The sequence below is a fragment of the Leptinotarsa decemlineata genome, unplaced genomic scaffold (genome assembly GCF_025532065.1).
Source record: "Leptinotarsa decemlineata unplaced genomic scaffold, Ldec_3_MD MMD2_tig00000133_RagTag_RagTag, whole genome shotgun sequence".
Lineage (NCBI taxonomy): Eukaryota > Metazoa > Arthropoda > Insecta > Coleoptera > Chrysomelidae > Leptinotarsa > Leptinotarsa decemlineata.
Genome location: NW_027412542.1, coordinates 1,753,190 through 1,897,368, shown reverse-complemented (window position 1 = coordinate 1,897,368; position 144,179 = coordinate 1,753,190). Strand labels below are relative to the sequence as shown.

The following is a 144,179-nucleotide window of genomic DNA, read 5'->3' as shown; positions in this document are numbered from 1 at the left end:
TAAGTGATATATAATTGAAATTATTTGTTTAATTTTCTATGTTTGGATATTTATATGCCTATTTATATTTTAAACTAACTTTGGGGAGCCTTTTTTAATATTTTCATTACTATATAATCATACTTTTTGTGGATATTCTTGATACAGGAAAAAATACATTTTCGAAAGCTTGAATAACAGAGCCATCATCTGGCTCTACTCAAACTGCAGTTTGAGTAGAGCCAGATGATGACAGTACGACCAGCTGTTGAAAGCGCTCGCAGATAATTAAATAGAAGTTATAAAGCTTCAAATTATTTTTGTGACTTACAATTAATATTAAAATACTGAAAATAAAGGAAAATTAGTTGCATCATTCAAAAAAAAAAAATTGAAAATAAGTTGAAACTCTTAGTTATTGGAAAATCTAAAAACCCTAGGCCATTCAAGAACATAAATCTCCCGGTTGTTTATTTGAGTCAAAATAAAGCCTGGGTAACCAAAGATTTGTTTTACGACTGGTTTCATCATGTTTTCGTGCCTGAGGTGAAAACATTTTTAAAGTCCCTAAATCTACCACAGAAAGTTCTTCTTGTGCTTGATAATGTTCCTGGACACGACCCAAATGACGAATTATCATCTAGTGACGGCTGTTTAAAAACACTTTTCCTTCCTGCTAATTGTACGCCTCTGCTCCAACCAATGGATCAAAATGTGATACAAATGATGAAAAACAATTACAAAAAGAAGATTTTACTTAACGCTATAAGTCGAGAGGCAAACATTTCTGAAACTCTGAAAATGTTGAATATCAAAGATGCAGTTTTTACAGTTTCTGATGCCTGGGACGAAGTTGGAGAAAAAGCAATCAAATCATCATGGAAAAAATTGTGGCCTAGAATTTGTGAAGATGATGACACTTGGGAAGAAGAGGATCTAATTCCATTACAGGAATTGATACAGTTTGCAACTAATCCTAATGCAGGTTTAACACGTGAAGATGTTGAAAATTGGTTTGAAGAAAACCCAGAAATATATGAGACACATTCAACCGAAGATGAGCTTGTAAATGAATCATTTGACTCATCCTTTGATAGCTCATCAGACGAAATGTCGGTACATGTAGATTGCACTGTCAAATCAGAGGACGCTTTGGAAAGTGTTGACACTTGCATTAAATGGGCTCAGGAAAATGGAATGACATACGATATGGTTAGAAATTTACGTAAAATGCGTGATCAAGTAATTACGAAGATTTATTATGGCAAAAAACAGGCCAAAATAGACCAGTATTTTTCAAAACCTGAGTAATCAGTTACGTGTCAGTTTATTTTCTAATTTCAATTCATTTTTGTAAACCTACATACTAATACAAAATATATCTGCATATGAGTAAATATCTACATATGTTTTTTATTTTTTTGTTCCTAGACACTATAATTCGCCGTTTCCAGTAATCCGGCGATGGTCCGGATTTTATGGTGGCGGATTAGCGAGAGAGTCCTATATATATATATATATATATATATATATATATATATATATATATATATATATATATATATATATATATTAGAAAGGTTAATGTTGTCAAGCTGCTGGAAAATAATTCCATGGCTGTTTCAGCCTATTGGGCATCGTCAGTATCGGACAGGCGGTCCTCGATTGAAGACAAAATCTGAATAACCAAGAAAAGTACTCGATAAAAATAACTGCGTAAACGCAAGCGTAATATAAGTGGAACTACCTATTGATATGACACCCAAGTCAACTTACCAAGTTTTTTTGTCAGTGTTGGTGGTTTAACCAGTCAACCAACAACTGCGGTAGCAGAAATTTGGGAAGCTTCCATGAAATGCCACCGGAAAACGAATCCACATGTTTCTAGAAATGATATGAAATCGAGAAAGGGTAATGCAGTCAAGCTGCTGGAAAATAATTCCATGAAAATCAAAAAATAAATAGATCATTTCCACATTGATTTCAACTTAAGACCCATCGGTAGACAGCTGTCTCAGCCTAATGGGCATCGTCAGTACCAGGCAGGCAATCCTCGATTGAAGATAAAATGCCGATTCTCAGCTCGCACAAGTTTCGACTTCTGAGGGTTGTCAGTCGTAGGGATGCGACAGCTGGTAAAACACTTTTTTAACATGGACGGCAATTTGAATATTTAACGAAACGTAGATGGTTAGGAGTATTTTGCCATTTTGTTTTTACTGTTTATTACTTGGTAAAATACATGTTTTTTTAATTGCGACATTTATGTATTGCATTGGTTCCTAGACCCAAAAATAATTGGACTCGCTTTTATTTTAGATATTTCAAAGACAAACACTGATATTCTCGATCTGAAAAGAGATTATTCTAGTTTCCCAAAATGGGAAACTAATGACCAATGCATCCAACCTTGTAGATCTTACCGTTTCCAAGATAGCGATAGTGGGATCAGCGATGTATGAGATATTGCCAAGTTCGGGTGAAAATACCAACCACTCGCCTTTCATGTGAGGCCTACGAACATACGGAAGATACCTAAAGGGCAAAACTACAAGTCACCCAGTGAAACCATGTGAATGAAATTTCTCGAAATTCTAAATCCATGTCCAATTATTCTTTGAAGTTTTGTTTAGATTTCCAATCTTCACACCGAATAGTAACTTTTAGGAGATTCTCTGTTGATCTATATCATATCAAATACCATTGACTCCCCTACAAAAAATATCTTTTGAAGGATACGTTCTTCATTTCTTCTAGAAGTATTAACATTTTCTAAATTAGTTCACAAACTCATGTTTTTCTTATTAGTTATTCTTCTCCATCAGGATAATGATTATAATATCCAGACCACTCTTTTAAGATGGTTGTTCTGATTATTGGAGTCTTTCACTGTTCCAAAGCAGTAAAGAAAGGTCGGAATGACAAACGTATTCGCAGCACCAACTTTCCTCGATGGTTCTGATGACCATATATCTGTCGAAGTTTGTGCTGATACTAGCCGTAGATAGAATCATTCGCTGAGGTTACCCCTTGTGAGTGGCATTTTTCCACCCCGAAGTAAGTAAACGTATCTTCGACATACTGTATCGAGTTTTGCATTACACATCTATCTTTACATCCAGCGACTCCTCTATTCAACCCTCTCTGCTTATATATCCATTCAAACGGCCCGCCTCTCGACAAACCAATTCGGAATCGGCTGCTCTGCGTCCCGCCATGAGTTGAAAACTCTTTGGCAGATGGTGGTGGGTTCTTGTTAGTTTGACTCACCAATAAGTATTCAGCCCTTCTGGGCCTTGAGCAGTAAAATTCTTGGAAACTACAAGGGCTCTGCGAATGTCATCTGGGGTTATCGTATTATACAGCTTATTGAGCTCAGGCTGTCAAAACTCTCTGCGGAAAACTGCGAAATGCGCTAGGGTTGAAGTATCTAAGTTGAGTGGCTGCGGATGGTCGAAGATGTCCTTCCAGAAGGATTCCATCTGATCAGCGGTCGGCGCACTATCCTCATTACGCGGAGGCTCTGATTAAGCGAGAAGCTCGGAGAACTAGAAGTTTTCCGCGACATTTACCCCTTGCCTCAATAGTGACTTTTTTGCAGTCACTAGCATTCGTATCATACCAAGGCAGTTTTTTTGGTGATCAGCAGCGCGCCTTTACTCAATGTGTGATGGATACGTCGTAGTTTGGCAGTTATTCGTTGATCGCCGTGTAATGCATCACACATTGGATACGAGACGTGTGTCATTTCGCCCACGTGATCTCAGCCTCGTTCTTGTGTACCCGCCGTTCAACCATCTGAACCATAAGGCCGGCGCTGTACATGGTGGTATTGATTTGCCAGATGTCAGCCTCTTTTGTCAGAACCACCGCATCCAAACAAGCCAGTATTATTACGATTAGGTCAGGTTAGATTAGGTCTGAAGTGAGTGGGTCTATTCGACCCTCCACCGCAACTCGCAAGGGTATATTGTGGCTCACACCTATTCACACTTGTCCAAATAAACCCAGCTTCTTAACGAAGCCGATTAGTTTGTATGGTGAGTGGTCTTTCAGATCAGATGGTAAGAGTACGGATCTGCCAAACTCTAAGAACCTGATTCGGTCCCCAGCGGGGCAGGCACAGAGTATATGCTCTGCTGTTTCATCATTTTCCAAACAGAGATGACACACACTGCCTTCCGACAGTCCGCAAGTCTCTGCATATGAAGGCATGTTAGACATCGTTGTTCATCCCTACTGTGGTCCAACAACTGTTTGGTATCAAGATTCGAAGGGTGGATAAACGCTTTGGAGTGAGACAATCCTGGAAGATTCTGCCAGAAGTCTATAAATCTTCTTGCCATCCAGGTGTTCAATATTTGTTTGGCAAGGCCCAAAGCGATGCCAATGACAGGTTCTGGTCCGATGAAGCCGCTTACAGCACCCTCTTTTGTAAGAGCTTCATTACCTTCCAGGCCAGTATGGCTAGGTATCCAGACCAGATACAATCTGTTAAGTCTTCCTATCGAGGAGCCACGTTTTTGGCAACGCCAACGCTTCCAACGCCGCTTGACTATCCGAGAATATTTTTATTGGCTTGTGTGTGAGGTTGGATTTATCCAATCTCTCCGCACTCAATTCAATAGCGTAAATTTCCGCTTGAATTACAATCACATAAGTTCCTAGGAAGGTAGATATCTCTGTCCTGGGTCTGCGACTAAAAACACCTGCACCAGAACTGGAAGGTGTTTTTTGAGCCATCTGTGAACCAACAACTATCTGCTCTCAATATTTCCTCCTCCCGGAGGATCCAGTCCTCTCTACTCGGGAGTAGTACTTTATAAGGCAGTTCGTAGTTGACAGTTGGAGGCATGAAGTCAGAGGTCATTTTCAGAATGCTGTGACTTCCAGTGTTAACCAACAGTCTGCATTTAATTGATTTGTGCAATTGGCAATGTGCACAAGTCTCTATGAAGTCCATCTAGCCTCTCTCTCCAGAAAAATGTGGAGAGGAGGTAGATCTAGAAGGATCTCCATGGCCGCTGACGGTGTGGTACTGATGGCACCAGTAATTGCCAGACAAACCTGTCTCTGTAAGCCAGATAGCTTCGCTCTCATTATTATTATTACTAGGGCTCAAGCCAAATTTTGGTTCCATATATCTGGCTTCAGTTACTCCTCATCGAAGAAAGCCACCTCCATTTTTTAATTAAAATTATTTTGAACTTTTGGTGTATGTCAACAAACAGTACCTATAACTACAAACCATGTTTCATATTGAAAATCTAGCTTCTCCAATTAGTGGCTTGTGAATAACAAATGTGTTCAAATATTAAAAAATGGGCTATGTAAACTCATTCACCCGTGAACGCCGGATGAAATATTTCATTCAAATATTTTGGAAATACTTAGAATCCTAAATATAGACCAACCCTATATACAAAGTTATTACATACAGCCTGTATAACAATAACCATTGGATTGCATTGTTACTAATAATGGCCTATTGAAGAACTCTTCTTTGAGATTACTTTCATTTCAGTCTTTGAAAACTAGATGGCGAAAGCTATACGATGGCGAAAGCTAAAGTGAAACGAACAAATCAATAACTGACAATTGCGTCCCGACGTGACGTGACGTATGTCGGAATGCTACAGTTGATAAAACTGTTATCAACATAAATTTGTCGGTTATTTATGTACCTATATGGTTGTTTTCAGCCTGCAAAAACGTTAAATACTTCTTAAATTTACAATAGGATACAATAGTTTTGGAAAATGTTGGATCTAGAATATGACTATTTTCTGGAAGAAGATAAAATGTGAGTACCTTAATTATAAAACTAAAATAAAGTAGAATTATAATTGGAAACACATAATAGAATTTCATTGATCATTGGCAATTTCATATTCTCAAGAGCTCAGGTAGAATTTATTGTAACATCGGTTGTACCTACCACATATCCATTATGTGGGATCAAATCAACTTTCATATTTTTCTCCAGTAATTGAGAAAAATATGTAATGTTTAATTTCAGCAAAAAGTAAATTTTTTCCAAAGGAAAGAAGAAAATCGATCTCTGTCAAAATCTGTTTTTTCCGTTTTAACCACTTGAACATTCACGTTAAACAATATTAACTTCCCCTCGGGAAAATGTAGATGAACATTCAATGATTTGTTAGATGAATTTAAAAAAATAACGACCAAAACGAAGGACCAAAGAAATCTTCCTCTTGAAGATAATCACTTGGTGATCGAAACACGTGTCGAGGTTTGGTGTTGGGATAATATTCCAGTAATATTCAACATGTTTGTCATCACCTCAACTGCCCGTGAACGAGGTAACCAACCGCATATCCAAATTTGCCCAACTTCTCGAATAAGGGAGAAAACTTCAATCAAAGTAGAAAATGTTGTTACCATTCCTTTCAATAGCTTTAATTGTATATTTGTTCGTACATCGCTATTGAACTTTTTTGTTTGATCTCTTTTCAAAATTCAAAATTCCTGGCTTCAGTAAAGTCTTTCAAAGTCCCGTGTCAAAGTCGCAGTCCCGTGTACCATGTTACGTAGCAGATCCAACCCAACGTCAAATAATAATTCCATCTAGAAAAAATATCTGGTCAAAGTTGGGTTAGAACCCATGATTTTTCCATCGTAACCCCGGAATGCTACCTTTCCTGATAATACTACCAAGTTTCTGGTAGATCTATTAACTTGTTATACGATTCCTCAATAAAACAATAAACTCCGTCGTATTCAAAGCACACTTCACCGTAAGATTTTCACTTAACAACCAGAACTCATAAACTCTGGAATAGTTGTGCTCTTGTGGTTTACGTTGAGATCCCTCTATAATCAATAATCACACATAGTAACAGAGATGATTTCGTGTGCGACGATTATAATTTGTAATGCCTCCATTTGAGAAACTATACCCTGCTTTGAGAAGTGTCAATATTTTGAAACTCATTTCTAGGGTTTCGTTAGATCTTTGTTAATATTTACTGTTTCTGTCAGTATTTATACTATGGAAGTGACTCCTGTTCTGATTCATGACTATGGCCGTTGAGTAACTTGTCTATTTAAGAGCATGAAGATTTTCTTGAAGTGTATTCTATATTCGGACGGTAGCCGGTCGGTTCAACGTTGGTGCTTTGTTTACTCACTCAAATCGACCGCTGTGTTGGTCACTGGTTTAAGCCCCAGACTGAACGATCGATTTTCACTTGCTATCGTCCAACCCGTGTAGAAATCTTTACTTTAAAAGGTAAGACCTCATATTTTAAACAGAAACAGATATGAGTCAGAGTCAGAAATGCTTTATTGTCATAAAAGTTTAGGTTTTGTTGACAAAGCAGGCTTAAGAACTGAAACAATCTGAAACATTAACATACAGGTCAAGAATTTAAAACAAGATATTAATATGGCTCAAGCACACTTCAAAAAGTCTATGGTAAAAGTCTGTGATAAAAAATTTTATAAGTTGCAATTATAAGCTGCGAAGTCATCCGAAAGAAATTCCTCAATGCTATAATAAGCTTTATCTAGCAGAAGTTTTTTTACTCTTTTTCGAAACTGTTTGTAGCATGTTAACTTTCTGATTGAAAGGGGGAAATGATTGAAATATTTTTTGCTATTATGAAGAATCGAATTTATAATTTGTGCTGTTGACAGGATAAAAAGAGCAATATTGAATGTGAGACGAGTGACATATCTTTTAATTGAGTTCAAGATGTTATCTTTGAGCTTTTCGTGCAAGTTATGTATATAAAACCCTCCTTTATGCTTATTCATCAAATGCTGACTAAGTTATAATAAACTTATAAAAGCTAGCCATCTTGAAAGAAGAGTCAGTTCTGTTAGTACGATTGTCAGAGTAACTTCTGTGCAATAAAGTCTGTAAATCTAAATAAAGTCTTTTTAAAAAGTGGTTCCCGTGGCCCGAAACTATAATTGGCGCAGTCGATTGTAGGATAGTGGAAGAAAATCGATCCTGAATTTTCTTCAGTACCAACTGTTTGTCCACTACAAAAAAAACCAGCTTCGTCCACCAACCACCCACAAAAAGGACCGGATCGTCAGACTCAGCTACTACAGTCCTCCAGGAAAGAATACTGACACACCATCGAGGTAAGTCGAGTTTTCCTACCTGATTCCAAAATTTCCTTAAATCTTTATCGTAAATATTTGTGGAAGTTTCGGAAAAGTGATTATTATAATCAAAAAACGAAAACAGACATCATTTTCTCTTATAGCAATTGAAATTGGTGACAGGACTATAGAAGTCACGTAGATTAAGAAAGACAATTTAAATCCTGATTTAAATTGAAGCAATTAAGTGAAAAACGCCGAATCAAAAATTTCATACATTCAAATCATTTTTCTCTTTCCTCACTCATAGCAAACAATAAATGCATAGTGTTCACTAAATAGTAAAACAAAGAAGCTAAAGAATAACTTGCTGCTACTTATATCATATGCTTAATAGACAGAAAATAATCTATTTATATCATACGCTGATATAAAGAGAGTATTAATTTCACACACACACAACGACGCTTCAGAAATATTCTTGTGATAAACTTCGCAATATTATTTACCGTGATTCTTTTCTGAATAAATGAAGAAAGCAAACTCTTATCTTGAATAGATTCGCTGAGTAATCTTTTCCGATAAGATCGCGACAATAATACATGACCGAACCTGAAATTGAAGATTTAGTACAGTCGCTTGTCTCTCTATCCGTTTCAAATATGTCCACCGAAATTAATTATACTTTATTTAAAATTTATTCTGACACCATACCTTTGTATGATGGATCTCCAGACACCCTCGAAATTTTTATAAATGCAATTGACAAATTTCATAATAAATATTATAGCGCTGACGATACACTAAATCAGTGTATCTTGAGTATTATTATTGGTAAACTCAGAGATAGAGCACAATTATTGATTGGTGCAAGAACGGAATTAAACACATGGATTTTAATAAGAAATGAATTAAGAAATACATTTGGTGATAGACAAAATTTAGATAACCTTGAACAACAACTTTTTACACTTGTCCCTAATAGAAACGAACACCCCCTCGATTTTGCGAAAAGAATACAAGTACTGAGAAGTAAATTAATCTTTAAAATTAACTCTATTGCCGCTGTAGACCCACAGACTAAAGCGATATATATTCGTCAATATCAATCACAGTCTTTGAAAGTATTTATGAGAAATTTAACTATTAGATTACAAGATAAAGTAATTGTTCAAAAACCAGATAGCCTTGAAGAAGCAATGAATTTAGTTTTGGAAGATGAAAATTTTAGACAAACACAAAATATGGTTTTTCAGAACCGCTCAAGCACTAACGTTCAAAAACAACACCCACCAAAACAAATAAAACCAAATTATAGTAATTTCCCTGTACAAAATTATTCACACTTACAAAATTTTCAACAAACTAACTTTAGAAATCCTACACCTTCTACTAGTCAAATGCCAAATAGACCTTTTAATAATTATCAACAATTTAACCAAAAACCACAATTTCCAAGCCAACCCATAAAAATCCAACCTAAACAAGTTCAACATAAATTTTTAACGAATAAACAAGTGTTTGGACCACCCCAAAATGTGTTTAAACCAACAAATAAACCTGATACTAGAATCATTCAACCAATGTCGACTACTTCTAGAAATCCTACGGTTAGTAGATCAAATATGCCTTACCACCCAGCAAATAACCGATCTTTTAGGCAACCCCCAAGACAAACCTTTATAAGTGAAGAACTTTACAACCATAATGATGACAATGAATACGACATGACACTAGGTTACCCCATTAACCAATACCCTGTCGAAGACCAATACCCAATTGAAGACCAACACCCTCCAGATCAATATCAATTAACTGATGAATTAAATGAATATTACTTTACTCCCCAAGAAACGACTGAATTAACTGACTCAAACACTGAATACGAAGACGAAAATTTTTACAAACCGCCTCCGATAAACAAGACGGTATAATAGAACTTTATTCAGGCTCTATAAATGGATTACCTTATATACAAATCCAAAATCCCCCTATCAAACTACTAATTGATACCGGATGTCATACTTCCATGTTAAGACCATCTATTGTAGAAAAATATTATCCAGACAGAATATTCAGAGAACCCTCTCAGTTAAAACTTCATTAGGTGAAAAAGAAATTCAATATAAAGCTATTATCCCAGCTTTTGAAGAATTTCAAAGCAACTATGAAACGGAATATATTTTATTCCAATTTCATGAATTTTTTGATGGAATTTTAGGTTTAAAAGAACTTAAAAATCTTGACTTAAATAACGATTTTAGCAATCAAATCTTAAGAAATGAAATTGTACAAATCCCTTTCTACTATAGACAGCCTCACGAAACTTCTTTTACTATCGAAATACCACCATATGAAACTTTAATAAAGAAATACCCTGTCGATATCAGTGAAGGAGAAATAATAATTCCAGAGGGATTTATTGATAAACTATACGTACCTGAAACAATAACTTATGCCAAAAATTATCGCGCAACTTTCGAAATTTTTAATAAAACTAATAAAACTATCTCTATAACAATGAATGAACCGTTCCCATCCAACCAAATAAATAAAGAACAATTTGAATTTTATAATATTGAACAAGCCTTACCTGAAAATTATAATAATAATTCCATAACTGATATAACAAGTAAAATTAGGACCGACCATATGAACACGGAAGAAAAAAACGCAATTTTAACAGTTTGCAAAGAATTTTTAGACATATTTCATGATGAGAATACTAAACTTTCTTTCACAAACAAAATAAAACATGAAATTAAAACGACAGACGAAATACCAGTACACACTAAATCCTATCGGTTTCCTCATTGCCATAAAGAAGAAGTAAATAAACAAATAGAAAAAATGTTGAATGACGGAATAATACGACCATCATCATCATCTTGGAGTAGCCCTATTTGGATTGTACCGAAGAAAGCGGACGCCTCAGGAAAGAAAAAATGGAGAATTGTCGTTGATTATAGGAAGTTGAACGAAAAAAACGATTGATGACCGATACCCCATTCCTAATATCGAGGACATACTGGATAAACTAGGGAAATGTAACTACTTCACTACCCTAGATTTAACTTCAGGATTTCACCAAATAGAGATGGAAGAAAATTCTATTGACAAAACAGCCTTCAACGTAGAACACGGCCATTACGAATATGTCAGAATGCCGTTTGGATTAAAGAACGCTCCAGCGACGTTTCAACGAGTTATGGATTACGTTTTGAAAGACCTAAGAAACAAAATATGTCTCGTCTATATGGACGATATAATAATTTTTTCGACCTCCCTTCAGGAACACATCTCTAATCTAAAGCAAGTCTTTAAAGTATTAAGAGAAGCTAAATTGAAAGTACAATTGGACAAATCGGAATTCTTAAAACAAAATGTAGAATTTTTAGGACATATTGTAACACCTCACGGTATAAAACCCAATCCGAATAAAATAAAAGCAATCCAAAATTTTCCCATACCAACTACTGCTAGAGATATTAAATCATTCCTCGGTTTGCTAGGATATTATAGAAAATTTATTAAAGATTTCGCGCAATTAACAAAACCGCTAACTCAATGTCTAAAAAAAGGAGAGAAAATCCTTCATTCTGCCGAATTCCTAGAAACCTTCGAAAAATGTAAACAAGTTTTAACTAATGAACCTCTTCTTCAACATCCCGATTTTAGTAAACCTTTTATCTTGACAACCGATGCTTCTAACGTAGCAATTGGAGCTGTGTTATCACAAGGCCCTCTAGGTAAAGATAAACCCATCGCGTATGCCTCAAGAACTTTAAATCCCGCAGAACAAAATTATTCAACTATAGAAAAGGAATTATTGGCAATTGTCAATTTTACCAAATACTTTAGACCTTACCTTTTTGGTAGAAAATTTACGATTGTTACCGATCATAAACCACTCCAATGGTTATTCAATTTAAAAGACCCCTCTTCAAAATTAGTAAGATGGCGCCTAAGATTAGAAGAGTATGAATATAACATCATACATAGAAAAGGAAAAAAGAATTCTGTTGCTGATGCCCTATCCAGAATTGAACTACATCCATTAGAAAATTATTCTTTACTAGGAAATTTCGATACGGAAGAAGATCGTTTAGAAGATTTCGCAGAATATTGCGTAGATGAAAACGATAACCCTGAGATTGATGAAATTGCCAAAATAGTGCAAGAAATAGATGAACTCGCCAATGAAGAAGTCGAAAAACATCAATCAAGAGAAGAACCCCAACCCGAAAATTACCACACAGGACATTTTCAACCAGCTAAAGAAAAACAAAAACTCCCAGAGGAAAAGAAGATTGAAATACTTTCAGACATAATAGTCGTACCAGCCCAACAAGAAGAACCGAAAATAAAACACTCAAATGAAACACAACATTCTTCGCAAGAAGACCCAATTTTAGAAATCCCAATATCAGAGCAACCATTAAATAAATTTAAAAATCAAATATTCTTAGTTCAAAGTAACGACATAATTTCACCAAAAGTAAGTATAACTAAACCCTTTGATAAGACACGTTTAAAAATCGTAATATCTACTAGAAACATTGAAAACGATATAGTAAAAATCTTTTTAGAATATTTGAAACCTAATACTGTTTATGGTATAATATTTCAAGAGGAATTAAAGAATGTAATAATTCCGATAATCCAAAAACATTTTAGAAACTCAGCCTTTAAACTTGTTCAAAGTAATATACTATTGAAAGACATTTTGAAGAAAAATGAACAACAAGAAAAAATTAAATACCATCATGAAACAAAAACTACACATAGAGGCATAAATGAAACAAAACTGTCTCTATCAAAAGTATACTATTGGCCTAATATGATTCAAGATATAACAAACTACGTAAATACATGCGTAACATGTCAAAAATCAAAATACGAAAGGCACCCTAATGTCATAAAATTTAACCCAACACCAATTGGAGAATACCCGTTTGAACATATTTATGTTGATGTTCTATCACTTGATAGACTAAAATTCCTAACAATTATTGACAGCTTTTCGCGCTTTGCACAAGCATACCCCATACAACTAAATGCGACAGACATCTTAGATGGTTTATTAAAATTCATATCTCATTACGGTATTCCAAATAAAATAACCTGCGATTCTGGCACAGAATTTAAAAATAACTTGATTGAAGATTTTTGCAAACTTCATAAAATTATGTTGCATTACATTACCCCAAAAAACCCGAACAGTAATAGTCCGGTAGAACGTTTTCATTCTACTCTAATTGAAGAAATACGAACTTTAAAATTAGAATTTCCTAATCGACCAATAACAAAACAAATGTTGTATGCGATTCTAGGATATAATAATACTGTCCATTCCGCAACTAAATTCACACCCTTCCAAATTATTAAAGGTAATGTAGAACACCAGAGCCCTTATGATGTAACGTTAGAAAAGATAACCTCAAACTATATAGAAAAACATTCAAGAAATATGAAAATATTAAAAGAAATAGTAGAACAAAACAATGAAAAAGCCAAGAACCTATCTAAAGTAAATTCCAACAGAAATGATCCCCCAGAAATTGAAATTGATAAAAATACTTTTCTTAAAGAAACTCCTCGAAATAAATTATCGCCCTTATATAAGGAAATTCAACCAAAAAAAGATAGTAACTTCAAAATTGAAACTTCTAAATCAAAATACCATAAAAGTAAGTTAAAGCCACAAAGAAAAATCATTAAGAAACAAATTGTTTCAGATGACAACGTTATACCTTCTACTTCTCGGAATCCTTGCGACGACAGGACAAGACATAATAATGACGAGGATAAATAACCCTATCCTTCCCTTTTCCCTTGGAAAAGCAAGATCCACTACACAAAAACATACGTTTATAAAATACATTGACTTAAAACAATTTGATTCTCCCCTAAACATCTTAAATAATAATACAAAAACAATCGCAGAATTTATCTTGATCAAAGACCCTTTATACCCACAACTACACCACATGTATAATCATCTGAATTATTTGCTAGACACAATCAAAGTGAAATTAATCAATATTAAACCTCAAGAAAATAATCGATCGAAAAGGGCACTTATTAATATAGTAGGCAGAACAAGTAAATGGCTCTTTGGTACTTTAGATGATGAAGATGCAGAAAAATATAATAAAGCAATTTTCACTTTGGAAAAGAATCAGAACATGCTTCACCATGATTTAGAAAATTACCTAACTATCACAAGAAAATTTATGAATGAAACTACGAATAGCTTACAGCAGATTGTTAAAAACCAACAATTAATTGACGAACAAATAAAAAGTATTGTCTTAAATCTGAATAAGTTCACGCTATTCTTAAGACTTCAAAATTCTCTTGATACAATGATAATAGATTGTCAAATTATATTATCAATACTTAATAACATTGAAGATTCAATTTTATTTGCAGAATTAAACATTATTCATAGCACGATATTACCATTATCTGATATCGAAGAATTATTAAAAATAATGTCAAACCTTTACAAAGGCAGTTTACCAAACTTTAAAAACATTCAGTCGTATAATAAATTACTAAAAATTGAAATTAATTATAAAAATGGAATTATTATATTTGCAATTCATTTTCCGATACTTCTTGAAAATGTTTATGATTACTTCCATTTGTTCCCAATTCCAATACTCAACCAAGCTATCGTTCCTTTAAAACCCTATATAATTCTTAACTCGACTTACCATCATTATGAAGATGAACCCTGTACGAGAATTGAAAATACCTGCATATACCATGTTGACAACCAAATTTCAAAAGAAGATTGTTTACCGAAATTACTAATTGGTAAAACCGATCATCAATGCCAGACGATTCAAATTCAATTAGACCAGGACATAATAGAACCTGTCAACGATGCCTACATGATTATTATCCCCATTGATAAGATCATGATTGAGAAAAATTGTAAGGAGCATGGATACGAAAATATCAGACAACCACAGTTGATCCATATCCCACATAAATGTAACCTCACTGTTAGAGGCGAAGTTTATTCCAACGACGCCACTTCCGTTCAAGGAAACCCTCTACAGTTACCCGAAATAGATACTATCCAGCTACATCCTGAGAATAACCCTATGAAAGTTCCTGAAAGAGTAAACCTCGACGAACTAACCCGACTTCAGGACCTTGCTGAAAAAACCCAATTACATCGACTAGAAGCCTTAGAAGAAGACAGCACTTCTTATACTTTAATGTATATTTGTATATTCATATTTATAATACTTCTTACATATTTTATTTTATATTCCAAATATAAGAACAAATTTAAATGTTTTAAAAGGAAAAATAAACAAGAAAATATTCATTTAGAAAATGTTGATGAAAATAATGTTAATGTATTATTTTCATCTTAGGGATGGAGGAGTTATGTATATAAAACCCTCCTTTATGCTTATTCATCAAATGCTGACTAAGTTATAATAAACTTATAAAAGCTAGCCATCTTGAAAGAAGAGTCAGTTCTGTTAGTACGATTGTCAGAGTAACTTCTGTGCAATAAAGTCTGTAAATCTAAATAAAGTCTTTTTAAAAAGTGGTTCCCGTGGCCCGAAACTATAATTTGCATTAGGCAGACTGTTTCTAAAATAAAGAGGCAGTAGACTGTTAAGATGTGATGAGTTAAAAAAATGGGATTACAGGAATCTTGGACTCTAGCTCTGATAATGAATCTCACTGCTCTTTTTTGTATTGTGAAAATTTGACTTATTAAGTTTTGACAGCTGCTCCCCCAGAAACAAACTCCGTACCGCAAATGGGATTCGAAAAGTGCAAAGTATGCTTTTCTAGCAGAGTGATAGTCCAATGAGTTAGAGATAGACCTTATCGTATAACAACTTGAGGATAATTTTTCGCATAGTATACTAATATGCGTTCCAAATTTCAATTCGTTGTCTGTGTTGAAGCCTAAAAATTTGTTCTCTAGTTTATGATCAGTTATGTGTTCTTCAAGAATTATATGGACCAGGTTACATTTAAAGGACAATATATTAGTCTTTGATATATTGAGAGAGTATGAATTAGCATCACATCATTGTTTAACTTTGCCTATATCATGTTCTACCCTAATTTTTAGTGCATTACTGCTTCTTCCATGCCAAAGTATAGACGTGTCGTCAGCAAAACTTGTGAATTTGCCTTCAATAATCGATATATATGCCAGATCATTTATATTTAATAAAAACAGCAAAGAGCCGAGATCTTCAAAAAAGAGTTATGGTAACTAGGTTCGATTCCAATTATAAATTCGGTGTTCGATTTAAGTTTATAATTTCTCGGAGAAATATACCTGAAAAATTCACTTGTAGTCTCTACTTCAGTTTCTATTTCTTCCTCGGATCTACTTTTCGAATCATTTATTGAGACCTGAGGTTTTTTCGGAAGTATTTTTTAGAGTCTAGCACGTACTTGCCTTCTCCACGAGTCCGTCATAAAGTTTATCAAGGCAGGCGACACATCTCTAAAACAAGAAGTAATTATTGTGAATAGTTGTCAGCATGACACCTCAAGCTAAATCAGCAGAACATAATATCAGGATATCAATGTAACTAGAACTCATGAACTCTGGAATAGTTGTCTTCTTTTGATTTACCTCGAGATTACTCTGTAATTACACATAGTAACATAAATGATCTCAGAGGATAGATCAGATTCTAGCAAACTCTTATGAAAAAAGACGAAAGATTCCCAATTAGGGAGGTGTTTCGTTCTCAAACGTGTTTCTACCCTGTTTTTAATTGATGCCAGACCTCTGAGGGTAAACTATAGTAGCGGTGTTACATCCACCACAATCATTAATAGCATTTTCAAAATGTCAGACCCCAGTTTTTTCTCAACACCAAATTCCAGATTCACAGATACGTCCTAACCAAAAGTTTTATAGATGCTACAATATAATCCAAAAAAATATTCTTCACCAAATGAATAGTGGTATTTGAATTCAATGACCTTGACCCCTAATCAAAGATGAGAGACATACAACTAACTAACAAGTAATTGAAGAAAATGTGAGTAGGTTGACGACCGATGTTTGCAATTTGAATTTTAAATTTGTCCTTATCAACATTTACAGGTATTGACGAGTATATGAACACTTGCAATGTGCATGGCTCAGTATTTTCTTTTTAGTGCATGAATTCGGCTGTGCTTTTAAATGTTCCACCAAGGCTATCAATACACCAGGATGTTACCAATACAGATGTATTCCAGTAGATTTCTTGGAGATATTTATTTATACGAGGATAAAATGTAAATGTATATTCATTCAGTTTTACTTTTGCTTAAAAATCATGTTGATCAGCTTTTGCTAGGGGCTTTAAAGAGTTGACTTGGAATGTTTTTCATCAAAAACTTAGTGTTATCAAAAGTTCTACAAATTGCACTTCTGAAGAATTCTTCAATATGGTGCTAATTATTTGTTAAATCATTCATAACACGAAAAATATTTATGGAGCATACGATTGATGAGTTTCTCCATTCATACAAATAGATGTCCATGCTTACGAACAATTTTTTTCAGCAATAATATCTTTGAAACTTCAAATTCTCCTTCATCTACGGATCATCCTTACGATAATATAAATTTTTGTTATAAACCATAGTGGACAGTCTGTATTTTATCTATATCATGACTAATATGTTTTGTTACGTTTTGCATGAACAAGTTAGCATTATCAGGATCAGGAGATACTGAATAAAAGCAATTCGTATCAATCCAGACGGACTTTCATTCCCAGAATGAATTCTAAGTACTCATTAAAATGTGAATTGTTTTTCATAACACGATTCTTTTTGATGATATTACTGACAACTTGTTAATGTACATTAGTTGCTAGCAGCAATTATAATGTAAAAAAGTAAACAAAATGCTGTTTGAAATCGGACCTTCATTCCTGTCCGTAAATCTCTTTCCACATCTTTCCCAAAAAAAGGCTGGTGGCGTCAAAAATTCAGTTGTTGTGTACCTATCAAAACACCTTCAAGTATTTTTTATTTGTCCTATGAACGTTTTCCACATTGAGGGACATCGTACTCCTCTGTTCTTCATAACAAATTATGTCATTTTTGAAGCTGGATATTACAGTCCGCTCTGTTTGACCAACGTATATCAGTCAAACTTATTTGTGTTCATTATCTTGTATTTTCGATTACCCATGATCCTTGTTGGGGTGTACGAGCAGTTTTGAAAGCAATTTTTTTGTTTACTGTTTCAAAAATTTTAACCAACATTGTTCACAAGGAAGGACCACAAATTCAGATACAGTAATTTCAACATTGATGTTAGTAATAATCGAATAACTTTTGAATTATTATTATTTTTGATTTAAACTAACTTCAGTAGATTTGGATTTCAATGTCAAATATTAGAAGTGGAAAGATTATGTTGGATATGCTCAGGTAGATTAATTCAAATGAATATTGAAGACATCCAGTGGCGGAGATTTTTAATACAATGATTTTTTTAAACATTCAAGTCTGCCCCCTTTGGGGTAATTCCGCTGAAAAGTTGCAAAAATAGCTACAGCTGTAGGCTACAAGAGTGTAATGACAATAAGCCCTATGTTTCCTTATCTACAAAGCCCATGTAGTCTCAATAACAGGTTCAAGCAGGTCTACAAATCTAGCACAGTAAATCTCCCGATCCTGTTAAGTATTTACTGAAGGTACTTTTGAATAGTTTAGTATCTTCAGATGAACAACTCATAATCTGATACAAAAAAGACTACCAATACATTTTCCAAGGCTAATGTAAACAACACAAAACTCAATCATGTAATCATATGGCATTAGAATGTATCTAATGCATAAATATTTATAAACATACATATGAAGGTTCGTTTACAACAATCCGTGAACACCTACAAAGGTGTATCTGAATAGCTATCAAACTTGGAAATGTCAATTTCTGAATTTCGCTATTTCATTATTGACTTTTCAAGACTGTTTGGTCCATTTTACACTAGCTCAAGAAGAGTCGTATATTGTCTGTGCCATTCGTCCATGGACTTCAAAACATAATAATAATAATGATAATACTCGTCTTCGTTCATTACAAAATAATATATGATATCTCATTTGTATTCACATTGATTTAAAAAAACCCCATGACAAAACGGCGAAGTATCAGCTGAAACTATTTTTCAACTCAACCCTGCACCAAGGAACTTGTCTTGTGAGGTCTCTAATTTGTTATTGAAAAGGATTTTTTTCTCCCCTTTAAAACCTTCTTAGAACCTTCACTGCCAAAGGTGGTATTATAAATCTATGACAGAAAATCTAGCAGGTCACATTTTAGTAAAAATCGGAAACCAAGTCGTATGTTTTCTGTAAGAAAACATGATGAGACATGTCAGGGCACATGTCAATAAGAATTCCAGGACACATAGATTCGCAGGCTGCTATGATTGATTTATCAATGTCAAACTACACATCAATATGTCTTCACACAATCACATGGCTAGCTGATATAGAATAAACTTTCTCAGGAACTCGATAGACTATTTGAAATCAAACAGTTATACATACCTCTGGAACTTCTGATTCAAGCTCCAATAGATTTCGTTTTGGAATAATGCATACAGGGAAGCTGCTAATTCCATCAAAAATGGAGCCTGATTGAAGCAGGCCAAATATCACAATTGCTTGTTCAGAACAACTAGGGAGTTGGATTACTTCTATGGCCTGAAGATACAGGGAAGTGTTTAACTGACTTGATTACATACAGTGTTTTACTGTATGTAAGAACTACGCTGGAAACTACAGTTTCCGAGAGCTTCTAGGTCCCTCCAGTCTACCTTGAAGTACACTTTTCAAAAACTCTATAAGAGTGAAAAAAAGAAAGTGTTCACGGGGAATACATTTTCCGAAACGGTTTTTTCTGAATGAATGAATCAACATTATTGCTACCCTCCGAACGTCTCAAGTATTTTCTTGCTCGTATATCCCCAAAACAAATATTAAAAAATGTAACGTTCTCCAATGATTTTAGGTAAGTGAAATACACTTATTCAAATAACCTTCATTTTGTGTTTATAGTCTGATATTGCAGGAAAGGCTTGGCTGATAATCTAGATTTCCGAATTTCCATATCCTATTTTGGAAGATTTGAAATCCCGAAGTTAATCAATTTCAATTGATGTGGATAAAAATGGATTCAATCTCAGTGAAAGAGTCACTCATAGAGTTGTAAGTAAGATAGGAAAATAGTAATATAATAATTATAATTGAGGAATGAAATAATGGATAATAATTATTTATAACAGTAATCAATATTGTGACATCTGAGGAACGCATATACCGTAGATATTTATAGATACAGATATCCTAATTTAACTAATCCTTTCTTCTCTAAATCTCATTTCTGGATGGACAAAATTTTTCGGAAAAATCAGAAGCAATACACCAAATTTCATTGATTGTATATCGCTATGAAACTTTTTCATCTGTTCTTCTTTTCAGGAGAACAGACAGGAGAAAATCACAATTTTTGTGATTATTGTGAAATGCAATGAAAATTCTCATTTTGTCAACAAATATTTGTAATAATAATAACAATATCGTTTATTATGCATAAAATTACATTTATACATAAAAGGAAAAGGGTTAGCCAAAGGCTATCTTCCACCCTTCCCAAAAATTATACAGTAAGTATAAGAAAATAATTATAAACATACTTATTTAGCATCATAACAATAATAGAGAAGAGAAAAAATATGACATCATCTTGTTGATAATAACTCTTAATTTTCGTAACATTATTTTAGTCAATTTAACAGTTTCATTGTACTACCGTACATTGAATTTTAAATCTTTTAAATTAGCACTGAGCAGTGAGCATCTGTGATTTTATTTTTCCTGAATTGATGAATATTATGATTTAAAAAGGGTAAAATTTCATTCAGATAGGAAGGGGCTATACAGGGCTTTTCATGATGAGCGTTAATTAGCCGTTTCTCACAAACTATTTAACGGATCAACCTGAAAATTTCACAGTATGCATAAATCAATATGACCTACACGCCTGAAATATTTCAGACGAAGCAGCGTTGTCGCTTCTACTATAAAGTAGCCGCTTCTTTGATTTTTCGAATGGAACACCCCGTATATAATATCATATTATGATTCATTATCACTTTGTCAATAAATTCATATACTATTTCCCTATACCTATCTGTTACCGCTTAGAAGATATAAATTAATTTTGATATTTTTTTTACCAAACATGAACTTTCATAAATGCTGATAATCTTAAACTCTCTTGCACTGAAACGATCAAATTTGAAATGGAGTGGAGTGATACTATGAAGATCTTCACTCCGAGTCATATTTTCATTTGCCTTATACAGGGTCTTCAAAAAATGCAGATACTTCGATCTCATGAAAAAATGAGTGGAACTCAATTTTTTCAAATGGAACACCCTGTATATTTCAACATTTTTGAGCTCTACATCCAATTTTAGATTAACTTTGTTCTGATAATACTATTTCAATTTTGAACCGTTTTCAAGATAAACTGTTTCAAACGGAAACCGACGTGGTTTTTTGAATTCATCACTTATTTGGATATTCAACTTTTTTTTATACTTAGTAATATTTCTTTTTGATCCAGTTTTTTAACTGTCTCAGATCAGTCAATTCGAAATTGGTATGTACCTACCTTGGAAAAAGTTACAATTTGTATACATTGAGGTATTAGTCTCTAACGTACAACAGTACATATTAATATTTTTTAATAGTGTGCTTTGGAAAAATAAATAAACCAATTATTTAACTTCAGACTTTCGTTGGTGGTTTTGACTGATTGTAATAGCTACCAATTATGATAGAATAATATCAAGATTCGGTTACAGTAATGAAGATTTCTTGAATTTATTGAAAATTTATGGTGAGTGCAATATAATTATTGCAAATAGAACATGCCGAGTATTTCATGAAAGATATCCACAACTTCCGAAGCCGAATAATAATGTCATAAATCGACTACTAAAAAATTGTAGGTTGAATGGAACCTTCCGTACAAAAATCATTCGTAAGAAGACTAAAGTGGATGATGATGACAATGGCATAACAGTTTTGGGATACTTTCATGCATTTCCAAATGCTTCTCTGCACGAGGCTGAAAGAGAGATAGGTATACCCTACGTGACAATTTGTCGAATTCTTAATAAGCATAAATGGCATCCCTATAAGTTCTACTGTGTCCAACATTTGAAAGAGACTGATTTACCTCGTAGAATGGAATTGTTTGAATGGTTACTTGTCAAGACTCAAGAGGATGAACATTTCCTTGACAATATCATATGGACAGATGAGGCCAAGTTCACAAAAAATGTAGTTTTCAAAAGACACAACAGTCATTATTGGGCGCCAGAAAATCCCCATGTTGTCCACCAAAGGGGTTTTCAAGAAAGATGGCAATTCAATGTATTTTTTGCCATAAAGAATGAGTCAATTTTTTATATCGAGTTTTATGATGATAATTTGAATGCATCAAAATATGAAGACTTACTGAGGAATGGAATTCAAATGATTTTAAATAATAGACCAGGAAGAGAACGTGTATGGTACCAAATGGATGGTGCTCCACCCCATAATTCTCATTCAGTCAGCGTAGCTTTAACCGAAAACTTCGAAGACAGATGGATTAATAATAATGGACCTTTTCGTTGGCCTCCTAGAACACCAGATGGCAATCCATTAGATTATTTCGTGTGGGGTTTCATTGAAAATATGGATTACTCTACTCCGATAACAACAATGGAAGATATGAAATCGAGAGTTACAACTGCTTTCAATAGTTTGACTCCAGACTTGATCAGAAGCGCTACACATGACAGTCTTTTGAAGAGATTACATGTTTGTTTAAGTAGAGGTGGAGATGTGTTTGAACATATTCTGAAATACACTGACGATTAAATTAACTCATTAATTTATGGGTTTATTATTTTCAGTTCGTGTTTCAGCGTTAATAAAACTATTGTTTGAAGAGAAGTTTCATTCGATGGTTAAGGAGTATTTTAATAATTATCTTTTCATTGTATTATCTGTGACTAATTGAGAAACATCAAACGAAATCTGTTTTACAAAAATGAGTGATGAACAAGGAAACCATGTCAATTTCCGTTTGAAACAGTTTATTTCGAAAACGGTTCAAAATAGAAATAGTATCTGAACAAAGTAAAATTGGATGTTGAGCTCAAAAATGTTGAAATATACAGGGTGTTCCATTTGAAAAAATTGAGTTCAACTCATTTATTCATGAGATCAAAGTATCTGCATTTTTTGAAGACCCTGTATGAGGCAAATGAAAATATGACTCGGAGTGAAGATCCTCATAGTATCACTCCACTCCATTTCAAATTTGATCGCTTTAGTGCAAGAGAGTTCAAGATTATCAGCATTTATAAAAGTTCATGTTTGGTAAAAAAAATATCGAAATTAATTTATATCTTCTAAACGGTAATAGATAGGTATAGGGAAATAGTATATGAATTTGTTGACAAAGTGATAATGAATCATAATATGATATTATATACGGGGTGTTCCATTTGAAAAATCAAAGAAGCCGCTGCTTTATAGTAGAAGCGACAACGCCGCTTCGTCTAAAATATTTTAGGCGTGTAGGTATTGACTTATGCATAATGTGGAATTTTTAGGTTGATCCGTAGAATAGTTTGCCAGAAACGGCTAATTAACGCTCATCATGAAAAGCCCTGTATAAGAAAATCATCCTTGAAATTTGGAAGTACGGTGTCTAGGTATGTTGAATCTAAGAATATATTCATCTTCAACCAGAGGGTTCCCTAACCTTTTGAATAAATTGTTGTGGGTTAGGCCAAAGGTTGACAGATATATAAAAATAAAATTCAAGAATACTGTAAGTAGGTTATGACTTGGGGAAAACTGATTTGAAATGGTTGTTGAATGGGTTTTTCACCAGTTTTATTTGTAACTAATGTTACTGCAGTTTCGTCCTATAGGGACATTTTCAAACTTATACAATAAACTAAGAATGATTCATTACATTCGCCATAATATACCATCTCTGTAGGTACTAATAGAAGTAGAGCATTCTCACTGACTTTGTCTGCTAACAATCTAGCTAGGGAAATTGATATATTTACACAAATAGGTCATAATTGTGTCAACGCAGATACTATCCAGAAGTTAGTCAGGAAACAAAACCGGAAATTCACTTACAGATTAATATACCAGGTGAAACAACCAGAAATCAAGAAATGGGTAACGCTAACATATTTTGGAAAAAAACAGAGATAATTGCGGGTTTCTGCAAAAAAACAATGTGGAAGTGGCATTCAGACCACATGCCAGGTTATCTCATTTCCTTTTCAATACCAAAGATAAGGTCGACAAGTTGGAAAAATCTGGAGTTTAGAAGCTTGAGTGTCCGGAGGGTAATAGTGTTTATGTGGCCGAAATTTCCAAAAACGGTATGCTGAACATGAAAGGTCCTTCAGACTAGGAGAGAAAGATTCGACTTTTTCAAACCATTCCTTGGCATGCAACCACAAGTTTCCGAATCTAAACGATACGGAAATTCTGCACTATGCAAGGAAGGGTTGCAAACTGAAAAATTTAAAATCCTTGGAAATTCACAAGCATAAACATTGCGGGTGCAACCTGTTGAATGATCAAATCGATTTAGTTTACTCGCCGGTTTTTAAATTGGCACATCCACATTGTGAACTGTAAATTTATGTACTCAATCAAGTTAAGTACCTCCATTTCTATTAGTACCTACAGGGGTGGTATATAATGGCGAATGTAATGAATAATTGTTAGTTTATTGTATAAGTTTGAAAATGTCCGTATAGGATGAAACTGCAGTAACGTTAGTTATAAATAAAAGTTTTGAAAACATAGAAAGTTTCATTTTTCTCTTCTTCATTAGAATTGCATTGAATTGGAAGGATTTTTGGCTTTCTACATCTCCAACTTTATATGAAATAAATGCGGGAATCTTCTGAAGGAAACAAGAAAGGAATCAATTTTAAAATCGTACTTAAAGAGTGCGCAAATAAAGTCTCACCAGAATTTTGCAGACTTTTTAACCTGTCTTACAAGGAAGGGGTTTCTCCTTCTTATTGGAAGATTGTTCGCGTCCAACTTATTAATAAAAAGACGAGAAAAATCTTCCAAAAAAAACTATAGACCAATCGCTTTGCTATTAGTGATATCAAACATTATTGAGAAAGCAGTTAACCACCCTATCCTCAAATAATTGGAAGGCCGGTGTTCCTCATGGATCCATATTGTCTCCAACCCATTTTTTATTGTATATCAACGACATATTGGAAAAAACGAAGAATCCAATATATTGCAATAGGAAGTTGCACATCTTAACGAGGATCTAGAAGTGATTTCGAATTGGGGTGAAACTTACCAAATACAATTTATTGCCATAAAAACCAAGGCATCGGTTTTTTCCAAAAAGATGAATGTTTCCGAACTGGATACAATAAAGCCAAAACAATCAATTACGTTTTCTGCTTCGATAAGGTTGTTGGAGGGTAAAATTGATACCAATATGTCTTGGCATAATCATGTCGCTGGATCTGCAAAGGCTACTTTTAGAAAGCTTGAAATAATGTTCCAAACCAGAAAATTGTACACATCTTCTCCACAACTTTTGATGCTTTATAACGCTCAAAACAGACCTTCTTTGGAGTATTATTCTTATACAGGGTGTTCCTTAAACACATGCTAATATTTAAGGAGGTAATTCTTAGACCCATTTTAAGAAAAAACTTCCTATGGACGTATGTCCTAAACGCCTTAACTTTTGAGATACACGGTGGCAAAGTTTTCAAAAATAATCAGTTTTTTAATAATAACTGAGATAATTTTGTAGACATCTTTGGTATATTTGGTACATATGTTCCATGCCTCAAGGCGCATTTTCTGATGTACACAAATTTGTATTTTTTCAAACAGTGGCATCCCTACGGGATTCGCATTGAATATTTTTGGGAAAAAAGTACTACGCCAATGCTTTCTTTTCAAAATAAAATAATTTTAAAAATCCTCATTTATTTTTGAGAAAATTTGATTTCCCGATATTTCTTTGTCCGACGCATGATTTTCACTCAAAAAAATAAAAATCGACAGAAAGCAAATTAAGAAATTAGATCAATTCTAAAATGAATGTGAATCTGAAAATTGCTTCATAATGCATTACCAATTTCCAAATAATATTTGAAAATATAATCTGCAAAAAAATAAATTTTTCACAAAAACGAGTTTTATTTTATTTTGTGACAGTTGGAAGTGACCACCTGCACTTAGTATGCATGCTTCCGCCCTTCTACGCATGGAATTACGCACCCGTCCAAATATTCCCGGCGTATTTCGTATAGATTCACACGGGGCAACTATTCGCTCTCTTAAATCTTCTAAAGTATTAACGGGAGTTTTATACACAAGAGTTTCAAGGTGACCCCATAAAAAAATCTAAACTGTTGAGATCGGGGGATCTTGCTGGCCATTGCTGAGGTCCTCCGCGACCTATCCAACGATTAGGATAAACTGTATTTAAATGGTTTCGGACAATTACACTGAAATGAGCAGGGGCGCCATCGTGCATGTACCATATTCGATTCCTTAACGCAAGTGGCACATCTTCCAATAACCCAGGTAAGTCTTCTTCGAGAAAGTGTAAATAAGAACGATCATCAAGGCGTCCTGGTAGAAAAAATGGGCCTATTAGATGATCACCTATAATTCCTGCCCATACATTAACCGAAAATTGGTGTTGGAAATGGGTTTCGGTTATTGCATGGGGATTTTCTTCAGCCCACACATGATTGTTATGGAAATTTTGAATGGCATTCCGAGAAAAATTTGCTTCGTCTGTGAACAAAATTTGTATCTCAAACTGCGGATTTAGTGCAATACTTTGTAGATACCACTAACTGAAGTTCACACGCTGTGGAAAATCTCTGGGGAGTAATGCCCTGCACTCTTGAAATATGGTATGGGTATAACAAAAAATCGACCAAAATACGCCAAACAATTCGATGACAAATATCCAGAGTTCTAGCGATCTTCCTCGTACTCATCTCAGGATGTTCCTCAATTTCTTGCCCCACCGCTTCCTCAATCTCAGGAGTTCTTACTACACGAGGTCTACCTTCCAGAGTCCCTTTCTTGAAACTACCAGTTTCCCCAAGTCGACGATGAATATTTGAAAAGGTTCGGCTATCTGGTAAGGCACGATTAGGATATCTTTCCTGATAAATGCGCCTGGCTTCTGTTGCATTACCATCGGCAAGGCCATATACGTAATGCATTTGCGCCATTTCCGCATTCGTATAATTTACCATATTTACTGATATTCAGAAAAACAGCGGACTACCAAAATAACTTCAATAACACTTCAAAATCAATCAAAAGGCGCTGTGACAGTTTTTAACACCAACACCTTACTTTAAACCAACATCAATATTAGCTACTGACGTTTGTACATACAGAGAATTCGTTTTTTATTGCTATGGTGGGTACGCTGTTTTTTCTGCTTTTAATCTTTGAAAGAAATCACATATCGACAAACTCCATATTTCAAGAGGTGCAGTAAATAAATTCTGCTACACGTCATTTATTCCAGGATAACTAAATTTATGTTTTCAAAAATTATTAAGCGGTGCTGCGTTATGACGTAATTTTAATTGAGAACAGTGCATCTGACAACAAACAAATACCTTCTAGATCCTCAATTATTTTACAACCAATCTGATCTCTTAGTTTGCTTTCAGTCGATGCACGATACCGCATCAGATTTTTAAGGAATTTATCCTTAAGTAAAGCGACTTTTAATTTTTTGAGCGAAAACCATGCGTCGGACAAAGAAAACCTAGCAAATCAAATGTGTTCAAAAATGTATGGAGATTTTAAAAATAATTTTTAATTCAAGATAAAGCAGTGGCGTAGTATTTTTTTCGTCAAAAATATACATTTCAAAACTCGTACGTACGCCACTGGCACAGAAAATCAAGAAAATTGTACATCAGAGAATGCGCCTTGAGGCATGGAACATATGTACCAAATATGCCAAAGATGTCTACAAAATTATCTCAGTTATTATTAAAAAACTGATTATTTTTGAAAACTTTGCCACCCTGTATCTCAAAAGTTAAGGCGTTTAGGACATATGTCCATAGGACGTTTTTTCCTTAAAATGGGTCTAAGAATTACCCCCTTGAATATTAGCATGTGTTTAAGGAACACCCTGTATATAGAGCACCACCCCTAAGCATACCCTGAAGCTGCTGAATTTCATCCAGAAAAGAGCCATCTGCCTGATTGGAGACGAGAACATGGCTTGTAACCTTGACAGTCTGGAACACCGAAGAGAGGTTTGGGATTTATCTATCTTCCATAGATAGTTCCACGGAAAGTGTTTAAGTGATTTTGCACATTTGATTCCACCAAGAGCGGTACATATCAGAAATACGAGACACACTGTGGCTGCTCATCGTTTTGAGGTTCAACTCAGTCCACCTCGAACTTCACTGTTTCAGAACTGTTTCTTTTGGAGAACTGCATTTATATGGAATCAATTTCCTGAGAACGTTTTTCCGAATGGATTTAATCTCCGGCGATACAGTGTGAATCGCTACTTTCGCACAGGCACCGCTCTTGTAGAAAAAGCCCTCTCGAAACAACTACTTTCAATATTAATGAAATGTTTCGATGTTTATATGAAGTAGTTGTTCATGTCTGAAAGGTACTTCTTTGCATGATCTACACATCGCCGTGGAGATTTTATTTTGAATTGCTTTAGAAGATTCCCACATTTTTTTATGAAGATGGCGAAATAGAAAGCCAAAATCTTCATCTTCTAATTACTTTGAAACAAAAATATGTTGAGTATTGATTTACGTTAATAAAATGTGCAATAGAACTTTCTCTGTATAAGAGTCATTGAGATGCAAAAGTACATTTGATAAATTAAAACATATTTTCCATCAGATACCTACTCATTTTAATCATTTTAGTAAAGAACATGCATTAAACAAACTAAATGTTTGTATGAGTACTATAGGTTCAGTCTCTTAGTATTATATTCAATTGAATTTCTTTTTTAAGTCCATTTATTCATTGTCATATCAACCTCGAGGGTTATTAGCGATATTGAATGTTGCATAAGGAGTAAAACTATTACATTTTTTACAGTGAATCAAGCTGTCAATCGGTTTCGATCCCAGAAGAGAAATCCTTTGGGAACAGTCTCAAAACTTCCACCCCTGAATTGGAAGTTATTCAGTTCGATTTGTGCCCAACGGAAAGATATTTGAAGGAAAACTCAATGTAAGTTTATGACTTTCTGATTCGCTTAGATTCGCTAGAAATGTGGAAAATCAATAGCTTTTAGCACCAAGCACTACGTTCTATGAGTAGGATTAGATCAGTTAGATCTAGATGCTAGAGCATCGTGACTTGAACGAACCAAATGAAGAAGGACTCGAAGTTTTACGGGACGAAGATATGGCGATATGGAACATTTCTATATATGGAGACTAGGACCTGGCTGAGAGGAATGTTGCGAATCCGGAGCTGCTAAGTTGCACCGTTTCTCACAATAACACCTTAGTTGTAGTTGCATAATTTGTAGTACGTAGTGACTAGTGATGAAAGAGTTTTTTATTTAACTTCTAAAGATTAATAATTATTATATATTCATGAGGTAAATGAACACGGTTTCTCATGAATGATATTCCAAAAATATTCCCAACTCCAAAAAAATTGGAAAATATTATTGAATCAATGCATTCGAGTACATAGGATATAGATTCCTTCAATATTCCACATCAGAAAAAAACCATACCCGGATTCAGCTCTAATGATATGCCAAAAGTTTTGTGTGGAACTACGGGAATACAAAGGAGCGTTATGAAAATGTTTTTCTATTTTTGGGTTATTACAAAGAGTATATTTGTAAAAAAAAACATGTTTGTTCAGTTCAACAAAAACAGATGATACTGATACATTAAATGAAATAAGTTTCATGAAGATGACGTATTTCTCTGGTGATGGCGACTCTCGTCACAAAGACGAAAACAGCACAAATTTATATTGAATCATTTCCGGAAAGACAACAGCCGGATAGAACATTATTCGGTATTTTGGACAAACACTCGGCTGAATACGATGCGTTTCAAAAACCACGAATGAAGTATGGAAGCAGAACGGAACAAAATACTAGAAATAACTTATTGACCGAGGTAAAATGATTGTAGTTTCCATATTCGGAGAAGTATAATTATTTTTGTTACTATTTTTAGATGAATGCAAATACTTCCAAATCAACGCATTTCATTATTATTATTATTATTATTATTATTGCTGGCACGCCCTCCCGAATGTATCGGGGCTTCGGGGGATAGGGCCTGACCAGCGCATACTACGGTGAAAAAAAATAATAATAATAATAATAATAAACATATACGACACCGGTGTTGCCCTAAGCTCCGGGGGATATTGAATCCGTTGTGGGGAGAAGTGCCGAATTTATTGGAGCTATTCGTTCCCAACCCTCGGGCTCATACAAGCTAATAAGCCTGATGTAGTCCTTCTCGACCACCAGAGCAAAACGATATTTGTCGTGGAGTTTTCAGCTCCTGGCGAGACGAATATCGTCAGAAAAGAGGAGGAAAAACGGATAAAATTTCGAGATTTTCTCTTTGAACTTCGCAGACTCTATCCAGATCACTCTGTCAAGATGGTTGTTCTAATTATTGGAGTCCTTGGTGAAATGATGCCCTCTCTACTGTCGAATCTTAAAATCATACCGGCTTGCCGCACTAAGACAGCAATCTTAGCCGCACAGATGCAGAAGGCTGTCATTCTTGGCTCACTGCGATTGCTCAGGGCACATGATCTCGGACCCAACGATCACTTACCCCACGGTGTGAGGAGTGGTCATTGGTTGATAATGATAGCGCACCCTCCGGGGGATAGGGCCTGACCAGCGCACACTACGGTGAAAAAAAATTAAATAAACGTCTTTATTACTACAACCACCCAAAAAAAATAACAATATGAAGTTCTAACTACATATATATAAAGTTACAGTAGAAGGCGGAAGTTCCATTTCGCAGCTGTGCAAATAACTGCGATTGTTCTTCCACTTAACCTAAAAAAGTCTTTGCATTGGTATTGAAGTAGCATATCATTAACATAAGTATATTAATACATGAATAAAGATCAGTGACTGGCGATGATACAAAACTAGGCAAACTATTATTGGTCAGGAATCGCTCAAAGAGGAAAAAAATTAAAGAAGATAGAAAAGCGGAATGGTGAAACATTCATCATGTTATTGATTTTGAAAAATATATAATTTCAATTTGATTTTAAACTGAGAGGGTGGCAATTTTTTAAGTTCAGGAATAGCAATGAATACTTCAGCTATCTGGTAACTAAAGGAATGTTTGAATAACTGGGTTTTGAAAATGGGAGGTGTTAAAGAGCCTTTGAACCTGATGTTAATATTATGAACATCGGTTCGAAACGTCAATTCCCTATGCAAGTAAGAAGATATTTTATATAAGAGAATCTTGTGATAGAGGCAAGCAGCATGTAGTTTTCTCCTCTTCTCCATATTTAGCCATCCTACTTCCTTGAGCTTGTGAGATATTCTGTTTCTTCTTCTTATTCCATATATAAGTCTCAAACAAAAATTCTGGACTTTCTGAATTTTTTGTTTATAGTAACTTGTCAGGTTCGGCCCAAAAAGAGTATCTGCAAAATTCAATTGTGCTAGTACTAAGCTCTCACACAACATTTTTTTCAATTCATAGATAGGCAGTGCCTATTACCATATAATAGTTTGAGGGAGGCATAGGTTCGTTGAATGAGTTTGTTTATGTGTTTTTCAAACCTCATATGAGAATCAAATAAAACGCCAAGGTTTCTGGCTTCATCAAGAACATGAAGTGTTTCTGCGTTTATGTGAATTTCAACTGAATTGATGATTTTACTCCTATTGATTTCTGACCCGAAAATGATAATTCTAGAATTTTCTGTGTTTATGATTAGCGAGTGTGAATCTGCTAGTTCAATAAAGTGTCTAATGTCAGAGTCTATGATTCCGCAGGCTTCTTTGACATCTCCTGGATAAAAACTGTGATAAAATTGAGTGTATATTACAGGTTTCAAGTTTCCTTAGAAAGGTTGATGAATAAAAAGCAATGGACCCGAAACTGATCTTTGTGGTACTCCTGACTTCAGTTCCAGATCATTCGACACTTAAGAATCCAACCAAACGTGCTATTTTCTACCTTCCAGATAATTGACCATAAGTTTCACAGCGTTATCAGATAACCCATAAAATAGAAGATATTCAGTAAGAGTTTATGATTCAAGGTAGGCTCTGCTGAAAACGAGGAGAACCAATATCGTGTACTTACCCTAATCCGTTGCTCTCATTATGTCATCACTAATATGTAGGAGTGCAGTTGTACAACTGTGACCTTTCCTGAATCCAGACTGTAAATTTGGCATCGATAAGTTCCTCTCAAGATATTTTCTCAACTATAATTCCATTGCCTTTTCTGAAACTTTTGATAATGTTAGCAAAATACTGATTCCATGTAAGTGTAAACTCAGTAATATTACTTTTTTTCGGCAAAACCTTAACCACTGCACTCTTCCACACAGAGAGATAAACGTTTTCAGAAAGACATATTTATTATATGGGTTATATAAGTGATTATATGGGGGTTGTACCTGTTATTCGAAAGGGGTTGATGATAGGGGTGACCTTTTTGCGTTGAAGAATGTCAAATTATAATTTTCATTTGACTTGTTTCGGGATTTTTTCATTATTATATACAGTGACCCAAATAATGAATTTATTCCATTTGGCTTTTGCACACTGTATATGTTTAACAGAATTATTCATTTATCTAAATAAGTTCTGCAGAATTGTTTGATGTACCAGTCCAACTGAATAAGTTACCGTGTAGTGGAATGCGTTTTGAATAAAATTTATAGTAGGAAAATTGTATGAATATTATCATGGATCATGGATAGAATTATTATTTCAATTATGCCACTTCGTATCTCCCAAAACCATGTTAATTAACAAACTTCAGGAAGTTCTCTAAAACATGAAAAGGAGTTCTGGAATTAGTTGAGCTAATTTGAATTTCCAATGAAACACTAAGGAGTCGTTTGCTTCATCAATAACATCAAAAGTTTCATATTTTCATTAGTGCTCTCTCAAAGTTTGGATATTTGAAAACGAATTCGCTTACAAATACTAAAAGAAATTTTTGGAAAATTGGTACTGTGAGTTCAAGTGAATATTTTCGCAATGATTTTTCTGATCCAACGATTATCTAGTTCATTGACATAAAATATTTATTAAATCATGGCAGTCATATTCAAAAATTTTCATTCTCAGTATCTTCAGCATAATTTTTCTAGTATATAAATAGTGAATAGGGATTTTTGGATATATAGGACAATGAATATTACTGAATATTACCGGAAAAAATTCCAGTAATATTCATTACTACACCAAAGGTTTCAAACAGTGCATCACAAACATCCGAAAATATTTGCTGCATCTGGGCAAACTTGCCATTTCATTTCTTATCGTTAATTATATTTATATTATGAGTCTTTCGTTCACCCAAAAAATGGATTCGATTATATAACAAACAGCACATTTCCAAGTGTACGTATGAAAGAATGGAAAACAAATTTCGTGAATTCAGGGATGTCATAAACGTTCCTGAATCTAGAAATAAACGTATATTATTCAAAGAGGATCTTGTTATTCGAAGCAGGTTAAAGAGGGTGGTTTACAATTTAATTTGAAAAATGTCTATTAGGATTCGAAAAAAATTATTGTTATTCAGAATTCCACTTGATAATTGAGAATGATTGTTCCAAGTGAGTGAAATTTTACCTCTACCATATACTATATTGTGCAGCAATCCTGTGAATGATAACTGCTTCAATTTCATAACAAAAATTTGGATTGTTGGAGTACAAACTGAATAGGAGAAAGTGTTTTACGAATAATTCAATGTTCAAATAAAAGTATTTTTCAGTCGAGTAATTCAAGGTTTATATGAAAGTAGTTGTTTTCACTTTGTGTCTAAAATTTACATCTTTGCATGAACTACACATCTTTGTTTAGAGTTCATTTCGAAATTAATTGCTTTCTTTCTTTCTTTGGAAGATTCCCACAATTTTTGTATCGGAATGACGATGTAGAAAGCCACAACCTTTTTTTTTCATCAATTGAATTTATATGTTATTCATAGAGAACATGCTTTGGAGAAACAACATGAACTGTTAAACTCTGTTCAAATTTGTTTTCCCGGTAACCAGCTGTCGTTTTCCTACCTACGACACGGGTTGGACGATAGTCCGGCCTTGCGGTTCGAACCACCGGTTCGCACAGCGTTGATTGAATGAGTAGTAGTCCAGTCATTATAGTAAGTTCACCTCGGAATTCGAGATACCCAGCTGTAAGTCTGTAAATACTTGTATATTGACACCCTAAAAGTTGTCTCAAAACCTACACATGGTAGGGTGTAAGCAACTATTAAATTTCAAGGTCAAAGGTTACAAAAATCGGTTTTTTGTGCTTTTTTTTGGAAATATCTCATTTCCTATTTATTATCAATATTGTAGAATACAAAATTCTATACGAATTTTGTTTAGAAAATTTTTTTATACGGTGAACCGTTTTCGAGATAGAGGGCGGAGAGCACGCGGTCACAGCATCACTTCAGGTCAACCGGTGCCTCCGGTCGAAAACGCGCCATATATAGTTGATGAACTATCGATAAATCAATGATTATAAATATTTGTCAATTTTTATTAACTATTATATTATATTTTATCATTTTTTTCCTAACTTATCCACTTTTTATTCAGTATTAATTTATTTAACAACACTTACCTGCCCATGTAATTGCAGAATTGTTAATGAAAATATAGGAATTATATTTGAATTTTAACCTAATTAATATTTATAACTTCTTAAATGATGAAAAAAAAAACAAATAAATTATGAATTAATCTTTTTATTAAAAAATATCATTGAATACATTTATTTTTATTGAAAGTGAAGAAATTGAATAAAGGGTACAAAAACTACAATTTATAATTTTAATCATCTTCTTCCTCTTCATCGTCGTCTTCTGGCTGCTGGTAAATTTCAAACTGGTCTTCATTATCGTCTTCAAGGACATTTGTCTCAAGTTCTTCCATGATTTCGGGGTCAAAGGTTCCATCTTCGTTAATGTCGCTCTGATATGGTAGAGCATTGAGACAAGCTTGCCCATTACATTGGCCACAAGGTAAAGAGCATTGCAAGCCCGCTTTCCTGCATCCGCATCGCGAACCACAACCACTCTTGCAGTTGCAGAAAATTGTATTTAGCAAATCTTCTGGAGCAGGTGGTAAAATTGTCATGATATGCTCCAGAAAATCGTTTCGCATTGCCCAACCCCATACCTGGGGTTCCATATCATGTCCTAACCAAGTTTGAACTTGATAATATACACGGTTGAAATGTTGATGAGCAGCTGCACTTGTTGGTGGAATATTTGAAAGCTGCACAGGTTTATTAAGTTTTGTAGACTTGACGTAATGCATATAACGAAGATGATCGAGAATAAGGTTTGAGTTCCACTCTCTAATAATCTCTGGGCCGAACAATTTTCTTCCTCAAATGCTGCAGCTAGTTCATCCAAATTTGTCAGTTTCTCAAAAACTTTTAAAAATGATTTTTTTCCCTTTTTAAAAAGCGCAGAAGTTGTGTCACAGCCACTTAATGCGTGCAGAAATAAAATATGTTCTTTAGAATGAGGATAATTATCAAAACTTTTAGTCGAGTATATCTCCGTTTTTACATTACCTTTCCCAACTTTTTTAAAGAAAATTTCTTGTTCGTAAGACAGTGTACGCCCAATTAAAATGACAAGTAAATCAATATCTTGTCTTATTATAACTGCAGTTTTTTTAGACTTTGATTCTTCAATTGCAGTTTCAACAATAAGAACATCCGCATCATCTCTGGCTTGTTTAGTAGTAATATTTGCAGCTTGTAATTTTTCAATTAACATATTAATGAACTTATCTTTGTTATTTCGATTTGATAAGAATTTTTCTTGAGTAACTGGTACAACCATTGTTTCATCGAAACAAACTTCATACGTTTTTGAAAGTGCAGCAGGTCTTCTCTGCTGCTCCATAGCTTTTACGTTCTTACTGTAGTCTGAATATCAGTCAAATACAACTAATATTATGGAACTGTAATGCCTTTGTAAATAATTCATGTATTTATTAAAAATAATAGAAAAAGTATCTTCTCTGCTCCATACAATATGAATAGATATAGATTTAATGCATGAAGAAAATGATAAAATATAATATAATAGTTAATAAAAATTGACAAATATTTATAATCATTGATTTATCGATAGTTCATCAACTATATATGGCGCGTTTTCGACCGGAGGCACCGGTTGACCTGAAGTGATGCTGTGACCGCGCGCTCTCCGCCCTCTATTTCGAAAACAGTTCACCGTATAAAAAATTTTTTTAAACAAAATTTGTAGAGTATTTTGTATTCTACAATATTGATAATAAATACAAATAGCAAAAAACCCATAGGAAATGAGATATTTCCAAAAAAAGCGCAAAAAACCGATTTTTGTGACCTTTGACCTTGAAATTTAATAGTTGCTTACACCCTACCATATGTAGGTTTTGAGACAACTTTTAGGATGTCAATATACAAGTATTTACAGACTTACAGCTTAGTATCTCGAATTCCGAGATTCTTACCTAATTTAAGCTTAAATGACTGGATTATAGAGCAAACCACTCCCGTCACACCACCAGACTATCGTCCCAGATGACATCACCATTTCAACAGCATTTGTTCGTGATTCTAAATATACAGAATCTTTTAGGGATTTTAGACTTTTATCTCGTTTTCCTTCCTTGACCCTCAGTCGAAGGTTTATACATTCCTCCTATAAACAGATATAATTAAAATTTGATAAAAGTGTGGCATTTGAATCATATTTCATGTGGCAAGTTAGTCACTTTCCTGAAGCATGTGTTAGTATATTTATAATAGTATTCTACGATTTGGTAATGCAATTTTTTTTCATTCATCAACTCTTCAAACCAGATTCGTTTTTGAAGGAATGCACATTCAACAAAATCATTTTCTCCATAAACAATATGAGGAATCACTTTTATTCATCGTGGCGAAATGCTTTGGCTTTGGCAATATTGCACATATGCAGTACGGACGTAAAAATTCCCCCCTCCCAACTTTTCAATAAAAAAACGAAAGTGTGGCGTCTCTCGTTATCGACAGGCCGCTATCAACTTTTTTGTTGGAGGGGGGTCTTGTGACCCCCCTCTAACATTGATAGGTAGGTCCTTTGATTCTCTATCCAACATCTCTTAGTTTTGGAAATTGGGACCAGCCGATTTTAACTAATCAGCAATTCAACATTCATTTGAAAAATCTGAAAACTAACAATATTTGAAATCCGTTTGTTTCGATATATTTCAATAAATTTCCGAAATGTTCATTATGCACTTTCTGGCAATAATAAAATTTATGATATATGATGGAATTGGCCGATATGACGATAATACCGCATAATCATTTTTCTCATCAGAAAGTACTGAAAATGATGCTTTTCGCATCTGATCTTATTTTATTCCATTTGGAAGTTATTGGGAAAGGGACTTTTTACGTTTGCATTGTCTACGCTTATATCAGAGGTCTGTTCTGGATTGTACTATTTAGGATCGTTCAAAATGAATAAATCTGTCGTGTAATAAATGTATTCAATGTGATCATATTTCGTATGCAATTAGGTGACTCTGTAAGATACAGTCTGAACGTCAAACCAGAACAGACACTAAACTAAACTTTTTTTTTATGAAAAGCTTTGCTGGGCCTAACCATTCAGTTTTTTACCGCTATGAATGCCTCTCTTCCAATTCATTCGAAAAAGTATGTCGAAATTCTGCACAATGATTGAACACAAAGCAACAAATGAATATAGTTATGAAGCCAATATTTGTATGCAGATATTTATAACGAAGTAATATAAGTAATGTAAGTTCGATTTTTTTTTCAAAAGTTCCATTTCCTTTGAATTATCAAGTTCATATAAGGATAATTTTTTTCTTGGTGACAGCCGCACGTATTACTATCGTATTAGATTCGTTATGGATTGGTTATGGTATTATCTACCTAGCCATCTAGCAGTAGATACACTTTCAAGCCGATTCCTTTTTGACGAGAACCGAGAGCAATGTCAATTCATTACTACTCATATCATTAAAAAAAAGAACTGCTCCCTCACCCGGAGGACTGAATTTGTCTTTCAATCAGTACCATCAACTCATATAGAACAATTAGAAAAACAAATAAAACGAACAAAAAACTCATGGCGTTAACTACTGAATCATCGGCAATATTTAGTCAGAAGATGAAAATATTCTTACACCTCAACTGTGCACTTATACATGAAGGCACCAAAACCTTTTCAGTGTTGGAGTTATGGAATAACATCTTGATCGATCATCAATATGGCTTTCGGAAACAAAGATCAACAGGCGACCTTCTATCGTATGTCACCCATATTTGGAATAACGCAATCGAGAAACATGAAGAGCCAAAACCTGTTGCGCTTGATATATCCAAGGTCTTTAACCGTGTGAGGCTTGAGGGTTTGCTGGCCATACTTCGATGCTATGTCTTGTCGGATCATTTTTGTGTCTGACTCTCCAGCTTTCTGAAAGAACGTTTCCTGCAAGTGGCCGTCCATGGATATCTTTCGAAAATTTCAACCATCAACGCTGGTGTTCCCCAGGGATCCATATTGTCTTCAACCCTCTTTTTATTGTATATCAACAACTTAGTGGAAAAAACGAAGAATCCAATATATTGCTTTGCTGATGACAGCACACTTTTCTCGTCATTCCATTTGGATTCCAGGACATCGGCTGCGGATGCACATCTTCACCGGTAGCAGGAGATTGCATATCTTAATGAGGATCTAGAAGTGTTTTCGAATTGGTTTGAAATTAACCAGGTTCAAAATTGGGTTCAAAAACCCAGGCATCGATTAATGTTTCCGAACCAGATAAAATAATGTCAAGACAGTCAATTCCGCTTTCTGCTTCGATAAGTTTGTTGAGGGTTAAAATGGACACCAATACGTCTTGGCACAATCATGTCGCTGGAATTGCAAAGGCTGGAAACACTGTTCCGAACCAGAAAACTATACACACCTCAGCAACTTTTGATGCTTTATAAAGCTCAGATCAGACCTTCTTTGGAGTATTATTCTAATGTATGAAGCTCGGCCCTTGAGCATAACTTGAAGCTGCTGGATTCTATCTAGAAAAGAGCAATTTGCCTCATTGGAAACACGAACATCGCTTGCGATCTTGATACTCTGTAAGATCGAAGAAAGGTTGGGGTTTTGTCTATCTTCTATAGATAATTTCACGGGAAGTGTTCAAGTGACTTGGCACATTTGATTCCACTCTATCAGAAATACAGTACGTGTCAGAAATACTCTACGGACTATGGCTGCTCATTGTTTTGAGCTTCAACTCAGTACACCTCGAACTTTACTGTTGAAACTCTTTCATTTAGACAACAGCGTTTATGTGGAATGAACTTCTTGAGAACGTTTTTCCAAATGAATTTAATCTCCAGCGATTCAAATCCAATGTGAATCGCTACTCTCGCACAGGCACCGCTCTTAGAGCGCCCCAAGGATATTTCTGTAGTGCTTACATTTTGTCTTAAAAAATCGAGATGTAAAAAATGCATACTCATCTGCGTGAATTATATACTTCACTGAATTATGGTAGCTGCTCAAACTGTTCCAAAAGTAACATTTTTTCATGTTGTTGTTGATGAAAACTTCTTCAGAAGTGCTCTTGAAATATTTGTTTGAGATATGGAAAAGACGTTTGCACCAAATTAATCGTATCATTCCAAATTGACGACCTAGTTATCACAGTTCTGGACAAATATGATAGAGTCATTCTAAAACTCACCAAATTGGCCTCAAAACTCATCAATTAGAGAAAAACCTTGATGTCAGTCGTAGCTAAAATGTAGTAGATTTGTAATTTCCAAAGGACTTAAAAAACCATCGTGACAATGAACCAAACACAGGTTAAACAATAATATTTTCTCCAAATCAACAATGACTCATGTATATGCTTCATAATATACAGAAAAAAATGTAGAGTTTGAAATGAAAAGCACTTAGCCCACATTTCATATGAACGAAGGTAAAAATAGAACAGTCATCTGCTGAAGTCAAATGAAACAAGACCAGTGACATACCAAAAAGACGAGAACAAATTCTGTTCGCCTTATTAGTGTTATAAAGGCTAGGTATTACTTCAAAGTTCATTCTCAAGTTATTATAAATTACCGGCAAATAACGTGTCACACCTGAATAGAAACTCATCTTTATGGTATACTGATAAATGAAATAGTTAAAATGGAGAATAAAAAAGTATCCATAAAGAAAACTTTTGATAAAAAATTAAAAATATTTTCAAGAATTTCGACATATGTATCTCCAAAAACTATTGAATAATGCTTGTTTCTGCTCAAAATATTGAGTTGTTTTCCTTTCAAGGGGAATGACAGTGACCTCTGGGAGCGTCACCATTAAAAAGGACTCCAACAATCTAATCGGCATTAGCATCGGGGGTGGATCTCCTCTATGTCCGTGCCTGTACATTGTTCAGATATTCGATAATACCGCGGCCTGCCGAGATGGGACACTCCAATCTGGCGATGAATTGGTTTCCGTCAACGGTCAATCTGTCAAAGGAAAAACTAAAGTAGAGGTGGCCAAGATGATTCAAGCAGCTAAGGTAAGAATAACAAAGATACAAGACATTTCTTCAGTTTTTTTATTTTTCAACATAGTCTCCTTTTAACTCTACACACTTATCCCAGCGATGTTCCCAACTCTATATAACCCGTCCAAACAGTACTCAGCGTTTTTCTCAGCAAAATAATTGTTTACTTCATTCGCCGAAAATCTTTGTCTTCCGAACGCAATTTTTAGATGAGGGAACAAAAAGAAGTCGCTTGGGACTAGATCTGGTGAGTAAGGCGGATGGTCAAGCAGTTCAAACCGTAATTCGTGGATTTTCGTCATGGCAATCGCTGAGGTGTGGGACGTTACGTTGTCTTGGTGAAACTGGATTTAATTCTTATAAAAATGTGGCCGTTTCTCCTCAATTTCTGCTTTAAGCTTGTCTAGTGATGATGCGTAGTATGCTCCAGTAATGTTTCGAAAATAATCGATTCAGATAATTCCATGACAATCCTAAACTTTTTTTTTCATATAATATGACACGTAATTACCACCTGAAATTGAGGACATCATTCAAAATAAATGCACCCTTTGTGAAGTCATAGCTACCAATCTCATGCAACCCAAATGGTGAGTTCTGAATAGCAGGCCTGCACAATTTACAGAATAACCCTGCCAGTCAATTCGATATCAAGAACGATTCGAAACTTGAAAATACCAAACAAAAAAAGATAACCAGTAAGTGGAATAAACAAAATCATCTAAAAGAATAATTCTTTCAGGCCAGTCTCAACTCCTTCCACTGTAGGTAAATTGACTGACACATATCAGAAAACAACTACTCCCCTGGCTAATACCACAAAGGGCGGTGGATTATATCCGACAGATGTCAGTGCAGGATTCTTCATTAAAGTTATTCCTGCATATGCTGTTGGCGATACAACTGCCGCAATAGATTTTCAATTATTGAAACACACTTGCAGATTCGAGCTGTTTGGCCACTCTTCAGTGCAAGGTAGTGTATATCGACCACATAAAGTCGATTATTTCCGATAATTGAAAATCGAATTCTTTCAGAGTATCATTCCTCGAATTAAGCTGAAGCAGACAACAAACAACAGGTTTCTCATCGCCCCATCTGCCTGTGAACGAGGCAATCCACTGCATATTCGAAATTTCTCCAATTCCTCGTATAAGAGAAACTGTATTGAAGTTCAAACAAAGTTTATGAACTTTGCCAATATTCGGGTTATCAAACTAACTTTAAACTTTAATATCAGCACGATAATTCTGCTGGAAAGATACTAAAGTGGTTATAGTTTCAATCTTTACGTTGTCATATTTCCAAACTCCATAATCCAAAAAGCAAGACTACAAAAAAATAGAATAACCTCGATGGTTAATTTTCATGATTATGTTCATTACTCATCTAAAATTCACACCAATTAGGGATTATCCTTGTAATACCCTCATCGAATTTCCATTATTTCCACTATTCTCCTTCGTCTCCTGGAAAAAAGCTTTTTGGCTTTCTATTTCTCCACCTTCATCAAAAATTGTGTGATACTTTCAAAAAACAAAAGGAAGCAATTGTCAATAACAATAAACAAATATTGCTGGAGTTTTACCACAACACCAAATCGTTATTTTCAACACCTCGACACGTTTTTCAGTCACCAAGTGATTATCTTCAAGAGGAAGATTGAACTTTACTCTTGAATGTTATGTTGTCATATCTACAAATTCCTTATAATCCAAAAACGAGAACTACAGAATAACAGTTCATTTTTCCTCTTGAAGATGATCACTTGGTGATTGAAACACGTGTCGAGGTGTTAAAAATGACGGTTTGGTGTTGGGATAAAACATTGATAATATTCAAGCAATAGTTGGAATTGAAACAGATAGCATCTACGAGTGTTCGAAGAGTAAAGTGGATAAGTAAAAGTGATTTTCTTGTAATTTGATATTTATATATTTGATAGTGATAATTTCGATTGGACTGTTTTTTTTTCCAATTTGCATATTGACGAAACTTTTGTGCATGATCTACAAATCTTGAGAAATTGTTTATTATGAACTAAATTGCTTTCTACCTTTTTAAGAAAGTTTCCACATTTTTCTCTAAAGATGGAGACATCCAAAAAGCTCCTAAAAATTCTTTCAAATTTGAAATTTTATCTTATTTTGAAGGATGAAGTGATTATCAACTACAACAAACTTCATGCTGATCCCCAACAAGGAAAAAGTCTGGATATCGTCTTGAAGAAAATGAAACACCGGTTGGTAGAGAATATGAGCTCATCCACAGCAGATGCCTTGGGCCTTTCTAGGGCCATTTTATGTAACGACACTCTGGTGAAGAAAATGCAGGAGTTGCAAGACACTGAGCTCATGTATCGTGGATTAGTCGATCACTGCAAGAGAGTTCTACAGGTATTTTGAAAAATGGACAATGTACCAGTATACAATATACACATTATTATTCGTATAATTCCACCCGAATTTTCAAAATAAATCATTATGTACAATTATTTCAAACGATATAATTCAGTAAGAAGCAATGTTTTTTGAAAACTTCCTATCCATAATTGGAAGAAGTTGAAAGATCATTGAATAATATACTTTACAAATTATACAGTATAATAATTTTAAAAACTCACTATGTGCTATATATTACAAACAAAAAACAATATCAAAAAATTCTCAAAACCGTTTCTAAGATAGAAAGGGGGAAATAAGATGACACAAAGAAGAACTCACCTCTATGTACTCCAATGAACAAATTAAATAGCAAACCCTTACTTATGACAGATCATCGAAGAGCCTATGAAACATGCTATTTCAATGATACAAATAATGAATGTACAGGATGCATCAATAATTGTGAAACTTGACAATTTTCTATAAAGTTATGTTTCATTATAAGCTTGTTGGAAATGTCAATCAACGCAGGTTGAGTTTTATGAACAACAGACGTTAAGTCTGGTGACCTAACTGGCCACTGAATAGAACATTTCCTTCCAATACATTTGTTTGGATTATTAGTATCCAAGCAGTGCCTTACTGCAGTTCTATACTTCCACCTCGTTGAAAGTCTAGAACTAGAATACCTTGGTCAGACCTTCCGTTCTCTAATTCATGCCTATTTGAAGGTTCGATGATGTTTTTCCGTAGGTATACCTAGATAAATTCTGCCACTTGAATTTCTTGGTTTATTCATCGCTGAAGAAAATATTTTCATTAGTGTAGCTTCAGCACGACTTCTTTGTGTCATGTTTTCACCAAACTCAGTTGTTCAATTATAGGTCATTCCTGTTATTATATATCAATAATATTCTGTGAATATACACATTAGCAAGTATAAGTATCTCATGCACTCTGGAATAATTACTGCGAGACATTCTGTAACGAAGACCAAACAATGTACGAATAGCTCGTTTTAAATCAAGAATGTGGTTTGCACATGGGTTGACATACTGTAGCAAAATGTGTAACTGATTATGCTCTTCATCATTAATATCAATAAAAAGTCTAATTATCACTTCTAAATATGGTTTTCAGGCTCATATGGAACTTCTTCAAGCAGTGAAAGCAATGGGGGATGTTTTTGCTGGACTCGCAGTCAGAGAACCACAACCGAGGGCGAGTGAAGCTTTTCGACTTTTTGGGGAGCAGCATAGGACTATGGAAAAGTATGGAATTGACATGGTGAAGAAAGTCAAACCAGTAAGTATAATATTGAACCACGGGCAGGGAAAACTCTGCATTCAAATTTGAACAGAACTTAGACCACATGTGACCCATTGTACATCCTCCCGAAGAGTTATCTTCCTAGGTCATCGTCCATCCTGTCCTTTCCAGGAAGGTGAACAGGTCACTAGGAGTAATCTTCTTTATATTTCATTACATTACTGTCGTTGCGCGGCTTCTTCAACCTTCTTGTGGTTCTCTCCGTAGAGGAGCACAAGTGAGGGAGCTTTCATGCAGGGGCAGCCGGTTCCTTGCCATTATTCAAGGCGGAGCTCTTGGTGCCCGCCGCAGGAAGTGTCCTTGCTGTTGGAGGTGATCTGCTATGTCCAGCCTCCTTTCAACAGTAGATTGGAGTGGACATTTCTGTTCATCCTCAGCCACCGCCTTAGATTGAGGTGAGCACTTCTGTCCAGTCTTGGGATTGGTTTTTGTTGTTTCTGTTGTTTCCTTCATGTGTGTTCTCACGAGTAGCAAGAGAAGAGTTGGTCACCTCTGGCAGAGCTCCCCGTTACCAGAGGTAGGCTGATTACATTGAGGTTTCGCCCAGTTCCCCAAGGGGATCGTTCGTGACCGCATATCACCCCGCGACTTGGGTAGGCTGCTCCACGGTGCTCCACCCTACTTATTTCTGCCAGTGACCAGGAGTCCGGCGACCTCGTCCGTAAGGCCACATTGGCTTACCGGACTAGGCCTCCAGTCTCCTGGCCGTTCCCCTGGGGACGCGCCCGATAGGTAGCCCAACCCACGGGGAACTCGTACGTTATTCATTCTGAGCTTTATGAAACTGTAACACGTGTTTTTGTTTACACACTCTTCAAGTTCAAGTATAAAGTTACCTATATAGGTTGAAGCAACTTATATTGCTTGATAAAAAAGTAAAAATTGATTCGATACACTACTTCTCAAATATCGATGAATATCTATAAAAACCAAAGAAAGTTCACCAAGTGCTTCATTCCATACATACATTCAATAGAAGTGTTCGTGGAGGAGCCTGCTTGATATATATGAAAGCAGACTACCAAAACCATTATCAAGCAGCGGATTCATCCTCATGAGGTTTACACCAAAGAATAGCTGCATTCTGTTGAAAAATTTCATTTTGAATTTTGCAGGTTCTGTCCGATATGGGAACATATCTCTACAAAGCTATACCAGACACAAGATTAACCGTGAAAAAATATGCAGACGCCAAATTCGAATATTTAGCATACTGTTTGAAAGTAAAGGAAATGGATGACGAGGAATGTAGCTATGCTTCTCTACAGGAACCATTATATAGGGTCGAAACGGGAAATTATGAATATAGGTAAGTTGAGGCAATCATAAATCAATTTTCTTTTGAACAAACTATCAATGAGGTTACGTACAGCGTCATCGGCCCGCGAATAGATCAAGCAATAATTGATAGTTACGTACAGCGCCATCTGCCCGTGAATAGATCAAGAAATATCAAGGAGGTTACGTACAGCGCCATCTGCCCGCGAATAGATCAAGCAGTAATGCCGATAATTCTGTCAATACAGATCCCGAGCTTGAGAGTTACAAGCAAACAAACATACATACATACGTACATACGGATGAAGCTAATAAAAGAAAAAATGTTTTGTTTTCTGTAATAGATGACCTCGGTTCATTCCACCTCTAGAATGTTACATTATCAGTGAGTAACATGAGCTATATTTCGTTTTCATAATAATCAGAGATCCTTTGGAAAATAGCAATAATGTAATACAACATATAGAAAGTTTGCCTATGAAAGACATTTATTTTGCATATGCGCCGGATAGAGTAGCTGATACATTATAACTCTGAAATGCATTCCTAGGCTGTCTAAGAAAAATATTTTGTGCTTGATATTTTCAATCACAGCAAGTTATATTATAGAGTTCTCGTAGAATTTGGTATCATTCGCATAATAGGCAACATGGATTCATTCAAAGGTAGAATTGTTCTCTACCCAATGTTGAGTGACACCAAACTTCTATGAGAGCAAATATGTGAAATGTGTTTCTTGTAGCGAACTGTGATAGTCCTCTCAGTATGACCAACATACTTTTTATCGCAATCCTTTCAGTTTGTTTCGTAAATCCTGAGCATCGCACAGGAATTGTTGCCTAAACCACTGTCCAATCTTCTCAATGGAATAGCCCAGGAAAGCCAAGACCGAAGAACGCAGGCTATGTTCGATCTAATGTCAAGGTTTCGCTCAATATTTTCTTACATTACGTTGCGAAGTGCAACTGGAGTTCTTGGCACATGTTCTTGGAGTATTATCTTTGAAGTTCAGCGCAGCTGCACCTGCTCACTCCTCATTGCGAGTTCATAATTTTTTTACCAAAAGCAACACGTCATCATGTCTCAATCACAATATTCACCATACTTAGCCCCCTGTGACTTTTTTCTATTCTGGAATTCGAAGAGACCCATGAAAGGACGGTGTTTTGCGACGATTGAGGAGATAAAAACCGAATTGTTGAGAGAGCTCAAGGACATACCAAAAAGTGCATATCAGAACTGCTTGAATTGGAAAAACCCTGGCATAAGTGTGGTACATCTAAGGGGAACTTTTTTGAAGCAGACAAAATGAAAATTGATGAATAAATATTTTTTCAGAGAAATGGAAATGCACCTGTTAATTTTTGAACAGACAGCTTATGCCACTTATAATTTTTGAGACAAGAGTTATAGTCCTTTACTTGGGTGCAATTATAAAGATAGTCTGTCGTATAATATTCCTGACGATCGTACATCATGGTTTCATTGTTATTATTTTTATTTTGAGTTGATTTTATGTAACTGTGCATAAAATAATATTTAATAGATACGCACGTGACAATTCATCATTTTTATTTTATTATTTAGTAGGGTGCCACAAGGTTCTAATCTTGGAACTCTTTCATTTTTATTTTTATTAATGACTTGTTAACCTCTTTGAATATTCCTAGCCTACTATTTGCAAACGACCTGAAACTATATTATAAAATCGACGACATTACTGACTGCCAAAGTATACAATATGAATTAGCTGTAATCAAACTTTGGTGTAATAATAATCGTATATAACTGAACGTATCTAAATGTAAAATAATATCATTCACAACAAAAAATCAAACTTTATTATACGATTATTCAATCAACAATACTACTATCAACCGCGTACATGAGATGAAAGATCTTGGTAAAGGTAGGTATGTAGGTCTGAAATGAGTGGGTCTTTTCGACCCTCCACCGCAACCCATACGGGTTTATTGTGGCTCACACCTATTCACACTCGGCCAAATAAACCCAGCTTCTTAACGAAGCCGATTAGTTTGTATGGTGAGTGGTCTTTCAGGCACAAAGTATACGCTCTGCAGTTTCATCATTTTCCAGACAGAGGCGACACACACTGTCTTCCGACAGTCCAAGTCTCTGCATGTGATGATTCAAATGACAGTGACCTGTAAGAAGGCCTGTAAGACATCGTAAGACATCGTCTTACAGGCCTTCGTTACAGGCATCGTCTGGAAGATTCTGCCAGAAGTCCATAACTCTTCTTGCCATCCAGGTGTTAAGTGTTCGTTTGGCAAAGCCCAAAGCGATGCCAATGACAGGTTCAGGTCCAATGAAGCCGCTTGCAGTACCCTCCTTTGCAAGAGAGTCAGCAGCTTCCTTGCCTTCCAGGACAGTATGGCCAGGAATCCAGATCAGAGACAATCTGTTTAGTCTTCCTATCGGGGAGAGTCTTTTTTGGCAGTTTACTACCAATTTAGACGTTGCTCGGTGGGAGCCAAGAGCTTCCAACGCCGCTTGACTGTCCGAGAATATTTTTATTGACTTGTGAGTGAGGTTGGATTCTTCCAATCTCTCCGCACACAATTCAGTAGCGTAAATTTCCGCATGAAATACAGTCACATAACTTCCTAGGCAGGTAGATAACTCTGTCCTGGATCTGCGACTGAAGACACCTGCACCATAACCGGAAGGTGTTTTTGATCCATCTGTGAACCAACAACTATCTGCTCTCAAAATTTCCTTCTCCCGCAGGATCCAGTCCTCTCTACTCGGGAATAGTACTTTATAAGGCAGTTCGTAGTTGACAGTTGGAGGCATAAAGTCAGAGGTCATTTCCAGAATGCTGTGACTTCCAATGTCAACCAACAGTGTGTTGCACTCTGCATTGAATTGATTTGTGCAATTGGCAATGTGCACAAGTCTGTATGCAGTTCATCTAGCCTCTCTTTCCAGAAAAATGTGGAGAGGAGGTAGATCTAGAAGGATATCCATGGCCGCTGACGGTGTGGTACTGATGGCACCACTGATAGCCAGACAAGCCTGTCTCTGTAAGCCAGAGAGCTTCGATTGGGCCGTTTTCTATAAAGCCTTCGGCCACTTAGCAATTGCATACGTGATCATTGGTCTGACAATCATCACATAACTCCAATGGATTTGTTTATGACCTAAACCCCAAGTTTTACCACAAATCCTTATACATGTTCATAGAGACAGTCTGGCTTTGTGTAAAACTTTTTCCAAGTGAGCGTTCCAGGTAAGTCTTTTATCAAGGACAATATTTCACCTCCGTTCCAAATGGAATAACCACACCATTGTGGGAAAGTGGCAACATACGACAGTAAATTAACATTTATACAACACATATAAGGAATATGACTGCTGAGGCAAATAAGATGCTTGGATTCATTTACAGAAATGGCAAAATCTTCAAAAGCGTGGCAATGCTTGAAATTGCTATATTCTGCGTATGCCAGAGTAGTTAGAGTATGACTCTATGTCTGTGTTATGGAATCCAGTTTACGACTACCAAAAAACATCAATTGATAGCGTGCAAATGAAGTTCCTAAAATACTTACCTATGTCTAAAAGTTGATGGTCAATACCACACGAGAGGCATCAATCATAACATTTTGTTGACACGATTCGATATGACATCTTTGGAAAATAGGAGAGTTATCCTTGGTATGAAATTCCTGCATAAATTACTAAACAACAATATTGACAGTACGGTTCCTTTACCCGAGATCAATATCTTAGTACCAAGAAGTGAAGGTCAACACAATCTAAAATTATATTGCGAAGCATCACGCACAAATGTTACGCTACGATCACCATTGAATTTTATATGCAGTAGCTTCAACAAAATCTGTGAACATTGCGATATTCATTTCGATTCTCTGAACGCCTTGGTATTATGTATCCACAATCACTTTTAATAATACTAAAAATAACATTTGTGTCAGTACTGCTACATTGCATGATTTGTAACTTTCTGTGTTATATACTCAAGTTTTCATTCTTCTTTCGAAATTCTATGTATACGAATATTTTATATATACTTTGTTTAGGCATTTACTTTTATACATTTCTATATTCCATTATTTTTAATATTCATTTCATATATACTCTGTAATAATAGCATTTCCTCTAACTGGGTACTCCTGTTGGAAATAAATCGTTATTTTATGTCATCATTGTCGTCATATTTCAGACTAATTCTTCGGTGTCGTCAGCTGGCAAGAACAAGATTCGCTAAACTCCGGGCTGACGTCCTGGTGAAAATGGAGCTGTTGGACAACAAGCACGTTCAGTCCCTTGGAGGACACCTAGTAAAAATAATCAAAGGCTTCTCTGAATTACACGCAAATGTGCTTCAGTTGTTCGATGGGCCTGCCCTTTTTCCAGTGGAAGTTGACCTATCGAATAGCGCTTTTCAGTACAAGTCTACAACGCCAGTGGTCCAGGTAAGGAAAAGACGGCTGTCAAAAATTGTTCCTTTCCTTTCGGTGTCAACGGCTATTACGATCATCCTCCTCGTGTTGATGGTAGGTTAGGTTGATGGTTAGGTTAGGGTTAGGTCCAAAGTGTGTGAGTCTATTCAACCCTCCACCGCAACCCGCAAGGGTTTATTGTGGCTCACACCTACTCACACTCGACCAAATAAACCCAGCTTCTTAACGAAGCCGATTAGTTTGTATGGTGAGTGGTCTTTCAGGTCAGATGGTAAGAGTACGGCTCTGCCGAACTCTGAAAACCAGATTCGGTCCCCAGCGGGGCAGGCACAAAGTATATGCTCGTTAATGAGGTAATGAGGTAGTCGGATAGTCAAGGTACACCTTGATACCCGCAGCAACCTTCTCATATGAGGGTTTTTGCACGTCAGCTACAACTGACGATGCCTTAGATTCAACCGTGCAAGGCTTTTTCGCCTCTGGTTTTGGTAAATCACCAAATCACATGCTCGACATCTATCTCCTCTGTAGATTCTCTCCTGATCTAAGTTTACCTCCCTGTAAACTTAAAAGTTATGTCGATAACTTCCTCAGTCACTCAGATAGCATCATAGCTATTCGTAGTTCCATCGGCAACGTAACGTATCAAATTTCGATTTCAACAAGATGAATTCTTGTGAAAAAAATATCTTCTCGAAGTTGGATTCGAACTCAAGACCGCAACATCGAAATCTGGGTACTAAACCACTACAATAACTCAGTTTCATGCAGTACTCAGTCAGAGACGGTCCTATGAAAAAGGTGTAAATGTTGAAAATATCAGAATTCACATTCAGGAATGAAATAACTCATATTACATAAAACAAACTTTCTTATTTGGTATTCGCCCGCTGTTGCCAAATGTCTATTGATGGTTCTCACTGATCCTATACCAAAAATCGGCATGGATTTGCTTCGAAGGAAGTGACACGCGTTCTCATTCATTTCCTGCATTTATTTGTTATTCAAAATCGAATATGTTCCATATTCCTTGTAAATTTGTTCCATATTCCGCTCTGTTTGACCAATATACTTTTCATCACAATCTTTACAGCTAATTTCGAAAATCCCAGACTTTCCCGTTCTCGTCTTCTTTTTTCTCGAGGGGCCAAATACTTGTTGAATTGTACGGGCAGTTTCGAAAGCCACATTGGGGTTGTCAGTTGTTATATTTTGTTATGTAATGAAAGCAATTGCGTACTCCATTATTATTCATATCAATTTTCATTCTTTACAGGATCACGAATCGGATGAACAGGAGGTAGAAGAAGGTGAGGATCTGATCGAACATGGAAACAATCACCTCATCTGCAACTTGGAAACATTTAAGGATACAAACATTGAATCCGAAGATGTGTTGATTCCAGATCTTCAAACTAATAATCAGTTGGAACCCGATTATAATGAAATGGATAACCTCACCCTTTTATCTTCATTATGTCTTCAGGAAAGTCCCCAAAATAGACCGCTTTTACCTGACTTGGATTAAACATATATTCTTTGTTATATTTATATAAGTTAACTTCATGATATGTATTACAAAAATTAAATCTAGCAATTTTCGAATCCAACAACTGTAAGTGGATTATTGTATGTTTGAAAAAAATACTGTTCATTCAAATATACATGGAAAATTCAGAAATTTTCATAATAATAGATAGTTATAATCGAACTAGCGATGATACTTTCATTATACACCAGAAATTACAAAATTTTCTAATAAGTGATTCGCTAATTACGTTAGCATCATCAGGGGATGATCAAGACTAACCTCTTTCGATTAAACTGCTGTCTTTTTAAATATTATTAGCATAAGTTACACTTCTACTCAACCATTCCATTCATTCAAGTGAACTATCACTTCGATAGTGAGTATACTTTAATGAATTATCAGTATCAATTATCAGAATGATGTATCATTGGATCCTAATCCCTAATTGTTGTGTTATCACACTAGAAGCTACTTTTATCCCAGTTGTCTCATATAATTATGATGTGAAAACAAACTGTTTGGAATGATTATTCCGTCGCTGACGTCTAGAAGTCTGATACATACTGTGATCGTTTTCCAATACATGAAAACAAATATATGGAACGTGCTCCTTCAAATGGGTTAGTAAAATCCACTCAGCTTGACCAACATATTTCTTGCATTGCATTGTTTCATACACTGCAGACTACTCAAATACCATCAATTTCTCTTTCGAATCGTTAACATTTTTCAGTTTTAACGCTTCTTCTGTGTTCAAATCTCCAACAGACATATTTGTACTTAAAAACTGCTTTGAGTAGAAGTAGAAGGTGTACGAAGGCATCTGAGAAGGATAGACTTAACTTTTAGTAATTTTTTTTGAAAATTATTTACTCCACACCTCTATCGTTCTTTTTCTATGGGAAACTCCACTGAAAAAAATCTGATTCTACCAGTTCAGCCTGCGGCTTGAACCACCGACCAACACGGCGGTCAATTGAGTTAGTGATATTACATTTCGTGGAAAATAAACGTTTGCATTTACAGCAACTCTTAAATGAACACTTTGAAAACACATAAAATCGACTACTGTTCTAGTTCTATTTTTTCTTCGGAATGAAATATGTGGAAGTTGATGACTCATAAACTGGAATGATTCAACTACACATTTTTTTTTTGTTATTTCTGAATCATTCATATAAGTTTTCACGAATGACAATTCAAGTAAACAATTGTGTGAAATTGAAACAATCATACGTTTTCATTATCTCAAATATTTACTCGAATTTTAACCAGAATATTACACAAAAATATTTGTGTTATTTTCAAGTTAAATATTTATTCCGTCCACTAAATAGTCATTTTTACCGATACTACTTCAATATATTGAAAACAATGAAATTTTTGTATTTCAATTATGTTTTTATGTTGTTTTCCAATAAATTATTTTGCTGGTGAGATAGTTCCTCAAGAATTTACGATTAGTTTCATCATTGTGTACACTTGAGCTTGTCATAATTGGTAAACAATTCTGTTTACGAACAGAATATAAACTGATAGTTAAAACGCCATCACCCACTGCGAAATTTGTGAAATTCATCATACCATAATTACTAAATAGTAATGACGTGATAATGTTTTCAGTTTCATTGAAATATTTCAAATATGTTTACTTCCCTATTGACGATAAATAACACTTATTAATTCTGACCTCACACCTATGTTTCATTGATTTGAAAACAAATTTCAAACGCTATTCTGTTGCAAATGACAAAATTCAGAAAATAAAACGGGTTGAGCTTCAAGAACAGAGAGAAATATCTGAAAAACTAGCAAATTGTTCATCACGATCAGGAGACTGCTTTTTTCATGTATTCATGTATTAATTTCATTACTCCAAATTGAAATTTGGGATAATGAAATTAATACATGAATACTTTATTTTGAAGTGAAATTGACAGATTAAACTTTCAAGATGGCAACTGGCTTCAAATAGCCCCATAAAAAAAGTCCAAAGGTGTCAAATCTGGCGAGCGGACTGGCCATTCTGTAGGACCCCGACGGCCAATCCAACGACCAGGAAAAGTAGTATCCAAATAGTTTCTTACTTGTCTGGAGTAATGTGGTGGTACTCCATCTTGTTGAAATACAATATCCATATCGAATTCACTAGGGTTCGCTTCGACGATTTCAGTAATAAGAAGGTCAACAATAGTTTCCAGCATATTCAAATACAGTTTCCCTGTTAAATTTTCATCAATGAATAGAGGTCCTACGGTATGGTTTCCCAATATTCCTGCCCAAACGTTAATTTTGTCTGGATATTGGGTATGTGTTTCCCGGAAAATGTTGAGGGTTGGTGTCACTACAATAACGGCAATTTTGTCTGTGAACATTGCCGTTTGAAAAAAATTACATTCGTCACTGAAACAGGGTCATCTTCAGTTAATTGGTGTAGCATTTTAATTTTGTATAGATGATACCTATTTCTTTTTAAAAGTCGCCACACAGTAGAAGGAGACACGTCACAAACATTCGCGACGGAATAAGTAGACTGTTCAGGATTTACTACCATCTCACCAATTATTTGTACTTGCTGTTCTTCCGGAATGAACAGAAGCCCTAGGGGCTTTTTATTATAAACAACTACCGGTAGTTGTGAATTTGGATACAAGTTCCCTCAAATATTTTCTACAGATAGGACGATTCGGAAAACGTTCATTCTTTCGGTCTCTACGCGTTCGGTTACTACGCGTTGCACCATAAATAAAAATCGCTTCAATTTGTTCCTTCAATGGACGAGAATTGACCATTTTAGAGATTGTTGACGTGGTACCTTTCTACTGGTAAAACCGAAAACTAAATGAGAATATTCTGACTGAACAATGATGTTTATTGTCGTACTGAAATTTTTTGTCGTTTTCATAAACAAAAAATAACTCAACAAACCTATGTTGAAAAGTACCATTTCAGTAAAAAAAAATGTTAACATAGCCACTTTCCTGAAGGCAATCACATTATTTAAGGAAGAGTGTTGGTAATAGAGCAATGAAATCAAAAGTCTTCAACGGCGAGCAGATCATCAAATTCATTAAGAAAGCAGCTAATAGAACATATATCCAATGCTGAAAGTAATTGTAACAAAATATTACGATTATTACGGTTTTTATATGTCTTTCTTGATAATTATCAAAATGAACCTTTTCCTAGGTAGTTCATTGTATCCATTACACAAAATTAAAAACTATTTGTTACAGAAGGTTTTTGTGTTTTTCTGGAAACAATATAATATAAAAAAGACCACTGTTTTTTTTCACAATCACGAGTTCAAATATTCCAAATTCGTCATCTGATAATTGCCTCTCTAACCACAAAATCCTCGGTTGATATTTTGACGTTTTCAGGAAATCTCCGTATTCTATATCTAACCATTTTTCAGTAGAACCACAACAGTGTAAATTTCAGAAACACCAAATCACATATCAAGTTACTTTTGGAATATATCTTGAAAATAACCTCACCATGTTGGAACGTTGGAATGGAACTATGCACTAATAGTCTAGTATAATATTCAATTTTGTTAATAATGCAGTATCGTCAGCATCTTCAACCAACCTAATCATCTCTATGATAATGAAACAAATGTTTTGGTATATCTTTCATGAAGTTGAGGAATAACAGAGATCCCAGAATGAAGCCTTGAAATACTCCGAATGTTACTTTTATTATCAGTGTCATTTCATTATAAAACTGTAATCATCTTCCTACCATATGAAGAAAATTCAAAACCAACTACTAACTTACAAGTCACAAAGAGTTATGTGATAAAACGAACAGTACTGCAAAGTTTCAACAAAGACAAAGCAATATAGTCTAATTCAATCGAATACGTTTATTTTCTCTCAATGTTGGTAAGTTAGTATTACCAAAGACTACAGAATACTATAGTATTCGGTAAATACTATAGTAAATACTATACTATACTATAGTAAATACTATAGTATTCGGTAAACTTTGGTATTACATGTGTTTTAAGGGGTGCCCTGTTGTAGTGTCTAGTGTCTCTTCAGGGGCTGTGTTAGTTAAAAAAATACATTAGTTGTTTTTGTGTCTAGCTTGATCTAGTCCTTGCTGGGTGTTTATGTATGATTATAGTGCTTTTGTCCTGTGTTGAGTCTTCTCTCTGTTGTTATAGGTGGTTTGTTGGTTGGTTCGGGATCTAATGAGTCTTGGGGGATAGGTAGAACTATTTCTCCTCCTTTGTTTGAAGGTGATTGACAATGTTTCGTGATGAATTTCACTAGTTCGGACTTCCATTGTCTATTATATAAAATGATTTGAAATCCCTGAAACAACTAAAAAAGAAGAATTAAAAATGAGATAGCTGAAAATGATAATAATTATATTAACCAAAATAAACCTGAAATGAAATAATAGCAATGAGCTTTCTTTCACCTGATCGCCAGCGGGAACTCTTCGAGGATGTCCTGGAACCACTCCGGAATATCCTCCATGGCTCCTAGGAGCCAGACAGGGGAAAATGAGAGCTTTTTCCTGAAAATCCTTTTTGGGCCCCCACGCGGCGTCCAGGGGGTAGCCTCCCCGCGGGGACGCAAGAAGGATCCCCAGGAAAAAGCGCCCACTTCCCCCTGCCAGGTTCTCAGGAGCCCTGGAGGAAGAAACATCAACTACGAGGGTGATCTGAAAAGTTTTTGACCTCAACATGAAGCAGCAGTCGTAGATAAAAGCTAGTGAAACGCTAGACAGTTACTCACTAAAGATTCATCCATTTAGGACGAGCAGTTCTTATGTTACAGTCGCTTGAGTGAGTTGATGTGTTTTTATGAAAATGGACAAAATCGAGTATTGAGCTGTCATTAAATATTTGTTCTTGAAATGCAATACGCCTACGCAAGTCAAAGATGAGTTGGATTCTGTGTACGGGGACTCTGCACCATCATTTACCGCATTGAAGTTTTGGGCAGCTGAATTTAAACGTGGCCGTAAGGGATTGGGAGACGATGAACGTTCGGAACGTCCAAAAACTGCAACCACCGACGAAAACATCGCCAAAGATCACCAAATGGTACTACACGACATCCGAATAAAAGTGAGAGAGATAGCAAAGGTTATGAACTTGTTAAAGGAACGTGTTTATCACATATTAAATCAACATTTAGGCATGAGAAAGGTGTCCGCTCATTGGCTGCCGCGCTTGCTCATGTTAAACCAAAAACGTGTTCGAATAAACATTTCCAACGCTCTGTTGGCACAGTTTAGGCCCAATAAATCCGAGTTTTCGCGCCTATTGATCACTTTTTATGTTTTTGGGATAGTCATGGAGTTAATTCAACCGATTAATCGGTGACAGCTAATTAACGGAAAAACAGATTTTCAAAAAAACAGATAATCTTCAAATAGGAAAAACCATTACCGGAGCTACTACACATCATTACTTGACAAGCTGAAGGCAGAACTTGCGGAAAATTAGCCACATTTGCTGAAAAAGAAAATCATGTTTCACCAAGACAATGCACCATCACACACCTCACACATGGCTAAAATCGACGAGCGACTTATTTTTGATCCCTCATCTGAAAATTGCGCTCGGAGGACAGAGATTTTCGCCGAAGGAGTAGAGTTCAAAGGAGACTATGTTGATAAATAAAAAAAATCTGAAAAAATTTCTTGTATCTTTGTTGGGTCGAAAACTTTTCAGCCCACCCTCGTAGATATTCAAAAAATTATATAAGTTGAATAACTACTCAACATAATTGAATTGAATTGAGAAATACAAAATGTTTAGTGCCGAAATATTTATTAACTTATTTCCCGAAAAATCTCTATGAAAATAAATGGACACGGTAGAGCGGCAGACCGCAAATAATACTTGTGAATTAGCAAACAACTGTGATAATACCACGTGTGTGAATAGTCAACAATGTGGTAGCCACCTGTTATATTTTTCACACAACATGCCGCTTCCGTATAATTTTGACGGTCACCAAACAAAAAAGGAAAACTGAGTGCACTCGTACTCATATTCGAGACGTGTGACGTATCATACCATGATCAAATAAGCTATGAACACCAGAGATAAAAATAATACTTTTATAGTCGGTGCGCCACCACTCAGGAAATGAGAAAGTTTCATTCCGAAATGACAAATGTATAGCAACAAGCTCTCAGGAGTTTATGATTCTTTCACTTCAAAATATGTCGAAAAAACAACGATTGAAGGCACGATTGAATGTCAATATCTGAACGGTATACATACATAAAATATCAATCATAACTAATATTGTATAGCAAATAGAAAATTTGCCGTTGTTTTTGTCTATATTTAGTTATTTATTCTGAGTATTTGTTACGCAACTCCACTGTTCTCCTGCTTTCCATAACTGCTTGACGTTTGTTTATTATAAATCTAAATTTCCTTATACAATTCTGAAGAGTTTTGTCACAGCAGCTTACGTTATGGCCGGAAGTATTCAATTTTTTCCTTATGATTCCAGTTCTCATTGATTTTGTAACAGTAGTATATTGTTTTTTTCAATGATTTTATCAGATGAACACCTAAAGGTTTTGGTAACCCCGTTTCACATCGCGTCTGCGTTTATAAGGTTTGTTTTTGACTATTTTACGTACAATTGAGAAAGAAATTTCGGTTATATTTGATGTTGCTTGTAATAGTTTGTTTCCCTCGAAACCAAACTTGAGATGTAGATTCTTATATAAGTTGAAACATACTCTCTGTGTTTCAATATTCAAATGCGTCCGAATCTTATTCCCTGGTATCTCGTTTTCGTATTGTTCACCATCTCTATTGGAAACACTACACAGGAAAATGTCTGCGTTATTATCACACTCGTTATTACTATATATTAGTGCTTGTCCAAAGACGCCACATTTTGAACAGATAACAAAAATTTGTAAGTAATTATAACTGCAACAATATCGAGTTTTAATACTCAAATCGCGATCAGTTCCTGAACTGAACATTGACAACACGACGGCTCGCATTTTATTCGTCACCGTAACTCGGTTAGTAAAAATCATTCAATACGAACCGCCAATTCTTCAGTCCACGTGGACTAGTTGGCAGGGGCTTCATTTCTCTGTATTGGTATTTTTGGCCTTTGATAGCACCGACACCATAACTATGCACCATACCGGTTACTTCGACTATACCTGCGTCTTAATTTCACAATTTGCCTTAACTACTAGTGTTACATTAATTTTACAATGTGTCCTCATGTGATAGTGGGATACATCTGATAATTGAAATATCATTTCAAAAAGCTATATAGTAGCTTGAATATTCAGAAATTGAGTTTTATCGCTCACAAAACGACAAGATCAGTCGGAAACTTGCATATCAAAATTCCGCTCTTTGAAAAAAGTCATACACAAAGATTCGTTTGCTTTTTCGGACCCAAACTATAAAACCTTCTTCAAACACACCTGAAAAAAATGAAAGAATGAAGTAAATTCAAACGGACCCTCAAGCAACACATGCAAGAGAACCCGATGACATTGAAAATAGTTTATAGAAACTAAATATTTGAAGACTCACCTCAAAATTCTGCATCGCCACCCCTTCCTCTGGTTATCACCATCATTATTATTACCAGTTTTTTATTATAATTTCTTTTTTCTATATTTATATTGTTCTTTGTATTTTTTGTTTACGCCTACATTTTTCATTGTCTATCACTGCTGTTATATGCATATAATAATGTTATTACAGAAGTTGAGTACTTCTTCAAGTGGAGTAAAAAAAGCACAAAACAGGCGACATACGCCCGGTGTATTCCACCCCACTTTGGAAGAAGCAAGATTATTATTGTATGAAGATGTATACCTACATTGTATCGTATTGTATATGAATACATTTAGTTTAGAATGTATCAGAAAATATCATACGAATACCTTTAATTTAACTTAATTTAATTTCTTTTGTACACATCGTACTATTCAAATGAATTTAAAAAAAAAGTGTACTATTAGGTATTGGTCCATCATCGTTATTCATAATATTATTATGTTCACTTATTTCTACTCTCTCGTAGGCATCTAAATGCCTGTTGTTTTTAACTTGTCTAACTAATCTTGATGAACTGAACAAAATATGATGGGCAATTGCTGAATTTTCTGATCTCTTATATTTTGTGTGTTAAGTGTGTCTTATATCTTATTCTAATAGATCTTTTTGACTGTTCATAATATTGTGCATCACAGCCCTTACATTTAATTTCGTAAATGCCAGACTTTTCAAATTTCTCCACTTTGTCCTTTGGTTTTCGTAAAAGGCTCTGTAGTGTATGACTTGTTTTAAATGTCACATCGATACCTAGTTCCTTGAAAATCATTCCAGAGTGATTCGTGTATTGGTGGTATGGAACTAAGATATATTCATTTTGGTTTTGTCGTTCCTAGAAGTCGAGATTTTGTTCATTCTCAACCTTAACATCACCACTTTTATTTGTAACTATTGTTACTGCAATTTCGTCCTATATGGAAATTTTCAAAATTATACAATAAAACTTTCATTTCATTATATCAGTTTGAAAATGTTCTTATCGGAGGAAACTGTAATAACGATAGTTACAAATAAAAGTGATAAAAACATAGAACGTTTCATTACTCATTTTTCATGATAATCTACCACGTAGTAACGGCTACATCAATCAATTTATTGTTATTTATAAATCTAGTATGTTCATGTTAATTTCTTCTTCCGTTAGGTTGAAACTGTTTTTGAATTTTCATCTCTTCCTATATAGAAGTTTTAGGTTCTATCGAGCAAAAGCAGATTCGTTTGAATCTCCAGTAACAATTTCTCCTGTCTTCAAAAAACCATGTACTTACATTTCTCTTCATGGTTTCAACATAGATCGATTTAGAGCTAAAGGGATCCATTATACCCTCGGTGTTACTAAAGGCCCTCTGAAGACCATTAGACATTTTTTTGTTAACCCGAATATCGATTTTGCTAGTATGGAATATTTGTACAAATTCTCGATAAAAAATGTAATTACAAAATGAATAATCGAGAAATACTGTAAAGAAGCAATACCCAAGCACCACCGTCATTATACCTCTGGCCCATATACTAACGTTCGGAATAATACTTTATACGATTACCCGAGCATTCTGTTGACGCTTTGCTTAACTAATACAGTGTCATTCTCAAATTATTCTTGGCACAGCCCACTCGCGGTATTCGTCCATTAATTGTAGGTGATTAAAATAGTGTCAATTATTTTTCTTCTTCGTTTTGGTATTCATGCTCGATGTAGGCCATAGAGATGTTAGTGAAAGTGATGGACAGCGTTATACTTCAGTTCGTTTGGATCTGTTATATCATCTATAATGTATTTTGGTCTTTGGCAAAATCGTAAGTAAACTTTTTGAGCTTCTGAAAAGCTGGTACTCTATTAATATCCAATCTTACAATGCAGGTAAATATTTTTGATAAAAATATATAGAATTATGGAAAGGGAAGTCCCCGGGAGAAGTTATTTGAAAAATGTATTGACTGAATACTGAATGTAAGAATGAAATTAAAATTAGTCAAAAAAATTAAGAACAAGAGATTGAAGTGGAGTATTTTTAATGTACAGTTTGGAAAGTATAACTGAAAAAATTATGGTTTGAAAAACTAAAATAATTTTAGTTAGCTCATTTTTTTCTACTTTATTTTCTTTTTCTTTCATCCCAACAAGATTTTTCAATTTAATCTTCAAAAAAGTGAACTTATGGTTGACAGTACAGATTGATGTGTATGTAAAGAATTGACAGTGACGCTCAATGAGAATATGAACAAATTTATTGTAACAATTAAGATAAATTAAATATAAAACAACAATAAAAATTGATCGGTGCTCCGGGGCAACTTCATTGGTTCCAATGGTGCATTTGCTTTTTCATCTGCAGGAAAACCCGGAAAAACCTGCAGCACCACATCATCTGAAACAAAATTTAACCAAAAAATTGACAAAACAAAGTAAATTTTGTTGAAAATTCGGTAAAATTGAAAATTAAGGACTAAAGTTATGCATTATGAAATAAGCTTATGTGTTGTGAATTATAAATAGAAATTAATATTGGCATCCGAATATTTCAATTTGTCATGGTTACGAAGTTCTCTTCCAGAGGAAGAGAAAGATCATTTCCAGAGGAAAATCTTTCTCTCCCAGAGGAAGTTTCATCGTTTTGCTTCTCGCAAGCGATGCATAATTTCAAGATATTACTTCTTATTGACTGTACGACCGTGTGGCCGTACGACCATGTGGCCGTACGACCATGTGGCCGTACGACCATGTGGCCGTAAGACCATGTGGCCGTACGACCATGTGGCCTTACGATCATGTGGCCTTACGATCATGTGGCAAGAACTCCTGATACACTGCGCCTCGGTAATCGAAGCAAACAGTTTGCAAAACCTTGACATTCGATACAACTTGACGTAATTTTTTTGATCTTGGATCTTCTGGACTCTTACAGAGCTTTCGATTGCGTTAATCATGACCTGCTATTAGGGAAATTGGAAAGATATGGTGTAAGAGGAGTTGTCCTAGATTAAATGAAATCCTATCTGGAAAATAGAGGGCAACGTGTTAGTGTTGGAAACACTCTCACGCAGTTTGCAACCATTAGGCAGGGTGTCCCACAGGGATCAATCCTTGGACCTATACTATTTTTGATATATTCAAATGACCTGATGAAATATTTTCAAGGATTGTCAACTATTCACACAGTAGCGTATGCAGATGTCACAAATTTCATAGTGAAGGAAATTGATGTATCGACCCAATGGGAAAGAACCCAGGATGTACATAAGCAAGTAAACATATGGGCAAAAAAAATCACTTAACACTCAATACATCTAAAACTGTGATGATGAAGTTCACAATTAGTAACTGGCCCGAACATTTTGTTATCCATGAAAATGGGGATCTGTCAATTGAATCTTGTACTTCTACAAAAATGTTAGGCGTCACCTTGGACTACAAACTCACATGGACTCGTCATATTGAGACCCTCTCTAATAAATTGAGAAAAAACTGCTATGCTCTGAGATTCATGACTAATTTTTGTAGTAAAGAGATTTTACTGAGCTTATACTATGCGACCATAAACTGCCACTTGAGATATGGAATTTTGAATTGGGGTACCGGATCTGCTGCTGAAAGAATATTTATTTTGCGAAAAAATGCAATAAGAATCATTGGTATTTGTTGGAGAGAATCATGTCGAGATGCTTTTAAAACCTTCCCAGCAACATAATTATCAAACTCGTTCTAGAGACAAACTGATGCCCAATATGCATAGAACAACTCTTTATCAGAAAAGTTTTCTTTATCTTGGACCAAAAATGTTCAATAAATTAAAAGAATCAATTAAAATATCACCAAATCTTAACATTTTTAAATCAAGACTGAAAAAGGCACTTATTGAAAAAAATTGCTACACACTTGACGAATTTTAATGACAAAATATCACAACTAATATCACATTTTACTGGAATATAACACCACACTGTGTTATAAGTTGATCATTGAAAGTAAATTTTCACTCCCTTCTTAGTATTTTTATTATTATATATAGTAATGTTACATGATAAGTTCATTAGTCATTCTAGACATTGTTTTTATCGAAACAAATGATTGTAGTTGTGAAAAACACAATGACTAAGGAGGTGTGTAAATTTCGATGTGATGTGAATATTTTCCATTTGACATATTCAAAAAAATTTACTTGATTGAACTGACAGTTCAATTGTTTCCATTATTCTGTTCATAGAAACTTTATTTAATGCATCAATGGCCTTGAACTTCAATCCACAGTTGGCGAATGCTAATAATAATATACTGCCACTTATTCACTTCATCAATCACTTACAATGAAGTGAAAAATAATGGAAGTACAACAATAAGAAAGATGGCGAAAAAGTCCAAAAAATTTTCAGATAACCCTTCTGAGAAATACATCAATTTTGATGTTATTGAATACATGAGCTCATGCCTTTAAAATATATTTATCGCCGGTTTCTTCGGAAATTACGTATGTTTTTATAAATATGTTATCGAAATGAATTACTCTGAATACATGCGAAGCGATTATACATTTTTTCATACTTGAACAACGATTTCCAGTTACAGGCAATAATATTGGATAATTTTGTGATCATGTTGTGTTTTCGTTGCTTTGCGAAAATCGTACTTCTTTGAAGATTTGATTATTTCCACAGTTTCGTTTCCTGTAATTATAGTATAGAATAGTATAGTATAGTATAGAGTTGGCAATATAATCGCAAAAAAATCTGTTTATTAAAATTATCAGTGTTTCCCTACTATATAAAAAATTAATTTCACAATTGCCTATCTATAGCTGAAAATTGTTTTATATATAGCTATAACATTTAAACATTACATAAGGACATATTGTAAAATAATAGATAAGGCAAATTGTAAAATTAATTTTGGTGTGGTATACCTATATGTGTGGTATACCTGTATGGTTTACCTGTATGGGATACCTGTTTAGTATAAATAGCGTTAGCTTAGGGAAGTTTCCAGTTTGATCTTCCTCTTGAAGATGATCACTTGAAGATGATCACTTGATGATCGAAACACGTGTCGAGGTGTTAAAAATAACGATTTGGTGTTGGGAAAAAACTCCAGTAATATTCATTACTACACCAAAGGTTCCAAACAGTGCATCAGGTTTTTTCTTTAAATTGTATTATTTTGTGACTGCTTGGAATGTTTACATATAGATTATTACCTATTGAGAGATAAACCTGTCAGCCAAACAAAGTTCCATAAACACCCTAATGTATTTTCAATGAACACTTGTCAATTCAATAATGACCCAGATAATTCACATAAAGGAAATATCCTGTTTCAGAATTCACATTCTCATATTCGCTTTGACCCAGTAAACATGATCTTGTCATATATTTTAGTCAACAATCATGTCATAATGATGATGGAAATATGTTGGTCCTAAGTCACTGACGAAATACGTCCTATTCAGATATCATTAATACGTCTGAATTGTGACGTGAAAATTGAGTACGATATCAGCCATTATCATGATACCTGGTCCTCAATCCCAAAATTATATCTAATGGAACAGCACTTGAACCTGAAATAATACACTCACACACAAAAATATTGCATATTTTATTTTGAGTTTTGGTTTCCATGTTCATTTCTATTTGTCTGAATCTTTATACAGTTTTCATTACTAAATGGTATATGCTGAAGTATTTAACGTACATTGATTGCCAAATAATCCAGATATTGAACAATATTGACAAAATGAAACATAATTAATAGTTCAGTACTTAGTGTTTCCTCTCCTAGCTCCAATGATAGCCTGCATCGCCCTGGGCATACGCCTCAAAAGGTCTTTGATAGTTTCTTGTGAAATTCGATTCCATTCTTCCTGTGCAGCAATTCATAATTCTGCTGGATTTCGTGCTAGTATATGTCTTTTTAGATGTCCCAAATATATTTTATGGGATTTGCGTCAGGACTGTTTGGTGGCCACTTCACTGCGTCAAGTCCAACAACTTCAAAATACTGGGTGACTATTCTTGCAGCATGTGCACTAGCATTATCATGCATTAGCATGAAATTGTCGAAACCAATGAAACCGTCGTAAGGTAAAATATGTTCTTCAAGGATGTTGTGTATGTACCAATCAGCATTCATTCTTAAATTCCACGTCCATCTGGTTTTCATAACTGTATTCTTGTATGTTCATTCCAGTTGACATGAGCTATGGCAGATTGTATCCGTCTAGATTTGTGACGTGGGAGAAGCCTGTAATTGTGCGATTTCGCAAAGATTGAATTTTCAATAAATTGGTCATCTCTTGGCGTTGTACATCTCTTACGTCCTTGACCAGGCCGCCTTTTGTACTCCCTAGTCTCATTATCAGTTGGAGTAGTGAAGTGGACTCGGGAGGAGCTGTATCAACTCGACGTAAAGACCCGAAAAATGATGCATCTCTATAGGAGTTTGCATCCCAAATCGTCCGTTCCACGGTTGTACTTCCCCCGACAACAGGGAGGCCGTGGACTTTTGAGTTTGGAGTGTCTGCATGACAGAATGGTGCTGGATACAGCCTGTAAAGTTGTCAGGAGTTCGGATCTCCTTCTCTGCATGGTCCGTGACCATGAGAGAGCAGGAATTGGAGCATATCTCTTTAGGGCAGCTGTCCGAGCAGCTGATGAACTCGGTGTAGTTTTCGACACTGAACGAGGTGACCACAACTCTGTCACCAAGTTGGAACCCGTTCGGAAAAAGCTCAGATAAAAGCCGCAGAGATCACCCTACTTCTGCGGAAACACAAGGATAAGCCAATGCATGGGGTCTTTTTCAATAACATTGGAGACCTTGGCTTATCAAAGCGCCTGACCTTCGCTTTTCTCAGGTCGAGTGGGCTGAAGTCGGAAACTGAGGTGTTCATCATGGCTTGCCAGGATGGTGTCTTCAACACCTTAGTCTATCGCAGTCGCGTGATGGGTATAGAGGTTCCTGGCACAAGGTGCAGGGCCTGCCGCGAGGCGCCCGATACCTTAATGCACTTGCTATCAGCATGTCCAGCATATGCGGTCTCAGCCTATATCCATCGACCTAACGCTGCCCTAAGAGTGCTATATTACCATCTACGACACTCTTACGGTATTGACGAGACACCGGTGTTGCCCTACGCTTCGGGGGATATTGAATCCGTTGTGGGGAACGGGAAGTGCCGAATTTATTGGAACCATTCGTTTCCCACCCTCATGCTCATACAAGCTAATAAGCCTGATGTGGTCCTTCTCGACCACCAGAGCAAAACGATATTTGTCGTGGAGTTTTCATCTCCTGGCGAGACGAATATCGTCAGAAAAACGGATGAAATATCGAGATTTTCTTTTCAAACTCCGCAGACTCTATCCAGATCACTCTGTCAAGATGGTTGTTCTGATTATTATTGGAGTCCTTGGTGGAATGATGTCCTCTCTACTCTCGAATCTTAAAATCATACCGGCTTGCCGCACTATGGCAGAAATCTTAGCCGCACAGATACAGAAGGCTGTCATTTTTGGCTCACTGCGCTTGCTCAGGGCACATAATAATAAATATGCTTTACTGTCCAAAGAAAAGTTCTTATTGACAAAGCTTTGGTGAACATTTTGAGGAAGAAAAACATAGTCAAGTGCATAAAATCAGAATATAAGCTAGTAGATTGATAAAAATATATAGAGTCCTACCATAAATATAGAAATAAACATTTTGAAAGTCGAGTAGAAATAGGGTAGGTCCCAGTACTGATCCTTGTGGTACTCCGTTTGATATGTTAGAAACATCAGATACTGTTGTATATTTAATCCTTTGACTTCTACCCGATAGATAAGAAGCAAATAATTTACGAATAATACCTTCAATACCATAGAGATAAAGTTTATTGAGCAGAATTTCGTGATTAACACAGTCAAATGCTTTAGAGAAGTCGCAAAAGACTGCTGCTGTAATCTCCCGTCTATTGATTGTCTATACACTTCATATAAAAATGAAAATATGGCATCATGAGTATTTTTGTTTGACTGGAATCCAAATTGTTTGAAACTTATTATATTACCGAAGTTCAAATGGTCTGTTAAAAGTATTTTTACCAGTTTTTCAATAATTTTTGCTAACGACGGAAGAAGAGAAATTGAGAGATAGTTCGAAGGATTCTCTAGATCGCCACCTTTGTAAAGAGGAATTACGATAGAAGTTTTTAAGAACCAGGGAATGAACCCGTTAAAAATGAATGATTGATTGCCTTCGCCAAAGCATTTAGAGCAGTAGCAGGAAGATTATCAAAGATTTTCATTGTTAATTCGTCGTTATCAAATGTCGATTTATTTTTGAATGAAGCGATTATTGCCTGTAATTCGCAAACATTAGTAGGGTGTAAAATTAGTTTTTCTTAAGAAATTACATTGCGTAATTCCTCAAGGGGATCATTCTATTCGCTAATTCGCTCAAATGCAGCATCTCACTAAGAAAACTACAGAATCAAGACATAAAGTACTCGAAATGTCATTCTGACAACAATAAACAAAACAAGAGACATTGATAGTGACAACGGCACATTATTCAAATTTTGTAATTCGAACCATTATTTTACTTCTTTAGCTTTAGCGACTATGTTCAAGCATTCTTTTATCTATACTGAATGGAAATTTACATAAAATACTTTGGGCTTTGAACATTCATGAATAAATATAGTTCAAAAAAACTAAAAACACGCTTTTATAGAATATCGAACTGAAAAGTCAAAAATATTTTTTTAAATAAGCTTAAAACAATAACGAACGAAAAATACTATTATAATTATAAAAAAAGCCACGGGCGCTAGTATTTTTCGTTCGTTATTGTTTTAAGCTTATTTTAATAAAATTTTTTGACTTTCTAGTTCGATGTTCTTTAAAAGCGTGTTTTTTAGGTTTTTTTTGCCTATATTTATTTTTCATTTTTTAGTTTCGTATGCTATAAAACCATATTTTTTTGTCTTTTTGAACTGTATTTATTTAATCTGAACTTTGGGATCAATCAGGTTTAGGTAGGAAAGTAGCAGGCGCGCAAAGGAGGGTTACAAATTAGGCAGCAGGCGCACGTGTTGATAAAAAAAATATTTTTTCCAAATGAAGAAATAAAAGGAAAGTGAGTTCGAATTATATCAATGAGGTTACGTATAGCGTCATCTGCCCGCGAATAGATCAAGCAATAATGTCGATAATTCTGTCAAATACAAATCCCGAGCATTCAAACGGGAATTAATATGAAATGAAAAGGAGAGTTACAAATAAACAAACAAACAAACATACATACACACAGGTGAAGCTAATAAAACCGTGTTAATTAAAAATATTAACGAAATAAAAATAAATAACGTGTTAAGGGAAAGAAAACCAATATGAAAAAATATTTTGAAATAAAATATGCAATATTTTTGCCCAAGAGTGTATTGGCAAGAATGCAATTTTTATATATATTGTGAAAATTCCTAATCATTATTATGGTTATTGTCACTAATTTTCATCAACAACGCGCCAGTAGATTTGTAATGCAAACATGCCATAAAAAATCCTATGTAATGATATTGGTAAATTTCATCTACTGGTCTTGATGAATAAGTCTTTTCACCTCATTTTCCAACAGTAGAAAAACGTGACATAGTTAAAAAGAGTTTCAGTTTTGTCTATCTGGAGAAAATTTTCATCTGCTTACATTTCTCAAAATTGCAAATTCATTTCATATTGAAATTAGCATTTTTATTTGGTTGTTGGTAGATTCTGAGACATTTCAAAACGAAAATATAACTTGTATCAGAGATCAGAGCGCAACTTTGATAGTCTGGAACTTCGAAGAAAGGTTGGAGATTTCTCCCCTTCATAAGGGGTACATATCAGAAATACGCGACGGACTGTTGCTTGCTCACCGTTTCGAGGTTCAACTCAGTACACCTCTAACTTCACCGCTTCTCTGTATCTGTAGAGTAGGGAGAGTGAGTGTAAGCCCACGCACTTAGACCACATGTGACCCATTGTACATCCTCCCGAGGAGTTGTCCTCCTAGGTCATCGTCCATCCTGTCCTTTCCAGGAAGGTGGACAGGTCGCTGAGAGACATCTCCTTTATATCGGCAGGTGTAGGCCATGACTCGCCGAACACACACTCTCTTATTGACGATAACTCCGGGCACTCGCACAGGACATGCCTGACAGTCTCATCTTCCTGTTCACACATCCTGCATAGAGGTGTGTCCACTAGCTCCATATTATGGAGGTGTTTCCTTAGTTGACAGTGGCCAGTCAGAAATCCTACTGTAAGGCGTAGATTTTTCCTGGTCATCGCCAGATATTTCTTCGGCGCCAGCTTCCCAGGGTCGCCCAAGATGATCCTGGCAAGATTACATCCTTTGATTCCATCCCATCTCTTTAAGGATTGAGCATGGGTGTAACATTTGACTAGTTCCGTTATTGTCGAAGTCATCAGGCCGTGGGTGCCCCTGGGTCCAAAAATTCTTAGTCCAGCCGCTTCCTTGGCTAAAGAGTCGGCAATGCGAACACCTTTACTTCTGTCGTACCCTTTAACCCACCTCAGGACAATGTTATTATCTACCAAGGCTTTGGCTAAATCTTGGTGGCACTCTAGTACTAGCCCTGAGGTAACACGCTGTCTGTTCATGACTAATAACTTCACCTCTTGAAAAATCTTTCATTTGAAGAACTGCTCGTATGTAGGATAAACTTCCTTAGAACGTTTTTCCAGAGGAATTTAATCTTCAGCGATTCAAATCCAACGTAAATCGCTACTTTCGCACAGGCAACGCTCTTAAAGCGCCCTAAGGATTTTGCTGTAGTGTTTGTGTTATATCCTTGAAAATTATTGATAATCAGAAAGCAGTTTGGGCTACCTATCGGACGCGTCCCCAGGTGGCCGATAGGGGAATGGCCAGAAGTCTGGGGGTCCTGTACGGAAAGCCAATGTGGCCTTACGCACGGGGTCGCCGGACTCCTGGTCAGTGGCAGAAATAAGTAAGGATGAGGCGAACTAAAACTCCCCCAAAGCCTTTGCGAAACATGTCACCGTGGGCTAGCCTACCCAAGCTAAGGTGTAAGGAATCGTACCGACAGCTGAATGGCCGCAGGGTCATATGCAGTTACGAACGATCCCTTGGGGAACCCGGCGAAACCTCACTGTAATCAGCCTTCCTCTGGTAATGCGGAGCTCTGCCAGAGGTGACCATCTCTTCCCCTGCAACTCATGGGAACACACATGAATGAAACAAAAACAGACACAACAAAAACCAATCCCGAGGCTGGACAGAAGAGCTCACCTCAATCTATGGTGGTGGCTGGGGATGAACAGAAATGTCCACCACAATCTACCGATCGGAATGAGACTGGACATGGCAGATCACTTCGTGATGTAATACAAAGGCCAAGGCGTAAGCTCATTTGCGGCGCCGAGGCCAAAAGGAGAAAGATAAAGGCATAAGTGGCAGCAACTATAAGTGCACTCTCCTCCTTTCCCACTCCACCTCCAACAGCAAGGGCACTTCCTGCGGTTGGTGCCAAGAGCTCCGCCTTGAATAAAGGAAAAAAACCAGCTGCCTCTGCAGGAAAGCGCCCTCACATGAGCACCTCCACGGAGGGAACCCCGAGAAGGTTAAAGAAGCGGCACAACGACAGTAATGTCGCTGCAACTTCCAAAACCTTCGCGGAGGCCGCCGTGAGACACCTCAAGGTTGCCAAAGAGAGTGTGTGTTCAGCGAGTCTTGGGCTACACCTGCCAATATAAAGGAGATGTCTCCTAGTGACCTGTCCATCTTCCTGGAAAGCACAGGATGGACGATGACCTAGGAAGAAAACTCCTCGGGACGATGTACAATGGGTCACATGTGGCCTAAGTGCTGGCTAGTGGCCTACTCTACAGATACAGATGGAGCTGATGAAGCATACTGCTTGTATGTAGAATAAACTTCCTGAGAACATTTTTCCAAAGGAATTTAATTCGACGTGAATTGCTACTTTCGCACAGGTACCGCTCTCAAAGCGCCTCAAGGATTTTCCCATAGTGTTTGTGCTCTGTCCTTAAAAAATATTGATAATCAGGAAGCAGTGTTGTGATAAACACTGATATTAGAAACACGACGCACTTCCTAGGGTGTGTCTGTCTTGTTAACATTATTGTTCCAATATTCATCCAACAAACCGCGAAACTCTCTTTAATATATACAAACACATACCAGTCACCAATGAATAAATAAGATAAGATAGATAATATAACTAAATATGACGTAACACATGAACACTATAGTAATACTCGTAACTTCACAACTGAAGGTATGGCAAAACTAATAATATAATGTATGAAATTATGTAACAAAATAAAATTAGGTTTTTTGAATTCACGTGATACAAAGCAACGAAACTCAAATTACGCCATTATGATTATCAATTTTGTTATTTTGAACTTATCATTCGGGGAGCAGTAAAGGTGACATTGTATCTTCACAATTGAGCGATTAATCAGCCAATCAAATATCTCTAATAATAACTCATTGCAGATGTAACGAATTGAACCGACAACTACATGAGCTTGTTGATTTCTGTCAGCTGAATTTTGTATCGTTTATTTCTGGATCAAGTTCATATATTATTATCTTTGTGATCCAAGTATATTCACGCAGTAATAATAAAAACATCGTTTTATATTTATAGTCCGTACGCCGAGGTGAGAAAGAAAATATCACTTTCATCTTCATTGGAATTTTAACTGTATTTTTTCAAATAGTTTCACATGAAAATAATTTATTGTAAACAATTTTCTGTGAGTCCCGTACCAGGAATCGCATAGTAAAAGGTAAGATCTCATTGATCCTCAGTTCGCACAAGTTGCGACTGTTGAGGGTTTTTGTTCATAGGCTGGTTAACAGAAAACAGATTTCAACATATTTTTCAACAGTTTACAGCAGACAAACACTCGATGCACTTTGAATAAAATTGTGAATCGGGTGAATCAGTTGTTTTCATTATTAGTGAAACTTTTCGTTGATTTCCTTTTCCTACATTCGCAAATTCTTTCCATACACTTCTAATTTTTTCAGATTGTGGTTGAAGATCCAAAAAAGTAACCGATTTATCCTTCACAAAATGACCTCTGAGTAATTTCCTAGTCTTTTACGAAGGTTACGAAAGTTCTATAGATTTGATTGTGTTGATTTGCGTTTTAAAATCGGTCCATTGCACGATTTTCTCGTGTGATCATTGTAGGCGCGTTCAAGATTGATTTCTGGCCTTCATCTTCAATTTCATTTCATAGCAGTTCACGGTCATAATTTTTCAGAACAGTTTTTACTTTATAAAGGCGTATCTTCCAATAATGTTTCCGGTTTCATCGGTATGATAGGAAAAAATTCAACTGCGTTGAATTTTAGATTCGGACAAAGTGATTAAAATTATGATAATAATAATAATAATAATAATAATAATAATAACTTATAATAATAATAATAATAATAATAATAATCTTAGCCGCACAGATGCAGAAGGCTGTCATTCTTGGCTCACTGCGTTTGCTCAGGGCACATGATTCTCGGACCCAATGATCACTTACCCCACGGTGTGGGGAGTGGTCATTGGTTGATTATGCTGGCGCGCTCTCCCGAATGTATCGGGGCTTCGGGGGATAGGGCCTGACCAGCGCACACTACGGTGAAAAAAAAAAAAAAAAAAAAAAAAAAAAAAAAAAAAAAAAAAAAATAACTTTATTAATAACTTTATTAATTCCTTTAGGATCACAATGTGATATAGGACAAGTCAGTGAAAAATATAAATAAATAAACTTCAAAATACAGATATGACGAAACAATAAACATGGAAATTTTTGATTTAAAATTTTGAACAAACTTTTAAAATGCTTAAACAATACACATAAGCAATACACATATGAGCATTTCAATCACTTCTGTTCACATATTCGACGACACTGTAGAAACATCTGGAAATCAAAAACTCTTTCAGTTTTGCTTTGAAAATACCTGGGGTTTCTTCCGTCCGTACCTCAACCGGAAGTTTGTTATAAAATTTTGTCCCTGCATAGGAAGGGCAATTTTCGAAAAATGCAGTCGAGTGCTTTTTTAATCTGATTTTATTCTTTTGTCTAGTAGGATAGGTATGAAAATCTGAGTTTTGAAGGTGCGTGTCATATTTCTTCATAAATAAACAAACGCATTTATAAATATATATACAAGGTAAACACATGATTCTATTTTCAATAAAAATTTGTTTGCACGAATCTCTATAGGCAAGATTGAATATCAAACGAATAACTTTTTTTTGGGAGACAAAAATTCTGTTTATATCAGAAGAACAGCCCCACACTGCTATATTGTTGGAAATATGAGGATAGAACATGGCATAATAAACATTTAACAGCTGAGATTTATTAAAAATTGAAGTTAACTGTCTTAGGGCATAGTATGCGCTGTTAAGTTTTTTATTCACTTGATTAATGCTAGATTGAAATGACATGTCACTATCTATGCATATGCCAAGAAATTTAGTTTTTTCTGATGAGTTGATGAGATCATTATTGACTTTGACCTGTAAATTTTTTATTTTTCTCAGGTTTCTGTAATGGAACTGCAACAAAACAGTTTTCTTCGAATTTACAATTAAAGAATTCCTGCGACACCAGCTTGTGAATTCTACAAATAATTTGTTGAGTTTGTCCTGGAGTTCCTCAGGACTATTTGCATCAGTGGCAAGTGTCGAGTCGTCAGCATATAAGACTACAGAATCTGTACTAATATGGTTTGGCATATCATTGACATACAATAAAAAAATTAGTGGGCCCAAAATGGATCCTTGCGGAACACCTAAATCCATATTATATGACGAAGACTGCTTTTCTTCTACTTTCACATGTATTCTTCTGAATGTTAAATACGATTTTAACCACAGGAGAAAATTACCCCTGAAGCCAAGGGAATGCAACTTGCTTAGAATTATATTCAAATCAATGACATCAAATGCTTTCGATAGATCAAAAAAAAGTGCCCCAACATATTTTCTCTGGTCCAGTGCATCATAAACGTACTTGAAAAAAATATATGCAGCACTTTCAGTTGACCTACCTGGGCAAAACCCATGCTGATGTTTGGAAATAATATCAAATTTTTCTATAAATGACAGCATTTTAGAATGAACACATTTCTCAAAAACTTTACACAGTGCTGTTTGTACTGTTATTGGTCTGTAGTTTTCAATTATATAAATTTCATTATTTTTGTGTAGAGGAGTAACTAAACCAATTTTCATCTTATCAGGAAATTCTCCAATTTCAATTGATCGGTTTATTATAAAAGAAAGAGGTTGACTCACAGAAATTCTCATATTTTTCACAAGTTTTGTTGATATGCAGTCAATACCTACCGAGTTCGTATTTTTGAGTGACAGAATAATTTCACAAATGTCACTTGGTTGAACGGGTGAAAAGAAAAATGTATGATGCACGGACATGGTTGTAAAATCTGTGAACGAAGATAGACCGAAATGTTTTTCAATCTCACATTTTGCTACTGTTGAGAAATATTTTCCAAATACATTCACAATTTTATTTTTGTCATTTATATATTCACCGTTCAATTCAATCTCCCAGTTCAACTTTTTTTTTGACCTGCCTGTTTTGTTTCTAACTAAATTCCATATTTCTTTTTGCTTTTGTCGCTGATTCTTGTTATCAAGATTCAGTTGGTAGAATGAATACTTTGCATCATGTAATTTACGCTTGTATATACCCTTCAAATAATTGTAATATGTCCGAATATTCATATCATCACTACTGCTAACAAGCCAAAATAAATTTTTAAGACTATTTCCCATGTGAATGATATCGGCGGTCACCCATTGTTTTCGTCGCCATAACTCGGAAATTTCTGATTTTCTCACAGTTGGACACGTTGAGTCAATATAAAATAATATTATATTTACAAATGAGTCATAGGCCGAATTGATATCATTGAAACTCTCATAAACACTTTCATAATTTTCATTTTGAAGAGCAACTTGGAGTCGAGCAAGATTTTCAGTACACGTGTTTACATATGTAATATTTTTTCGCGGTTCAACTCTCTGGTTGTTTGAGATTGATAACTCAAACGACAAACCCAAATGATCTGCTAAGTTCAAGTTCTTAATTCCTTCATTATACCGTGTTTGACATATGTTTGTTAGAAAATAATCGATTTTTGATGTGCTAGTTAAGCCATTTGCGTAAGAAAATATTCTCGTAGGCTCCAAGTTTTTACAATTTAGGTTGAAACTTTGCATCAAATCGTTCAACAGAGTTTTATTTTTAGATTTAGATAAGTAGTTTATATTCAAATCGCCACATATAATGAAAGATTTGAACTTTCTGTCACAGTATTCCAGAGTGTGAAAAAGTTTTTCAATGAATGTTTCAAATATACCATTCGGAGGTCTATATACTGTAATAAGACAGAATTTATTATTGTCTATAGAAAAGGATACAGAGCACATTTCATATTCTAATTCTATGGACATATTGTCAATGAACGTTTCATTTTTATAAATGAGGTCATCTTTAACTAAAATCAAAACACCACCATGGATGTGGTTACGTCTAGTGAAATGAGATGCCACAATATATCCATTAAAATGAACTGTTTCAATATTTGAACTAGTACACCAGGTTTCAGATATACATAATATATCAGGGTTCTCATCAGCCAAAATCACTTCCATTTGATTTGTTTTATTTGTCAAACACTGTGAGTTAATGTGCATTATTTTGAAACTATAGGGCAATTCACTTACTGATTTAGGATACGAATAACTAGAAATCTTCCTCTGGTCGGAGATTTCGAAAGGACTGACGGGATGACTTCCGAAAAGTGAATCTTTTTACAATAACATTATTTGGCCAGTTTGAGGGGTCATACAAAGCATCCCGGAGTTCTATGTCCGCTCCCACTCTGAACGATTTGTATCTTCCTTGAGAGTTGAGATCCGTTACTTCGAAATTACGTTCGGGAGATCTTTTCTCAAGAAAAGATTTTACTTTTTCCGCGGTAGTGTGTGGTTTGCAGCGACCAACATATAACCAGAGCATAGGTTCGCTTCCACTGAAATCGTCTGTTCCATCTGAGAGTGTTCCTACCACATATTTATCTTTATCATTTTTGATGTTCTTTTCCAAGTTTTTTTGCTTAGTAGTCGATTTATTTTCGGTACTTTTTCGGAGAATTCTATTCCTTTTTTTATATTTAACTTCGTTCCAAGTATGATCTTTTGTTGCTTCTTTTATGGTTTCGGGCTGTGATAAGGAAATAATCGTATTAGTTGAAGAACATGATAAAAACGATTGATCTAATTTGTCCGAAGAGTCTGATTTAGCATTGTTGCTTTCTGTATGTCGATGCTGGGTGGATAGGAGTCTAACCATATCTAAATTTGATTCCTTTAGAATCTGCACTTCCAACTTCAAGCTCAAAATTTCATCCAGAAGCGTTTTTGTACACTTTTCAAATTCTTGAGTCAAAAACTTTTTCATTTCTTCTATTGATTGATCACCGATGCTCATCAATCCGATGCTCATCAATAAAAACATCTGAGTAATACAGGACACTGGGAAACAATAAATGAGTGAAACGAAGTCGTACAGGATGCTGGTAAATAATAAACAAATAAGATATTTTTTTCAAATTATCATTATAAAATTCTTGTATATTATAGTATGGTATATCACTTAAAAAAACTTTCACAGTCTTCCTGAGGCATTTTCTGAAGACTTCATTTCTGTTACATTATTTGGTAAGTAATTAAACATTTTACAACCATTATAGACAATGGAATCCTTCATGACTGATGTCTTTCTTAATGAAACACATTGTTTCCGTTATAAAGAAAGAAATCACTGTTAGAATTCCACGAGTGGTAAAGAGTAATCTACAAGAGTCTGTACTTTTTGATTTGCACATATATCTTACGGCTCGTTTTTGCAAAATTAAAATATGTTGTAGTAGATAACTACTACATACACCCCAAAATGGAATTCCATATCTCAGGTGGGATTCCACCAGCGAAAAATAAACAGTCTTAGCTGCTGTCAAACCAAGTTCATTTGCGACTACTCTGACTGCATAACAACCAAATTTTAGTTTTCTATCGATATGTACTCCTGAAACTTGTAAGCTACTTTTGTTCTCAATGATGTCATTTCCAATGGGAGTATTGTCAAATTTACATATGAAAGTTACTATGTTAGTTTTCGAAACATTTAGAAACAGACGATTTGAATCACACCAACTCTTTACTTTCATCATATCGATGGATATGATTTTACTTAAATCATTTGCATTGTCCGATTGCCAAAAAATGGTACTATCGTCTGCAAATAGTGTGAATTTTCCTGAGATATTTATACTTGTCAAATCGTTGAGGTAGATGTTGGCCCTAGTATTGAACTTTGAGGCACACCATAACGTATTTTCTGGATTTCTGAGCGATGGGTTGTTTCCACAATCTGACTACGACCTCACAAATATGAGCTGAACCAGCTCAGTATCACTTCTCTGAAGCCGTAGTAGGGAAGCTTCCGCAACAGTATTTCGTGATCCTCACAGTCGAGAGTCTTCGAAAAATCGCAAAATACTGCAGCAGCAACCTCGCCACTATTGATTCCAGTATAAACGTTTCCCATGAGTGAGAAAATTGCATCAATAGTGCCTTTGCCACTTTGAAAGCCAAACTGTTCTTTATTAATAATTTTATTTCTGACCGGGATATTATAAGCTTATATCGTCATAGTTACGCTATCAATAAAGAGGGTCATAACTCCCTTGGGACATTATAGATTTTATAATTCCCTCTACCTTTCACAAGTAAAAATAAATAGAAATGAAAACTGAACCATATTTTATTTATTCACGTCATTACAAATAATGAATGTACAATTTTGAAATGTTCCCTGAAAATTACTTCCGCCACTGGAAACAATTTCTTCTTTTGTATGGCTGGAGCTTCTGTTCACTACAGTCGAGGTACCTGCCTCTTCTGATGACAAAGTAGACAACATACGCGCCGTTTTATTTCTCAATTCGATGCTATCCTCCAAATACCCCTCCGCCACCGTGGAACTTTTCCAACCTCCGTGTCTTTTTAAGTTAGTCATAGTTGCTCCTGCATTGGCTAGAGCAGTAGCAGAAGTGCGACGAAGGCAATGTCCCGTATAGGATTTTCCCAAACATGTTTTTTCCAATTGGCTGAGATGTACATTTATTTTGTCGGAAGCTCAAAAAAAATCGTTCAATACCTTTAGGACGCAAAGACATATAAAGTCTTAATAAAGGCAAAGCGGAGAACTCTTTTTCATCCACAACTGTAAATTTCTTCGATACACCAGTTTTACTTTCCGGTACGTTCACTACCATAACGGAATCCCGGTCCTCTATATCCGATATCTTCATATTCAAAAGTTCCTGACTTCTGCATCCTCCAAAATAACCCATAATCAAAACAACCTATAACAAAAAAAGGAAATAAATACACACAAAAAGGAAAATAAGAAAAAAATTACCTTATGCAATAAATGAATATCATTAGAAGCGTCCTTTAGGAATCTGATAACATCTTTAGGAGATGAAACAGCAGACTTTTTCGGCTTATAACTCTTACTCTTCCGTTTCAAAAAAGCCTGTAGTTCATTGAACTTGGTGATATCTCGTTTCTCATGTATAGTCACCATCGATTTTAGCATTGACCATTTAGTCCATAAAGAATTCGGACTATACGTTTCTGACTGAAACGAATAAACACAATTACTACCAAATCTACCGAAAAACATAGAAAATTCCTTACCAGTTCTTGAAAATATGCCAGAAATACAGTTTCAGTGACATCTTTTGGCATAACATTTTTCCGTGTCAGCCAGTCCAGATATATCTTGTATTCTTTTTGGTATACGGCTTCACTTTTCGATGGAATTAATGATTCTCTTGCTTGTTCAGCTTTTTTCAAAATATCCTCCATTATATTTGGGGTAGAAAACACGTTTTCACCGCAAACACAGCTTGATAACAAAGTTCTGTTTATAAACAAGTAACATAGCAACAACCTAGCAACAAGAAAACTCTACTATAATCAACGGTACCTGATTCAAATATACCGGAAGGTAATGAATTGGTACATTTTTCCGTTTCAAAAATGAACAAAACTTTATTGAAATCGGTCAGAAATAAAATTATCTATGTACCACGGGAATTAATGAGCCTTAATAACCTCAGGCAATTGCTGTCCCTCGGGCCAGAGGCCCTCGGGACGCAAACTTTGCCATCGGTAATTAAGGCCCTCCTAATTCCCTTGATACATAAATAACTATTATGTTTCGACAGAAATACAGTTATCTTTATCTCGACCAGTTTTTCCAGAAGTTTTCCTAATGTAAATGATAAATCATATTTTATCAATTCAAATTCTTTTTCAGAGGCAGAAAACTGGACTCTCCAAACCAGCTACAACTCACTACAAAAAACCACATCGATAGGAGGCACTTCATTCACTTGTACACTTGTACATCAAACACCGGGAAACAAACATGCTGCATGGACGTTTACCAACTTCTCAATCCCTCGGATGAAGAGAAACTTCGTATAGTCTTTTCCAAGGGTGCTCCTACCAAAACCTACCTGAGGCACAATCAGAGGCACAACCAGTACTTTCCGACACATGGAGGAGGCATTCGACCGTGACTCTGTAACCAAGCAATGAAAAACTAGCCAAAAACATCGGTCATCACTACTTGAAATGGAAAATTCAACGTTTAGAGAAGGATATTCCCGAAAATACGTAAAATTCTGGGCCCTCTTAAGGGCCATATTGTAATATAAATATGACTTTGTCGAGAGATAAGAGATAAAAAACGAAAATTTTCATTCAAAATACTTTGTTATTTCTTCACTAGTAAATGAACATAGTTTTTGTACCATATTGAACGAAAGTTATTTTTATGGACCTTCTTTTCAGATGTGGAAGGTGAAAATTCCTAAAGAAGGTCGATAAAAATGTTTGAACTGTATCATTGATTTCTCATAAGAGACGTAGATGAATAGTTGAATAAATCTTTTGATTTCCTCGAGTTTTTAATTGTATCAGCGGTCGGTAGCCGGTCAGTTCGACGTGGGTGCTTTGTTCACTCACTCAAATCGACAGCCCTGTTAGTCAGTGGTTCAAGCCGCAGGCTGAACAATTGATTTTCATTTGCTATCGTCCAACCTGTGTTAAAAATTACACGTTAAAAGGTAAGACCTCGTTAGTCCATAGCTCGCACAAGTTTCAACTTCTGAGGGTTGTCGTTCGATAGCTGGTTAACGGAAAACATATTTTAAACATATTTTCTAAACTGTATCATCCATACTGCTAATTTTTGTATTCATTATTTTAGTATAGATATTTTCAATGATTATTCGACATATATAGATATCTGATGAAAGTAGTTTTTCTATTAACCAGCTATCGGTTCCCTCCGAACGACAATAAGCAGGAGTCGAAACTTATGTGACTTGAGGATTAACGAGTTCTCACCTTTCAAGGGACCTGTAATGGGCCGAGTTAATTGTGTTTTCAATATGTGATCCATTTGGTATCAGGATTTAAATTTTGAAACTGGTTAACGAAAAAGCATATTTTAAACATTTCTTTTAAACCTGATGTAAATTCTAATGAAACGGAAGCTATGCCAAGAGATAAATTAATATAAACATTTTCCGAAAGGAAAGAAATCAAAGCTGTATGATCTGTGTCGGAGAGCTTGCCTACACTGTCTAATACTACGACAGATATTGGATAACGTTCAACGGATGTTTCTACAAGTTTCCTCATGTGTACTATTTTTAACACTCATTTCAGTCCTTGGTCTGAGATTGGAGCTGTTCCTGAAGAATGAAAATCGTAGCTCAAAATAGTTTGATGACGCTGTCAAATAGAGAGAATGATTCTGACTGTTCGACAATGATGAGTAATACTGTGATATTTGTCTGCAGGTACTCATTCGATTGTTGTTGTTCCTTTCATAAAAATGCATTTTCATCTATAGGCTCCAAGAAATATCTTTGAGCAGCTGTCAGTATTAAAAGAACGGCAACCCTGTGAAGCTTCTAGAGATTTATGCGACCAAGGGCTTAACGAGGTCTTGCACTGGAATATGTTGAATTGTTTTTCTTATTTAACCAGTTGGTGAATGACTCTTCGAAAAATTAAAAAAATCAAAATTAAAAGCATGTCTATGAAATACGGAAAAATTCGAATAGAGAATCAATGATTAATGGAATAATATATTTTGTCGAAAAAGGAAGAAGGCTCTGGTTTGAATCATAGAGGGGTTCAACAAACAAATATAGAGAGACATGTTCTCGAATTTGTTCAGATAAACGTTTTTGTGAATGTGAGTACTTCGAGGATTTTTGTATAAGATCCAGAGTATAGATTTGCCGTTTGCCGATCTAGGTGCCACATTGAAACACAACATGAAAAAGATATATTTTAGAATAATAATTCAATTATTTTATGAAAAATCTATGAATTTTGTTGTATTTTCAATATTTTATTGTTAACTTATTGTCCTTCAAAAATCACTAGAGGTATACGTCTTTAATTCCCCGACTCGTATAATATGCCAAATATTATTGTTATTGATTGAATAGAACTGGCCGATACTTGATGATGATAGTTTTCACTCTAAAGGGTTTTGAAAAAACGGCGACACGTGTTTCGTTACACAATAGCTTGAGGAATAGCTTCAGCTTCAGTTGTTACGCCACTATAAATAACTGCCGCAGTTGAAGTAGAAACGTTTGCAGATTGTAACCAAAGAAGGCCACGGCAAAACCCGGATACCAAACAAAACAAAAAAATATATATTTTGAACATTCAAGAATCCTATTTTTACCAGAGAAACAATGATATTATCAGAAATGTTGTTAATCTTTATTCTTCTCTGGAACAACGATTTCCAGTTCTTCCATCCATCAATGGAACCGCTGACTGTGTAAACGTCTGTTCATAAATATTTATATATGAAGAACCTCACCAATGAGAAATGTTCCTTGCATTGACAAGGACCTGGTTTATTTTTATTTCAATACACAATATCTTCAATGCAATTCGAAATGGGTTTTTGATACGGAACAGAGCATGTCAACTCAATTGTTAATAGTGAACTGACGTGAAAAACTCTTCTTTCTTACTCACTGTTCGAACATTTTTCATTTTATTACACTTCTGCCAAACTTTTCATGTTGTCATACAAATTGTCCCTGATTTACCAAATTTGGTATACGGTCATAAAAGTGTAGAAGAGAAAAGTTTTTAAACGTCTTTTTTGAAATTCTGTGAAGAAATGACATTTTTCAATCTTCTTTGGAAAAAATGTTAATTTTGACAGATAGGTACAGTGGTAAGTATTCGTGTTATGATCTTATTTGAAGCAGAAACCAACCAACCAAACTTCCCATGAGTTACCTACTTCAACGGTGACACTATACAGGGTGTTCCTTAAACACATGCTAATATTCAAGGAGGTAATTCTTAGACCCATTTTAAGAAAAAAACTTCCTATGGACGTATGTCCTAAACGCCTTAACTTTTGATATACAGGGTGGCAAAGTTTTCAAAAATAATCAGTTTTTTAATAATAACTGAGATAATTTTGTAGAGATCTTTGACATATTTGGTACATATGTTCCATGCCTCAAGGCGCATTTTCTGATGTACACAAATTTGTATTTTTTCAAACAGTGGCATCCCTACGGGTTTCGCATTGAATATTTTTGGGGAAAAAGTACTACGCCAATGCTTTCTTTTCAAAATAAAATCATTTTTAAAATCCTCATTTATTTTTGAGAAAATTTGATCTCCTGGTATTTCTTTGTCCGTCGCATGATTTTCACTCAAAAAAATAGAAATCGACAGAAAGCAAATTAAGAAATTAGATCAATTCTAAAATGAATGAGAATCTGAAAATTGCTTCATAACGCATTACCAATTCCCTAATAATATTTGAAAACATAATCTGCAAAAAAATAAATTTTTCACAAAAACGAGTTTTATTTTATTTTGTGACAGTAAGTCTACACGAAAAGCACAAATTTGTTAATTAGTAATAATACCAAAACTGAATATAAAAATTGTTGGAAGTGGCCACCTGCACTTAGTATGCATGCTTCCGCCCTTCTACGCATGGAATTACGCACCCGTTCAAATATTCCCGGCGTATTTCGTATAGTTTCACACGAGGCAACTATTCGCTCTCTTAAATCTTCTAAAGTATCAACGGGAGTTTTATACACAAGAGTTTTAAGGTGACCCCATAAAAAAAAATCTAAACTGTTGAGATCGGGGGATCTTCCTGGCCATTGCTGAGGTCCTCCGCGACCTATCCAACGATTAGGATAAACTGTATTTAAATGGTTTCGGACAATTACACTGAAATCAGCAGGGGCGCCATCGTGCATGAACCATATTCGATTCCTTAACGCAAGTGGCACATCTTCCAATAACCCAGGTAAGTCTTCTTCGAGAAAGTGTGAATAAGAACGACCATCAAGGCGTCCTGGTAGAAAAAATGGGCCTATTAGATGATCACCTATAATTCCTGCCCATACATTAACCGAAAATTGGTGTTGGAAATGGGTTTCGGTTATTGCATGGGGATTTTCTTCAGCCCACACATGATTGTTATGGAAATTTTGAATGGCATTCCGAAATAAATCAAATGTGTTCAAAAATGTATGGAGATTTTAAATATAATTTTTAATTCAAGATAAAGCAGTGGCGTAGTATTTTTTTCGCCAAAAATATACATTTCAAAACTCGTACGTACGCCACTGGCAGAGAAAATTAAGAAAATTGTACATCAGAAAATGCGCCTTGGGGCATGGAACATATGTATCAAATATGCCAAAGATGTCTACAAAATTATCTCAGTTATTATTAAAAAACTGATTATTTTTGAAAACTTTGCCACCCTGTATCTCAAAAGTTAAGGCGTTTAAGACATACGTCCATACGACGTTTTTTCCTTTAAATGGGTCTAAGAATTACCTCCTTGAATATTAGCATGTGTTTAAGGAACACCCTGTAGAGCATGTTCAATAAACATGCGTCAAAAATTTAAGGGACTGTGTCTTGGACTATTGGATATTTTGTCTTTTGATTATTTTTGATAGGGCGCTTTGTTTCGAAGATACGGAGCTAAAACGAATTTCGACAATAACAATATATTACCAAAAATTACATGTAATACTAGTACTATGTTGCTGTATCGCTGCTGTTCCAATGTTTTGACAGAATCAGAATCTTAATCTACGAGAACTATTGATAACTACCCCCCCCCCCACCCCTCCTGCTCGGATGCAAGAATCCAATCTTCTCATCGACTCCCGAACTCTTTCAAAAACACCAGGATTACTTACGAGGCATACTATTTAAATTAAATGTCTGCAGCCATTTCTATTAATCGGAATGTTGTTGATAGGTACCAACGGAATTGCTAGTCTTTTTATTTGGTAGGTCCAGTGAAGTATGCTATACTTTTATTTCGGCTATCCTAATAACACTAGCCAACAAATAAGAAAAAAAATGCAACTAATATTATATAATGGCTATATATGAGAGTGTAAAGCATCCTGATTGCGACTTCAAAGTCAAAAATGTTCTATTACGTAAAGATTAAGAGTTATAGTTATTTTTTATTTCATACCAAAATTTTCACGTATTATAGGGAAATCAAAACACATTATAGGGAAGATCAAAGCAAAAAAAAATCAATATATTTTGAGGATAACAAACTTTATTTACAATACACATGAAAAAACATTCAAATGAAGTCTCTTGTGCATAACCATTTTGCAAATGTTGACTTTTGTTTATATGTTTCATCGTTTTTCCTCATAAGGAACCAACAATAATCCCCCACCATTGCTGCATCCCATCTGCCTTGGTAACGTTGCTTCATTATCAGTTTGTCTTGGTGGAACCTTTCCCCTTGTTCGTCAGTGACAGCACCCAAATTTCCTGAGAAAAATTCAAATAGGAGTGCAAGAAATGGATTTTGAGATACATGCGACATCCCATTCTGCAGTAGTTTTCAAGCACTTTTTCTACAAGTGTTTCCTAATTTTCTACTTTCTTTTTCCCTAAAAACTCCGAAACAATTGTTTTGAAAGAACTCCACACAGCTAATTCAACATTACTTGATTTTTGATCAAACTGTTGATCACTTCGTAGTTTTCTGATTCGTGGTCCAACAAATATACCTTCCTTGAGCTTTGCATCACTTAATTTTGGAAAAACGTGTTTGAGATATTTAAAAGCATCGCCTTCTTTGTCTAATGATTTTACAAAATGTTTCATTAACCACAGTTTAATGTGTAATGGAGGTAACAAAATGTTTTTGGGATTAACAAGAGGTATATTACTGACCTGGAATATATTTATCTCTCAGAGGCCATTCTTTCACTTGATAAAGGCTCTTTGTTGCCCTACTGTTCCAAAAGCAAAGAAAACAGCAAAACTTTTAAAATTCCCCCTGAAGACCTAGTAATAGTTCTATGACTTTTGCCACTTATACTATCATAACTTATTGCATTTAGAATAAGTGACATACTTTCGTGTGTTTCCTTCATGGCAACTGCATCTGCAAATCACTAAATAAACGCCATTCTTCCGGGTTATGTGCAATTTGGAAAGTCATGTTCGTTAAACTTTTGTGAAAAAAATCATAACTCCATAATTTTACGTGTTAGGAAATATTTACTACCATTTTCGCATCTAGGGACCAAAAATTAACAAAGAACTGCCTTTGGCATTACAGTCGTAAATTGGCTGTAAGCTAGTGTAGTTTTGAAATCACCAAAACTGTTATTGTCGAAATTATTTTTCGCCCCGTATCTTCGAAACAAAGCGCCCTATTAAAAATCATCAAAGGACAAATTATCCTTAGAATAGTCCAAAAAATAGTCCCCTAATTTTTCACCGCATATTTAATAAACACCCTGAATATTTTTTCACGATCACAATATCCTTTATCGTTTTGCCTCTCTTATTACCCGGCACTGTCTGCAGTGATCAATTTCTCTTCACAGCTCTCTTTCTCGGAGTCTGCGTAGATAACGAAGTACTTCAACTGCAGTTATAACCGATAATGAGTTTTTATTTATTAGTTTCGATCAGATCAACAAAATGACGCCAACTGTCTATATCATTTTGTTTTTCAGCTCTTTTTGCTTAGTTACGAGTGCAAACGATTCCATTACTCCAATAGTATTATGGCACGGAATGGGTAAGTTCTTAGTACATGCTAGGTTATGTTTGTTTATTAAGTATTCAGAAAAGCATAGCCGAATCACCGTATAGAAGTAAACACACGGTGGCCGAACAGACAATTATCACGTGACGTGCTTCACAAAAATGCTCTTGGTTATCTGGGAAGCTTTAGTAATCGGCGCTCAACAAAAAAATTGGTTGTTTCATTTCAACAGTATCTAAAAATACCCCACGAAGTGATTTCATTATAGTGTTCTGATAAATCCTAAATACTTTCTTCAAATGAATAAAATAGGTATTAAAAAAATACCTATCGTAATTTTTAGACAGACACGGTCTGAGAAAACTGTCTAAACTATTTTCTGGGTTTTTCGATCGTGATCTGCAGTTTTTATGTCTGTCGTTTCATCTACTACTGCGGTAAAAATTATCAAATGCAAAGAGGTAACGGTCGAAGTGCTCGAGTTGTTCTCAATGTAAAATTGTGACCGGTTCAATATCATTATTGGTGTGCGTGACTTCGTTTCTCTTAATTAGATTGAATGACTTTGTGTACAATTGAAGGCAGGTAGCCAGATTTTACAAATGTTCATTGTCTTTCTTTCTATTGAAATTATTCCTATATTTCTGAATTACTGTCGCCTCTCTATATGTTTTTAGATGCGTGCGTGTATCTTAGAATGAGATTATGTGAGTGCTTTCTTTGAAAGCTATATATGATTTGACGGTTTGTATGAAGCGACAATTTCAAAGAGACAGGTACCTATACTTCTTTCATTTGTTCCAGTATAGACCGACCCACAGCTACAAGGGATCCGATATATCCCGATTGCTGACTTTCTAGAGTACTTAGCTGGGTTAGACATAAAAATCTGCACACCACGACAAAAAAATCCGGAATAACTTTGACAAAGTCCATAGTGGCAAATCGTTGGAATTCAAATTGATGGTAAAGGGCTATTGACGATTTGGAATAACCAGCTTTTCATATGAGAGTACAGATCACTTTTTTCAAGTACTTTATGTGAATCTAATCGCTCACTTATATAATCTTGTGAAACAAGCATTTTGAAATGAAATAATGTATACCATTCCGAACCAGAAGTCTTTTGGCTGATAGTCGTACACATATGTAAGCCGTTAGAGGTTTGTTCTGGTTCTACGAAATTCAGGTTTTAGAACGTCAGGATCATGCGCAGTTGATATACAGCGTTCTGGTTTATTGAGAATAATTTCGGACTGATGAATCCTCTATTCTGGTTCCGACTGCGAAGTGATCCAAAACTAAATTGATGGATGTAGCCGTTACTACGTGGTAGGAGATCATAACGAAAAGAGAAATGAACATTTCTATGTTTTTTACCACTTTTATTTGTAACTAACGTTACTGCTGTTTCGTCCTATATGGACATTCTCAAACTTATACAATAAACTAACAATGATTCCTTACATTCGCCAATATATACCATCCCTGTAGGTACTAATAGAAATAGAGGTACTTGACTTGATTGAGTACCTGAATTTACAGTTCACAATGCGGATGTGCCAATTTAAAAACCGGAGAGTAAATTAAATCGATTTGATCATTTAACAGGTTGCACCCGCAATGTTTATGCTTGTGAATTTCCAAGGATTCTAAATAATTGAGTTTGCAACCCTTCCTTGCATAGTGAAGAATTTCCGTATCGTTTAGATTCGGAAATTTGTGGTTGCATGCCAAGGAATGGTTTGAAAACATCGAATCATTTTTTCACAGTCTGAAGGACCTTTCATGTTCAGCATACCGTTTTTGGAAATTTCAGCCGCATTGTCCAACTTGCAACTTGGAACTTGCAAGACCAACATCAAATAACCATTTTTACTACATCGAATGTTTCGAAAGTTGATAAAAAACATTGATAAATTTCACATTTCAAAACTCCTTTGACATCTGTCGAGAAAATGTTCCAATAGATACTTCCGAAATTTGACAATTGAGAACGACCATTTCGTTGCAGCTACATCTGTCGAATTAGTTATCATTAATTCTCTGTTTTGCCAAATTACCATGGACGGATATAGCATTCAACAACACGTGCAAATAACAAAATTGTTGTATCGAAAAGGGTGTTCCCTTCGGGCAACGTACTGCAATTAAAGTCCTACCGAGAGGATTATTCGTAATGTGGTGAATAAATTTGAGTCCACTAGTTCAGTAAACGATCGACTAACACCCGTATGTCGATCACATGCAACATCTGCCAAAAAAATCGCCACTGTCTGTGAGAGTGTACAGACAGTCGATTTCGCATCGCACACAAGAACTCGACCTTTCGCAGACCCCAACTTGACGAATTTTGCGTCGTGACTTGGGCCTGCAGCCGTACAAAATTCAACTAACCCAGGAACTGAAGGTAAACGACCATGGACAACGACGTGTTTCGCTGAATGGGCGCTGAAGCAATTGACAGCTGCCTTTATTTCTATCGAAAAATCATCTTCAGCGATTAGGTCCATTTCTGGATGAATGAGTACGTGAAAAAATAAAATTATCGAATTTGGGACGATACCAATCCACATGAGATCCAAGAGCGTCTAATGCATCCCGAAAAAGTCACTGTCTGGTGTGGATTTTGGGCTAGCGGCGTCATCGTTCCATATTTCTTTGAGAACGACGTTGGCCAAGCAAGCCATCACTGTCAACAGCTAACAGTTTAGGTCGATAATTCTTTTGGCCTGAATTAAATGATCTGGACACCAACGATATATGGTTTGAACAAGACGGCCACACAGCCCATGCCACATTGGATATTCTGTACGAGCGAGTTGAGGTCATGGTCATTTTGCGTGGAGGCGATATGAACTGAGCACCGAGAACATGCGATTTGACCCCGTTAGACTTTCTCTTGTGGGGTTTTCTTAAGTCGCAGGTGTATTCGAATAACCCACAAACCTCAGCGGTCCTCAAAGCCAACATAACCCATGCCATCGGTCAAATTCAGACTGATTTATGTGAAATGTGACGTTTGTGAACCACCCAGAGGAATCGTGACGGACAATTGAACCATGTTATATTTCACACATAGTGGCATCCACAGGTCTTCCGAACGAATAAAAATTGGATAATATTTCACTCACACCTTGTTTTATTTAAATTTATAGATAAGAAGCGCTTAATTGAAGATCCAAACGAATCGAAGGAAAACACTGCTAGTTACATTTGATTTTTCCAATTCTGAAGATCGAGATAAATTTTGGACTTTGGGAGTTAAAATACAATTCCTTAGTATCGGTTACTGATAAATGGTACATTCTTCTTTGTGAAAAATATTACATTTTATAAAAAAATACTGTCATTTTCACACCTGTATGAAATTCTCAATTACAGTTTCTATGTTTTTCATTTTGAGGAAGGTGAAAATCTCCGGAAAAGTCGATGAAAACCGAATGAGATATACCAGAAAAATAATGCTCTCAAGGTTGTTCTAGAACATTAACTGAACATTTACTGTTCAATTTCAAATACAGTTCTTCGAAATTCAAATGAAATCACCATGATCAAAATATGGTCTACACTTGTGTCATAAGTTAACGAGAAAGTAAAGTATAATCCAATCAAATATAAATTGAAACACCGTTAACTTACTTAAACTTCATGGTCTAATTCGTTCCCATTGAAAATTGAATCATTTTCAGTGTTGATGCGCTCGTTAACTGGTTATAACGGCAAATCGGGAAATGATCAAATTGATACATTTTTTCTAAAAATAGGTGACAGTTGCTGCTTTCCCTTCAGTCTGGGTGCTCTTATGGAAAAACTGAACGCCTCTTTACCAGGAGTTCACACCGTTTCCATTCGGATCGGTAACAACGTGATAGAAGACATGGAAAATGGTTTTTTCAAACATCCGGATAAACAAATCCAAGAGGCTTGTGCTATCGTTGGTGCAGATCCTCTTCTTGCTGAAGGATTCAATGCAATTGGTTTATCTCAAGGAGCTCAGTTCTTGTAAGTGTATTCAGATATTTTATTGAATTGTCAATCGGAATGAAAATGAAAAAAACTCCAGTGGAGTATTCACTGAAATAACGGTTTTGTGGGGTAGAGGCTCAATGAGAGCAATGGACTTTATCAAGTACCTTGAGATTATTCTAGATAATTTCTAATAAAAATTTCGAATGTTGATTTCAACCGGCATGGTCCGCTAACGTTTTCTTGCATTGCAGCATATTTCCGGATCAATGGTGACAACAAAAAATCGCTTAATCTTAGGATAAGCATATTTGGCTGATTTTGCAAGTTGGAAACTAATTATCGACAGTCATCAGAGTATTTCTAGCATAAGCTCACAGGAAATAACATAATAACAGCAGTTGCTAATTGATCCAACATCAAATTTCTAATCATTTCCTGCAAAGGACTCAACTCTGATATCAATTTGTTACACCAACATCTGTAAGCACTTATCGGAATCAAAATTAATGTATCCAATATTCGACCTCCATTCTTGTTTGAGACATAAATTCGGATTTTTTGTTACCAACGAGTGAATTACTCAAGATTGTTATAGAACCATCTAAACCACTTTTCCGTATTCCCCTCTGTTTATATTTCAATTCAGATTATCCATCCGCATATACATCTGAAGTCGGTGAAATTATTTTCTGTTCATAAAATGTGTATATTTGTTTTTCAAGGAAAGAACCTTTCAACGTCTAACCGTTTTCAACAGAAGTAGTGAGCAGTCCCTCCTAATACTGGCGCCAAAATCCTGGTTCTGGTAATACTCGCAAAAAATGTAAATGAAAAAAAGACGAAAGTAAAGAACCCACAAACTAGAAAAGTATCCCAAGTACCAATCCCAATGGTTCTTCAATAGTAGGGGAAGGGATAAGGTCAGCTGGCGAGAGTGGGAAGCGACGAGGCAGGCACAGAATAAACCACTTCAAGATTAACAGACCTGATCGATAGTCAGTTTACGACTATTTTCGTCAGGTTGATGAGCAACAATAATGTATGGCTTGAGAAGTAGGCCTCCTATAACGCATCTTCATGTTTTTTAAAGGAAAAAACACGAGCACTACAGGAAAATCCTTAAGGCGCTTTAAGAGCGGTGCCTGTGTGTAAATAATGAGTGATTTTTTGCTGGTATCTTTTTGGAAACACTGTTTTTGACAGATCACATGTGAATCGTGTCTTGTATCATTGTCAAACTTGTTCAGTTTAGTCTATAATTTGACCATGAATCTACTTACGAACGAACAATGTTTGCAAATTATTGAATTTTATTTGTATCCGCCAGTGTTCGTGATGACCGTGAAATGTTGATTCGCCGCTGTTCTCAGCAATTGGGCCTCTGTTACTCCACTACGTTCCCAACCTTTCTTCGATGTTCCAGACTATCAAGGTTGCAAGTGATGTTCGCGTCACCAGTCAGGTGGATGGCTCGTTTCTGGACGGAATCCAGCAGCTTCAGGATATGCTGAGGGGCAGGGCTTCACACATGAGAACATTATTCCAGAGAAGATCTGATCTAAGCTTTATAAAGATTCAAAAGTTGCTGAGGTGTGTAAAGTTTTCTGGTTCGGAACATTATTCCAAGCTTTTGTGAAGCAGCCTTTACAATTCCAGCGACATGGTTGTGTCAAGACGTATTAGTGTCAATTTTAACCCTCAACAAACTTATCGAAGTAGAAAGCGGAATTGAGTGTCCTTGCACTATTATGTCCGGTTCGGAGGCATTTAGCTTTTGGGAAAAAAACGTTGCCTGGCTTTTTGTGGCATTGAATTGAACACGATTAGTTTCATCCCAATTCGAAATCACTTCTAGATCCTCATTAAGATATGCAACCTTCCGCTGCCGATGTCCTGGAATCCAAATGGAATAACGAGAAAAGTGTGCTGTCGTCAGCAAATCAATATATTGGATTCTTGTTTTTTTCCAAGAAGTCGTTAATATACAATAAAAGCAGGATTGGAGACAATATGGATCCCTGAACACCAGCGTTGATGGTGAAAGTCTTCGAGACATATCCATCGACGGCCACTTGCAGATATCGTTTTTTCAGGTAGCTGGAAGCCATACACAAAAATGATCCAACAAGCCATAGCATCTAAATTTGGCCATCAAACCCTCATGCCACACACGGTCAAAGTCATATTGATGATCACTCAAGATGTTAAAGCCTTTCAAATATTTAAGGATATGGTAGTTTACGGTTTTCTCTTGACTGCACTTTCCAGATAACAGATGCTCTCCTGATCCTCTCGGTTAACCTGCAACCATCTAGGCAGGAATGTGCAGCTCCAGAATCGTACCTGTCATCTTCTGGAATATCTTTTATGGCAGCAATAATGACATACTGAAGAGATTCGATTCGTTTTCGAGGCTCTCAAGATTTTCGCCTAGTTATCTGTAAATACAAGACAACACTTCAGATTCAACCTCTGGTTTGGCAGAATGGGGGGACTATGTTTTGTCTCCTCTTAATACTATCAATTTTCTTCTTGGTGTCTCCGTTTCCTTTGTTGATCAGATGAATAAATAAATCATCATTGGTTATTGGCATTGCAACCGACATCCATCTTGGTTTCCTGGCTCCCTTACCCTCTCAAGTGATGTTTGTCAGAGGGACAAATGGGTCATAACTGATGGTGGGATGGCGACATGAATGTCCTTATACATCAGTGCCGCCCTTCACAGTGTACCCCTACCTGGTTGGGGTGAGATGTATGAAAAGATTCTTCACCTTCTAACGGAGGACATAGGTGCCTCATTCGACAGAGTCTCGGAGCCTTCTATATATACAGCATAGTCCATAGCTTCCCTAACTAACGGTTGGAACTGCGAGTTTAAAACTACGCTATTTATATGAATAAATTGGAACCCAGCCGGTTAGTAGAGTGTCAAATTGATTCTGCAACAAAATGGCATCAGATACCGCTTATCCGATGCCTTTTTGACCTATATATGTTCGCATTATTATATTTGGACATTATTCTGATCGAAAGAAGCTTGAGACTGTCCATATTATTTTTAATTATACTTTTTCAAAAGTTCTCCACAAAGATTTCCCTTTTAATAAAAAAGTACCTTCTTCCAACTGCTCCCAGATTTTTTGGCTAAGCCTGTTTCAAAATAGACAACATGACTTGAAATTTACTTCATTTCAGTTCCATTCCGGTTTCTGTTTCAGATTATCCAAAACAAATGTTTCATTTGGTATATCAAAACCAACGAATTTAATCATTTTTCAGGCGAGGACTAGTTCAGAGATGCCCACAAGCTAAAATCAAGAACTTGATTTCTTTAGGTGGTCAACACCAAGGAGTGTACGGTCTTCCTCGATGTGGATCGCTTATAGCTGAAGTGTGTGATTTCGTTAGGAGATTATTGAACCATGCCGCTTACGTACCGTAAGTATTATTGTACAATGTGTCTCAAATCTTTCCTACAAATATATGTGATCTACAAATATTTCTAGATCACATATATCAATTTAAAAGAAACACCTTGCATCATACAGGATGATTGAAAAATTAGCAATTGCTGAAAGAGTAAACCACCCTTATATTTCCAAATACTGAAAAATATCATTCAGAAAAGTTGTTTACATTGACCTCATCACACGAATATGGATCCATCGCTTTCTAGCTTCGAAATTTCGAAATTACTTTTAATGCCGATCTCTTTGTTTTTTCTCCAGATAGATCAAATTAACTAAATCAATTCAATACGTTTAGTCAGTCTAAGGTGAAATCTGAGACATTCAAGATTCCCGACATTTAAAATTGCTAACTGTTTCAAAGTCAATCTGTTGGAATGCTTAGAAATCAATAGACTCAAAAATTCGAAAAATTTACCAGAATATCGAAAATACGGAGAACCGCTACTGAAAAAGATACTAAAACGAAAAATATCACGTAAAATAGTCTTTGAAACTGTATAGTGACTATTTAGTTTCATCGATGACCTTTCATCTTTCTTTGTTTACATATATATTTTTCATATCATACACAAAATAAAGTACCCCGCCGCTACTAAGCAAAAACTAGATCCAGATTTGAAAGTTTCACGCTTATGTTCCTCAATGTAAGGTTTCTCTTTCAGTGAAGTACAAAAAATGTTGGTACAAGCTACGTTTTGGCATGATCCCCTCAACGAAGAAACATACAAAGACCACAGTACATTTCTGGCCGACATCAATAACGAAAAGATAGTTAATTCTGAATATATTCGCAACCTCCAGTCCCTACAAAACTTCGTAATGGTAAAATTCGAAAATGACAGCATGGTGGTACCTGTAGAATCGGAATGGTTTGGATTTTACAAACCTGGACAGTCTGTTGAGACCGAAAGCTTGCAAGAATCTGACATATTCATAGATGTAAGTTGTTTAATTTTATCTGATTCATAAAGTTTCATTGAAGATTCCAAAGGAATCAATTAGGCAAGTTATTGCACAATTGTTCCTATTTAAAAACATAATTGTAATAATTGCATTGTTGAGAGTGTTGCAGAAGGAAACAATATTTTTATTTCTAAAAAATAAAATAGATAAACTTCAGCAAGCAAATAGATTAGATTAGATAGTCGGGGAACTGGCCCATGGCCTGATTCACTGCAACCTTTTGAGATCTATTGTCATGCTCCTTGGTTGTTAGAGCTCATCATCTAGCTTGATCTCTTTGATCAGGCTCCATAGCCTTGACACTGACCCCTTCATATAGCTGGCAGCCTCTGGTTTCTCTTCCCCGCATCTTGCGTGTCTCAGCCTTGCTATCGCTTCGCATTCACAGAGCACTGTAGTGCGGTTTCTTCCTCTTCTTGACAGAACCTGCATTGGGTTTCTTCTGTCAGACCCATGTTGTTCATATGCTTCCTGAGTCGGCTATGCCTCGTTAGTAGACCCACCACTACCCCTAAAACACTCTTCAAACTATCAATATCGTGGAGTGTTCAAAAAAATAAGGTGAATGTTCAAGTTTCGCGGGCAACCTACAGTCGATTGTCGATCCATTCAACACATCATGGAATTGAAAGATTCCTTGTTTTCCAACGTAGCAAATGAAATGAAATGAATCGAAGTTGATGACTAAAAAATGGTTTGAGTTGGTAGCATAAAATATGACATCAGCCGTCACGAAATCAATTTTCAATAAGAAGTGACCATTGACGACTTGTGAAGATGTCATCTGTGGGATTTGCAGTTGGCTTAACCCCGTTCGTCTATGATGAACGAGGATTTCATGGTATCATCTAGAAGTATATTCATAGTGAAAGTTACAAAGAAACAAAAATGACCTTTCAATTTAAGGATCAGTGTCTAACTATACTTTCCAACATACCGCCTTCAGGAGCCACATTCATGTTGATATTCGTGGTTTCATTTTTTTGTTGATCCAATTAAATGCGACTTCGTTAGTATAATCGTCATGATCACTGCCAGCCTTATATCACTGACAACTGAAACCGTTTTATCTAATATTGGATAATGAATTTTTTCGGACACCATTAATTTTTGATAAGAAGAGTTTCAGTTTTCTATTCTTTGTATGGGATTCCTCATACTCGACTTCATTATTTAATAATTGTCATTGAGAGTGAAATCACTAACTGGAAAATCATTTGAATATGCTGAAACGAAATTAATTTATCAATTCGAAAATTTCTATATACAATGATTTTATCTATGTAAGGCCCTAATATTTTATCAGTTTACTAGTTTAGTGATCCAACAATTTTTCTGAAGAAAAGTTGGTTGGGTAACAGGATCAATTTTTTCATAAAAAACTATTGTTTTCATGCAAGAAAACAACCCAACAAACCTTTCTTCACTAATATTTTATATTTCTTGTAATAGAAGATCAGCAGTAAGAAGAAACTTCGTCTGGTAATTTCACAGTATGATGGAATGTCGAAAGAACGTATTTGATATTTCCAGACAAGGCCTATTATGGTGTGAAGTATTCCGATGGAGATGAAAATGGAGAAAAATCCATCAGAAACAACTACTTTCAATATATGAACATTGAATTACAAGGAAATAATCTTTATCATTCAGTTTGTACTCCAAACATTCGTAAAAAAACTAATTAATACAGTTAATTGTATGATTTTCACTATAGAAGGTTTTACAAAAACCGCGACACGTGTTCCTCTATACAATAGCTTTCTCAAGCATACTTCTAAATAACAACCATTTTATACTCTAACCCATTACCTACTCGTATGCCTAATTCCTAATGAATAAATCTACCTGGAAAGGTCACCTATGAAATCAGTTACTATATCAATAAACTTTTCGAAAGTACCATAAATATACCGAACTATTTTTACCTGGAAATGAACAGACTCAATAATGGCGAATTATTCAATTCAGTTTGATCGTTCATGAGATATGTAGAGTTTTTGAATTTGTTTATTTCCATACTTTCCATATGTGGAATTTATTTTCCCATTCTGGAAACTATATTTGTGTTCCTTTATGCGAGGTTTGAACGTTCTTTCAGTTTGACCTATATAAAATATCGGACATGACCCATATGATAATTTATACACTCCCGATTTTTTTTAAAATGAACTTTTATCTTTGTTATTCTCAATGTACATGCGTAAGTTGTTAATGGTTTTGAAAGGAATATTTTAACTTTTGCTGTGCAGAAAATCTGAAATATTTGTAGGGGGTTGGCCTAAGTAGGTTGAGGTTCTATAATTTTTATCCTCTTCTCTTCGAATTGGGTCAGTTTCTTTCAAAGCTTGACTGTATAACTTTTTTGATGATAAAGAATGTATTAGACCGCCATCGTAATCATTGTTGACGACTATTTGTTTTATTATGTTCAGTTCTTTATTGAAACGATTACGATAGCAGTCTAATACATTCTTCATTATCAAAAAAGTTATTCAGTAAAGTTTGTCGCGGTTTTTGTAAAACTCTTTATAGTGAAAATCATACAATAATCTGTATCAATTACTTTTAATAAAATATGGATTTTCATCAAGTATCGGCCAGTTCTATTCAATTACCAAATATTCGTACTAGAAAGTAGAGGAGATGGCATCTCCCCTTACGAAACCGTCATGTGTACATAAAAAACAAACGAGGCTCTTTCTCAAGGCGATCGGTCGCAACTCCAAACTTCGACATCAACCGCCGAAGATTCGCCCTCTGTCTTCCATTGCAGCTTTCACTGCAAGACAACTAATTTAAATCAGAGCCAAAAAAACATGATTACACACCAGCCCCATCGTAGTCTCATCAGTGGTGCAAGGCGGAACCACGTATGCATTGTTGAACTCGACTGTTATTAAAGGACAAACCTGAGTAAGGAAAGGGAAATGTCATCGCCTACTTTTCAATGTGAACATTGAATTAGATCAATATCACTTTTCAATCTGCTACTAGTATTTGTGACCTTATACAGATAAATTTGCTTCCCTGAAGGTACTTGCAATTGTATAATGCATTTATCCTGAATGATTTCTATTTTCATACTTGTTTTTGATATTTTTGGCAGGATCGGTTGGGACTGCAAAAAATGAGCGACGACTCCAAGCTCCACTTTCTGTCAGTTGAAGGGGATCATCTGAGATTCAAATGGGAATGGTTTGAGGAAAACATTCTGGAACCATTCTTAAAGGACTGATTCTAGGCTGAATTTCAAACTGCACGCAAAAAATTTAGTAGTACCCGAAATAATTTATATTTCATTGACTTCATACTCAGTTCTGTCAAAAATTCAATACATACTTATTCAATAAATTATTTTTATTGTGAATCAGAAACGGATGTGATGCTTTTAAAAAATCACCAAATTATTTATGAGTTTCTACCAAATTTAACCAATGAAAAATACTATATGTTCCTATTTTACTGAAATGATCAACACATTGTATAAAATGTTTAATTTATGTAATAAAAGTTCTTTTATTTTTCCTCATTTGTCATTGAAATATCTATGTGAGATAGTTAGGGATGTTTTTTTTCTAGATCCTTTTACTGAGATTAAGATTGATATAAAGTAAATTGAAGGTAGAAGTGAAACCGCTGGCGTAAAATGATCACCTGATGTGTTGGGAATCACACGTTAAAAGGTAAGACCTCGTTAATCCTTGGCTCGCACAAGTTTCGACTTCTGAGGGTTGTCGTTCGTAGGGGTGCGACAGCTGGTTAACGGAAAAACAGATTTTAAACAGACAGATGACGCCAACTTGGTTATCGAAACGAGTAAGAAGAGTGTTGAGAGTTCTAGTTTGTGACAGCAGTATTTGTGTGGGAGATGTGAGATGATACTGAACCAGCATATCAACCAAAAAAAATTCTAATTAGTTATAAGTTGATATGAACAGCGTTTGTTTAATATTCAAGGTTAATTTCTGCTCTGAACGAACCAAATATATTTTCGATTATAGAAGGTCGTTATGGAGAAATATGAGTTGAAAAATAACTATCTTTCCAATTTGTTTGGGAAAGAAAACGTTTCCTGGATCTATTCAAGTAATATTCTATTGTGAGATTTTCACTGAACACTTTTCACAACCGCAACCTGTGTTTCACTATACAAGGGGTGTTCATACTAATTCTACTTAATTAGTGCTTTAGTGAACTGTTCGAAAAAGAAGGTGAATGTTCAAACGCTGGCTACGTACTTTCGATTGTCGATTTTTTTAATTGTTGGAATACTTGTCTCGAACATATGTTCACAATTCCAGCTGTTTAGTATGATCAGTTTGTTGATAAAAGGCAGAAGTGTTCTACTATTTTCTGCTATCGAAAAAATGGATCACAAAGAATTTGCATCGAATTGTGTGTAAAAAATGGAATCAAGTGCTCAAAAACACTTGAAATGTTGACAGTGGCATACGGCGATTGTACTCTGAGTCGTAAATATGTTTACAAGTGGTACAAGCTTTCCACAGAAGGCTGAGAAGATGTGAATGACGACATTCGTCCTGGACGCTCAAGCACATCAATAACCGGTGTTATTGTTGAGACGGTGAAGAAAATTGTTATGGAGAATTGTCGAATTACCAATAGAGAAGTTTCTGAAGATGTCGGCATATTGGTCCACTCATGCCATGCAAATTTTTCAAAAGTTTTGTGTATGAAGCGATTGGTAGTCAATTCCGTTCCAAAAGGGCTGAATTTTGATCAAAAAACCATTTGCAACGGTCAACGTCATCATAACTGATGACGAATCATGAGTATATGGTTATGACATATCGAAACCAAAGTCCAATCGTCCCAGAGGAAGAGCCCAGAAGAGCCAAGACCAAAAAAGCATTTCAAATCTTATCAAATGTCAAATTTCTACTACTGTTTCCTTCAATCACCGTGGCGTAGTGTATCAGGAGTTCTTACCGTAATCCTGACATCGTATTCACCAGATTTGGCCCCCTGTGACTTTTTTGTTCACACCATTGAAGATACCCATGAGAGACAACGTCTTCGACGATGAAAACTGAATCGTTGAGAGAGCTCGAGGACATACCAAAAAGTGCATATCAGAACTGTTCCAAAGATTGGAAAAAATGCATTATATCTGAGAGGGACTACTTTGTAGCGGACAAAATAGAAATTGATGAATAAATAAATATTATTTGAGGAAAATGAAAATTCACCTTATGTTTTGAACAGACGACGTTTAATTTATAACAATTTGAGTCCTCCTACCTACTTGATGACTAATAATTTTACCTGATTTTAGATTTGAACTTATTAAATATTAGAACTATATGGAAGAAATTTCACCAACGCATTGAATGAACATGTAAAAACTGAATACCCATTTCCACATTAACGAAAATTTTATAGAGGGGAAGTATTTTACCACTCAGTAAATTTTCAGAATTCTGAAACTTATTAATTTCCAAGTATTCTAGAAGATTCAGTTTTGAACCTTTCTCTTCGAAATGTAACATGTCAGAGTCGTTGAACTCGTGTTCCTCTGCCAAAAGCCGGTTTGCAAATGTGGAATTGGTTCTCACATTCAAGAAATTACTCCTATGATATTTTATTCTTCCGCCCGTTTTTTGGAAAGAAAAAATTTTGATGTGGTTTAGTCAAGTTAATTAAAAACAATACAGACAAGATATATCATAGCAGGGGAGCCCACGATGCAAAATGGGGATTTACTCGAGCGTCATTGAGACATATTAAGTTGCAAAGCTCAGATAATAATAAGAAAAAAATGTTATATATTATGTACCTTTTCATCGGTGGGGGAAACGGCTATAGATTTTTTAATACGTAAAAAAATACTGTTGCATGGACATACTCGAGCGCGTCAGATATTGATAGCATCAATGTCCTACGTATTTTTGATAATGTTGGTATGTTAATCTGATCGTTTGCATGATGTGGGTGGTTGTACGTAAGGGTTAAAAGCGAAAAGAAAAAAAAATCGAGCGCGTCAGATTTTCTAAGGGGGTGTTAAGTACAACGAAAAAAAGCTCTCATTCAATAACCTGACGATTTTGATCTAACGCAAACTCGCGGCCATTATTATAATGTGCAAAAAAATTCGCCATTTTGAAATACTCAAGCGCGTCAGATCAAGATATATATGGTTTATCTTTATGTTTTAGGGATTCGCTTAATCTGACAAAAACAATATTTTTTTAATTTTTTTTTTTAATTCATTGTACTAAATTAATTGAAAATCTCAGGAAATAGCATGCAAATAAATAAGTGTATGTTTTTTAAGTTGAATACTTGTATTTATAAGAAAATAATTTTTTTTAAATGCTCAAAAAAAATATTTTTTTATAATCAATTGATTAATTAATGATGAAAACAGAAATTGAACTTTCTATGTCATTTACCACTTTTATTTGTAACTAACGTTACTTCAGTTTCGTCCTATAAGGACATTTTCAAACTTATATATTGTATTCGATTTTTTCGAAATACATTTGAATCAATGCTTTTTGCAAACTTAACACAAGTCGATAAATTCCGTCAGCATTAAAAGTATGTGCTCGGGATTCGATGAAGTCGACTGAGGCTGTTTTGCCTGGTTCTGATTTGCGAAGGTTCTGCCGGTGAGAAAGTTATCGATGTGCTTGAAAAAATGGTTGGCGAGAGGCCTGGGGTGTATGGTGAGTGAGGCAGAACTTCGACACTGAATTCGTTACATTTTTGGATGGCGATTCGTGAAATTTTGAAGCTCAGATCAGACTTTCTTTGGAGTATTATTATCATGTATGGACCTTCGCCCCCAAACATACCCTGAATCTGCTGGATTCCATCTAGAAAAGAGCCATTCGCCTGATTGGAGAGGCGAACATCACTTGCAACCTTGATAGTCTGGAGATTTGTCTCTATTCTATAGATACTTTCACGGGAAGTGTTCAAGTGACTTGGCACTTTTGATTCCACCAAGAGCGGTACATATCAGAAATACGCGACGGAGGTTCAACTTAGTACACCTCGAACTTCACTGTTTAAAAAATTTCTCATTTGGAGAACAGCGATTCAAATCTATTGGGAATCACTAGTTTCGCACAGGCACCGCACTGAGAGCGCCTTTGGGATTTTTCTGTAGTGCTTGTGTTTTGTCCTAAAAAAATATATACTCAAGGTATTGATGCATATCTACGAGTATATATATATATATATGAAATAGTTTTGTTTCATTCATTACTTCAAAATAACTTCATACTAATATTTATTATTTCTATAATGTTCCTTAGATACGATGATTTTCACTAATTTCATCCGACTAATGCTGAATGATCAAGACCAAGGCCTCCAGTGCTTGTCGTTCTTTAAAATTTACAGTTTACACAACACTACTTTTATAAACAATTAGTTTCTGTTAGTTCATCAATCATTAGTTCAAAATGACAACAACTATATATATCGTGTTGTGTTTAAGTTTTCTGAATTTTGTTTTATGTGAACATGATTCCATAACCCCAATTGTACTGTGGCACGGAATGGGTAAGTTAATAATTCGTGTAGATATGTTCATTCTTGGAGTGTTTCAACGGAAAAAACAATATTATGACTATTGGAAAGAAATTTTGTAAGCTATTGCATGTTCTAGATCATAATTGACATAAATTACTGTTCCATGTAGACTATTTGAAGACGCTTCACTATCAGCAGGGACGTGACCGGCAAGTGAGCCATCGAGCATAAAAATCCAGGTATTTGATGGATCCGATGCATATTAGACCGGCGCGTGAAAGAGTCGGTGCATTCAAGGTGCTCGCCGACGCCAAACCATAATGCCACATTCAAATCAAAAATCAAATCAAACTTTATTCATTCATTTATTCCATAATTGTCATTTATACAATTCATACAGGCCGTTTCTTTTATCATGTGGTAACATTGCTATATTCTAAACCGTAACAGATACAAAGACGAGTAAATGGGAAAAAAAAAGAACTGTCATCGAGAACAATTCAATGGTCGAAGAAAATTTACGAGGACTCTCGCCCTTCTCAAGTTATACGGGGAAAACCAAAAATGCTGTTTTTGATTTTTTTCGAGAATGGAATTGTTATTTCTGAGAATATTAAAAAATGGAAAACAAAAATTTTATTGTATTCGAAGTGTACCATAACGATTCAATAATAAATATTCGATAAAACGTTTCGTGTCAACATGGCCACCATCAACTTTTTTTTTAATACAGACCTGTCTTTTTTATTACAGATATTGATAAAGCGATAAATTCCCAATCCAAGGGTATATCACATTTGATATTTTTATAGCGTTTCATTTGAAATAATCACCATCATCAGTGACAACAATGAAACAGAAAAACAATTTATTTTATCATGAACTTTTGGAAAAAATAAAACCAATACGGAAAATCAAAGCTACATGGCAATCAACATTAAATGCTCGAATTGACGACCTCTTTATTGAATGCACATAAGTTGTCGGTCCAGACAATTTCTGTGGCAATTTTCTAGCATAACAAGTGTAATACAAATACATGCATCTCTTATTTTTTGTTTGAGATGGTCGATATCTGTACTTGGTGTTGAAAAAACTTTATCCTTTATGTATCTCCAAACAACAAAATCTAAAGGAGTAAGATCTGGGAATCAAGCTGGCCGGTTAATTGATCCATTATTTCCGATCCATTTTGTTGGGAATATTGTATCTAAATGTTCCCTTACTATTGCTGCATTATGGGGAGGAGCACCACTGTCCTGTTAAAAATATTGCATTTCATGGCGGATATTCAGTGGCAGTTCATCTTAGCAGCCATCTAATTCATTGAATAGAAAATGGAGATACATTTCACTATTCAAATGATCATCGTAAAAAAGGGCCAAGGATGTTTGTTGGCACAATTCTCAACCAAACATTTATTCCGAATCTTTCTTGGAAATTGGTTTCCCTGTGTAAATGTTCATTTGTATCATTCCATCTATAATGGATATGTCTGTTAAACCCACCATTGTTGGTGAACTTTGATCCGTCCGTCCATATTCTTTCTTCACAAATATTTCCAACTTCCCCATCTCTACGTCTTAACAACTTCGCAAATCGTACCTACTCTCCTTCCGTAATCCCTTTCATTGAGGTGATGAACTTCGCGTATCCTGTAGCATTTATATTTGTTTTTTTTTCGAAATGGTTCTTGTGTATTTTACAGAAATTCCCATTTCGTGGGCAATTTCTCGTAAAGAACAATCTTTATTATCATAATATTTGTGACTGGCCAATCCTTAAGTAAAAAAAACAGTTGTTCACTGTGTAAATTTGTATGTGGTAGTATTTGCTTACCCATACCATTTATTTGATTCCTTACACTTCCAGTAACCACACATTTTCTTGTTTTCTTTCTGTCAAATGCACCATAGTCCCTCAAATTTCTTTCTACTCGTCTAAACATTTGGATGTTCGGAATACGACGATTCGGATATAGCTCAACATACAAATTCCTTGCCAAAAGAGGATTTCTATTTTATTTTGCAAAACTAAACAGCATATCAGTCCTTCCGTCATTTGAATACATCTTTGATATATTCATAAACGTCTGACAGTTCTCAACAGATCTCGTATCAATCAACAACGCATTCATTTTTCCGGCCATTGAAACCAAAATGGTAGTAAATAAATTGAGATGCTATTTGGTGTGCGTAGAATTTCTTTTGAAAAAAATAAGAATGTAATTTCTCATCTAACATCATGAATTGGATCAAATCCTACATGACGGGAAGAACTATGTATGTCTCTTGTAATAATGTACTTTCTGATTCTCATGCCGTAAAACTTGGTATACCTCAAGGATCTGTTATCGGACCACTACTTTTTCTCCTATATGTTAACGACATGCCGCAACATATAACAACAGGTTATGTTACAATATTTGCCGATGATACTACCATTACCGTATATGGTTCAACTGTTGAACAACTTGCTTCCAACATGAAGACCGTGATCGATGATTTCAGTTCCTGGTGTCAGAGAAACAAACTAATCCTTAACATCTCGAAGTCAGTGGCTGTGAAATTCTACAGGAAATGGCGACAACGTTATCGACGTTGAAAACTTGCTGCGCATTTCCACAGAAGTTAAATTCCTGGGTATTCATCTTGACGCCAACCTAAATTGGGTAAAACAAATCAATCAAGTATGTGCAAATCTGAACAAAGCTTTTTATGCTATACGGCAGATGAAGCCCAGTTTAGATAAAGCAGGCTTACTAAATATCTACTACGCAATGGTTCACTCTAGACTTAGTTTAAATATCATGACTTGGGGAAGAGCAAGAGACTTAAATAGAGTTTTTGTGGCTCAGAAAAGAATCCTTAGACTTATATTTAATTTGAATTTCAGGGATAGTTGTCGGCCTATTTTTATAGAAAAAAAGATTTTAACCCTCATATCCATTTACATTTTAAAATGTGTTTTGTTCGCAAGACATAACTTATCGGTTCTTGCGACAAATGGATCTGAGCACGAACATAATACACGGCATAGAGCTTCTTTAAGAATTCCACAGCACAGAACCTCATTATATGAGAACTCCCCACGGTACAATGTAATCAGTTCTCACAATAAGTTACCAAATCAGCTGAAACAAATTGACGATGATAAGGTATTTCAAAACAAAATTAAAAATTTTTTACTTAGAAAGTGCTATTATAGTTACCAAGAGTTTATAAATGATAATTTGATAGACACAGATTTCACATGACTGTTAAGTTTTTAAATGGTAAACGATATTGATTGTTTATTTTTTATATATACTGACGCTCCAATTCATATGTACGAATTGAAAGATTTTATTTATTTTATTTATATATATATATATGTCCGTTTATTTTTTATTTTTTAGTGTAACAAATTATAATATAATATTGACTTACCATATGAACCTAATGTACCAACAAACGGTTAATAAACTAATATTACTATTATTATTATTATACAACAATCGAATTTTGACCAAAAACTAATATTTTCGTTACTTCCACGATTGAGAATTATAAAAATATGGAGAAATTAACCTTGAAATAAGGATTACCGCTAAACAAAAATTTCCAAAACGAAAAAGTAAGAATTTTCATTGTGTTAGGGTACCTACCTGTCGAATATATTGGGTTGTCTGAATTATATTTTGAAGAAATCGAAACAATTCACAAAAAAAGTACCGACAGGACAGTAATTAAAAATTGTTGTCACAGATGAAGGTAGTTATTTAGTTATTTCAAATGGAACGCTATAAAAATATTAAATGTTATATACCCTTGGAATTTGAATTTATTGTTTTATCAATATCTGTAATAAAAAAGACATGTCCATATTAAAAAAAAGTTGATGGTGGCCATGTTGACATGAAACGTTTTATCGAATATTTATTACATTATATTATACAATAACATTTTTTTTTATTTTTTCATATTTTCCGAAATAACAATTCCATTCGAAAAAAAAAAACGAATAACAGCATTTTTGGTTTTTTCCATATAACTCGAGAAGAGCAAAGTCCCCGTAAATTTTCTTCGACCATTGTATTGTTCCCGATGACAGTTACCTTTTTTCCCATTCAATCGTCTTCGTATCTGTTACGGTTTAGAATATAGCAAAATTACAACATGATAAAAGAAACGGCCTGTATTATTGTTACAGATTATTAATCCTGTACAGAAATTACCTAAGAATAAATGCTTCTAGTGCATATTTCTGCAGGAGAAAAGGTAATTTTTTTTGTTTTTTTAATTTTAATGCTTTAATGTTTGGAGAGGTGCAAACTGATCGGGCCCAGGGATTTGAAAAATTTCATTTTTCATCATTTTCTGTTGAAAATATTAGCGAATGAATGATACATGGGTATTTTTAGTAAAATTGAGTGAAATTGAAGAGTGCTTTTTTATTTTATCATTTATTTTTATAACTGGCATAACATAACTGACATGCAAGGTCGCCCAACTTCAACACAGTCCATTACTGTTTTCAAAAATGCAAACAAAGTTTCAATATCCTGAAGAGAAGTGTATTGTTTTGAACTGAACCATATTTGGTAATTATTTTGAAGTCCGGACCTGGATTTCAATTGTTATTCATACTCTATTAGGCTCTATATTGTAGGAACAATAATATATGTAGTAGATATAAAAAATGTAACACACTGGTTTTTTTTCGTAATAAAAGTGCCCATTTCAAACAATTTGTCTTGATAGGAATTAATTGATGTTTTTTATAATAGGTGAAAGTAGCTGCTTTCCATTTGTCACAGGAATACTTATCGAAAATCTAAATGCCTCTCTACCAGGGGCACACATCGTTTCCATTCGAATTGGTAACAACATCGAAGAAGATGTGAAAAATAGTTTCTTCAAACATCCGGATGAGCAAATCCAAGAAGCTTGTGCTGCTATTGCTGCTGATCCTCTTCTTCAAAATGGATTCAACGCCATTGGATTATCACAAGGTGCTCAATTCATGTAAGGAAAATGTGTTTCATGATATTCTATCACTATCAAAAAATTTACTAAATTTGGCGATAATAAAACGCAAGGTCAAGCATATTCAGATGTTAATTTCGAAAGTGTCAAATTTCATTTTGCCATTAATCAGCCAATTTCAGTTTTAACTTATGAATCTTTTGAAAACCAAATATATGGACTATGTAGAGTACCTACAGGTGAGAAGCGTATCGATACATATTATTCAGAAATAATTTTCCCAGAAGAATAGGGACAAAGAAAAATTTACACACCAATCGATTGCTATGAAAAATAGTCTATAAAGAAGAAAGTAATACAAATCATGAAAAAATTAATTGGCGCTCCGGGGCGATTTCATTGATTCCGCTGGCGCATTCGCTTTTTCAGCTGCAAGTAAACCCGGAAAAACTTGCGCACTACATCATCTGAAGATCTTGAAGTTGAAATATTATGTTGATAGATTTTTGTTGAATAGATTGTTTATACGGATTCGATGACGGGAAATCATCAAGTGACCAAAAAAGTGGCCTTCTGTAGTAATATTCTGTAGGACAATTTGAAAACCGAAGTTCATTTCAATTGACTTCAAAATCCACTCACACACCCCAGAAGTGGTTGCTTGCTCTAAATCAGGGGTTCCCAACCCGTGGTACGCGTACCACCAGTGGTACGCGGGAACGTTTCAGGTGGTACCTACGCCTGAGTGATGACACTTTTGAACCAATCCATGAAGCCTTCTTTACTGAAGCGACACCAAAATACTAAGCACCCTGATTTGATTGGTAAGCCCATTGAATTTTTTAAAAGAAAATCTAATTTTTTGAAGAAAGAAACCCAATGTTTGACGAAGTTTGTCAATACTGATACTAACTTGATAAAGGCGTCATACCTTGCTAGTTTAAGAATTGCAAAAGATGAAAAGCCTCACACAATACGTGAGACGCTTTTACTGCCGGCCGCTGTGAATGTGGTTCAAGCCGTGTTAGGAGAAAAGGCAGCCAATGAAATTAAAGAAACAACATTGTCAAATAACACTGAAAAAAGACGAATTGACGATATGTCTAACAATATTGACGAACAACTCGCTTTAAAACTCCAAGAATGCACTTATTTTGTACTTCAAGTTGACAAAAGCACTAATGTTACAAACATAGCGTGCAATTTGATTATAATGAAGAGATGATAGAAGAGTAATGAATAAAACTGTAAATTATTACCATTTCAATCTTTTTATTCCTCATTTATTATAAGCATGTTATAAATAAACAAATATCTAACCATTAAATATGAAGTTTTCTCAGGAATTTAGTTGGAAACGAATTGGAACACTTTTAGAAGAATAAATATTATACGTTTATTTAAATTTTCAGGTCTGGGGTTACGCCAATATTTCTCAAAAAGTCAAGCGATACGCAGGTGCAAAAAGGTTGGGAAACCCTGCTCTAAATGAACAGCAATTTGAACCTTCAATTCAATGATTATTTAATTGATGTCACTTTATGCTAAGTGTCACGCATTTTGTTACTTCCTCAATTTCTTTTATGAATACATTTTGGAAAATATCTTCCTTATTTTACTATTCAATTATTCAGCTCAAAAAATATATGATCCAGGTGTCGCAAAGACAAAATTGACCACTTGAATTTTCAAAGTTGTAGTTGCCAGCACTAGAAGGTGTTTTTCTGTTAACCAGCTCTTTCTTCCCCCTTACGAACGAAAACCTTTAGAATTGGAAACTTCTGTGGGCTAACGGTTAACGAGGCATCACCTTTCGACGTGCAATTCATAGCACAGATCGGAAGATACGCGGGAAGTATCAACACTCTACAGTAGGGATTGAACCAACGTTCACATAGCGTTTGATCGATTGAGTAGAACGAAACATTCACGCTAACCAACGGCCTACCGTAATTCATTTTTATGATTCTCAGTTCTCATGATCTATTCTATTAACTGTTTTCATCTCTATTTCAGGAGAGGATTAGTGCAGAGATGCCCACAAGCGAAAGTAAAAAATCTTATTTCATTAGCAGGTCAACACCAAGGAGTTTACGGTATTTTTCACTGTGGACCGCTTACGGAAAAAATGTGTGATTTCATCAGAAGGTCATTGAATCATGCTGCTTACAAACCGTAAGTTATCCAATATTATACATGAATATTCGGCAATTGTTTTTTTGTCTGGTGTCAACAGCACCTCTGTGGTCATTCACACTACCTTGTACCTTGAATATATACTGCAAATCGAATATTATACGTAATTTGAGAAGAAACTTCGCCACCTCTTATAATAATGAGTACAAATTTAGAAAAGCAAACTTTCCGCGTATGTACGAACTTTGCAAGTATTGACTGGACCATAGACCGATAGATCAAATGATGCTTGTACTTATTTTTATGGGAAAATCTTCAACATACTGGATCAATGTGTACCCTTACGATAAATGCGCACAAACCTATTTTGGACGGCCGATTTTATACCGGTCGTCCAAATTCCAATAGTGAGCCACATGTGGGTACGGGACCTGGCACACACGCCAACCGGTGATCGGCGTCGATCACCGGCAAGCATGTGTGCAAGGTCCCGTTGCCACATGTGGCTCACTATTGGAATTTGGACGGCCGATTTCATACCGGTCGTCCAAATTCCAATAGTGAACCACACGTAGGAACAGGACCTTGCACACATACCTACCGGAGATCGACGCCGATCACCGGTCGGCGTGTGTGCCAGGTCCTGTACCCACATGAGGTTCACTATTGGAATTTGGACGACCGGTATAAAATCGGCCGTCCAAAATCGGTGTGTGTGCATTTAGCGTAACACTGGTAACTTCAAGCGTAAATATCCGCCTTGGTTCGACAATGAAATTGTTCAGCTAATTTGTCTAAAGCGTATTAGCGTCTATTTAAAAGTAGCGGTGATGTTGCTGTCGGGGAACAATTTGTGCATCTGAGGGCGAATATAAAGTCGAACGTGGACAACGCGTACAAAAAATTTGTCAAATCCGCTGAACATGACATCAAAGACAATCCAAATAAATTCTGGGCATATATAAATAACAAAAAAGGTTTTACCAGCATTTCGGACAGAATGTCCTACGAAGGACAATCTTTAGATACTCCTTTAGATATTCTCAATAGCTTTGCTGATTTTTTCTCAAAATCATATATCACCAGCGATCCTACCAAATTGAGCGATGACCATCTATATTCACAAGTCTTGAACATTCATTACTTCGAAGAAAATGAAGTGCTGCTTTGAAACAGATAAAACCGAAAATGACAACAGGTCCCGACAGCATCCCTACACTGATTGTCAGAGATTGTGCATATGTTTTGGCTCGTCCTTTGACAATATTAATAAATATCTGCATCAAAACTAGAACCATTCCAGATCTAAGGAAATTATCTGAAGTTCGGCCAATTTATATAAAAGGGGACAAGTTTGATGGCTGTAATTATAAACCCATATAAATAATATGCAACTTCGCCAAAGTCTTTGAAATCCTCATCTATAGCAGGTTATATCCTTATTCGAGCAATCAAATCACACCACTTCACCACAATCACCAACCTTTTCAATGTTCTTCAATATTATTCTGAAACCATTGATAGGAGATCCCAAACTGATGTCAAGGCGTTCCATAGACTTGATCACGGATTACTGCTGTCGAAATTCTACAGGTACGGCTTTTCTGTGACCTTGATCCAACTTTTCATATCATACTTCATAGTCAGGCGTCAGTATGTTATATTCAATGGCTTCAAGTCCGTAGAATAAAGAGCTACCTCGGGTGTTCCACAAGGAAGCAACCTAGGTCCACTTCTCTTTAACGCCTTCATAAACGACATAGTTGAAGTCATTGACATCAACTGTTTGATATACACGGGTGACCTGAAATTATATTGTGAGATCAATGGCATCGAGGACTGTCTTCAACTCTCCCTCAATCTGAAACGTTTTGAGTGTTTTCGGTGTAATCTTCCTTTAAACGCGAGTAAATGTAATGTAATGACGTACACACTAAAAAATCATCTATTTTGATATCAATATTTAATAAAAGATATTCCACTTCAACGGCCTCTCACATCCACCGATCTAGGTGTTACCTTCGACACAAAACTTTCCTTCCTACCATTCTGTCTGCTGCAAACAGAATGTATGGATTCATTGCACGAATCTCCAGATATTTCTCGGATCCATCTACATCGAAAACCTTATACTATGCTTTCGTCAGATCAAAATTAGAATATGCATCCATAATCTGGAATCCATCTCATCAGTTGTATACAGAGAAAGTTGAAACAGTACAACGTCGTTTCCTAAAACGTCTCTCTTGTAGATCAGACAGTATCTATCCCCCAATTGGATTTCCCCATGATGCATTGTTAGCTAGACATAATATTGAACCATGTACCAAGTGCAATTTGAATTTTAATAATTCCTTTTACTTTAACCCGGTTTGTAAACAAGAAACTGTACAAATTATAAAAAAATTTGAAGAATTCAAAATCAGTAGGAGTTGACAGTAGTGTAACAAAGAGACTTCTGGCGCAATGGGAGTGGGGGTAACCTATCAGCGTCATCGAAATCGACGCAGGATGGAACGAGTATAGTAGCGATTTTAGCGTGGAACTCCGCCCCTCGGCCCCCTTGGTACTCCACCTAACCTATCGGCCCCCTTGGTACTCCACCTAACCTATCAGCTCCCTCGGCCCCTTCAGTCACGTGATTTTAAATAAAAAAAGTTTATAGTTATGAGATTCGAACCTGGGTCGTCCGCGCCGTAGACATTGTCCTTAGCCTCTACACCATCGTAAGATATTGAAGTTAACTGCGAATGTTGGGTATTTATAGCGTTAGTTTTGTCAGGACCGAAATTGACTCATTCATTATACTTGACAGCATTATTTTTGATTTCCGTAGAATGTAATCGTCATTATCATATTGAAGATAGGAAAATATACTTAGATTTGGGAAAATAATTAATATTTCATGTAAAGATGTGTATGTGTGTGTAAGAGCGAGAGGCGCGTGTGACGTAATCGATGCAAAGAGAGATGGAGATTGAGGTTTTACCGGTTGCTAGTGCAAGCAGGTGTTGCCAGTTGTACAATAAATCAATGTTTATGGAGTAATGTAGCGTTGCCGGTTTGAAAATTAAGTTATAGAATACACAGAGTCATCTATGAGTCACTAGCTGAACTATCTATTGGTTGAAGAAGGACACTGTAAACACTAGACTCATAAGACTGCATCTGTCAAATGTTAATACATGCCAGCATGTCAGGTTCACATGACGTCGAAGTGTACAGGGTGCGTCAAAATATACCATTTAAGAAAAAACATGTCAGTTCAACAGAAGTCTAGCATTCCAACATGCCAAAAGGGCACTACGTCTCGTATCTTTGTTAACCAAGTTAGCATCATCAGGAGAAAGAGGAGATCCAAAAGTGTCGAATACTTCGCTCTCCCATTGCCCTCACGTTGTGGACTCAACGTGAGGGCATTGGGGGAAAGAGGTATTCGACAATGACATTTCAAAATACGTTATTTTGCATAAGTTTCGAAGAAAAACGATCTTCCGTACGTCATTGGTAAACAAAAATTAGTAATAAAATGGCATTCAGAGAGTACAGACGTAAAGTAGAGGAATTTGAGAGACGTGTCCAACAAATAAGTAAAGATATTCAATTATATGAGGAAAAGAAAATGGTTCTCAAGCAGTTGAATAATTTATACATTCAAGACAAAGTGTTCCAGCCTCAGAGTGTAGAATATGTCGTCAACGATGCTGAAAAACAAATTTTGTACTTCCGACTACAATAATTTCTGTTCAATATGTAAACGAATGTGGGTGAAATTCCAAGGAAATATGCGTGAAGGCTAGTGTAAATAATGGAAATCGGTTCGTTCGATCAGTCAATGAGGATATTTGCGCAGGCGCAATTCCAAAGAATACACCATTCAAATGTGAATTGAAAAATATATTTCAAGATCTTCATCATTAAAAAAACTGTTGAATTTGTTGCAGAACACACAACGAGGCAAGAGGAAAAGAAGTCACAAATGTAATTTGACGTTTATAGAGATATCATAGAATCTACGATGTCAGTATGTATTCTAATTAGACTTGTACAACAACTATGAATTTTAATAAAAAAATGAATATTTTGATTGAAACAGTAAATTTTTTTGTTTTATTTCAAGTTGGTAAAAATATATAATATAGGTATGCAGCATTATCGCTATCACTTATCGATAAAGCCAGACACGTGGTTCAAAGTGACGAAACAAAGGCTCTTTGTTTGATTGCACAATATGTCATCACCTATTTTCCTATTCTTAGCCAAGGTGACATTGATCACTGTCAATGCCGAATCAGCACCCAGAGATATGCAGTTCTCAAAGCTCTTTGTTTGGTTTTGAAATATGTCATCACTTATTTTCCTATAAATACCTCCTGCGAGGCAAAATGATGAGTTAGTTGTATCAGTGATACTAGTGACAAGTGTAACGATTTTATCTGAAAGTAAGTGTTTTTCATGTTCACTTTATGAATTTTCATTGCAAGATTTTTTATACGTTTTTGACTTTTTCACAAAAGAATTTATTCAAATTTAATTTAATTCAAAGGTCGTGAGAGTTGTTGTTGAATTATCATTAATTTTCCAAAATATACTTGAGTGTTTTTCTATATATAGTTTTTGAGGATTAACGTTTTTTTTCAATTATTTTGTAATATAAAACGGTTCAGAGGTATTTACGTATTCCTCAAGCCAACCCTGGGCAACTATTCTTATCCTACATACATCAGAAGATAAGAAATAACAATTACTGATATTTCTCAATCTTTAATAATGAATAAAAGATAAGAACCGGTAATTGCTGACATTCATTTTTCTCGAATACTATCTCTTACAGTAATTATTGTACCGCACAATTTGTTTTGATGTTAGATGGCGGCCTCAGAACCGGAAAACGTGATTATGAATTTTACTCGAAAATCATCCAAGCTGAATAAGAGTTTTTCTCGTATTTTATCTAGTCGCCTTTGACAATGCCATATCTTGTCTATATACACATTTATAATGTGGTAAACAGAAGCTCATTTTGTGAGCAGCTTTCTAGTTGAATAAAACGCATAGTGAGTTACGAATAACTTTCATTCATGTTGTCGTTTATTGAGAGAGTGTTCGTATAATTTGAAACATTGTTTTTTTATTTTTGGTTTCTCGCAGGTGGATTTCCTGAAATTCAATTTCAGTCGTGGAGAGGAAACCAAATAACAAAATAGCAGATTCACCTGTAGAGACGCCGCAGAAGAAATTGACAGCCAACATCGTGAGAAGCATTTAGAAAATACGCTGTCGTGTTGTTTCATTTGAAATTGTACGAAATTAAGGTAAGTACTGTTTTTTTTCTCTGTTCAATATATGTATAGAGTTTGTGGTTGTATACTATATTTTTTATTCGACTCAAATTTTTTTCCATTCATAGATATGATCCGCATAAAGAAGTGTTTTCAATATTTTTTATGTGTTTAGTACTTGCAGAATATGTGTTTTAAATTCGTTGTTTTGAATGACAGTTGATTTTTCCAATTATAACTGTAGCTCGCTCATTTTTCACAATCACTCCATGAAAAACATTACCCCCACTCTTGAATTTTATTTATCTCTGGTGTATGTTTCTATTGAAGATTGCATTTATTTCAGAACACTACATCAACGTGTGCAGTATAACTTCAGAGTCATCTCAACAACTACATCCAAAATCGTCTTAGCAACCTTTTCCACATCGAGTTTCAAATCACAGCAGCTTCCAGAACCATCTCAACAGTGTCCACAGAACGAAATTCAATTCTCTACAGCTTCCAAAACCGACTCATAACACCTAGAATTTCATTTGTGAACAAAATATCGGTGAGTCATGTCAATAAATAAAATCCAAATGGTCGATTTTCCAAAAACTAAGTCGGTAATTGATAATCACCTTTTAGTTATTAGAGATAATTATTCAGAGTATATTGCCAAACAAGCTATACAATTTATTAATAATCATATAAGGAAATGCGTTTTAGCTATGAAAAAAATTAAATTTTCGGTTGGAGAAAAAAAGAAAATAATTACAAAAATTGGGGAATTGAAACGCTTCAAAGTGATTGTCAAAATGATGAATAATAAACATACAGGCTCGGGTTTGAAGCGACGAAGCTCCAGGGTAAAGTGGCAAACTGTTAACAATGTTTTCAATCGTAGAGTTACAACGGGGGTAATCATCAATTTAACTCATAAAGATCCTAAAAAGTTTCTAGACGATGCTTTTTCAATATTCAAACGTGAGATTTTCAAAATTTTGAAACAAATGTCATGTCTCAAAGTTAATTTTACATTTTCAGGGGATTTTATTAAGAAATCGAATGATGGGGAAATTATTGATCGTAAATATTTCAGTACACCAAATAAAGTTATCGATTCAGGTACGGACTTGGCTGCTTGGTACAATGAAAATGTGGTGAATGTTGTATTGAATAAATTAGGCGAATTTGAAGAACAATTGTCGGGGTGGGCTTTGAGTAAAATTCTTTTGTTGGAAGTAGCAATTAATAAATATGTCATTGGTAACGGTTCTTCTTTCATTCCATTGCCACAAGAAATCGCAAGGAAGAAGGCATGCATTAATGTACAAAACAATGACGAAATGTGCTTCTTTTGGAGTATTATTAGCGCCTTGTATCCTGTAGCAAAAGATCCACAAAGGGTGTCAAAATATCCACACTATTCTACAGTTTTGAATACTACAGGGCTAAATACTCCAATGGATTTACATCAAATTTCCAAATTTGAAAAACTTAATAATATTTCTGTTAATGTTTACACTTTGGAATTGAATCAAGCAAAGGAAAAATCATTCTTTGTAGTAGTACCTGCCAGACTCACGACAACAAAACGAGACAGACATGTTAATTTGTTATTGATTCAAGACAAATATTTTCCAAAATTGAACGATTATGAGGCTCCACCCATTAATGACGATGACGAGACTGAAATTAAATTCCATTATTGTTGGATCAAAGACATGTCTAGACTATTTTCAAAACAAATGAGTAATCATAGAGGTCAAAAGTTTTTTTGTGATAGATGCCTGAATTATTTTTCAAGTCAGCAAAAATTAAATGATCATACTGTTTTGTGCGAAAAAGTGAATGATTGTAAAATTTCCTTTCCTACATACGATTATGTGGAATTTCGAAATTATGTTTATAAACAAAAATGCCCATTTATAATTTTTGCTGATTTCGAGTCACTGTTGGAAAAATGTAACGAAAGCATATCTAACAAAACTACAAAATACCAAAAACATATACCTTTCAGTGCAGGTTACTACTTCAAGTGTTCCTATGACGACAGTCTCTCTCATTTCAAAAGCTATCGAGGTGAAGACTGTATGAAATGGTTTGCCGATGAGTTGTCTGATATTGCAAAATTTGTTGAATCTAAAATTAAGAATATTGAGCCGATGACAGTGCCTTTAAATAATATCGGTGCTGCAACGACTTGTCATATTTGCGAAAAACCGTTCGCCCCCAAAGATGTTATTGTGTACGATCACAATCATTATACGGGGGCGTTCCGCGGTTTTGCCCACCAAGCCCCCTGTAATGTCAACTTTCGAAAATTATTCGTGGTACCCATTACTTTTCATAATCTTTCAGGATACGACAGTCACTTCATTATCAGAGATATCGCAAAAAAAGGCTGTGTGAGCATACTTCCCTCAAATAAAGAAAAATACATTTCCTTTACACAGAAGGATGCTGAAACTAAAATTAAATTTCGATTTATAGATTCTTTTCGATTCATGGGAACATCGTTGGATGAATTAGTATCCACATTGGATCAAAATGATTTGGAAATTTTAAAAAAAGAATTTAGTCATTTAGATGAGGAGAAATTCGCTCTTCTCACCAGGAAGGGAGTATTTCCGTATGATTATATAGATAGCATGGAAAAATTGAACATCACCGAGTTACCATCACGAGAAGAATTCTATAATAAATTAAATGATGAACACATAACAGAAGAGAAATATGTTCACGCACAAAATGTTTGGGAATCATTCGAAATTACAAATTTGGGATCGTATGCGGACCTATATTTGAAAACAGATATTTTATTACTGGCAGACGTTTTTGAAAATTTTCGTCAAAAAAGCATGGCAACTTATGGGTTGGACCCCGCATGGTATTATACTATGCCTGGGTACACGTGGGATGCCATGTTGAAGTATACAAAGTGTAAATTACAAATTTTAAAAGACATTGACATGATTATGTTTGTAGAAAAGGGGATAAGGGGCGGAATATCGGTTTGTTCAAATAGATATTCTGAAGCAAATAATAAATATATGGAAGCATACAATCCCGAAAAACCTTCAAAATATCTTTTATATTTAGACGTCAATAATTTATATGGGTGGGCAATGTCAGAATTTTTACCTTACGACGGTTTTCAGTGGGTGGAAAATTTTGACAAAGATATAACTGAAATTCCTGACAATGCTTCAGAAGGCTACATATTGGAAGTTGATTTGGAATACCCTGAGAGATTACATGATTCACATAAAGATTTTCCGTTTTGTCCAGAGCATCAAGCACCACCAAATTCCAAACAAAAAAAATTAATGGGTACCCTGTATCATAAAGACAAATATATTTTGCATTATCGCAACTTGAAACAAGCATTGAAAAACGGTTTGATTCTAACCAAAATTCATCGGGTTGTGAAATTCAAACAATCTGCATGGCTGCGTCCCTACATCGAGTTGAATACTCGTCTAAGGGCTGCAGCCACCAGTTCTTTTGGCAAAAATCTATATAAACTAATGGTAAATGCTATTTTTGGGAAAACGATGGAAAACATTCGATTACACAGGGTGGTCAAACTTGTGAATTCCTGGAACGGTCGTTATGGCGCCAAAAATTTAATTGCGAGCCCTCGATTTCAGAGTCGAACCGTTTTCGATACAGACTTGGTGGCTATTGAATTGAAAAAGACTGAACTTGTTTTCAATAAACCTCTGTACATCGGAATGGCAATTTTAGATATTTCAAAAACATGCATGTTTGATTTCCATTACGATTTCATGGTGCCCACTCTAGGTATAGAAAATTGCAAGTTAATGTATACAGATACAGATAGCTTCATCTACGAAATAACGTGTGAAGATGTCTATTCAGAACTCATCAAAAATAACCTATCAAAATTTGATACTTCCGATTATTCGCCCGATAATAAATTTCAAATTCCACTTGTGAATAAAAAAATTCCTGGGTTAATGAAAGATGAAGCAAATGGTAAAATCATCACGCACTTTGCAGGGTTACGTTCCAAAATGTACACCTACAAAGTGCAGGGTGGAAAAGTTATCAAAAAATCAAAGGGAATTCGATATAATGTAGTCAGAAATAAAATTGATTTCAAAGATTATATGGATTGTCTCAGAAATTTTAAAGAAAAAATATGTGAGCAGTTCACTATTCGATCATACGCTCACAGCGTTTTCAGTATCAAGCAGGTGAAAATAGGCTTGAGTCCACACGACGATAAACGAAAATTAATCCCCAAATCATCTGACACTTTACCTTGGGGGCACTATAGCTTGAAATGAGGTTATCATTTGGATTTTATTTCTATTGATGTGATTGATTGATATATTTTGTCCTTGTTTGAATATGACGAATAGGTGTGTGTTACTCTGAGAATTTTCAACAGCGGTAGGAGACCACCAACTTTTCAAGAATTGACTGCAAACAGAAATATGTTTGAGTATTTCAGTTTTTGCATACTATTTATTATTGTACATGTACACGTTGATATAATTTGAATGAAATATATTGAAATTTTGCATACTATTTATTATTGTACATGTACACGTTGATATAATTTGAATGAAATATATTGAAATTTTGTATACTTATTTATTGTTGTACACACACGTTGATAAAATTTGAATAAAATATATATTGAAATTTTGGTGTTTTTTTTTCCATCAAATAACTTTTTAAAGCTGTTGTTTTCACCTTATACATTAAATGAAACAAATGTTACAACGTTTTCTCATTTATTACATAAATCATACACTATTTTTTGTTTATAATAAAATAAATATTCACGTAAAGCATTAGCATACAGACTATCTAGAGCTGAGGCTTGACAAAAACCTTCTATGATTTCTTCCAAAGTTAAATTAGTTTTATTCTCACGTAACCATGATTTTATTATATTGAAAACACCTCGATAATAATCACAAAAGTTCAAAGCATCCAGCATAGCGATACGGTCAGAGAGCACACCAAGGTGAGTATTCAGGATATCGTTTACATCTCGTTGAAACAGCTCCATGTTCGTGGTGTCCTTGGAAATGGAAACTTGTTTGGTATTACTTTCGATGTACTGTGTGACGTAAATGTAATCCCCGCAACGTGTTGTAATTGGATCATATTCGTCTAGATATCCATCGATTTGTGATTCGAAGAAATTTTCCTTTATTTGTTGCAGGATGTCAATGAGGGTCGCCCATTCATAACTTGTTAAATTGATGGAACGAATGGAGAACTGCTGCTTCAAAATTATGCATGGGCTGAAGTCTCTGCATGGACTTAGGCCACATCGAATTTCATAAGATGACATGGGGAATGCCATCAACAGCAATTGATGTTCGTTTCGAGCAGCCATTTCGTATTGCTCCAACGCTCTGTCTATTGCATTTAGAGTTCCATTATAATCTTCACCATCACTGTCGAATATTACTTCAACTTCACTACCGTAACCACTATCGAGAGACATTTTCAAACTGAATGTCCATCTGTGTTTGCTTGCGCTCTTATAGCTTCAGATCACGTGGTCCGTTTCAGATATTGTGCGTTTGTTAAACACACAAATATTTCTTCACAAAAGGCCCTCCCAATACATTGTCAGTGTGCTTGTTTTCCATAAGATTCTATACAAAATCGACATTTTCGATCCAACTGTTGTGTTTGTTATCCAAACCCAGCCATTTTACGTACATTTTTTTATCTTTCTTCCTCAAGACTTTTTCAACGAGATATATATCAGGATTTGCAGTTTTTTGTAATTCTTCTCCATAAAAAGCACCCCTAATAGGTGCACCCTGCATATCTTCTAGCATGAAGGTGGCGGGGTTGGTAATATTGACTTTGACAATTTTGAATAATTCCGTAGTCCAATTGGGCGTATAGCCTTTTTCAAAAACGTGTTTCGCCTTACTGATTCGTACAACATCACCGACTTTGAATTTTCTCGGTCCAGCTATTTTCACATGGGTGTATGTTGATTTGAGAATTTGTTTTTCGTTAGTTTTGGTAATTTTCGAAGGTTGTATGCCCGTCTTCGAGTGTCGCGTATCATTGTAGGATTTTGTGATTTCAGGCAAGACATTCAACCATTTGTAGGTGCCATTCAGACTAAAATATTTGAAAAGTCTTTCTTTTAACGTTCTAATGATACGTTCAGCCATAGAAGCCTTCGTGATACTGTACGTATTGTAGTGATTTATTCCATGTTTTTTCATCAAAGTTTGAAACTTATTGTTGTAAAATTCTTTACCTTGATCGGTTTGTAAATTTTTTGGACAACGTTTCGTATGTGTCAAGATATCTGCAAACGTTTTCGTAATTTCCTCCCCCGTTTTTGATTTCAGTGGTCGAGTCCACACAAATTTCGAAAAACAATCTATGACGACTAGAATCAGTTTGAAATTTCGATTTTGGTGAGCGAACGATCTCATCTCAGCCAAGTCCATCTGCCATAAGTCATCTATTCCTTTGATAACTGTACGGCGTCGAGGATAATTTTTTCTAATTGGTTTATGTAGTTCGTTGACAAGTTGAATCTTGTCTTTGGAAGTCATGACGACTGATGGAGAAGATGTGTGAACCCCGCTCTTTTATTATGGTTTTGCTTGAACTTTATTTTGTATCTTTTTGATTTCCTTGATAGTAGAATTTATTTCGGTAATTTGTTTGGAGATGTCACCTTGAAATTTGGTTAGTTTTTCATTTACTTGGATCATTTGTTTTTCGTGTTTCTTAGCTAGTTGATATATAAATGAAGCAAGTTCATTATCGGTTCCATCCACATACTTTTTATTAGCAACATCGTAATCAGTGGTGGGGCTCTTCACATGACACAATTTCACATCACCACAATGAATATTACCATCTGAGGTATAATGCAACAAACATCCTCCAGAGGGCGTTGGCAATTTTCGCTTTCTGTTGCTGTCGCTACGTCCAAACTTATCGATAACCATTTTGAAAATGATAATGTATTGGGGAACGTAGTGTATCTTATAGAATTATTTTTGCCTCTTTGAGTTCATTCAAAATGGCAATGATTTCATTGTTGTGCGAAGTATTTCCTGCATCTCGAGAGGCTAGCAATAATTTGAGACGTTCGCATAGCTCGTTGGGATCGTCCCAATAAATGTATTCAATGGGTTTCGTATTGAATGTCATTGCAAGAGGTGACGTTTTGGGTAGACATGATGTCATCGCAGTAGTAGTAGTGAGAGGTGTTTTAGGTTGAAAAAACCCAGTACCAGTTTTACGACGATTTCCTGCTGTAGGAAACAACGGTTTGATTATGTTGGTGTACTTGTATCTCTGTGTGCCTTTTAGATGCCCAGCCGAATTCTTGTGAGCGCTCGATAAATTCAAAATCTTTTTGTATACATTCAAATCCTCAGTGTTATAATTTTCAGGCATGTCGAGAAATAACAGTTCATATATACCGGGTGTTCCTTTCCAGTGATACCCAGCCAATTTTATGTTTCCGCTACGCTTGTCAAAATCGATTTCCTTTTGGCCTAGGAACCATTTTGAAGATACCCCATCATATATGGGACCGTATACTTTGTCGATTTCCTTGTCATTTCCCCAATGTTTTTTAATGTACGGTTGAGACATTATCGGATATTGATCGATATATTCTTCTAAAACTTGTTCATTTATGCCTGACGCAACGTTGTCGTCTTGTTCGTCTTCTGCATACCCACTAAAGACGTTTTCATCATCATCATCGTCATCCTCATCTGTACCTGCAACATGTACGAGGGATTGGAATGGAGTCGTTTCAGGCTCTTCCACTGTCTCTTGTTTGACTTCGGTTTTTGCCTCAGTTTTCAATGGGGTACTAGCTGACTGTGTTGCTGTTTTATTAGCTATTTTCCTCAATGGAATAGACAGAGGTTTGAAAAATCTTTGCAATGACTCATCTTCTTCGGATTTGCCCAATTTCAGAGCCAAATATTTTTTTCGAATGATGCGTGCAATTTCGTTGATCTTATTCTTTCGAATAACATCAACTTCTTTGCTCAACGGTTTCATGATGGTGAATGATACTACATCACGCACTGTGTATACTTATATATTTGTCGAATCCTTGACGATAACGTCCACCATTCTTATCGAAATCTTTCATTATTACAACGGTTCCATATCGATGTTGCCAACATTCGGCACACATTCTCTTGAATTCATCGAAAGACATGTCGGGACAGACGTGTTCATCGAATACATGTTTCAAATTCATTTCATCCTGTTTGAAAAGTACAATCATATTGCTATTGTCTCGTATCAATTGTTTGGGGATTTTTGAATATGTCTGACAAAGATAGGCGGCGTCAATGTTCTTATGCCTACATACAGAATAATATTCGCGAATTTTCTGTTGGCCATCACATGCGACATCGTCGAAAATGAATATGGAATTTGATTTGGCTTCGTGAGGGCTTATGATATCCTCATTTTCCCTGAACGGATAATATCCCAACCCCTTGACTTTACTGAAAATTTCTTGAATCACTTGATATTTAGGTTGATACAATGATTTTGAATATACGTAGATATTTTCAAATTTGGCGCCATTCTGGTGGAATAGCAATGTTAAGATAGCGTTTGTCTTTCCACAACCACTCGGCCCACAAATTATTGCACGAAACGAATTGGGTAATAATATACCATGCTTCCCAACTACACTACTATTGTTGGCTTCATTCAAAAAGTCTAAATTTTCAATAGGTAATGTCTTGTCTTGTTGAACGACTTTCATGATGTGATGCTGGATAATGAGTGCGCTACGCTTATAAATAAAAACATCACAGTCATCACCCAATCATTCTCAATGTTGACTTACTCCGGTGCAGGTGTCGTCAATTCGATTATCAATAAGCTCCCGTTCGAATTACATCTACCTGGTTATCAGTTTTGCGGACCAGGCACCAAATTGAAAAAGAGATTGGAACGCGGTGACACCGGTGTAAATCCTTTGGACGAATATTGTAAAGATCACGATATCGCGTACTCTCAAAGCGACTCATTAGAAGACCGTCATAAAGCAGATCAAGTGTTGGAAAATAGAGCTTGGGAACGCGTTAAATCGAAAGACGCTAGATTTGGTGAAAAAGCTGCAGCTTGGCTCGTTACTACAACAATGAAAGCGAAACGTAAGTTCGGCATGGGGTTGTCCTTTCGACGTAATATGCTACAAAAAATTACTAAAAATTGGAAGCCACATCCTACCAATATTAAGAAATCTAGTGCTTCGGCTTTGCGAGCTGCTAAAATGGCATTGAGTCAAGCTGGAGGACGTAAAAACATACGGATACCTAGGATAATACCATTTGAAGCAAAATCTGGAGGAATTCTTCCCCTCATCCCTATATTCGCTGCCCTTTCAGCTTTGGGTTCGTTGGCAGGTGGAGCAGGCGCTATCGCAAAAACCGTAATAGATGCTAAAAATGCCAAAAAGAAACTTGAAGAAGATCAACGTCACAATAAAGCTATGGAACATTTAGGTTCCGGTTTGTACCTACGCAAAACACCTCGAGGATTTGGTCTGTTCCTAAAGAAACAACAGCAACGCAAAGGGCGAGGTCTTTACTTGAAAAAGCAAAAAAACTCCTACTGAAGCTACCCCATAGAGCATTATACGATTCGGAAATTCAAAAATGTGCCCGTCAAATGAGAATTCCACATTTTCGTGGAGTCTTTATGCGCGACACGTTGCCAACTCGTGGTCCTCGACTGCGAGAATGTGCTGTATTGAACTTGGATTCTCGATTGAATAAAGGCACTCATTGGGTAGCTTACATTAAAAACGGCAATGCTGTACAATACTTTGATAGTTTCGGTAATCTCAAACCTCCAATGGAATTGGTCAGATATTTTGGAGGGGGTATAACGATTACATATAACAATGATCAGTATCAAAATTTTGACCAGAGTAATTGCGGACATCTGTGCCTACAGTTTCTGCTCCATAATGTCTGCAAAAATGGTTGGAGATAAATCTTTGCGAGATTTAACCGATGCTGAATTGAAAACTTTATCGATCGACTATTTGATTGAGAATGCTCAACCTTGGGAATTATTGGATGTTTGGCATAGATTACCAAAGGACTACCAACATCGATTCGCTTTGCAGATTCGTTTACCATGTTTCATCCATTACCGACATGAGGTACCACCACCTACATCAGCTGCGTCATCGCTACAAAAAGCAATGTATTATGGTCCTGTGAGTTCGCAAATAGAATGTTATTATTGTAGAAATAAATGATTTTTATGCAAAATGTTGTTGTTATTGTTTCAATCATTATTTAAGGAGATGTCATACTGACATTATATCAGTCATGTCTATGATATTAACGCTAACGAGTCGTTCTTCGACGCTCTCCATCGATTTCAATCCACCCATTCGATTAGATTCTGATTCTGAATATACTTTGGCTTTGCTCAGTTTCCATTCGTACAACAGTATACCCAACATTGAAGAAGGTACGAAATTCTACTACTATGAAAACGCTGACAAAACTAAACAGAAAAGCATCGATATACCTCTTGGATCTTACGAAATTGGTGACATTGAAGAATTAATAAACAAATACATCACGCCTAAAACGTTCAAGGAAAACCCTGAGGATTTTTTCTATCTGAAACCGAATAATAATACCCTGAAAAGTGAAATATTCTGTCTGAAGCACTCGATTGATTTCCGACCTGCAAATAGCTTGGCTCACATACTGGGGTTTTCATCTACTGTTCTCAAACCAAACTTACATCACGAATCCGATCTACCTGTGGATATCATTAAAGTACGCACCATACACATAGATAGCAACATTACGTTTGGAGCCTTCTACAACGACACACCGACTCATACGATATACGAATTTGCTGTTGGTGTTGATCCGGGGTATGCAATTGACGAAATACCTAATCACCCCATTTACCTACCTATTGCACATAGAGACGAAATAAACAATATCACGCTGCGAGTGCTCGACCAACATTCTAGGCTCATTGATTTCCGAAACGAAGAAATAATAATTCGTTTGGAATTGAAGCGGAAGTATGGTGCTGACTATCTATAAAAATAATACACCTCCATACCCCAAATCAGTCTTCACCAAGACCTTCACTAGTCGACAACTATTGACAACGGAAAATAAATTGTTTCTGGAATATCTTGGTTATCATGTTGTCCAATCAAGTGTTCAACATTTTCCGAAAACCGCAAATCGATGAGTCCATACAAAAGATAGAATGGCGGACCTACTATCCATATGTCAAATCTTTTCGCAACAACGATGTTATTGAAATTAACATCAATCAATCTGATGCCTACGATGCTTTGTACGATAGTCTGCTGTTCATTAGTGGAAAAGTTGAGAAAACTAAAGGGGACGGTAAGGTGTCATTCGTAAACAATGCTGGTGCTTTCATGTTTCAATCTGCTAGTTATGAGCAGAGTGGTAAGGAATTGGAAGCAGTTCGTGAACTTGGAATTGTTAGTACTGTTAGAGGCTTTCTCATCTACACCGACGAAGATATCAAACACTTGGCCACCTCCGGTTGGACTTTTCCCAACAATACAGGCGCCATCAACACAACTCATCTAACATTCAACATGCTCATACCCATCAAGCATTTTTTGAATATCTTCAACGATTATCAGTGTGTTTCCTACGGTAAACATACCATTCGATTAGTACGAGCTGGAGATGATAGCAACTGTTTCAAAATAGAAGAGACTCCTGCTGCACTAACACCGAAAACGGAAGTTAAATTGGAAATTGAAAATATCGAACTGAAAGTTAAACGACTCTTTCCGCATGATCAAATTAAATTGCAACTTTTGAAAGCTATCCAAGCAGACACTCCTATTCTCATACCGTTCAGAAAATGGGAACTTCATATGCTGCCAGCTCTCACACAAGGTGCAAAAAATGAAATATGGGCCGTCAAGACTTCTTCGTTCCTCGAAAGCCCTCGCTATGTAATTGTATGTTTCCAAAAAAATCGTGACTACACTAAAGTCAACAATGATCCAACAATATTCAATCATTTGAATATTACCAATATAACGCTCACTCTTAACGGTGAGAATTACCCCAAGGAAAATATGCATTTGAATTTTGCAAAGGGGAATTTTTCGCAAGCTTATTTCAACTACTCACAATTTGGTCTCAGCTACAAAATAACCAATCAACATAATCCTCTTCTTACTTCCACCGTCTTCACGGACAAAGCTCTCTTTGTCATCGATTGTTCCAGAAGGGATGAGAGCATCAAAAGTTCCAGTGTTGATGTAAAACTTGAAATCGAAGCATCCGAGGGATTTCCTCAAAATACTAGAGCCTATTGCATAATTGTGCACGACACTGTCATAGAACACCTCCCACTCAGCGAAATTATTAAAAAATGGAACTGAACATGTTATTTTGCTTCAGTATCAATCGAAGAGTCAACATGAGAATAGCTGTTGTAGATATTCAAGGCTTCACCGTCGAGCAAAAATTCCATCCTAAAGAAATAGCCATTAGGATTGGAATTCAGTGTAGTAACTTTTTACTGCTGCCAAACACACCATTTTCCAGTTTGAGTAAAGAAGATCGTCGTACCGCCTGTTACTTGGAGCGAAACATTCACGGATTGAGGTATTCCTCTGGCTTTGTGGAATATAATCAATTGGATGCCATCCTCATGGAGAATCTACAAGGTGTCGATGTCATTTATGTGCGAGGACATCAAAAATATGACTTTCTAACTGAAAAATTTCACGAGTTGAATATACCGACACGCGTTGTGAATTTGGAGGGCTATGACAATACAACATGGTTGGTTCCCACATTCGACAACAACGAAGGTACCTCACCCTGTATGCATCACATTCGCAAGCGAACCAACTACAATTGCAGTCTCCGAAACGTAGATATTTTATACAAATGGCTTTGTGATATATTACCAAAATAAAAATGTATAATAAATTTCCAAATCATTTCTTCTTTTTTATCTAACCTCACCGCCTTATGATACCCTCAACAAAAAATAGAAAACGTATGCAAAACGTTCGAAAGCGCACGAAAAACGATCGAAAGCGCACGAAAAACGACCGTAAACGCACGTAAAACGGTCGAAAACGCACGAAAAACGATCGTCAACGCACGAAAAACGATCGAAAACGCACGGAAAACCACGTATTTTGAAATGTCATTGTCGAATACTTCGCTCTCCCATTGCCCTCACGTTAAGTCCACAACGCTTAACCTCTCGACACTTTTGAATCTCCTCTTTCTCCTGATGATGCTAACTTGGTTAACAAAGATACGAAACATAGTGCCCTTTTGGCATGTTGGAATGCTAGACTTCTGTTGAACTGACATGTTTTTTCTTAAATGGTATATTTTGACGCACCCTGTACACTTCGACGTCATGTTTGTTTTCAATGATGTATTTTGAAATACCTTGTAACATTGAGGGATCACACTTTGAAACGATACAGCCTCATTAATCTGTAATGTTTTTTCTTGAATCTGATTCATTATTATTAATATATAACTTTCGCGCTTCCAATTTTCGTCGAGTAGTTCACGATTAATTCCAAAACCGGCAACGCTACATTGCCTCATAAACAATGATTTATTGTACAACTGGCAACGCCGAACCTGACATGCTGGCATGTATTAACATTTGACAGATGCAGTCTTATGAGTCTAGTGTTTACAGTGTCCTTCTTCAACCAATAGATAGTTCAGCTAGTGACTCATAGATGACTCTGTGTATTCTATAACTTAATTTTCAAACCGGCAACGCTACATTACTCCATAAACATTGATTTATTGTACAACTGGCAACACCTGCTTGCACTAGCAACCGGTAAAACCTCAATCTCCTCCATCTCTCTTTGCATCGATTACGTCACACGCGCCTCTCGCTCTTACACACACATACACATCTTTACATGAAATATTAATTATTTCCCAAATCTAAGTATATTTTCCTATCTTCAATATGATAATGACGATTACATTCTACGGAAATCAAAAATAAAAATGCTGTCAAGTATAATGAATGAGTCAATTTCGGTCCTGACAAAACTAACGCTATAAATACCCAACATTCGCAGTTAACTTCAATATCTTACGATGGTGTAGAGGCTAAGGACAATGTCTACGGCGCGGACGACCCAGGTTCGAATCTCATAACTATAAACTTTTTTTATTTAAAATCACGTGACTGAAGGGGCCGAGGGAGCTGATAGGTTAGGTGGAGTACCAAGGGGGCCGATAGGTTAGGTGGAGTACCAAGGGGGCCGAGGGGCGGAGTTCCACGCTAAAATCGCTACTATACTCGTTCCATCCTGCGTCGATTTCGATGACGCTGATAGGTTACCCCCACTCCCATTGCGCCAGAAGTCTCTTTGTTACACTACTGTTGACTGCATCTCAACAAAATTGGTAAAGAGCGTAGCTTTGCAAATCGCTGAACCGCTCACAAATATAATAAATTTTCTATTTCCTGAAGAACTTAAACTTGGCATGGTAACTCCAATTTATAAAAAAGACGATCCTCTCTCAATGGATAACTATAGGCAAATAACTGTACCCAACATTATAAGCAAAATAATCGAGAGAACTATGTACAATAGACTGATACCTTACCTTGACAAACAAAAAATAATTAAGGACTCTATCCTGGGAGATCTACTGAGACAGCTAGTTGTACATTTGTTGAGTACATCTATAAAAATCTCGATAGAAAAAAACATGTAGGTGCTCTTTTTTTCGATCTCACGAAAGCTTTTGATTGCCTAGATCTAGATCATACTGAAACCAAACTGTACTCACTAGGAATTCGTGGAACTATTTCGAAGTGGTTCATGTCATTTTTGAGACACAGAAAAAATATTGTGAAACTCAATGGAGCACGATTTGAATTGCATAACAACAATCTAGGAGTACCACAAGGATCTATACTGGGTCCATTGATTTTCCTTATGTTCATCAATGATCTGCCAGAGTATATGTATGAATGCGGATTGCTTAGTATTATATGCCGATGTCACAGTGAAAATGAATGTGAATTTGATGAGAAAGTTAACGAACTTCATAAATTCAGTGACTGGTGTGTCTCTAATCGATTAATACTTAACCACAACAACCTCAGTTGTTGGCAGGATTGTTAGTGTCACCTCCTTTGTGCAAAGGAATAACAATTGCTGTTTTTGAACATGCCGGAAATACACCCGTTATGAAGCTTGCATTTATATCTTTTACCAAAGCGGTGATACCTCAGAGCTAGTACCAAAGTGCCACCAAGATTTAGCCAAAGCCTCGGTAGATAATAACATTATCCTAAGGTGGATTAAAGGGCACGACAGGAGTGAAGGTAATCGCATTGCCGACTTTTCAGCCAAGGAAGCGGCTGGACTAGGAATTTTAGGACCCAATGGCACCCACGGCCTGATGACTTCGACAATTGCAGAACTAGCCAAACGTCACACCCATGCTCAATCATTAAAGAGATAGGATGAAATCAAAGGATGCAATCTTGCCAGAATCTTGGCGACCCTGGCAAGCTGGCGCCGAAGAAATATCTGGCGATGACCAGGAAAAACCTATGCTTGACAATAGAATTTCTGACTGGCCACTGTCAACTAAGGAAACACATCCACAATATGGAGTTAGTGGACACACCTCTATGCAGGAAGATGGAACTGCCAGGCATGTCCTATGTAAATGTCCGAAATTATCGTCAATAAAAGAGTATGTGTTCGGCGAGTTTTGGCCTACACCTCCCGATATAAAGATGTCTCCCAGAGACCTGTCCACCTTCCTAGAAAAGAACAGGATGGACGATACACATAGATACACATACACTACAAATATGCTAAATAAAAAGGTATTCATACTTTCCAAACTTTTTCGGTCAGACATTTGTTTCAACTCTGATCCAGCAACATATCCTATAGAAATAACTGAGGTTATTTTATCAGACAGGTAGGTATGCATATACAGTGTGTCACATATCCCTGAATATTTTTTATTTAGAGTGTGTCGTTGTTTTTTCATAATGCAATATAATCTTTTTCGAGCAATCATAGCTTACTAGGATAAAAGAAAACTTATTATGCATCATTTATTGATGAAAATTATTCAGAAAAGTTCATTGAAGTCTTTCCAGATACCCATATACCCAGATACCCAAATTCAGAATAATATACAGGATGTATCATATCAACTGACCACCCATGTATATGTTTTATTTGAAATCCTATCGAAAAAAATATTCACATGAAAAATTTCCGAAGATGTATTGGTTACAAAATTGATTTTTTTCCTTTTTTCGAAAGAAATATAGCAGACTCAGATAACCAAATCAACATGATTTTCAACAAAATGTGTTAACCATATAGTGAAAAATTGTTACCAACATTTTTTTGAAATTTTGTGGAACGCCTACATCTGGATTATTGTCGAAATTAGTATCAGTGTATCCTAAACGGGCACTGATCGCAAACATCAGAACTGTAATACTCTTCACTATGGGTGTTTTACTAACCAAGTTGGCATTTTCAGGAGATGATAAGTATTTTCCACTTATTTCTATGAGTTTTTGCCGAATACACTTCACATTCATTCCATAATACTGTGAGAAAACTATAAAACGATCATATTCAAATACTCGTATTAAGTTTGTTACGAAACGAAATAAATCATTCATTATCAGTCTCCTTGCCACTTCTTCATATTTCTCATCTTTTTCCTCCAGTTGTTGCATTTACTTCTCATTGAGTTGACCAAAATATCTTAAATTAAATGACAGAGTCTTCTTTTTCAGCGAAATTCAGAAAATGATAGTACAAGCTACATTCTGGCATGATCCGCTCAACGAGCAAATCTACAGAGATCACAGTACTTTCCTGTCGGATATCAATAACGAAAAAGTGTTGAATACGGAATATATTCACAATCTTCAGGCAGTGGAAAACTTCGTCATGGTAAAATTTGAGAATGATAGCATGATTGTACCTCTGGAAACTGAATGGTTTGGATTCTACAAACCGGGACAATCTGTTGAGACTGAAAGTCTACAAGAATCCGACTTGTATATAGATGTAAGTTAGATTTTGTTCACTCTTTTGACTAAGGTGTTTGTTGAAGTGGAAAAACTAATGTAGAAATAGCAACTAGAGTTGTCTTTCAATGTTCTATGATGATTTCAAATATAGAGATAACTGGATTCGAAATAGAGCCATAAAACCAAGGATTGAGGTTTTTTGTCCATCTGAGGATTTTACCTTCTCGAAGACCTTGAAAATTGTTTGGAGGTCAACTGAAGTTTTTTTAATGGAAACCAATATTTTTTATCACGGAAATAAAATAACTTATCGAACATAAATTTCAATAGTTCTGACTTCCATTGTCTACTATATAAAATTATTTGAAATCCCTGAAACAACTGAAAGGGAAGAATTAAAAATAAATAGCTGAAAATAACAATCACAAAAAAACCTGAAATGAAATAATAGTGAAAAAAGAATACAAGTAAAAATAAAACAATTGAACAAAAATAAATAAAAATTAAAAAAAAAGAAAAAGAAAATAAAAAATAAAAAAAAAGTTGAGAGATTCCAAATCACGTTAGTTCACGACGTTTCGATTGTTAATATTTACAATCGTCTTCGGGTGATGACTGGACTGATTCCTCCGAAAGATGACTATTTATAGGTCGTTCGAGTACTTTCACTTATCCCCGCTTTCCATTTTCCGCTTCACTGCTTCCGTGGAAGATGACCGTTTGGCGGGAGTTGGCCATTTTTCGCTTGATGGTGGGTTTCCATATGTTGCGTATTTCTACGCTGGCTTGGCTGTATACGTTGTTGGATAACATGTATGTAAACCAATGGTTCAGGGGAAAATTCAGGGAAGCCGCATACATGCTGTCCAACAACGTATTCAGCCAAGCCAGCGTAGAAATACGCAACATATGGAAACCCATCATCAAGCGAAAATGGCCAACTCCCGCCAAACGGTCACTCCCACGGAACCAGTGAAACGGAAAATGGAAAGCGGATAAGTGAAAGTACTCGAGCGACCTATAAATAGTCATCTCTCGGAGGAATCAGTCCAGTCATCACCCGAAGACGATTGTAGATACTAACAATCGAAACGTCGTGAACTAACGTGACTTGGAATTTCTCAACTTTTTATTTTTTTTACTTTTCATTTTTATTTCCTTTTTCATTTCTTTATTTTTATTTATTTTTGTTCAATTGTTTTATTTTTACTTACATTTTTTTTCACTATTATTTCATTTCAGGTTTTTTTGATAATTGTTATTTTTAGCTATTCATTCAGTTGTTTCAGGGATTTCAAATCATTTTATATAGTAGACAATGGAAGTCCGAATTAATGAAATTCATCATGAAATATTGTTAATCACCTTCAAACAAACATTATCAAACATACTCAACTCAAGGTAACAACTTTGAGTTGACCTCAGAAGGTCATTTGGAGATAGCCGGGCGGTTTGAGGTAGGTGCTTTGTGCACTCTCAATCGACCGATGTGTGAGTCGGTGGTTCAATCGATTTTCACTTGATATCGTCCAATCCGTATCAGGAATCACATGTCAAAAGGTTAGACCTCGTTAGTCCTCAGCTCAGTCCCCAGTCAAGTTTCGACTTCGGAGGGTTGCCGTTCGTAAGGGTGGGACAGCTGGTTAACGGAAAAACATATTTTAAACATATTATATGATCAGGAAAAGGCAATGTACAAAATGTTCACCTTTTTTGACTACTCGACAGTGGCATGTTGAGTATTTAAAAACTTCTTAGTTCACCACTTCTTAGGGTAAAATCCACAATGATGAAGTTAGTCTACTGAAAAAAAGTAAATATTGTTGTTAAATTCATATTTTCATAGTTCTTCTCGTGTATTGTTAGATGATTTTATTTCATTCTTATATATGTTTTATTCACAGGATCGCTTGGGATTGCAGAAAATGGATAAACAGTCAAAGCTCCACTTTCTGTCAGTCGAAGGTGACCATCTCATGTTCGAGTGGACTTGGTTCGAAGAAAATATTCTGAAACCTTTTCTGAAGAGCTGAAACAGGAAAAAATACACAGTATTCTTGAAGGATCATTCAAAATCAAGAACAAAATTATTCTTCGAGTTGAATGAGTATAATATTCATAGGTGGAAGTGTTAGTTCATCGCTTATAGATGATAGATATAAAATAAAATTCAGTGACGAGTAGAATCATCAAATATGCAAGATGCGTAATCTATTTTACAATTAATTTGGGTATTGGGCTGTTTCAGAAGTTTCGTCCGTTTTTATGCGTCTACTTCTAACTATAATATCACAGTCTGACCAAATATAATCCTTTTTTATTTATCATTTCATACCATATTATTGGACGTGTATGATAGATCTTTTCCTATACAGAAAATCAAATCAAAGCGCAAAAAGCCGTGGGTGACGAAAGTACTGAAAAATTCCACAAAAAACTTACGCTCACTGCATTACATTAGGAAATTCACGAATGACCAATTTATCTGTATATACCTCACGAGGTACCGTAAAATTTATGAATCAACTATCAGGTTAGCAAAGAAAATGTATTACAGAAACAGAATTGGAGAATCAACTAACAAAATTAAAGAGACTTGGTCCATAATAAATGACCTCAGAGGAAAATCAAACAAAACAAAGGTTAATATCCCATTAAATCCTAACAAAATAAATGAATTCTACTGCACCATTGCTCAAAAGCTAAGCAGCACTATTCGCGTGCCTTATGATTTCCCTTATTCAATCTAGAAAATATTAATATCGATGATAGCCTCATTTTGTATAACACAGATATTCATGAACTAATTGAAACCTTGAACGACATCAGAAATAAAAATACCGCTGGGTATGATGAGATTTCTGTAAAAATACTTTTGAATCTACCAGGCAATGCATTGGAAACTTTAGTTAATCTCATTATTGCCTCCTTCGAAACTGGCTCATTCCCTCCTCCTTTTAAGACTTCAATTGTTATTCCCCTACATAAAGGTGGTGATTTACATTAACCCTCCAATCTGCGGTCCATCTCTGTAATTCCAACCTTAGCGAAAATTATTGAAAAATTAGTGAATAAATGATTGAATGATTTCTTGAATTTGCATGATATCATGAGTAATAACCAATTTGGGTTCCAGACGGAGAAAGATACAAGTGATGCAATATTCTCTTTCCTTTATAAACTTTATTCAGAAATAAATGCTGGTGAAGTAGCTGCCGTAATTTTCTGTGACCTTTCGAAGGTTTTTGATTGTGTTATTCATGAATTATCACTAAAAAAACTTCACCGGTATGGCTGCAGAGTGGTGACGTACAATTGGTTTGAATCGAACCTCTCAGGCCGAAGACAAATGGTAAGAACATCGGAACTCTCAGAAAGCAGGGCAATCATATCTGGTGTGCCACAGGGTTCTGTGTTGGGTCCAGTTCTGATTTTGTTGAATATTAATGATTTGACTATATATATATATATATATATATATATATATATATATATATATATATATATATATATATATATATATATATATATATATATATATGTATATATATATATATATATGAAATCTGAAGTTTTCACGGATAGGAATATGCTGAACTGGTTTTTCCGGGTATTTGATCCGTGTATGTGATATTATCTCTAATTTCACCGACGTTTCGACAAAATCTCATTTGTCATTATCAAGGTGTGCTGTTACGTGTTCAGAAGTTTGTTGACCTTGCTCAACTCACTTCTTACTATACTGGTAAAATGGTATTCGTTACGTGTTCAGAGATAGAGTAGTCCATAAACTTTCTACTACCTACTACTTACATGTTGTTGAGTTTTACATACACGGATCAAATACCCGGAAAAACCAGTTCAGCATATTCCTATCCGTGAAAACTTCAGATTTCATATTCGATACCTTAACGGGGAGATGAGGTCAACTAAGAAGAAGAAGAACTCAGGTAAAACTCAACAACATGTAAGTAGTAGGTAGTAGAGAGTTTATGGACTACTCTATCTCTGAACACGTAACGAATACCATTTTACCAGTATAGTAAGAAGTGAGTTGAGCAAGGTCAACAAACTTCTGAACACGTAACAGCACACCTTGATAATGACAAATGAGATTTTGTCGAAACGTCGGTGAAATTAGAGATAATATCACATACACGGATCAAATACCCGGAAAAACCAGTTCAGCATATATATATATATATATATATATATATATATATATATATATATATATATATATATATATATATATATATATATATATATATATTGTGGAATATATGGAATACCATTTTGGGGAACATGCAGTGCAACCCTCATCTCTCATCTGCGTTGATATTACAGAAAAAGGCAGTAAGATGTCTTTGTAAAGTTAAACCTAGGGAATCATGCAGTAATTATTTTGCGGCCAATAAGATTTTAACCGTCGTTGCACTGTTCATTCTTGAAACTGTATGTTTGGTGCACAAACATAAAACGGAGTTTGACTTTGTCTCTTCTCCTTATGCTACTCGTAATATCATATTTGATATAAGACTTGCTATACCTAACTGAACATTAATCAAGGATTCCATTTTTTATTATGACGGAAAATTATTCAATCACTTACCAGCAGATATAAGGTCTCTGACCAACGTACATTCAAGAAAGCAGTTAGAAATTTGCTAGCTGATAGACTCTATTATAGTTTGCAAGAGTATTTTAATGAATCATTTTAAAAGTGTATTCCATTTTATATTTATTTTTATTGTATTTGTACCTGTTTCATTAAAACCTTTATTAATTGCCAGTTTTTATCTATACACCATTAGTTATGCTTATATTTATACCTACAAAGCTTTATCGATGGGATACAAAATCTTCTGACACTAAAGTATATTTTGATTTTATTTGATTTGATTTGAATACTAATTTAATTTAATTCAAATAAGCGCCATTTGAATCAGTGCCGGCTGCTACTGCTACTCGGTTGCAGAAAGTCATAGTGAATCACCATGTCCTTTCTTGATGGGTTTTTCCTTCTGGAAAGTGCCTGGATAGCTCATCGGTGTCCAGCCACTGTCTTGAACGTCTCACGTTGTCGTAGAGGATCCACTTTTGATCACACGTGGCGGTTCGATCCAGAAAAGGATCGTTTTGGTTGCGCGAAAGCAAAGAGGAACAGACTTTGAAACGTGACGATTTCTGTTGATTGTTCAAATCGTGAAGCACCCAGTATTCGAAGTTTTTGTCCTTTCCAATATGTTTTAAACCATCAAAAATCGCATGGGGGCTGACATCCAGTTCTTCCGCCTTAGTTTATGATGGCAACAAATCACATAATTATAAGCTGAAAAGAGGCAGCATCAATGTATAGAGTATAAAATTCTCTATCGATCAGTATATATCATGGCAGAGTAAAATAAATATTCATTAAGATATGAAGCTAGAAAAACACAACATTAAAACGGACAAAACTTTTGAAACAGCTTGATATTTCCTTTACCGAATATATAACCTATCACAGAACTATATTGCGTTGATATGATATCTTAATTTACCATGTTGAAAGAACCTTTGCCTTGCCTTCCATTTCCATTTCCAAGTTGTAGTTTGAAACATACCACCTGCCATAAAATTTTTCGAAATTAATGAAGTGAAAATGGCACTTGAAAAAATGGAAAGTGCGTAAATTGGTAAGAAATTTCAACTTGTGTAAAGTCATAGTGCCATATTGAATTTAAAGAAAATGGCTCTAATGGTGCATTTTAGAAATAGATTATCACTTTTGTTTTATTGTCGAGAAGATAATGTTATATCAAATGATCTGAGAAATATACGTGATTTTATTCAGATTTCTTTATTTGGATTTATTTCCGATTAAATAACAATAGGTTATCAATTGTTTCTTCATTATAGAAATATGGGCTCCATTGAATAATACCCTCATTCCAAATTTCAAATTTTCACCCTTAATCTATAATGATTTCGTTGTCAACCGGAGTATAAATATTTTTTTGTACAACTATCATTAAAAGTAGTGACATTTTTAATGGTTGTCAAGAGTATTAAAAGATGATGTTTAACAAAGTAACGCGTTTGAAATATTTTTCACACTAGTGTTGAAAGTATTTTTAACACGATTTTTTTCGTCCAAATAGCAAAAAACAAAACATAATTATTCAATTTTCAAGGAAGTTTTATTATGAACAATAGATATAGATTCAATTAAATTCTGTTATAAATGTATTATATACATTAATTACATTATTATTTATGAACAATAATATGAAAAATACAATTAGAACAACTGCTGATATTAATACCTTGCGATGTTGAAGAGCCTTGTAATATATTTGAAATAGTTGCGTTGACAATTTCATGGGCATTAACATTTAATTCTTGAAGTGAAGTGGATGATGCTGTAATGCTAGACTAGCTGTTGGGATTCTTCTTTTAGCAATATCCTTTTTATAAGAAATATATTGATCGATGTAACCCTCAGCTACTGTTGTAAACTTCCATCATCCATGTTTCTTAATATCCGTTATATTTGCTCCTGATCCTGCTAGCAAAGAATCAGAAGACCTTCCGAAACAGTGACCTTTATATTCCTTTGGTTCCGGGAGGTTCAGAAATTCAGCAATGGTAAAGGGTATTTTTTCAAACGTGTTTCAGAAAAAACGTTGATGGTTGATAACAGAAGGGCGTAATGCAACGTATTTATCAAAATAGTACATGTTTTTTTCCAACAATGCAAAAAGAACGACCAAATTTCGTTTTTGTATTTGGAATTTGAACAATGAATTATGAAGTCTTTTATTAATAAATGGCACAGCTCTTTACGTCGGCAGGCTATATTTCGAAAAAAGTGGCAACTTTTATCATAAAAAATGTTTCATTTGGCGCCTCATTTATAAACCTCTGGACTTGTTCAAACGTAAGAGTTTTTTTTATTTTTTGGGCATATAAGCTCGTGTCGCAAATTTTTTAACACTCATATCATAAATAGCTATTATTGATGTGTTTATCCGCGATTTTTTAAATATTGATATTTACCACGTGGTTTTCACACCAAGTGTAGGTACTATAATTATTGAAAATATTGGTTTCCTAGTTTGGATATTTTTTGATTGACTCTATCTCTAAGCGGCATTTTCGGTTTTGATACTATTTTTATTGAAGTGAACCGTTATACATTTCACCAAAATTAGCAATGGATGAATCAAACTGTTATAAGTGTTATTCATATGTCTGATATTTATGATTTATTTTCTTCAAATCAAATAAACCTGATAAGATTCTCATACTAAGAGCAAAACAATAGATCATCCCTTTTTCCTGATGAATTCTGAAAAATCGCCTCCATCCCGGAAGATCAAAAACCCGCTGAAAATATCCATCGCGAATAATCCAGTTTGTTTTCAAAATATGGGAATGGGATTTATCATTCATTATACCTGTTTGAAGGATACCGTGAAACAGCGAGCGCGGATTCTCATTCAATCATACTCTCTCTTTCAGAGGCGTTTTGTGTTTTGTGAAATTTTTCAATCAGTGTTGTCGTCCATTAGTTATATTATACACTGCCTGTTTGGCTAATGCATCTCCAGAGGCGTCCGTAAACGATTTCAAATCCAATAGAGGGCCCCTATGTAACACAATGAATATAATATAATAATTTTTCTCAAGTTGAAACATATACTTGTATGATATTTGATGGTTACTACTTTCATGCAAACATATATTAAAGAAGAAAGTAATACAAATCATGAAATTATGAAACAACAGACATTAATTGGCGCTCCAGGTCGATTTCATTGATTCCAGTGGCGCATTTGGTTTTTCAGCTACAGGAAAACCCAGAAAAAACCTGCAGCACCACATCATCTGAAGATCTTGATCCACCAATGTCTTCTCTTTCATAAAACAAAATGTAGGGTGTCTCCAGAGGCTCCAATAAATTCAAAACAACGCCAGAACACTTAATAATAATAATAATAATAACGTGACACTACTATCGTCAAACTTAAACCAGTCCGTTTCGTCTTCGACCAATGCGTCACAATGACCGAATTCAACGCCAGAACCACAGTAAACAATGACTGCATGAAGATTATAATAGTGGTCTGCTAGATTGAAGTATTCATGTATTTCGAACTTTCGTCAGAGGTTGAGTCATGTTTGAAGATCATCAGTGTCATTATTAGATTGACTAGTGCCTCAACTATACTTGTTTTCTTATAATAGTCAGTTAGTTTGGCGCATGTTTGGTAATATAGGTGATCATCACCCGTTGAGAGTTCCATTTTCAGATGATTTGACAATAAGCTTTGCTCGAAATGGTTATCATTCATATTAGAAAACGCTAGTTGAAGTTCCAGAAAATCGCATACGTTTTTGCTACCTCTTAAACATTTACTACAAAGTAAACAAGTGAGGATTTTTCCAGCAAAAGATCTACAAACAAAAGACAAGGTAGACTGTATGGAATCATTTAATCCAGAGCGGTCAGGAGCATTGATTTTGCTATTTTTATGGTCACAAAGAGTATTCAACAAGAACCCTATCCTAATGTTATCCTAACGAGTATCTAGTGGACTTCAAAGACTCTAGGAAATCGGTTGGTAGAAAAGATGATACATTATTTCGAAACTGCAGCTGCATGAACAATTGTTTGAGTTTGGTGAATAAGTAGAAAACATTTTCGTTCTCTTTCATCGTTAAAACCTCTTTGTTGAAGTTCTTCCTCATGAACAACACTTGTAAAATGCTATTCATGTAGCAAGTGTTTCCTGAATTATCTAATCCAATTTTTTTCTCAAGATTTTCAGGACAACTGTCTACTGATTTTTAAGGAAGGACATGTTTCACATAATCTGTATCAGAACAATTTCTCAAGCTGCAATCGATCCTTCCAAGTGATGAAGAGTTTCGTAGACGGATCGATTCGGCTCTTGTTTCATGAAGCTCTTCCACTGAAAGGTAACCAGAACCACAAAGACTGCAGCTCATATTTGGGGGGCAAAAATGACCTAAGTCCATTGACCGCACTAAAAAAGAAGAAGGTGGATCAATCACTTGCGAATTAACCTTAGCTTTATTCATATATTTGATTCGCATCATATTCTTGTCTATATGGGAAGTAATGTTCCTATCATCCTTTATGTGAAATTAAAGAGGAAAGTTGTGGAAAAGAGCAGGGCTTTGTGTCAATTTTACACAACAGATCACAGAATATCAAGTTCAAGGGCGCAATTTTTTCTGTCTAACTTTTTTCCATTACCTCTGAAGAAGCATTATAGAGTAATAGATTTCATTAGTCCATTAAATCCCTAGTTTTTGATATGAGGTGTGAAGAATTATGGAGGAACGAAGAAGGTAAATCTTCACAAAAACCGAATAAATTGTTCATGGCTGCTGGTACAGTCAATGTTGAGTTTTTTCGCCACTAATTTTATCGGGAATGCTTTCCAAGCAGAACCTTTTAGATATATATGTCTGTTTAAAATCTGTTTTTCCGTTAATCAACTGTCGAACATACGAATCACAACTCTCTGATGTTCAGAAACTTGTGCGAGCTAAGGACTAACGAGGTGATTAACGTGTGATTCCTAACACGGATATGCTGAGTATGATTCAGCATATCTCATAAAATTGCTAAGAAGGCTTTCATTCACATTTGCAAGTTCTTTTTTCGTGGCTTCTCATCGGTTTTTGACTATTTCTTTAATTGTTGATTCATTTCCGAAATATCACGTGAATCACGTTTTTGTCGAAAAACATCATTCAGATTACATTAATTCGTCTTCAAAAACTTCTGAAAATATGTTCTATGTGTGCATTTTCTTAAGAGTAGTGTACAATCACGGTATCCATGAACAGCTTCATCATATTCAAATGTTCGGGATTGCATTCATAAACTTTTTTTCCTGGAAGCCATCCAACTTGTCCATTGTTTTCAAGTCTCTGGAAAGTACTGCAGCCTCATGAGCTCATTGAGGGTTTCCTTCATCTTTTATATAGCACTCATGCCAACAATCTTTTTTCCTGTACTAGTTCGAACAGGTCCCTTGCTGAAATGTCTTATTTTTCTTGAAATAGTTTGGGTTGTCCCATTCGCATCATGTGATCGAGTGTCTGGCATTCGAATAAAATATCTCTGTTTCTTTGTTCATTGCCTGAAGCTAAGGGTTTTCCCGTGTGTATTTTTCCAGTACTCTTCATGTTTCTTATAGAACCACTTACCAATCCGGTTCCGAACTGAAGTTTTTGGTACCCTCACTGTTGGTTCAGGGCCTTCATATGAAGTTGAAGATCCGTATCTGCATACTCATCAGCTTTGTTATTGTCTGTGATATCTGAGTGTTCTAGCACCCAGTATACAGGCATTCTATTCCAGTCGGCCAGTTTCTTCAGTTCTTCACGGCCTTCCCAGACCAGTCGAAGAGTCACTTTTGAGTTCATCAGTGTTCCAAGTGCAGCCTGGCTGTCTGTGAAAATATTGAGCCACTCATTTCGTTGAAGCCTCTAATTATACTGTGAATATACTATAAAATGTTTTTGAACGAATATGATGTACTACTGATATTTCTCAGAAGCAAACACAGAATTGCACGGAGGCTGAAACCACACAAGATATTATTTCAGCTATTTAAAAACTTATATTCAACTATTCAGCTATATACAACTTTTATTAACATATTGAGCAGCATTGCAGACACTCTAGTCTCTTTCACTTTACATTTTGTAATAACCGGAGGGACAAGTATGAATCAAATTCACTGTGATCGGTAAGAATACAAATTTTGAAATATATGAAGAAACGAGCATCAAATACAGATTCGGCACAAGCTTTTTACAGAGAGTGGCGAGTCATCACATGTCCAGCAGAAATTCCTGGAATATAGATGAGTGGAAAACCGAACATCAGAGAGAAACTGGAATTCACTGTGACGAAAAAAAATGGATATTACTATCGACTTGGTCCCTTTACACCAGATTTCCATGCTGAAGAGTATGATATTTTGAGCCTTCAAAAATGAGCTGATCAATATTCTTACAAACAGCTAGTCTGAGCTGTTTGGGTCAATGAGACATGAAAAGGACACACATGTGCAAAATTTTATAAAGCGGCTATCCGAGAAGAGAATTGAAAACATTCGTCAACAAAGCAGGAATCGGTGCAGAATAGTTACTACAGGACTCCAGTTACTATGGACACTGGAACGCATGAAAAAATATGGCTCTGTAGCGGATAACTTAGCTGCAGCCAATGCAACAGAAGAACAGAGACAGCTCGTTATGTTTCATGTGATTGTGAGGCAATGAAGGAAAGGAAAGGAAAAGATAATATGCAAGACACCTGTTGAAACTAGAACAGGAAATCATTATATGAACGAAAACAGTGGTAATGCAAAACTGGAATTTGTTTTCTACTATCTCTTCAAAGAAAGCCAGGAATAAATGTGATATTCCTAGAGAATTTTGAAAATTGAGAACTTTACACACTATTGGGTCTTCTATTGAGCGATTCCTATGTTAGACTTTGAATAAAACAAAGTGTGTGTGAGATATCAAAATTTTTTATTCGTTCGAAAGACCTATTGAAGTCATTATATGTAGAATATGACATTGTTCAAATGTCCGCCATGGCTTCCATACAAGAAAAGTCTAATAGGGTCAAATCTCAAGATTCCTGTGGTCAGTTCACATCACCTCCACGTGAGATCACCATGCCATGGAATCGCTCGTGCACAATATCTAATGTGGATCAGCTGTGTGACACATAGCGTCGACCTATAGTGCTAGCCGTTGACAGTGATGGCCTGGCCAACGTCGTTCTCAAAGAAATATGGACCAATGATGCCACTAGTCCCATAATCCACACCAAACAGTGACGCTCTTGGATCTCATATGGATTGGTATTGACACTTTTTTTGTTCACGTACCTACTCATCCAGAAATGGGTC

At 35.4% G+C, this 144,179-nt stretch overlaps 5 protein-coding genes across 6 annotated transcripts; 4 read left to right on the top strand and 1 right to left on the bottom strand.

The window, feature by feature from the left end:
* Positions 1-5,579: 5,579 nt before the first annotated feature.
* Positions 5,580-52,166, top strand: PICK1 (protein interacting with PRKCA 1). 2 transcript variants are annotated; one of them, XM_074172526.1, is made up of 8 exons: positions 5,586-5,782; positions 17,224-17,343; positions 40,785-41,025; positions 43,167-43,409; positions 44,538-44,702; positions 45,842-46,035; positions 50,215-50,467; positions 51,732-52,166. In XM_074172526.1, exons 2-8 carry the CDS (start codon positions 17,249-17,251, stop codon positions 51,981-51,983), a joined length of 1,443 nt encoding a protein of 480 aa, XP_074028627.1. In that variant the 5' UTR covers positions 5,586-5,782; positions 17,224-17,248; the 3' UTR covers positions 51,984-52,166. The 2 variants fall into 2 exon arrangements, with proteins under 2 accessions (XP_074028628.1, XP_074028627.1); XM_074172527.1 differs by lacking the exon at positions 17,224-17,343 and having other exon boundaries at positions 5,580-5,782.
* Positions 52,167-61,141: 8,975 nt separating this feature from the next.
* LOC111510278 (uncharacterized) lies at positions 61,142-80,677 on the top strand. Its single transcript, XM_023166186.2, has 2 exons — positions 61,142-61,365; positions 80,032-80,677. The coding sequence occupies exons 1-2, from the start codon at positions 61,277-61,279 to the stop codon at positions 80,294-80,296; spliced, it is 354 nt and encodes a 117-aa protein (XP_023021954.2). The 5' UTR covers positions 61,142-61,276; the 3' UTR covers positions 80,297-80,677.
* On the bottom strand, positions 78,448-79,722 carry LOC141481247 (uncharacterized). Its single transcript, XM_074172524.1, has 3 exons — positions 79,407-79,722; positions 79,126-79,347; positions 78,448-79,069 (listed from the first exon to the last, which is right to left on the bottom strand). The coding sequence occupies exons 1-3, from the start codon at positions 79,575-79,577 to the stop codon at positions 78,713-78,715; spliced, it is 750 nt and encodes a 249-aa protein (XP_074028625.1). The 5' UTR covers positions 79,578-79,722; the 3' UTR covers positions 78,448-78,712.
* A 6,034-nt stretch (positions 80,678-86,711) lies between the features above and the next one.
* LOC111510277 (palmitoyl-protein thioesterase 1) lies at positions 86,712-98,785 on the top strand. Its single transcript, XM_023166185.2, has 5 exons — positions 86,712-86,883; positions 90,618-90,855; positions 94,105-94,263; positions 94,958-95,234; positions 98,368-98,785. Exons 1-5 carry the CDS (start codon positions 86,784-86,786, stop codon positions 98,494-98,496), a joined length of 903 nt encoding a protein of 300 aa, XP_023021953.2. The 5' UTR covers positions 86,712-86,783; the 3' UTR covers positions 98,497-98,785.
* Positions 98,786-102,641: 3,856 nt separating this feature from the next.
* On the top strand, positions 102,642-137,570 carry LOC111510276 (palmitoyl-protein thioesterase 1). The gene is made up of 5 exons (XM_074172523.1): positions 102,642-102,794; positions 107,533-107,770; positions 109,748-109,906; positions 131,986-132,262; positions 134,130-137,570. Exons 1-5 carry the CDS (start codon positions 102,695-102,697, stop codon positions 134,256-134,258), a joined length of 903 nt encoding a protein of 300 aa, XP_074028624.1. The 5' UTR covers positions 102,642-102,694; the 3' UTR covers positions 134,259-137,570.
* The last annotated feature ends 6,609 nt before the right edge of the window (positions 137,571-144,179 follow it).

What these genes read in the sequence shown, in the direction of transcription:
- PICK1 (XM_074172526.1), top strand. Translation starts at nt 17,249, where the DNA reads ATGTTCCACCAAGGCTATCAATACACCAGGATGTTACCAATACAGATG. An exon ending in TGGTGAAGAAAGTCAAACCA is followed by an intron (nt 44,703 to 45,841) that starts GTAAGTATAATA and finishes TGAATTTTGCAG; the next exon opens with GTTCTGTCCGATATGGGAAC. An exon ending in CTACAACGCCAGTGGTCCAG is followed by an intron (nt 50,468 to 51,731) that starts GTAAGGAAAAGA and finishes CATTCTTTACAG; the next exon opens with GATCACGAATCGGATGAACA.
- LOC111510278 (XM_023166186.2), top strand. Translation starts at nt 61,277, where the DNA reads ATGTTAGTGAAAGTGATGGACAGCGTTATACTTCAGTTCGTTTGGATC. An exon ending in TTTTGGTCTTTGGCAAAATC is followed by an intron (nt 61,366 to 80,031) that starts GTAAGTAAACTT and finishes ATTCTTTTTCAG; the next exon opens with AGGCAGAAAACTGGACTCTC.
- LOC141481247 (XM_074172524.1), bottom strand. Translation starts at nt 79,577, where the DNA reads ATGGAGGATATTTTGAAAAAAGCTGAACAAGCAAGAGAATCATTAATT. An exon ending in TGGCATATTTTCAAGAACTG is followed by an intron (nt 79,348 to 79,406) that starts GTAAGGAATTTT and finishes TATTCGTTTCAG; the next exon opens with TCAGAAACGTATAGTCCGAA. An exon ending in ATATTCATTTATTGCATAAG is followed by an intron (nt 79,070 to 79,125) that starts GTAATTTTTTTC and finishes TTTTTGTTATAG; the next exon opens with GTTGTTTTGATTATGGGTTA.
- LOC111510277 (XM_023166185.2), top strand. Translation starts at nt 86,784, where the DNA reads ATGACGCCAACTGTCTATATCATTTTGTTTTTCAGCTCTTTTTGCTTA. An exon ending in AGTATTATGGCACGGAATGG is followed by an intron (nt 86,884 to 90,617) that starts GTAAGTTCTTAG and finishes TTCTAAAAATAG; the next exon opens with GTGACAGTTGCTGCTTTCCC. An exon ending in AATCTGACATATTCATAGAT is followed by an intron (nt 95,235 to 98,367) that starts GTAAGTTGTTTA and finishes TATTTTTGGCAG; the next exon opens with GATCGGTTGGGACTGCAAAA.
- LOC111510276 (XM_074172523.1), top strand. Translation starts at nt 102,695, where the DNA reads ATGACAACAACTATATATATCGTGTTGTGTTTAAGTTTTCTGAATTTT. An exon ending in AATCATGCTGCTTACAAACC is followed by an intron (nt 109,907 to 131,985) that starts GTAAGTTATCCA and finishes CTTCTTTTTCAG; the next exon opens with CGAAATTCAGAAAATGATAG. An exon ending in AATCCGACTTGTATATAGAT is followed by an intron (nt 132,263 to 134,129) that starts GTAAGTTAGATT and finishes TTTTATTCACAG; the next exon opens with GATCGCTTGGGATTGCAGAA.